Raw genomic sequence first — 140,868 nt, 5'->3', positions numbered from 1 at the left:
GAGTAGGCCCTGACTGAGTTCTAGAGCAAGGGAGGAATATGGACAGTGAGGGCCTGGGGATGGGGTGGGGACAAGAAAAAGAGATGTAAGCTCAGAGGCCTTGGCTAACACATAGCTCTCCAGAAGCCCAACAAGAGCTTCAGCAGTGCAGCCCTGCAGAAAACAAAGATGCTTCATCCTCCCTGGGCTTCTAATCATGGTAAGACTATAATCATCCATGGGTGGAAAGCAGTAAGGAAAACCCTTTCAGCTGCTCATCCCCTAAGATGAGGAAGCTTCTTCCTCCTTGTGCTCCTGAGTGGACCCTCACCTGGACCCCGGTGTCGCTTTTCCATCCAGATATAACAGTTGCTCTGTGCTACTCCGGTCTGTGAGTCCAAGAAAGGCAGGCGCACGCTGCGCTCAGCACAGAGGCGGGCGTTGTAATTGTGGCACTGCTCCATTGCATCTTTGTAATACTGCTCCCCAAGGCTGCAGGAAAGACAAAGATCAGGTGTGTGTGTGTGTGTGTGTGTATGTGTTGGGCTGGTGCTGAGCTATCCCTTTCACTTGCCATCTGCTTCTCTAGAAGGCTCAAGGGACTCGGAGAGTGTCACTCTGCTTTTATTTGCTACCATTTCTGCCTCATGGGACACCAAGCCCCTTCACTAAGCCATTATGAGGAAAGGTACTTTACAAATAAATTACCGTCAGGAACACAGGATTTCATCATGTGTCTAATTGGACCTTAGTCTAACCCACAAAGAGGGGAAGAAAATAATGTTCATTCTGTGCCTCTCAAGAGTATAACCTTGTGCTAGCCAAGATGCTATTTCTCTTAACCCTCAGGATTCTGAGAAGCAGAGGTTAGCTCCTTTTTACAAATGAGAAAAGAGTTCAAAAAGGTCTGGGGGACTTATGAAACTATATTTAGCAAACTCTATACAAACTCTATCTATACAAACTATCTATACAATGAAATTCTACTTAGCCATGAAAAAAAAAAAAAAAAAAAAGAAGGAAGCTCTTCATGTACTAACATTAAACAATCTCCAAGATAACTAGAAAAAAAAAAAAGCTACAGGGCTGAGGAGTGTTATAGGATGCCACCATTTATGTAGCCAATTGGTGGAAAAGAAACTGTAGGCCTCCAAGGAGAAAAACCAGGTGACTAGGGGACTTTCTCCTATGTGCCATTTTATATCTTCTGAATTTTAAACTAGGTGTTTAGCCAACTAACTAATTCTATATACTAATTTTACAATCAATGGAAAATATCAGAAAATACTTGAACACTCTCGAAGACTACTTTCTACTGAGTACCATTACACTGATACAAAACCTGTTTCCTCAAAGGCCTATCCTAGGCCCTTCTCCATTCTCACACCATCAAATTTTTTAGGAAAGAAACTTCTTGGACTCAAAAGATTCAATTTGAAATCTGATTTTTTAAAGTGCTTTAAAAAGCTGCAAAACTGCACAGTGCCAGGAGTTATCTGGTTCTAAGAAGCATGTATGGGCTTCCCTGGTGGTGCAGTGGTTGAGAATCCACCTGCCAATGCAGGGGACACGGGTTTGATCCCTGGTCCGGGAAGATCCCACATGCCGCAGAGCAACTAAGCCTGTGCGCCACAACTACTGAGCCTGCGCTCTAGAGCCCGCGAGCCACAACTATTGAAGCCCGTGCACCTAGAGCCCGTGCTCTGCAACAAGAGAAGCCACCGCAATAAGAAGCCCGCACACTGCAACAAAGAGTAGCCCCGGCTCACCACAACTAGAGAAAGCCTGCGCACAGCAATGAAGATCCAACGCAGCCAAAAATAAAAGTAAATAAATTAAGAAGCATGTATATAGAACCAATCTTGTTCTCATGCTTCAGGGTTTAACAAGTACTTTAGTATGGGAACTTTAACTGTATTCACATTTATATATCCAATCAATCTCAAAATAAACAAAATGAGGGCAGAGATGATTTCTTTCCCACAATATCCTCAGTACCCATGATGGTGTCTGAAACATCTTGACTAAGGAGTAAAAAGACCTGGCTTGGCTGCAAGTCACCACATAAACGTGGACATTTAATCAACCTACGTGGACCTCAGGTTCCTATGCTATTGACTGGGGAGGCTGAACTAGATAAGCTCTGACATATTCTACAAGAGGGAGACTCCTAGCAAGAGAAGCTGAACCGAGGTCCTCTGTTGTTTATGTCCATAACTCAAGCTACAGCAACAAACCCTTCTCTGGAATCTGAGGGGGGCTTTCACTGGGCAGCCACAATAGACCACTTAGGCACAGCTTAGCACATTCCCAGCAACTGAAAAAGACACACACTGCACACACATCTTGTGACACCACAAGACAGCCTGGCTTGATTCAATGAGCCGTAATGACTGTAATTTGAGGTAGGCATGAATCCTGTATTGGAGAGTAGAGCAAAGGGAACAGGCTCATATTTGCTCGCATTTAGGAGGCAGCCATGTCCTCACTAAACAGAGGAAAACTGGATAAACAAGGCTGAGTGCAGCAGCTCCTTTGTTTCCACTGATGGGAATTGACACTGACACTGTAAGTCAAATGGAAGGAAGGGCTAGACAGGCTGAGAGCTGCAAAGTCAGAACAAGGAAGCTGGAAACAGCTGTGGGGGATGGAGGAGAGATGTTCTATCAAAGCTCTTTTGAGTTAAGTGGGATTTCGGAAGGTGGGGCAAACTGTCTTGTGAGTAAGAGAGCTGAGAATGAAACACCAGTTGGAGGAAGAGAGGATCTGATGAGGATAGAGCAAGAGAGAATGAGAGAGATCTCTTAAGAATCTAAGGCTCCTATTTCAAGAAATTTCAAGGTTACATCATTCTCCAGATCTCGTTACCTAACTCAGAGGATTTCAAAACCAGTCAGCAACCATAGCTATTTTATACTATTATTTTGCCCTAGTAAGACCCCTTAAAGATTGTTTCAATTCTGACACCACATTTGGGAGGGAAAGAGAATTTATAAACAGGGAAATTCTTCTCCCAGAAGAAGATGCAAGTCAGAAAAAATGAGCTAGCAGTCCTGACCTCGATGTATAACCTCAGCTGTCAGAAGACTAGGCACACCATGATCAAGAGAAGCGCCAGAAAAGCACCTCTTTCCAGGATGAGAATGGTACAGGAAGACTGCAAGTCCCTTCTTAAAGGGCAAGCTCTGTAGGGAAATGTATTAACTGTGGTCCACAGCTCTCTACAGCTAGAACTGAGGAGGAGAAAGTTGGTTTCTCATTACTGGTATTCAGGAACCAGTGGCTGGTGACCCTCACGATCTCTACAGTTCTTTAAAGAGAAATAAGAAGTCATGCTCTATTTAAATGGCCAAACCCTCATTTCTAACATCACACAAAAGGGTTGCTAACCCTATTTTCCCGATGAAAGTCTTCCAACACAAAGAATCTCATTACATATAACTCTTAAACCTAGGCTAGTCTGACATTCCCCCAGTACAGTAAGGTTTCCAAGGTAGAAGCTTTGATTCTTTTTCGAGAAGCATGAAACCTGTGTAAAACCTCCCCTTACAATGGGACAGGGGGAGTCAACAAAGAGAAAGGTAGGGAAACAAAGAAAGAACATCTGAGTCAGGAAGGATAACTATATAAATGGCAGATCAACAGCATCATTTCTAAATTGAGGGAAATGTCAGCTTGAAGAGAGAGCTGGGGAAACTGGAGTGGGCAGATCAGAGAGAAAGATAATAGTGTTGGGAGGAGGGGTGGCTGAAAGAGGCAGCAGGATGGAGCTGAAAGCAAGTTAAAAAAAAAAAAAAAAAAACCCACAAGAGGAGAAGGAGAAGGCACTTAGCTTAATGGAAGTGGGAAAGCATTCTCAAAGAAAAGGCTCCAGGCAGGGGGAGGGAGAGAAGCAAATGTACCCTTAAAAAGGGCTCTTGGGAAGAGTGGGGCTCAGCCCACCACAAAGACAGATGAGAAGCTGTGAGTCCTTTAGAAGAGTTCCCAAACCTTTACCTCGTCATTCAGTCAAAATCCAAAACTAGACACCTAGACAGCTCTCAATTTTCCTACCTCTGCAGCCAGCCAAACTTACCCATTAAAGGAGCTTGCTGTATTCGCCCACGGGGGGCATGAACCCATTGCAAAATTCATTCAGATTCTTCTGCAGGGAGGAGGCTGGGTTACATCAAGTCCCAAGGCATCTTTAACTCACAGCTAACAGGCCATTCTCCATTTACCCAACAACCATTAACTTTAACCTTGCTCGAAATCTACCCAGCCCAAGAGTATTGCAGAGCGAAGACGGCCGGCCTAGATGCCCATCTGGGCGGCAGGGCGGCCTGGACCGCGTCCGTCCAATGCCCGCTTTTGGATGGCTGGGATTGGGCGGCGCAAAGGCCCTATTCCCTGAAGTTCTTTCCCTCTGTATCGGCTCCTCAACAAATTCTTCCCAAGAATATTTTTGGTCTCGGGTACCTGATACTCAAGGACCACCCGCTCCCCCTCCCCCCCCCCGGAACATCACGGGGTTGTTTAGAATAAAACAGCCCAGAGTGCTTAACAGCGCCAGGGCTGCCGAGCCTGCTCTTCCAGGGCCGGTTGCGTGCAGCCGATGAGAAGGGGTCGGCGGCCAGGCCACTCCCGGGTCCGAGCTCTGCCCGGCTCCCCCGGACTGAGGCGTCTCGGGAGCGAACCCGGGACCGTCTCTCGTACACAACAAGGGCGCCATACTCTGGAAACCCTCAGCATGAAGGCAGCGCCCAGACCGCATAGCCCCACAGGGAGGCTGCCCGTTAGGGGCTCCCGTGGGCCACCCTCAGGGCCTCCACAAGTTTCCAAAGAAGCGCAACGTCTTCTCCGGAGTCTCCTGTTGCCCTCTCCACTAGCAGTCGCAACAAAGCCTTCCCGGGCACGTCCCTCTCTCCGCCTCGTCCCTTCCCATACCGCCCCCTGCTCCCAGGCCCCTTACAAGACCTCCCAGCCTAGGAGAGATCGAAACGGCCACTCACAGCTTCACTACATTTTCCACCACAGCCGCCATCTTCCCGGCTCCTCTCCCTCAGGCCCGGAGGCCCGGAGCCTGCAGCGCGCAGGCGCTGGGGGCGCACGGGGAACCAGTTTCCTCGTCCTTCTGCGCAGGCGCCGCCCGAGAGCGAGCGACGAAGAACGGGCTACTTGCCGGTTCTCCCGGGCCAGGGAGACGAGGGACGAATGCGCAGGCGCGACGGAGACGGGCGCGCGTCCCGAGACTCCGGCTCCAGCTCTCCCTCTTCCACCTGGTGGAGTGGAAGGAGAGAGGGAGGGTCTGGGCCCGTCCAAAAATGAGAAGGTGAGAGGTTGGTGAGAACTGGCAGGCCCAGAGGTGGCCTAGATAGAGTTCATGCGTCCTGCTACCTCGCAGACCTTTCTTTAACCTCGTGGTTAACCCTTTACCCTCACTTACAGGCCAGGGGTTGGTGGGTACTCGAAGGTAAGAGGAGTGCACAGTCCACTTGGGCTGCCAAACATGTGCCCATTTTAGGGAGGGGGAAATTAACTCCCAGAACCTGGCAGATCTTTGGCCTGAATATTGGGGGTCTGACAGAAGTTCCCCCACCTTCCTGCCACCATATCGAGCCACCAACTTAATTGATGCCCGCCTCTTCTCCCTTGCTTCCTACTCCCAAGCTCGTTCCCTCCATGAAGAACTTCCCTCCTGCAACTATCTTCTGTACCATTCATTTCTCCTTCACTATTGAATCACGCAAATTCGTCTACAAATATGGCTTAGTATCCTCTTTTAAAAAAATCAGAGCCCTTCCTTAAGCCCATTCTGCTTTTGATTGTCACCCCATTTCTTTTCACCCTACAAAAACACATATTCTGTTTATACTCCATATCTCTGTTGACTTATTTCCAAGTCTCTTTCTGCCCAGTTTAATGGGGATTTTGTTCCCCCAGTTCATTGAAACATCTTCTAACAAAGACACCACGACCTCCATTTCAACAGATTTAGAGATTTCCTCTCTGTCCTTATCAGCCTATCAAGCCCCATGACACCATTGACCATTCCCTTCTTTTTCAAACTCTTCTCCAGGTCTCTGAGACACGCACTCTTCTGGCTGTCCGCCTATCACACTGGCACACCTTCACAAAGAGGCTATCCTATCCTATCACAGAGGCTCACCTTCAGCCTCTTTTGCTGGCTCTCCACCCTCTCTTCCACCTGTAACTGTCAGAGCCCCCAGGGCTTGGTCTTTGGTCCTGGTAATATATCTTATTTCAGCAATTCTAAGATGCACCTATTCCCCGCCCCTCCCCCATTTTAATATTTCAGAATCAGGACACATCTTACCATCACTGTGCCTTAAAATCATGTTTGGCAGATGAGAGTTGAGAGGTATTTTTATTGCTTACCCTGCACCAAACTTGCAGAATGGGTATCAGCGGCTTGGAAGGACACCCAGCAACAATCCTGCTGCACTCTTGTACCCCCAAATGATTGTGGGTATCACAGGTGACTCCAAAGCAGGAGTCAAAAGTGTGCATTACAGCCTGAATGTTTGTGCCCCCCCAAATGCATATATTAAAGCCCTACCCCCAGTGTGATAGTATTTGGAGGTGGGGTCTTTGGGAGGTAATTAGGTTTAGATGAGGTCTGAGGGTGGGGCCCTCATGATGGGATTAGTGCCCTAATTAGAAAAGGAATCCAGAAATATCTCTCTCCATGAGGAAAGGCCATGTAAGGACACAGCAAGAAGGCAGATGTCTACAAACCAGGAAGTGGACTTCCACCAGGAATCAAATCTGCTGGCACCTGGATCTTGGACTTTCCAGCCTCCAGAACTGTGAGAAATAAATGTCTGTGGTCTGTGGTACTTTGTTACAGCAGCCTGAACTGTCTAAGACAGTGTGCGAGCCCTGAAGCTGAGCACACACATACCCTATGACCGAGCAATTCTGTCCGTGGATACATATATGGGAAAGCCTGTATGAGAATGCTCACAACAGCATTAATTGTAATAGCCTCAAACTGGAGCATCCCAAATGCCCACAAGCACTAGAGTGGATTAAACAACATTGAAAAGAACAAACTATTGCTACACAACAACACGAATGAATCTCAAAAAACTTAATATTTCAATAAAAGAAACCAATTTTGAAAGAGGACATATCGTATGATTCCATTTATATCAAGTTATGTAAACAGACACACTAACCTATGGGGATAGAAGTCAGGAAAGTGGTTCCCTGTGGAATATAATAACAAGGGGGGAGGGGGGCGCTAGGTGGCTAGTAATGTTCCTTTTCTTCATCTGGGTTACACAGGTTTATTCACTTTGTAAAAATTCATTGACCTACACAAGATTTGTGCACTTCTCTGTAGGTATGTCTCAATAAAAATTTCTAAATAAAAAATACTAGAAATGATAAGTAGGCTAGTTCTCTATTATTGGAAAGGCAGTTTATGAGCCCAGCACCAATGGCTTTCGATTCTTTTAGGATTCTTTTAAGAAATGCTCCATCACTGAACAATAGCTACTCCCTATGCTCTGAACCAGTGACCGATATATATATATATATAGTGTTACTCTTACAGACAGGAATCAAGGAGTGGAAGTTGGGGTGCAGCCTCTTGCAATCTCAACTAATGACTCTTCTGCAAAATGTTTGTTTTCTGTTCCTGCCGCTCTGGGCTCTGGCTGATCTAGAGCCTTTAGGACCCAATGAAGGAATGCTTCCACCAGGCGGCACAAAAATGTTTTCTCTAAATTAGTATCTGAGACTGCCAGTGGGCTATTTTGAGTTCCACCTGCCACTGGGCAAAGTAAAAGTGGGTACCATTGTTGGCTGGGGTGACTGATTTTAATTATCTAGGGTAAATAGGATTGCTGTTACCCAGTGGGGGCAGGGAGAAATATAAACAAAACCCAGGGGATCTGCTTAATATTACATTCAGGGATGGGAATACCCTGGACTCGGCGCTTTCACTGTGAGGGCCCGGGTTCGATCCCTGGTTGGGGAACTAGGATGCCGCAAGCTGCGTGGCCAAAAAAAAAAAAAAAATTACATGCAGGGAGACAGGCTCCTGATTGGGTATTTTTCAAAAAATTATTTTCTTTATTTACTTTTGGCTGTGTTGGGTCTTCGTTGCTGCGCGCGGGCTTTCTCTAGTTGCAGAGAGCGGGGACTACTCTTCGTTGTGGTGCGCGGGCTCTAGGCACGTGGGCTTCAGTAGTTGTGGCTCACGGGCTCAGTAGTTGTGGCTCGGGGGCTGTAGAGCGCAGCCTCAGTAGCTGTGGTTCATGGACTTAGTTGCTCTGTGGCATGTGGGATCTTCCCAGACCAGGGCTCAAACCTGTGTCCCCGCTTTGGCAGGTGGATTCTTAACCACTGCGCCACCAGGGAAGCCCACCTGATTTGGTATTTAATTCCAACCCTCCCACTGAATACAAACTGAAAAAACAGAGGAAGTGAAAAAAAAACTTAAAAGCATTGACAAGCTAGTAATATAGTGAAGAATTCCTGAGCTAACATTTAAGAGGTTGAAGCCCAGAGCTGTAAGCCCAGAATTCAAGGCAATTTTTGTCCTGGGGACATTTACTGATCTGGAAGATATAACTGTGAAGCTAAGCTGTTGTTTGGTGGTCTTTGGTGGGGAAGGTCAAAATCAAAACCCAGAGCCTGCCCAAGGTAGAAGTCAGATACCCTACTACCAATACATACACGCTTTAAGATGGGGTCCTAACTTCTGTGGACTAGTAGTCCAGAATCATATTATCTAGGTGGTCCAGGGAAGCTCAAGCCTTGAACTTGGATTAAGTGGACCCATCCTTATAATGCCCTTAGTCACCTAGCAGAAAGAAGCATATTTGGGACCAAGCAATATCCTTTCTGAAAGAATGTACTGTCATCCAAGTCCTCCAATTATTTCTAAAAATACTTTTTCAGATACAATATCCAGCTCTCAGTCAAAGATAATCAGGCACACAAAGAAACAAGAAACCTTGCACAAGAACTGACTGCAGGGCTTCCCTGATGGTGCTGTGGTTAAGAATCTGCCTGCCAACGCAGGGGACACGGGTTTGAACCCCGGTCCAGGAAGATCCCACATGTGGCGGAGCAACTAAGCCCATGTGCCACAGCTACTGAGCCTTCGCTCTAGAGCCCCCCGAGCCACAACTACTGAAGCCCGCGCGCCTAGAGCCTGTGCTCCGCAACGAGAGAAGCCACCACAATGAGAAGCCCATGCACCACAATGAAGAATAGCCCCTGCTCGCAGCAGCTAGAGAAAGCCCGCGTGCAGCAATGAAGACCCAACACAGCTAAAAATAAATAAAATTAAGAAAGAAAAAAAAAAACTGACTGCAAACAATAGAAAGCAAATTGACCCACACAGATTTAAGATGCTGGAATTATCTGATACCGACCATAACATAACACTGCTTATTGTGTTTAAAGAAGATAAAGACAAGTGTAAAAATATCTGCAGGCAACAAATTTCTATTAAGAAGTGTCACAACAGAATTTTTAAAGAACCACATAGAACTCCTCCAACTGAAAAATACTAACACCAAAATTAAGAACACAATAAATTGGTGAAAAAGCGAATTAGGCACTGCTGAAGAGAGAACGAGTGAACTACAGGATACACAGGAAGACATTGTCGTGTCCTTAATACAGCATGGAAGACAAAAGAAGAGAAAATACAGAATTAGACTAGAAACATAGAGGATATATAGAGAGATCTAAGATACATTTAATTGGAGTCCCAGAGGGTAAGGAGAAAGAAAGGGGGTAGAGGCAATATTTAAAGAGAAAGTGATCAATAATTTTCCAAAAATGATAAAATACACGAATTCACACGTTGCAGAAGCCAAATAAAGCCCAAGCAAGCTAAAGAAAGACAATGGAAATAAATACTGAAGTGTCATGATGTCTGCAACTTACTTTCAGAAGGTCAGGAAAAAAGTTTTTATATTAAAGAGATAGAGCAGACGATGCAAAATGGTAATAACTGGCAGATCTAGATGAAGGTGTATGGGTGTACACTGTACTATCCTTCTAATATTTCTGTGGGTTTGAAATGCTTCAAAATAAAAAGTTTCGGGGAAGTGTCTATACAGGGAGATCCACCAAGAGCTCAAATTCTTTAAAAAAGATTTTAGGACATGTCACCTGGTAAAGAACGCTGAACAGGCAAGATGCAGATTGAAGGCAAAGGTATCAAGAACTGGGTAGTGAAGAAGGGAGGTTATTCATACCAGACAAAGCTTTGTTGTAGAAAAGTCTACATGTATTTCTTTTCTTGCTGTGTCAAGTGTATTTTTTATATATTTTAATTCTCACATTCTTCTCTCTTTCTCTCCACTCTTGTGTACAGGGTATATTGGTGGTAATTAACTTTACAGTGTAGTTTATAGTTTGCAAAATATTGAGATGGGCTGGTAAAGGAATTGCAGGGGGAATGGACATCATCTCGAAATCCTGGACTTGGAAGTGGATGTGATCATTGACAAGATTGTGAGTTGTCTCCCTTTGGGAAATGAGTGAATGTATTTTGGACAGAAAGAGGCATAGATGTATTATACCAGGGATGATATATATATATATATATATATATATATATATATATATATATATATATATATAATACCTATGATATTTTTAAGAGTAAATACTAGAATAAGGACATGCATGGATGTTGGACATCTAAAACAGTGGACTGTAGGGATATTTGTCTTTTTTTTTTTTTTTTTTGGCTGTGCCGTGAGGCTTGCGGGATCTTAGTTCTCTGACCAGGGATTGAACCTGGGCCCACAGCAGTGAAAGCGCAGAGTCCTAACCACTGGACCACCAGGGAACTCCCGTGGCATACTTGTCATTTTTTTGGCTGTCCAACGACAACTTCTCCTCCTATTTGTGGGGGGTGGTATCTGTAGGATATGTATAGCACTATCCAAGTTGAAGAGGGAAAGTCCTTCACTCCGCCTCTGGCTACCTTGGTGAAGCAGGTATCCCGAGTTTAGTTAGTCTGATGCTTCAGTTTCGCCATCTAGTCCCCTTTCTCCACCCAGACATGGCAACCCTGAGTGGTTTCCCAGGGTCATTGGTCTCATGCCTGATGCAAGGTAGGTGGGGAGCACTTCCAGGGGACCCAGGACAAGAATGTCCCTCTTTCATGGCCACTCTGTCCTCACCTCAGGTCCAAGCTAAGGTGCCTTCTTCCAGCTGGGTGAAGCTGTAAGGAAGGTGTCCTTTTTCTTGTCTTCCCCTTCTGGGCAGATGGGGACAAGCCACCCAAGCACTGAGGGGGAACCTGCAGGTAAGACGGTGCTGGCCTTCAGCTCCCCACCCTTTGCCTTCACACTTTACCAGGGTCTGAAACTGAACCCCTGTTGGGGGAGAGGGTTGCAGTTGAGTACAGGCTATGGGGTCTCACAGTGGGTTCAAATCCCACTACAGATAGTACATCTCCTATTCTCTAAATGATGGCAAAAATTTCAGATTAAAAACAAGTTTGGTGGGAACGTAAGATGGTGTAGCTCCTATGGAAAATGGCAGTTCCTTAAGAAATTAAATATAGAATGACCATATGATCCAGCAATCCCACTTCGGTGTACACACCCAAAAGAAATGAAAGCAGGGACTCAAACAGATATGGGTACACCCACGTTCACAGCAGCATTGTTCACAATTGCCAAAGACAGAAGCAACCCAGGTGTCCATTGATGGATGGATGGATAAACAAAATGTGGAATATACAGACAATGGAATATTATTCAGCTTTTTAAAAAATTTTTATTTATTTATTTTTGGCTGCGTTGGGTCTTTGTTGCTGCGCGCGGGCTCTCGAGTTGCAGTGAGCGGGGGCTACTCTTCGGTGCGGTGGCTTCCCTTGCTGCAGAGCACGGGCTCTAAGCACGTGGGCTTCAGTAGCTGTGGCACGCGGGCTCTAGAGCGCAGGCTCAGTAGTTGTGGCGCACGGGCTTAGTTGCTCCGCAGCATGTGGGATCTTCGACCAGGGATCGAACCCCTGTCCCCTGCATTGGCAGGTGGATTCTTAACCACTGTGCCACCAGGGAAGTCCTCAGCTTTTAAAAAGAATGAAATTTCAACACATGCTACGGCATGGATAAACCTTGAAGACGTCATGCTAAGTGAAATAAGGCAGTCACAAAAAGACAAATAGGGAATTCCCCGGTGGTCCAGTGGTCAGGACTCGGTGCTTTCACTGCCCTGGTTCAATTCCTGGTCTGGGAACTAAGATCCCATAAGCCATGAGGCTCGACCAAAAGAATAAAACAAACCCCCAAACTAAATACCGTATGATTCCACTTGTATCAGGTCCCTAGAGTAGTCAAATTCATAGACACATAAAGTAAAAGGGTGGTTGCCAGGGGCCGGGGCAGGGGGTGTGGGGAAATGTGGAGTTAGTGTTTAATGGGTACAGAGTTTTACTTCGGGAAGATGAAAAAAGTTCTGGAAATGGATGGCGGTGATGGTTGCAGAATAATGTGAATGTACTTAATGCCACTGAACCATACGCTTAAAAATGGTTGAAATGGGGGCTTGCCTGGTGGTGCACTGGTTAAGAACCCGCCTGCCAATGCAGGGGGACATGGGTTCGAGCCCTGATCCGGGAAGATCCCACCTGCTGCGGAGCAACTAAGCCCGTGCGCCACAGCTACTGAGCCTGCGCTCTAGAGCCCGTGCTCCGCAACAAGAGAAGCCACGGCAATGAGAAGCCCGCGCACCGCAATGAAGAGTAGCCCCCGCTCTCCGCAACTAGAGAAAGCCTGCACGCAGCAACAAAGACCCAACACAGCCAAAAATAAATAAATAAATAAATTTTAAAAAAGGTTAAAATCGTAAATGTGTAATATATGTTTTACCAGAATTAATAAAAACGCATCACCTTTAAAAAAAAAAATCATTGTAGTCAAGAAAAATGCCTCCTGGTCTAATTCTGCCTCTGGTATGAAATCTCTGCCTAAAGGCAGAAAAGGCTGAGGGTGAGGTGGGAGTCTGAGATTTGTAGGGTCAAAAGGCTGGAAAAGAACCAGCAGAGAATGGAAGACGGGATCACTGAGGCCGGCATTGGCCTCCAGCTGCCCACACGGTCTGTACCAGTCAGACACCAAGCCCCACCCCAGCACCTTCCCCTCCTCTCGGTCCCCACTGTCCCCACGCGGAGCCAGCCCTCTTCCTGCAACGGCTTCTTCCTCTTTGATCTTTGGTCCGTCTCCCACTCGGCCTGACTGGTGACCCTTCTAAAACCTGGGTCTGACCCCACGTCTCTCCTGCTTAAACTCTTTCAGCAGCTCCCATGGCCTCAGCTTCAGCCTTGCAAGCAGAACTGTTCTAAGCCGACTCCGACCCAGTTTTCCAGCTTCACAGTCCTGCCTTTCCCGAGCCCCGGGTTCCTTTATGTCTCACACCGTAACCATGTTTGAATACCTTCCATGTGCAAGCTAATAAACGTTATCCCTGATTTGCTTAACAACCCTGTAAGGTTGTTAGGTAGGTATCACTGACTGCATTTTAGAGATGGGGAAACTGAGCCTCACAAGGCTAGGCTGGACTCAGAGACCTTTGCTCTTTTTGCCACGTGTCGGACCCTCTCTGTCATTCACTCGGGTGCCTCAGTGCCTTTGCTTATGCATGAGCATAAGTCCGTCAGCCCTCAGGTTTGGCTCAGAATCACGACACCACCTCACCCTTGCCCCAGACATTACCGATCTTGGTGTTTTCTTCATAGTGTTCAACACTGTTGGAAATTTACTTGCTTACAGATTTGATATCCTTCCCCCCACTAGACTGTGAGCTCAGGGAGAGCAGAGGTTGCATCCGTCTGGGGCCCCAGCACTTGGAGCATGTCTGATGCACTGCAGATGCTCAATAAACAGCGCTGATGAGATGGGTCTGCTGATGAGCAAGGCCGATCCCTCCCAGCCCCAGGCCCAGCCCGCCCTCCTGTGTGCTCCCTCAGTCCTCTGACGCCCGAGAAGCTGTTGGTCCCACTGCACCAGGCCTGTGGTTATTCCTTGGCTCTTGGGCCTCCGTGACAAACCCCAGCCCCCAGGGCCAGCTCCTGGCCTACTCCGGTGCTTGGCCGCCTCTTGTCAAACACCCGAATTCATGTCGGAATATCCCCAATTGGCACTTGGTTCATTCCTGCTTCATTCTCACTATGGGCTAGGAATGAGGTACAATCTTCCAGAAGGCAGGCCCCGCCCTGTTCAAGGCCCTCTGGGGCTGGGGTCTCCCCCAGGGTCAGCCCACAGCTCCCAGAGCCTGGCCTGACTTCAAGAGGAGCCTAGGGGCAGGGTACGGCGAGCGCAAGTACCAGCAGCAGCAAGTTTTATTGCAACCAGGATCCCCCGGTCATGTGGGAGGGGTGGGGCGGAGGGACATCGGTCACTGATGCCATATTCCCAGTTAAGGACACGGAGCCAAAGATCCAGCTGGCTGTGCCCCACGTCTTCCCTCACCCTCCGCCCCCCAGCAGGGCGTTGATGGGGCTGAGGCAGAGGGAGGTGAAAAGCAGAGTCCATTTCAGCAGAGCCTTAGGCCAGGGATCTGAGGAGCAGTTGGCAGTGGGGGTCTGGGTGGCCCAAGATGCACAGGGCACTTTGGGCTGACATCTACACATACCCTCATGGGGCTTAGGGGAAAGCAAAGAGGCCACTCTGTCCACGGGAAGAGGGTGGGAGGGAAGGAGACAAAGGCTCAAAGTGAGAAATCACTGGCCAGCAACCACGCAGGTGGAACCTTGGGACCCCGACTTCTAGATCAGGACCGTGTCCACCAACTGCCTCTGGCATTCACCCCAGCCTGGCCATTCTTGGGTCCTATGTGGGGATCTGCAGGTGGCCCAGGTCCTGGTCCATGATCTGGAGAACGTCGTCCAGGATGGAAGGCCCCAGGTCTACGTGCAGGGAGAGCAGGGAGCTGGCGTGGGACAGGAAGGGCTCCTCAGCCCCAGACTCGGGGGTCAGCCCACTGTGGGCCGAGGCAGCCTCTGGAATCCGCCAGATGTCCACACTCCCTGCTTCCTGCGGGGAGGGCTGTGGGGAAGGCTGAGGGGTCTCCAGGTGCAGGCGAGGGGGTTTGGGTGGGGCCTGGGCGGCGGGCAAGGTGAGTGCCTGGGGCCCACCGATGACAGGGAGGGAGATGGCGTTCTTGAGCAGAGGGGACGGCCCGTCGGGGAGCTCCCGCCCACACAAGGTGGCTGTGCGCATGAACTGGAAGGGCAGCTCAAAGCCACCATCCTCCTCGGCCTCCTCGACCGCCGTCCCCGGCAGGAGGTGGAACTTGCCTTGCAGGAAGGAGATGTCACCAAACATGTCACTGCCGCCACCACTGCCGATGTGAATGGTGTGGCGGAAGTCCCCCAGTGGTGGGCTGATCATGTCTGAGGACAGCAGGTCCCGCAGCTTCTCCTTCTTGCCTTTGCGGCTGCCGCGCTTCAGATAGATGGGCACCTTGGTGGACATCGCGACCTCACCACCCAGGCCGGGACAGTCTGCTTGCAGGACCACGGCCTCCGCTGCCTCCTCTCACCACCCTCAAGAAACACCCAGAGGGAGGTTTCCAGACACCAAACACTTGCCGAGTGCGTGTGGTGTGACCAAAGTTGGCCCAAGGAATTTGGAAAAGAAAGATAAACGATCAGTGAAGTCAGAGGATCGAGATAACAAAAATCACTTTCTCCCAAGAGGGTTGAAAACTCGTCTGAAAACTGGAAGCAGGAAGGCGCAGAGCTCGGAGGCAGTGATGCTCTCTGGGCTCGTCCTCGCCAGCTTCTCTCTGGTCCAGGCCGGAGGAGCTGAAACGTCAAGGGTACAAGTCAGGGACAGAAGGACAAAGGCAGAGGCATCTGTCTCGTTTCTGGGTCTCTTTCATCAGCCCTGGGAGTCCACGTGGGGCTGCACTCCTGTGGGGAGCCCTCCTGGCCGAAGCCTGTGTTCACTCATGGACTTGTTGCACCTCAAGGCCTGGATCAGCAGTGCCAAGCCCCTGCCTCCATGAGTGGGGAACCTAAGCGACAGGACTGAAGCCACATACAAAGCCCTGGCTCTGGTCTCTTGCCCCGAGTCCCCAGCTCTGCTCATCACTGTGGTCTGCACTCAACTGTGCCCAAGACATGACCAGTGCCGGATTGTCTGGGGGTCTCACAGATTTGTCTCAGCTCCCGACTTGACGGAGGATGGAGATCTTGTAACCTCTGTCTCGCCCTCCCAGGCCTGGCACAGCAGGAGTTCAGCCAACAGTGCATAACGACCGACACCTCCCATTTGGCCCAATCACATCCTACCTGGAAGTGAGGTCACCTGCTCAGAGCTTCCCTTTTCTCCTCCTCTCCGTTAGGAGTTCCTTATGGGCAGGGCCTAAGCCTAATGTAGTTTCTGCCCCAGCGCCTAAGGGGAAAATGGAGTGGGGGATACAAATATTTGGGGGGTGGCAGCTCGGCTCTGTGCCTGGAATTTCGTTGAGTTCTTTGCAAACACATCTCATTTAATCATCACAACCACCCTCCTATCATTCCCGTTTTAAAATTAGAGCTATCAGGGAATTCCCTGGCAGTTCAGTGGTTAGGACTCGGCGCTTTCACTGCCGTGGCCGGGGTTCAGTCTCTGGTCGGGGAACTAAGATCCCACAAGCCATGCGGAGCGACCAAATAAATAAATAAATAAAATTAGAGCTATCGGACATTTTGGAGGGATTCCCATAACGCATTGCAGAGAGAGAGAAGCAAAATGAAAAAACGTAGTCTAGAAGATTCCATTTTTTGAAAACATTGACCAGCTCTCCTCCCCACTCCCTGAACATGCATGTATGTGTACCTACATATACAGGTCTGCACAGGATTATATTCGATATAGGAACAGAGAAGAATATAGAAGGCTGGCACTAGGTTGTCATATGGGCTACCTAGACTGGGGTAGGGGGCAGGGATGGGGTGTGGGGTTTGTGACATGGGAGGAAAGTTGTCCTCAGAAAAAATTAATATCTGGGGCCCATTACTAAGAAACGATATATGTAAGCCAAATATGAAAGGATGGTCACCAAAATGTTGATGGTGGTTCTCTCAAGGTGGTAGAATTTCAGGTGACTTCCCTCTCTTGTTCATACTTTTATAAGCTCAAATTCTTAATAAAAAGCATGTATTATTTATGAGCACGTACTATTCATGTAGTCAGAAAAAATAAAGATATTTTTAATGTGGAAAAAATAAATACACTCTGGAGGGGTGTCACGCAGGTTTGACGGAAGAAGGAAGCGGAGCAAGCACTTCCTCTAGTTCCCACGGCGGGGGATTGGCCTGATGTGTAGAATCAGAGCACGGAGGGCAAAGAAACTTGTTCAAGGTCACCCAGCGGGTAACTAGATGAGCCCACTCTCCCCAGGCCAACAGGGGCTGAGCAGGTGGGAAATCACTGGGGAAGCGCCGAGCAGCAGCAGGGAGGCCTCTGCCAGTTCCTCTGCCCCATTCTTCATCCCGGGCCAGGCGGGGCAGGGGGAAGAGTGAGGGGGCTGGCAGGAGGGAGCAGGAAGGAGGAAAGAGGATGCAGGAGAGGCTGAGTCCCAGCTACACACCCCCCAGCCCAGGCCCTTACTCAGGAAACCCCACCCCAGGACCGGACACCCTGGGTCAGTCGAGCTGAGCCACAGAGACCGGACATCTTGCCCCTCCCAGAGCACCTGCAGCTTAATAGGAAACAAAGGAATGACTCTCCGGTGGCAGAATTCCAGCTAAGCTTGGAAGGAGCTGGAGGGAAGGAGAGGGAGGCAGTGAGTGCTCTGAAGTCTTGGACTCCCATCACTCCTTTATCTAACAAACATTTATCTGTGGCCACCATGCCAGGCCTGGGGGCATGCTGACACGCATCCTATCTGTCCCCTTGGCAGGAGAAGTCCTGGGGTAGCTTTTCCTTCTTTTTCACTCACGGAGAGGGGGGCTAACTGATGGGATTTGCCCAGAACTTGGGCCAGTTCCCTCCCATCATTCAGGGGCGCCAAGACAGCCTGAATGTTTCCACAACAAATCCGGCGTCCCTGACAGCTCTCTTGCTCTGAGCCAGATGTACCCACCCAATTCCAGATGTGGGGAGAACTGAGGCTGGGGGGAAGGGTTGGGCCAGCCTCAATCACCAGGGGAGAGCTGGGAATTGCAACCGTCAAGCCCCAAGTATTCAGATTTGGCAACTACAAGACCCCAGGCTCCAGCTACCCTTGCATGGCTTCCATTTTAACGTCCCAGGCACAGCACGGTGGGTGTCATTACTGGCCTTTACAGAGGCAGAAGCTGAAACTGAGAGACGTTAAGCAACTTTGCTGAGGTCACCCAGCTAGTAAGAGGAAGAGTGGGCACTACTACGTAGCTGGGTCCCAGTGGCTCCGATGCAGTGGGCCGTGTCAACCTCTGTGAACTGCTTGGGGAGCAGGAGAGAAACAGGCTCCCACCTGGGCTGGGGCCACCGGGTCCCCAGGCCTCCTCCATTTAAGTCCTACCTCTTGGCTGGCCCCCTCTCTCAATTTGCAAGTGTCCAGACATATGAGAATGAGCTCTCCATCAGGACAAGGCTCTGGGGGCCTGGGACAGGGGGCTTCCTGCAGCTTTGGGAGGAGCAGATGGGAGACATCCCAGCTCTGTGGGCTTGCTCTGGCAGGAGCCCAGGGCCTCCTTTAGAGAAAATGACTTCCTGGACACAGAACCCCTCCTGTCACAAGGAATACTAGGCCACTCTCCACCAGGAGTGTTCAAAAAGCAGGCCTCTGACCTTGAACCCATCTCTACCTGGAACTCACTCAAACCTTGGGAAGACACCTTTCCTATCTGGGCCTCACCTTCCTCATCTATGAAATGGGATGACAATAAAGCCATTACCAGGGGGCTACTGGAGACCCTACTGCCATACTGCAAGTGAGAGAGAGCGCCGATGTACAAAGACAGGGTTAGCGGGTCACTGTCAGCCCCGATATTTATTCAGCAAATAGCTGTAGGGCCTTCCTCAAGCATTTTGGTTCTCCGGGGACAGTGCTCCAAACAAGACCAAAAATGAACAGCCCCCGAGCGGAGGGCTCCGCCTCCGCCTGCCGGCCAGGACTTAGCCTGCCTGCGTAGAGTCCCCCTCGCTGGCAGCGGGGTCTCCCAGCGTCGCTGTGCGGAGCGGCGCTCGGCTCCGCGGCCACTAGGTGGCGCGCGCTCTCCCTCTACTGCCCCTCGTCCCGGAGGGTTCCCGGCGCGCACCCGGGTCTCCAGCGCGTCTCCTGCTCCAGGCGGGCGTCCCCCAGGGAGCCGGACGTTGACGTACCAGGTGAGGATTGTCTACGGGATCTTCTTCTCTTGGGGGGTTCTGGTCTCACAACCCGACAAAGGGGGGAAAAGGGAGAGATCCGGGACCCTGCCCGGGTATCCAAACTCAGGGAGGAGCCTCCCCCGTGCTTTCCGGCCTGGGCGATGTCCGAGTGTCCGCTCGGCGCAGGGCCAGAGCTTTGGCGTGCAGCCCCCGCCCCTGGCTCCCGTGGGTCCGGCTCCTCAGCCCCAGCTCGGGTTCCGGCGCCGACCCCTCCCAGCCCTCTGCCCGAGTGCAGCCCAGCGCAGTCCGAATCCGTTTCAGGACACTCGCGGCCACGGCTAAAGATAGGAGGACACCTCACCATCGACTAAAAATACGACCCTGAGCCCGGGCGGGGATGGCGGCGGGAGGGCACTCCCGGGTCCCGGGGGTGGGGCGAGGGCTCTGGCGCAGTGTGCAGGGCTGGACCGGGAGTTCAGGTTCAGGATGCGCGGCGCCCCGCAGGCCGAGGGGGACGCGGGCGTGGCCGCCGGGACCAAGGCGCGGGCGGGAAGCATGGTGCAGCCCGAGGCACCCGGGAAAGGATTTACGTGGAGGTGAGTCGGGGGCCGGGGCGCGAGCTGGGATGGGGCGCCTCAAGGGTGGGCCTCCCTAGGAGCCGCGGTCGGGCCGTAGAGTCCCGGCCTGAACTCACCTTGAGCGCGTTCAAGCGACTGACCGGCGGGCGGCGAAAGCTCAGGAGCTGCTGGACCGCGCGGCGATGGGACAGACCTGGGCTGTGAACTTACAGTGCTGACAGTGGCCCCTAAAGCCCCGCCCCCTGCCCGCGGAGCCAATGCCGGGGCCGCCCCAACTAGGCCCCGCCCACAGCCTCGCCCTACTCCCTGGCCCGCCTGGGCTCACCCTTTGGAGGCGCAGCTCGGGGGTCCCGCAGCCGCGCGGGCCCGGAGGTCCAGTCCAAGCTCGGGCGGCTGCGGGCCAGGCGGCGTCGGGTGCCCGGGCTGGACTCCGCGGACTCCGGCTGTGCCCGTCGGAACCAAAACTCTCGGTTCTAGGAAGGCCGGGTCCGGGGAGGCGCCCGCACAAGTGTATTCAGTGACTACTAAGGAAATGAATGAGGCCTTAGAGGCGCCTATGTTAAAATATTACAGACTTCCGAGAGCTTTCAGGAGTTTGCCACCCCTTAGAAAAGAGGGCATTGAGGGTGTGTGCGGGCGGAGTGGCCGGGCCATGCCCGTATTTGCTGTCAGGCTAAGTGGCTTCCGGGGCTGGGGTGGGACCCGTACTTAGACTCATTCCAACATCCGTTGATTGGCTGGTTGGTTGGTTCATTCATTCTTTCATTCATTCAGTACGAGAAACATTTACTGAAGGGCAGGCCCTGCACAGGAGCTGGAGATAGACTGAAGGGAACTCTGCCCTTGCTCCTTTCAGTGATTCAGCAGCTAATTGTGCAGGTATAGGTGCCAGGCGCTGTTCTTGTCGCTGGGGATGCAGCCCCCTCCGGACTGGGACCTACTGTCCAATGAAGGGAAATGGAGGAAACCCAAGTCCCCAAGTAGACTGTGATACCTTTCTGAGGGAGCAAGTGCTAAGAAGAGTGGGGCAAAGGAAGGGTGGATGGTAATGAGGTGAGGGGACCTCGCTTTCTGGAGGGTGACAGCTGTGACGGTACAATGTGACCAGGATGATGAAAGCTTCCATACTGTAAATGTGGGAGGGACTCTTAGGGAGAGGGGGTCAGGAAGGCATCCTGAAGGAGGGAAGGTTGCTGGGGGTGGAGGCGGGGATCAGCCAAGTCAGAAGGGAGGGAAGGATGGGGAGAAAGGGAGTGGAGTAGGCAAATGGCCCCTTCCTAAAGATGTCCATGTCCTAGTCTCTGGAACCTGTGAATATATTTTGTTACATAGCAAAGAATAATTAAGGTTGCCAATGGAATTACAGTTACTAATCAACTGACTTTAAAATAGAGAGATTATCCTGAATTATCTGGGTGGGCCCAATGTAATCACGATGGTCCTTAAAAGTGGAAGAGGGAGACAGGAGAGTCAGAGAAAGAGATGTGATAACACAGAAATGCTGTGTTGCTGCTTTTGAAGATGGAGGAAGGGGCCACAAACAAAGGCATGTGGGCGGCCTCTAGAAGCTGGAAAAGTCAAGGAAACAGATTCTCCCCCAGAACCTCCAGAAGGAACACGGCCCAGCTGACCGCTTGATTTTAGACCCATGTTGGACTTCAAACCAACAGAACAGTAAGTTAATAAATTTGTGTTGTTTTAAGCCCCCAAGTTTGTGATGATTTGTTACAGCAGCAATAGAAAACTAATACAGGGAAGTTTCAGGTTTTAAACTTGAACCTTCCTGGCCCCTCCTTTAACTCCCCAGGGAGCATCAGTCAGGTGGATTCTGCCAGGACTGGCCTGGTGGCTCAGAGGAAAACTGAGGCCTGGACAGTGGAGGAATGGGGCCCTGGGCCAAATTGTCGTGTGTGTGGATAAGTATTGTACCTCTCTCCTTTCCTGCCACCCAGGCTCTGCCAAGCGTCCACCCACCCAGGCTTGCCTGTGCCCCTTACCAAGTGCCTCTTGCCCCTGAGCTCCTCAAATCCTCTGAGAGCCCAGCAAGGTGGGCAGAACTAGCATCACTATCCCCCTTTACAGAAATGGAAACTGAAGCTCGGGCCCTGACAGTGATCTACTTAGCCTGAAAGTGGCAAGACATGCTGGCTCTGGGCCCTCGTCCCCACTCAGTCTTCTCACCCAGCCATTGTCACCCCCCACCCCACCTTCCTTCCCACACACAGCCAGGCAGGGGGACAGCCAGATGTGCCAGGCCCTGAGCACTGCTTCTGAGCCACAGACCCAGGTTCTGAGCTGGCTGTGCTGCTGACTTGCTCTGTGGCCACAGACGAAGAAAGGACAGTCCCTTTCTGAGCCTTCTTGCCTGTAAAATGGGAGTTACATGAGTCCCAAGCAAGATAAGGGACTTGCGCGTGTATTGTTGATGGGAACACACAGTCCCCGTAGGCAGGAGTTTCATGGAAACATTATAACAGGAGCTTTGGGGGGTGGCGACTGGCCTTGCCACCTGACCTGGAATGAGTCTAATGATGCATAGATGACTCTAATAATGACTCCTCTGAGCCTGCAAGAGTGAGGCTGAGGCGCAGCCCCGCCCATCAGCTGAGTGTCCTCCATTGGAGGAAGGGGCTCGGGGAAGGTCAGGAGCTCCATTCAGGGCTGGTGGCAGAACAAAGTTACAGGGATGAAAGCTTGCAGAGGCAAAGACCCTCATGCAAGGTCACTCAAAGCCAGGAACCAACTCCAGAGCACTTTGGAGAGGTTCTGGTGTGTGTGTGTGTGTGTGTGTGTGTGTGTGTGTGTGTGTGTGTGCAGTTGGGGAGCATTGGGGGATGGATAGAGAGCAGCAGATTTGGCCCCCAAGCCTGACCCAACCCCCGGACCCCTCCCTCAGCGACTAGCCATCCTCCCAACCAGGCCCCAAAGCCACAGGAACTGCGCTCTGGGGACCGTTTTAAGCCCACCTGGATGTGACGTGCTTCCACCCAGCGCCGGCTCCCCGAGCTGCTCAGACTCTCCTGCCACCAGCCAGAGATCTGGCCCCCACAGAGCCCACATCCAAGGCCCGCTTTGTGCCTGGCACTGGGTTCTGTGCTTTACAAGCACTCAGGTAGGCTGTTCATTCTCCCCATTCACAGATGCGGTCATGTCACTTGGCTGGGGCCTGAGGAATCCCTGGAGAGCCGGCTGCTGGCGGCTCTCAGCTCTACTGAATGGACGGGATCTTTGCAGATACTCCCAGTGTTACCATGGCAGCCCTGCAATTACTGAACATTTATAAAACAGGATTTCATTGACTAAAATTGCTTTTTTATGCAACTTCTCAGGCAGTGTGTAAAGGCCCAAGTATGGGCGGTGAGGCTGGGATCCCGAGCCATGGGAGGGCCAGGGTGTCCTGCATTTCTGACCCAGTAGACACTCAGGCCAAGTGCCCCCTGCCCAGCCTGACCCCATGTCCAGGGTCTGCTGCCTCAGCCAGGGCCTGGACTATTCTTGCTGGAAGGACTCCTGGACACCCTGGTGTCTGAGGGGGTAGGACCCTGAGGGACCTTCAGGACAGGTTAGAGGCAAGGAAGCCTGGGTGGAGCAATGCCCCAAGGGGCTTCCCTGGCGGTCCAGTGGCTAAGACTCTGTGCCTGCAATGCAGGGAGCATGGGTTCGATCCTGGTGGGGGAACTAAGATCGCACATGCTGTGCGGCGCAGCCAAAAAATTAAAAAAAAAAAAAAAAAAGCCCCGAATGCGGTATTCAAATTCCTTCTTCTCAGCCTGGAGCCTCGCCTTGATCCTGAGATAGGCCCAGTCACCACGCCCCTGACCCCCAGTCCCACAGCTGTCCCCCCCCCCCACACACACAGGACCTATAATCACCACACAGGGACTGACTCAGCCCTTCCTTCCCCGCCCAGCCTCTTCTTCCTGAAAATCGCCCACGTCAGCAGCCCCAGCCCCCAAAGGCCCTGGGGGATAGAGTCCGAGGCCCCCTTCTCCGAGGTTAGCTGGGAAGAACGGAGGAACTGAGCCGGAGGGGTAGGACTCCCAGGCCGGAGCCAGCTCTCCTCGGCCCCGCCCACCCGGGGACCTAGGGAGGCAGGTGGGATGAGGGGGACCAGGAGTCTGGGGACAGGTCTGAGAGCAGGGAGTCACAAGGGAAGGATGGTGATACTCTTGGGGGCAGTGCGAGGAGACAAGGTCTCTGGAAGGGCCTCAGCCCCCGCCACCCCGATCCCCTGCCACAGGGAGACAGGGAGCAGGGCAGGAGCTCCGTCCACCCCTAGGAAGCCTCCTCCACCGCAGCCTGAGCTCAGCCTGCAGGGCTCCGTGGCCTGAGCCAACCCCAGGCCTGGGTTGGATTTTTCCTTGATTGTTTCTTGTTTCCTTCCTCCCCTGGGCTCCTGCCAACTCCAGCCCTGCCCTCCTCGCTTTTCACCCGCCTTCATAAAACTCTGACCCGGCAGAGGCTGGGATTCGAGATGAGAGTCCCTTCGAAGCTACCCCCAGCTTCTGCCTCTGCCTTGGACCCCTCCTTGGGAGTTGGGTGGCAGGGCCTTACTGGGGGACTTTCCTTTGGGTCTGGATTTTTGGCCCCAGGCCCAGGGCCATGGGGGTTTCCAGGGTGGTGACAGCCCTGTCCTAGCAGGGACTGAGGCACTTCCTCCCAGAGGCCTCTGGGAGCATCCAAGCCACATGGCTGTCTTTTGGCCTGGGGAGCACAGAGTTAGCAGGGATTGTTTTCAACACTTCCCACCCCTTCAAGGCACCTTGTCATTATTCATTTTGAAAACTCATTTGCATCTACCTTGTGCCTAGAGCTGTGCTGACTGGAGAAGACACAGATGGTCAAGGCTGGGCCCAGCCCTCAGGGAACAGATACCCTGAGTAAAACAAATAACCAATTCTAAAACAGCACATTCTGTGCCATAATGGAGGTCCTTGAAAGCAGAGGCCAGTTCTGATTTACCTCTTTCTATCCCAGGCAGCATAGATGAGGCTCAGTGAGCGACTATGGATTGAGTGAAGAACCAAAAAGAACAGCGGTAGGAAGGATTTGTTCTGTTAGAGGTGGGGAAACAGATGGAAGAGTTAGGAAGCCTTCAAGAGGAGGTGATATTTGAGCAGGGTATTAATGGATGAGTAGGAATTTGCCAGGCAGAGAAAGGAAAGGATATTTCAGGGGGAGCAGGCAGAGGCAAAGGCAAAGGCCAGAAGGAGTGCAAGTCGATGCATGGTGTGAGCGGGAAACAAGATATGTCCAGCAGACCATGGCATAGGAGAGGGGGAAAGACCAAGAGGGTAGTGGGTGAGCACCATTTTCCTTGCCCAGCTCCCATTCCTCTTATTCTGCTGACCACCCCTCAATTTTCCAGAGTCTGCAGTATGATTGACCTTGCCTCCAAGCTCTAAAAGTGGGTCTGAGGCCCCGGCCTACCCAATCTGAGTCATAGGGATGGTTTAGGGATGGGCATATGTCAGCAGTGGGCTTCAGCCTGGGAACTTGCGGTGACTATTAGGGTGACAGATGCCAAGATGTCAACTCAGGGCTGTCAACTCACGGAAGAGCTTGTCCGAGAATAAGCCAGCACAGAGAAAAGCAGAGCCAAGAGAATGATTCTCAATAACATTGCTTGTGCTTCTGGATCCAGCCATGCCTGAAGCAGACATCCATTATACGAACCAACAACTTACGATTTTTGTTTAGTCCTGTTGGAATTGGGTTTCTGTCACTTGCCCATTAAAGAATAATTAAAAGCAGACAGTAGCTCACAATAGCTGCCGAATGCTGTGGGAGGGAATCAAGGATCTGTGCAGAAGTGCGACATGACCAGAATTGCATTTTTTTCATTTAAATTATCTTTTTGACATGGTAATGCTTTCGTGTGGTTCACAATTTGGAAATCACAGCAGGCCCAAGATCCCGCGTGCTGCAACTAAAGACCCGAAGCAGCCAAGTAAATAAATAAATAAATAAATAAAAATATAAAAGAAGAAACCACAAGAAGCAAAATGTCTCCCTCTTACCCCTGTTCCCCAGGCACCAGTTCTCCTCTCCACAACCAGCGTTATCAGTTTCTTGTAAACACTTCTAGAGATACTCTTTGCAATGCAAGCAAAGCCCCGCCCATCTTTTTTACACAAATGGCAATATTTAGACAAGTAGAGCCCCAAAGTACAGCAGATCTTGGTGAGAGCGGGGGCGGGGGGGAGTACAGGCCCCATTGCTGGGGGCGATGGGGGTGACTCTGCAGGAGCCATGGGAAGATTCACATTGTCCGGCATCTTCCTTTCTTCAGTTGACATTATATTTATGACCATGTCATGTCAGTTCATAGAGTATATCGTCAGTTTCATTTTCTCACAGCTGCATAGTATTTCACACGGGGTGTACCATAATTTATGCAAATTATGACCTCTCCAGCCTCAAGCCACCTCTCCACTCCCTCTGTTCCGGACAAGGGCCTTTCAGCCCATCAGCCACACCCCTGGCCTCAGTTGACAGACGTTTAGGTTGTCCCCAGCCCTTTCCTGTGACAAGCAGTGCTGCCATGTGTCATCTTGCACAGATGCTGTTTCACACTCGTGTGAGTACAGCTGAAGAATAAGTTCATAGGGACTTGGGGGTCACAGGACACTCACTGTTGTCATTTGGTCAGCTCTGTCCACTTGCCTTTCTGAGGGGGTGTGCCAGGTCCAGGCCCCCATAGGGACCACAGGGCCCATTTCTCCTCAGCCTCACTGGCAACTGGTTCTCAGCCTTTTTGATTTTTGTCACTCTGGTAGGTAAACACTAACTAAAGACAAAGGAGCCTCAGTGTGGTTTTAATCTGTGTTTCTCTTATAAGTGACTTTGGCCATTTTTCATAGGCTTCAGGGCCATTTCTATTTCCTTTTCCGTGAACCGGAAAAGGAATTAGAGAATTATGCTTAAGAGGGTCGATTCAGAGAAGGGAACGTGGAGGGAGGCCTGATTGGAGGCAGGTGCCACTTTGGGGGCGGATGGCTCAGGAGAGAGACGGAACTTGGCTCTGAGCTGTGGTGTGAAAGACAGCGCTGGAGATAATGAGGTTGAAAGACTGGAATTTGGTGACAGATGGGCCACAGGGGCCAGGGAGGAAGGACCGGGGTCAGGCCGGTCCAGCGTGGTGACTTGGGTGATGAGAGGGGGCGGGGAGGAAAGGGAGGACAGTGGGGCCACCAAGGGAGATGGAGGATCCCAGCAGGGGCCCTGCCCACTCTCCACCCCACATCGTGACTGATGCAAAACACCAACCTGATGGCCACACGCCCCTGCTCACACGCTTCAGTGGCCACAAACCCTGGGCAGGGACCCTGCTGGCTTCCAGCCTCAAGCCACCTCTCGGCTCCCTCTTCTCTGGCCTTGAGCACACCCAGCCTCCAGGGCGGGCTCCTTACACGGCTCCTCCCTTCCCCAGCCGCCTCCTGCGATTCCTGCAGGTCTCAGCCATGGTATCTCCCCTCGGGGAAGCATTCCGGACCCCAATCGATGTCGAGTTCCCTCGGAGAAACTCCAGACCACGGTCCTCTCTGAGCCATCATCATCTGACTCATGTCCATCCCCAATGGGCTGTAACCACTGTTGCCTCCCCAGAGTGGATGCCAATGAATGTGAATGAATGAACAAGTGAATGAATGAAGGGCAGGGTACCGTGGGTAGCAAACAGAGGGCAAATAGGAGATGAGGGTTTAGGAAGTAAAAGAGCCTGGAGTTGAGACTTCCCTGGTGGTGCAGTGATTAAGAATCTGCCTGCCAGTGCAGGGGACAAGGGTTCCAGCCCTGGTCTGGGAAGATCCCACATGCCGCGGAGCAACTAAGCCCGGACGCCACAACTACTGAGCCCACGTGCTGCAACTACTGAAGCCCGTGCGCCTAGAGCCCGTGCTCCGCAACAAGAGAAACCCCCGCTTGCCGCAACTAGAGAAAACCCGCACGCAGCAACAAAGACCCAATGCAGCCAAAAAAAAAAAAAAAAGACCCTGGAGTGGGCTACCTCTGTTTGAGGCACAGTGGCTCTCGGTGCTTCCCTGGCGCCCCCTCTAGGTGGAGCAGGGATTCTGTCCATTTGGTGGTACACGTCTGCATCCCGATGCTGAGAAGAGATCCCCACACAGAGCCGGCACCACTGCAAGTGTCTGCGAACAGGAGCAGGCGTGGGAACAGGCGTGGGAACTGATGGGCTGGGGTCCAGGTGGACGTTTCATGACAAGGTATCCCTTCGGCAGGTATCTTTTTGGGCCTACTGTGCGCCAGGCACTCTACAGGGACGGGACAGGGTCCCTGCCCTCAGGGAGCAGGCATTGCGGAGCAGAGGGGCAAGAGAGTTGTGTGTATACACACACACACACACACATAATTTTTTCTTTCTTTTAAAATAATCCATGCACATGGCAAAAGATGTCAAACAGGATGTGAGAATGGACACGACAAATAATTCTCTGAGCCCTCCTGCTCCTGACCCCTGGTTCTCCAACACCCATCCCCAGAGGTAAACCACTGTGATTGGAAATATTCTAAGGTCAGAACATTTGGGGTTTCTTTGTTCATTTATTTTGTTTTTAATTTATTTTACTGAAGTATAGTTAATTTACAATGTTGTGTTAGTTTCTGGTGTACAGCAAAGCAATTCAATTATACATATATATATATAATGGTTTGCATCTGCTAATCTCAAACTCCCAATCCATCCCTCCCCCACCCCCCTTCCCCTTGGCAACCACAAGTCTATTCTCTATGTCTGTGAGTCTGTTTCTGTTTCGTAGATAAGTTCATTTGCGTCATGTTTTAGATTCCACATATAAGTGATATCATATGGTATTTATCTTTCTCTGTCTGACTTACTTCGGTTAGTGTGATAATCTCTAGGTCCATCCATGTTGCTGCAAATGGCATTATTTCATTCTTTTTTATGGCTGAGTAGTATTCCATCATATATATATATATATATATATATATATATATATATATATATATATGTACCACATCTTCTTCATCCATTCATCTGTCGATGGACATTTAGGTTGTTTCCATATCTTGGCTATTGTAAATAGTGCTGCTATGAACATAGGGGTGCATGTATCTTTTTGAATTATAGTTTTGTCCAGATATATGCCCAGGAGTGGGATTGCTGGGTCATATGGTAGTTCTATTTTTAGTAACCTCCATACTGTTCTCCATAGTGGCTGCACCAACTTACATTCCCACCAACAGTGTACAAGGGTTTCCTTTTTTCCACACCCTCTCCAGCATTTGTTATTTGTAGACTTTTTAATGATGGCCATTCTGACCGGTGTGAGGTGATACCTTATTGTAGTTTTGATTTGCATTACTCTAATAATTAGCGATGTGGAGCAGCTTTTCATGTACCTGTTGGCCACCTGTATGTCTTCTTTGGAGAAATGTCTATTTAGGTCTTCTGCCCATTTCTTGATTGGGTTGTTTGTTTCTTTGTTATCGAGTTGTTTGAGCTATTTGTATATTTTGGAAGTTAAGCTAAGAAGAAGAACATTTGAAGAGGACTCCAGATCTCAAGGGAAAGTGGGCCTTGGGAGCAGCCCCCCAGGAGTCAGGCATGGCTGAGCCTTCCAGACACTGGCCTAGGGCTCCTCCAGCTCCTGGAGCAGAGAAGCCAGAAGGGGCTGCTACGGGACTGCCTCTGCCCGCCCTGCTCTTCGCCTTCCCTCTCCTTCCCTCTCCTGGGGGTAGGGCCTGCTGACTCGGCCCTGCAGGCCTTCAGTTCTCTTTCTCAGTGAGAAATGCTCAGACCCTGGGAAGATCTGGGAGTCACGGGAGCCAGCAGGAGAGATGGGGTTCTGCGGGGCCCCGCCAGGCTCGGGGCAGATGCCCAGGCTCTCAGGGAGCAGGGTCACGGACCAGCAGCTGTCCCCGAGACCCCCGAGGGGCCCTGGGCCCTGGCAGCTGCACGGCTCTCAGCTGTTAGGCGGGCTCCGTGCTGACAGGAGAAGGAGAGTGGGTCTGGGTGGGGAGTCTGGAGCTGGCCGTGGGCCCAGTGGGTCCCAGAGCAGACCAGCCCTGAGGCCCATGGGGCCCTGGCATTTCCAGGGCAGACCCAGAGGGAGCAGAGATAGATAGGCCTGGCCGCTCAGGGAAAGAAGATCTAGAATGATGAGGCCAGAGCGACAGAGGGGCCCAAATGCCTGAGCGCGGGTGATTAAGCCCCACCCCAGCGACCTCCGGACTTTGAGGCCAGGCACGTAAGCTCCCCCTCTGGTCTCTCCTCTCCTCGGCCAGACTTACAGTGCTCCCGGTTCTCTTGAGCGTAATGAGTTCTACGCAGGCGACTCCTGGATCAACCCCTCCAATCCTCACACCTCACCAGAGCCCGGATCTGTCATCCCTGATGTCCTGGGAGGCTGGGCCCACCTGGGTGCCCCCTTCATCCCAACCTGCCCCAACAGACCCAGGCACCCCCTCGTCCCACATGCCCCCAGGCACCTGGGTTGCTCCCTGGGACTCCTCTGAAGTCTGTCCTTGCTGGGTGGCCAAGTTGGTCAGTATGGCACAGAGGAGAGACAAGGGATTGGAGTTCAAATCCCAGCCCCATTGCTTACTTCAGCCGGTGATCTTGAACCTCTTGGAGCCTGCCAGAGGGTTAGATGTGATCTCTATGTCAAAGTACGCACAGTTGGTCCTCAGAAATGGTAATTCCCTTTCCTTCCTACCCAAGCTGTGTTTTCTCCTCCTCAACTTAAACTTAAGAAAAAAAAGGGGTGGGGGGGGAATTCCCTTGTGGTCCAGTGGTTAGGGCTTAGGACTTGGCGCTTTCACCGCTGTGGCCCAGGTTAAATCCCTGGTCAGGGAACTAAGATCCTGAAAGCTGCGCAGCATGGCCAAAACAAACAAACAAAAAAACCCCCAAAACAAACAAACAAAAAAAACCAGATGGTGGTGGTGGTGGTGGTATTTGTTGTTTCTCTTTTTATTTTATTTTCTAAATTGAAGTATAGTTGATTTACAATATTAGTTTCAAGTGTACAACATAGTCATTCAGTACTTTTATAGATTATACTCCATTTAAAGTTATTACAAAACAATGGCTATATTTCCCTTTGCTGCACACTATATCCTTGTTGCTTATCTATTTTATATATAGTAGTTTTTATCTCTTAATCCCATACCCCTATCTTGCTTCTCCCCCTTCCTCCTCCCACTGGTAAGCACTAGTTTGTTCTCAGTATCTGAGTCTGTTTCTGTTTTGTTATATACGTTTTATTGTTTAGATTCCACATATAGGTGCTAACATAGAGTATTTGTTTTTCTCTGACTTATTTCACTAAGCATAATATTCTCTAGGTTCACGCACATTGTTGCGAAGGGGGGTTGGTATTTGTGCTTTAGGTTTGGGGGCAGGAGGCTCACTTCGCCAGAGCTCGGACATCGTAGCCTGGTGCTGACCTCTCTCCCCAGCTTCTGGCTCTCTGTCCTCTGGTTTGATCCATACTCAGGAGGCATTTCCCCTCATGGTGGCAAGATGGCTGCAGCAGCTCCACCCTTATGGTGTGTCTTTTCTCCCACCTCCAGCAGAAGCCTTAGAATCATTGTGTTTGGCATGTCTTAGGTTGTGCCTATCCCTGGCCAATCACTGAAGCCAGAGAAATGCAACGTGCGGTTTGGTTTAGGCAAGGGAGGTGGGGGGAGGACAGGCAGTTCCTCCACAGGGAAACTGGGGTACTGTTTCCATAGGAACAGAGAGAGACTGCTGGGGGGACTCTGTCCTCTGATGGCTCTGAAAGTGTCTCCCGTCTCCCGCCTCTCCCAGCTTCACTTTGCCCTTTGCGGCACTGCCAGCCCTTTCCTAAGACACAGATTGGATGCAGTCCTTCCACTACTCAGAAGCCTTCAAAGATTCCCCAAGGCACAAGAATCGATCCAAACTTCTTAGCAAGGCAGTCTAGACTCCTTGAGTCATCTGGCTCCTAAGCACAGTTCCAGGCCCATCACTTCTTTCTTTCCTTTTCTTTTTTCTCTTCTCCCTCCCTTCCCTTGCATTCCCTTCTTCCATAAATCTAAAGCCCCTCCCCCTACCATACCTGGGTATATAATATACCCAAGAGCATTGAGAACATGTTCACACGAAAACTTGTACAGTGTTTATAGCAGCACTACTCACAATAGCCCCAAAGTGGAAACAACACTAATGTCCATCAACTGATGAATGGATAAACAAAATATGGTCTATCTGTACAGTGGAAGAGTATTCAGTCATAAAAAGGAACGAAGCACTGATAATGCTACAACATGGGTGAACCCTGAAAACATTATGCTAAGTGAAAGAAGCCAGACACAAAAGACTATATACTGTATGATTCCATTTATACGATATGCCCAGAATAGGTAAATCTATAGAGCCAGAAAGTAGTCTAGCGTTTGCCAGGGGATGGGAGTGGGGTGGAGATGGTGAGTGAGTGCTAGTGGGTATGGGGCTTCTTTCTGGGGTGATGCAAATATTCTAGAAATAGTGATGATGTTTGCACAACATCGTGAATGTACTAAAAGCCACTGAACTATACACATTAAAATGGTGAAATTCGGGAATTCCCTGGCGGTCCAGTGTTTAGGACTCCGCACTTCCACTGCTGGGGGCCCGGGTTCAATCCCTGGTCTGGGAACTAAGATCCCACAGACCTCGCCGGCAAGAAAAAAAAAAAAAGGTGAAATTCGTGTTATTATTATATCTCAGTAACATTTTTTTTTTAATGTAAAAAAAAAAAACCTACCTCACCCCCACCCCAGTCAGTCAAGACCTTTCACACCTACTTGGAGGGAGAGGTCACGTGTGTCCAACCAGAATTGGCTCTCAGGTGGCTCAGCCAGGAGCCCCAGGGTCGGGGGAAAGGAAGTGTGTATCAAACAGAGTAGTGAAAAATCAGCCCAAATGGCTACTCCCAGCACTAGGGGAAGCCGCAAGGCTGGGCTGAGCCGGGCTAGGTGACCCTGAGTGAAGGGAAAGGAAACACCGAGGCCAGGGCTGGGCAGGGCTGGGGCATCGAGGCCTGGGAGGCAAACGTGGTAAGAGTGCAGGACTTTGCTTCTTCAGAACCATCTGCTTCATCCTTGGGCTTGTGTCTTAAAGGCCCAGGGCACGACCAGGACGAGGGAAGATGCCACCAAAGGGGATTCTGAAGCAGGTGGGTCCCAGGAGTCCAGGCCCAGCCAGGTTCCTCCACTTCATCCACCCCCGTCACCAGTGCCGCCTCCCAGAGCCTTATTTCAGAGTCCTGAGCCCCAGTGAGGGGAGGGGGGAAGAGACCCGCCCACGAGCAAGTGGGACGAGGCTTCAGGAAACTGGCGACCCAGGTGAAGAGGGGCCGAGGAGCAGTCAGCTGGTAGTCGCTGGGCACCGACTTCCCGCCAAGAGCAAAAGGGAAACGTCTGGTGTCAGATGGGCACGGGTCGCCAGACCTGTCTGCAATCTGGGGTTCTCATCCTGCTTTGTTTGTTTTAAATGCCTGCTCGGGTCCTCCCAGAGCATTGCCAACAGTCACACGACTTGTATCCAGGCAACGGGCTCTTGCTCCCATTCACGCGGAGCACCAGCTTTCTTTCCCGGGAAGCTGCACACCACCGCCTGCCTGCCCTGCACACGCCTCCCTCCCACCAGGACACAGGTCTTTTCTCGCCTCTGTTAACCACCCCATCCCACTGGGGCCTCTGGATCGTCCTTGACAAATGGGCACCAATACATTACCATTCCCCACAAGGCTGCTTCAGCAGCAACATAAAAATAATTGCCAGAGCTGTGACACCCAAGGAGCCACACATGGGCTCACACAGTAAGGGCCGGAGCCTTGTCTATTGTGGCCAAAGGCTTGTAATCTTCCCAGGCAAGGGTTTTCCAAGGCGGGGAGGGGTGGGTTTTTAGCTGATATGTGGCTTGATAGAAATACAAATGACATTCTCGAACTGTGGCAACTCTATCAGGTTGTGGAAGAGGGGCCCGGGCTCCAACAATGCCACATCCCGAGGCTGCTAAGTCACAGTGGCCCTTTGACCGTGGCTGGATGCTTCCCGTGTGGGGGATCCTGGGGAGGAGGGAAAATCAGCTCCCCAAGCTGGGGCTTGTCTCTAATTCCTGCCTTCAGAGGAGGCACTTATAAAACAAATGAAACAAAGCAGCAACTGCTTGTTTTCAGAGGGAGACCAGTTTTACCCCAGCCCGGTCTGATCTGTTGTTGATTCCACTTCACCATCAGAGGAGGAAGGCAAAGGTTGGACACTGTTAGGTTACCTATTTATCTCTGACTCAAGGCATCGGCACGGGCTGCTCCCTCGGCCTGACAGCTGCGGGTTTCCAGCCTTGGCTTTGGCGTGTGAGGCAGGACAGCCGCCAGCTCAGGGCAGAAACCCACTCCACGTTTAGCCAGCAACAGCCTCTCCCCAGATGCCAGGACACACAGGTGAGGGGACGTGTTGGGGACCCTGGAAGGCCTGGCCTTGTCCAAGTGTTCTGGGCTAGAGGTGAGCCCCAGGCTGCTGGGTGACTCGGCTGAGCCAGCGCCAGGGAATCCAGCTCTGGCGCAGCTCTGGATGCCGCCTCCTCCAGATGGAGGGGTCAGGCTGGGACCACAGCGGGCCGGCGAGGACCGCACCGGGCGGGCCCGGCCCGCAGCCAGCTGCTCGCTCCGTGGCCCGAGCCCAGCGCCTCCTCAGCACAGAGGCCGCGGGGGCCTTGGGAGCAGCCTTAGGAGGATCAGGGCTGGGGCTGGGCGGAACCCAGTGTGACAGACGCTCTGCTTTCTCTGCACAGAGGTCCAGGAGGGCAACATTCTTTGTTCACTACCAGGAAAAAGACGGAGCGGAAGAAAGATTAAACTCAGAAGTCACAGAATTTACTTTCATATCTCCAAAAGTTGTTTCTATGTCTGACTCAGTAGGAAATCGCAAAGCCTTGACCTTCCTGAGCATACTGCGTCCACGGCCGGTTCTCGCTGGGCTCCAAGTGTCCATGAAGAAACAACAGCTTTCTTCCAGAGAAACTCGACGCGGAGTAGGGGTCCAGCTGCCCAAGGTCTTCCCGCTGGGCCCCCTGCCCGCAGCCCCGTCCTCTCCAGCTGGCTGCCCCCTCTCCTTCCACGGGTGGGATCTTGGCAGAGGGCTACTCCCGGGCTCTCGGTGTCTGGGAGGCCCGCACGACGGGGGATGACAGAGGACCGAGCCTCAGATCCTGACCACCTGGGCGGCAGTGCACGGGCTCCGCCTGCCCTCGGCGCCCGCGGCCTGCCTCCTGAGGTAGAGTCGGCCGAAGGTGCCCCCCACCTGCCCTTTGGTGAGGCGCCCGGGATTCACACAGACGCAGCCAAGGATGTCCTGGGGGAAGGAAAGAAAGACTGTGGGTTTGGAAAGGCCAAAACCATCGGGACTGATGTGAAAAAGCTGGACTCATCTAACAATTAGACCCTAAAGAGGACTTTATAAAGTGGAAATGAAGGCCAACAAAACGTATCTTAAATCAAATATGTTAATTTATTATTAGAAAACTCAGAACCTTTTGAGTCTCTGAAACAAAATAAAGAAGAAGGTGACTCGGCAGGGTGACAATCAGCTCCCAAACTTGGAGACAAACTTGATCTATTTGTTTCCCAACATGAAAAAAAGTTTACCTCTCGAGGTTGAACTGGCTCTGGTTTGGCAAGAGGGGCTTGATCAGGTGGATTCCCTGTGAGGGACCCGATCCCCGGGCAGGGCCTCAGGCGGCAGAGATGAGAATGACCGAGAGCTGCTTGGAGGTCATCTCAGAATTCAGGAGGGGGCAGGCAAGTCCAGGGCACCTGAGGTGGCCTCAGGTGCGAACCATGGTTTGAGGGCCTTCCTACCTGTCTCCGGCTCCCAGGCTGGGCTGACTGAGTACCATGCCCTGGGGCGGGGAGGGCAGCAAGGGGACGCTGCTTACTTATGCGTTTTACTAACAGATTTGTTTTCTAGTCCTACCCCCTCCCCCAAAGAAATGAGGCCACCGTCCCCATCAGCAGACCCGCGAGGAGTGAGTGCCAGGGGTCCAGAAGGGAAAGTCAGAGACTGGTTCTGGCGTTTCTGGGAAATGGTGGAGTTGAAACCTACCTTCACAAAGTATCTCAGCTCTGAAGGGGCTATGAAGACGTCGGGGGTGACGGGCAGCTGTGCATAGGCATAGAAATTCTCATAGTCAATGGCCATGTCCTCCTGGGGAGGGTAGAGTGGGTAGTAGCTGCAGAGACGGAGAGAGACAGTCAGTAGCAGCTGATTCAGGGACCCCCCTCCCCAGACGGATTTCCTCTATGTCACTGGTTTCCACGGTTTCACAGACCGTCTCTCCCTTTCCTCTGTGTTTAGGGGACAGGACGCAGGCTTGGCATCCCAGGGTGGAGTTCCCTGGCAGTGGCCTGGGGAAGGTCTCGAGGTCAAATCTGTCAGAGCTCCCTGACCCCTAAGCACTCCCTTCACGGTCAGCTACTCCGTCGGGCAGGCTCACCTCCGCTGGGTCAGGATGTGCTTGAGTATTCGGCTGAACCTGTCTGAAGTTCCGGAAGAACTAGGGGAGGAAGAAAAGCAAGAAACGGAAAGTGGAACCTTGTTTATCAGTGCCTGTTTCTCCTCGGGGAGGATTTATTAAACTAGAGAGTAGCGACGTGGCCAAGGCGTGTGACAAGAAGGTACCTCTGGGGAAGTTTAAAGACCTGCCCGCAAATGCTCGGTCTGCTGAGCAGGACACGGGGTTGAGAAGGGAAAGAGCAGGGATCCCTTGCGATCAGGGCCCAGGCAGGCTATCCCCAGCTCCGCATCGTGCCGGAGAACGTGGAGTCTGTCCCGGCGCCAGGCCAGCTGTAGCCGGGGTGACCCCTGCACCTCCAACCGGAGCCAACAAACGCACACCCATTCTCGCCTAAGACACAAATTGCTCTGCACGCCTTCCCATCACAGGCGATGCGAGAAGTGAACTGCTGAACCTCAGCTCAACAGATCTGGCTGTGCCTGATCCTCTGCAGAGCTGCACACTGTTCCGGAAGGGGGAGCACCCTGCGGGGTAAACTCACAGTCACCCTCCACAAGCAGGGACATCTTGTTTAGGTCACAAATGTGGCAAACGGAGAAAAGTAGATGAACTTCTATGACTAGAAATTAAGTGCAAAGGCAGAACGGATGTGGTCCTTCAGGGTCTCAAACACCATAGAAGCAAGCGGTAACAGAAACACATGCATCCTACCGCTCCCCTTGGGCGCAGAGAAACTCAGTGGCCAAAGGCTTTGGCAGAAAGTGCTGCTCTAGGGGCTGCCCTCTCGACCCTGCCAAGCAACCCCTTGGCTGAGGACAGGACCAGGATCCAGAGGAACTGCCTGCGGGACCGAAAACCCTGCTCACCTACTGATCTCCTCAGCCCCCATGTGCAGCAGCAGGTCGGTGGACGTCAAGCCAAAGATCATTCCGTTTATGCAGAGCGTGCAGGGCTCGGACACGAACTGCACTCGCTGAAACGAGAAGGTGGGACAGACGTTCGTGCACCAAAGCTAGAAACTTCCTCCCCATGAAAATGGGGGGTCTGCAAGGGCTGGGGGGGACCAGTGAAAGGGGGACCAGCCCAACGGACAGTAAATCACACGTCTGCCTGTTACAAAGAGAAGCTTAAGACGCAGGCACCACGTGTGCCTCAAAAAGGCGCCCCCGCCCTCTGCTTCCCGGACAAGCTGGGTCGCCTTCGGCACGTTCGACTCTGGCTGCCTGGTCGAGGAGGGGACGCTGGTACCTTTTTGTCCTCCCGAGGCAGGTCGGAGCAGCTGAAGGGCGGCTGTGGGTACACGGGCTCGTGGTGCACGTCTCTCAGTGATGGGACGAAGATGAGGTGTGAGCCGGAGCTACTTTGCCAAAAAAAGCATCAGAACAGGAAGGAAAATGAGTGCAGTTGAGTTAGCATAGCTGGTGACAGACTTAAAGGGTCAGAGCTGGATACAAGAGCCTACTCCCGGGGAAGAAGTTCCGAACGGAGCTCTCCTATGAAGGGGGGTGCCGTTCCCCATGGGACACCAGGAACGAGAGACGATCTGTTCTAATTTACACACAACCACCTCGATGGGGCTCATGGCTGTCTCCCAGGACGTGCTTTCTCCTGGCTCCGTATGTGTTCTACTCGAGAGAGGAAGAGGACTACCGTTTCGTAGAAAAAGGGGAGAAGAAACGGAGATCTAGGAAATCAGGAAAGACGAGGATTTGACTGAAAATCCTCAGAGCCAGATCTGAAGCCAAAGTTCTGACTCTTCACACTGTGTGAACAGACGTGGCTTTTAGGCGTCACGTAGCCTCCCTGGCTGGGGGCCTCTTCCCTCGGGAGGGACCCGCAGGCTGAGCAGATCTGGGGGGGAAGGCACGGCTGGTTCTGGTTCGCCAAGGGCCCGCCCCGCCCTCCCCTCCCACACGGGGCATCAACGCCCTTGGTTTTTCTTTCTCAGCAGCCTGTCTTACAAAGATGAAAGAAATATCTAACAGCAACAGTAAAAGCAGAGATGACAGACGTTTCCTTTGACGGAGGCAGGAGAATCTCTAGGGTTACAAGATGTAAGTGAAGAAAAACCCCGTAACCCTAGGGGCCAACTCTTTAACCTCTCCAGCCATGCAAAAGAAAGGGGGAAAAAAAACCTGTCCTTGGCGGAATGGGGTCTATTGTAAACCAAACGACGGAAAGTGTTACTTTGGGGCGAGTTTAACATCCACCAATAGCTCTCACTTCTAGCACCCTCTCTTGCTTAAGACGCAGTGGCTTCCCAGAGGCAGGTACAGGCACCTGTGCAGGTACAGGGATGTGGCTGCCTCTCACATGGGATAAAGGTGTTGGTGATGGTTGTCACACTTGTCACTTGTGTCATGCCCGCTCAAAGCGTGAACTGAGACTTCTGCAGCGGAAATTCAGAACCTTGAGACCAAAGGCACTTTGCGAATTAGTTAATAGTCCCTTTGACATTGAAAGCTAAGTCCCTGTAAGTAGCCAAGTCTACCGATTTGGGTGCTGAAGTCTGGCAGACAGGCCGGGGGTGACCCGAAGGGGACAGTCTGTGTTTCAGATCCCCGGGGCTCAGTCCATGATGGACACGAAGGGTGGAGGCACAGCTGGCCGCCATTAAGAGATGGACTTGCTCTGCTTCTGTGCAGGCTCTGGCAGAGCAATAGTTAAGGAGGAAAGGGGCCTCTGGCTCAGGGTTATAGGCTGGCTGTAGGGGGAGGGATCCGAGAGAAAATTCCAACTATGCTGAGCATTGCACAACTTCATACATCACGGTGGGGAGGGGCCTTGCAGCCACTCCCTCCCTCAAGCTCCCCAGGCTCTGCTGGGCTCTTGCTGGGCTCTTGCGAGGGGAGGTGCTTCCTCACTGGCTCTGGTTTTCACTGATAAATCAGTTTAATGCTCTGCGTTTCTGACCTCTCAGAATAAAAATAAATTCCCCCCAAAGGAGGGCCATTTTTATACTGTTTTGGGAAGGGTGGGGCAGCCCCTCTCCCCCGAGGCGCACACTGGCCTCAGATGAAAGTGCCTGGTGGTGCTGGGAGCTCACCCCCAGGGTAACAATGCCCGGTTTGTTCTTTGTTTGTAGCACTGCTGTCAATACCATATGGGGTGAGGACCAAAAACAGAACCCCATCTCAAATCGAAAGCACCCAGCCGGCGCTAGGGCACTGCCCCGCAGTCCCTGCCTATCCCGGAGGGGACCTGAGGGCTGATAAAACAGGGACACCAGCCCTGCTCCCGTGTTTCGTGTGTGTTTCGTGTTCCGGGGATTTATCTCCTGAGGAGTGCTAGGAGCCTCCAGGTCTGACAAACTCATTCAGGGTCACAACAAACCTGGGAGGCAGAGGGAAGGCACCTATGTTATCTCACTTGGAGGGAGGGAGGGGCAGATCCAGCTGCAGGCTGTCACCTGCACGATTCAAGCCCCCTGACTCTGGGGTCAGTTGGGGGTGTTTTTCCCCAGTCCGAGAGGCCTACGACACTGGCCCATGCTGCTGGTATAAGAAGGTAGAGTTACAGCTAATCAAGCCTGAGATCAGTTCTCACGGCCAAGGGGCGGAAGATTATACATCTTGTTTTAAAAACCACCTTCCTTACAGACTTATTTTTAAAAGCTTAGCCTCGGGAATGTTTGTTTTTGATGAGCTCAGCTACAGGGAGGCAGATCCCCAGAGGAGGAGATCCACCACCAAGGGCAATTTCTCTCAAACCCTGGCGCTGGAGGGAAGGGACAGGAAGTGGAGGTGTCAGCTTCCTGAAAAACTTTCTACTTCTAGCTTAGACCCTTCCTGGAATAGAGGCTTTTCTCTCAATTTAGAACTGCCCATCTCTCGTCACTGCTATGACCTTTCCCAGTCCCGTCCCTAGGGTCTGGGGCAAGCATTCAAGATCCCCACCCACGTGAGTTTCTACCATGGCTCATACAAGCCGGCGGTGGCGCCCGTGAAACGAGGGAAGCACTGACTCGGGGAAGGACTTGGGCTCACCCCAAACTCTCACTCACACAAGGGATTTTGTGGTGTAAGTCATCAAACACTCCTCAGCACCACCCTGGGAAGATTCCCGTGGAATATGAGTTTATACAAAAGGGAGTGAGAGGAGGAAGGAAGTAAAGAAAGAGCAAGGGAAGAGCAAAAAGTCTGTGTAGCCTTTTCAAGTGTGTTTAGCTTTGTGTTTTACAAAGATGCCTCTTCACTCAGCATCTGTGCACTTGAAGTTCAAGGGTTCTATCTGATCTTTATAGTTCAAAAGGATAAAAGGATGGGAACTACCACGACTTTTGAACAGTTTCAGTTTCTTAATGAGAAGCCCTGGAGAAACTTAGGAAGCGTAAGGTTCTGCCCAGTATTTTGAACTCTGACCTTCGTGTCCCTTCAATAATCGTTCGTAGACATTGCTTGAAAACGTCTTCAAACGGGCTTGTCAGTAGACAGCTCTGCAAGAAAAGAGGAGACAGGTTTACAGGGGAGACGTTTGGCATTTATTCACTTGTTGAGCGCTTGTTAGATGACCCTGGGGGCCAGCCCCTGAGCAAGGAGCTGAAGGAGTCACAAAGATACACAAGACGTGGTCTCTGCCCTCCAGGAGCTGAGTCTAGCTGGGGGCAGGAAAGGCGGTGGGGGAAGAATCAGTCCTCCTGCAAGTGAGCCGAGGGGAAGACTAGGAAGAAGAGCGTTTTGAAATCTTTTCTGTGGCAGGTAAAACCTCCTGAGACAAAGGGAAGAAATGTCCTCAGAAGGGTCATTTGTGTTTTAAGTTCAAAGGATGGCAAGATGATGTGGGTCATGGAGCTGAGGATAGCAGTCAGGAAGGTACTTTCACCGGCTCACCTCCAGGACCCGCTGGCACCTGCCTCAGCACCAAGGGTCGGTCGCACACAAGGAGGACCGGGACTCGGATATCTGGATCCCCCTCCCCCAGCTTCCAAACAGCTCTGTATTCTGGTGAAATGAAGCCCTCAAATTCAGTACCTTTATTAAAAATGCCCTGTGATAATGTTTTCCTGATCAGCCGCAGGGATTCATTTAGGTTGTTACAGATGCAGGATAAACTCCAAGAGACGAAAGTAACAGTGGGCGCTTGACTGAATGTGAGTATCCGGTATCTCCCCCTCCCAACCCCAGTCACTTACCTCTACCTGTTCATGCTTAGCATCCAGGAAAGGTCCAAACTGCAAATAAGCCCGAGGGGGAGAAACAAAGGTACCAAAAGAACAAATCAGAACCACACGTGTCTGTGAGTGCCCTCACATATCCTCTTCTAGCAGTTCTCTGTCCAGGGTCCACTGTCCCTCCAAGGCCACCTGTACAGCCTGGGACAGGCAGCAGATGGGGCAAGGGCGCCCAGCTAATATCACAGGCAGAAGGACCTGACTCCTGGATGCTAGCTGTTTTGCCTCCTACAATACTGGGCTTTTTTCTTTCTCAACCCAGCAAGGGAAATCTACCTCCACGCAGCTGTATTTTGAGTTTTCAGAAGAGGTGAGTTCACAAACTAGAGTAATGAGACAGAGGCGAGAATACTGTAAAGTCAATGCAGGGTGGCAAAACACCTTGGGCTTCTGGATTAATTCCACGCACACCTCACCTCGCCCAAGATGTAGGCTGAGCACTAAAAAATATTTTTAAAAAGGAGGAGAGTCCCACACTCTTCCTAAAAACTTAGGACCTCAACAGACCTTTTCCTAAGACTGACCCCCCAGTTTTCCCATTGGTGCCTCCCAGGGTGAAGCTGTCCCAGGAGGGCCTCCTACCAGGATGCAGACGTCGGGCCGGTCGCGGTTGATGATGGTGATCAGGTCGAGCAGGGGGTCAAACGTGATGCTGTCAGATGTGGTGTATGGGCCACAGGCCACCAGGACCATGATTTGCTCAGAATCTAAGAAAGAAAAGATTGTTAAGATGCTGATGAGAGGATGCTGGGATGGTGGGACAAAGGACAATTAGGGAAAGATGCCACGGGACTCAATTCACTGAGAGTCTCCTTACGTGTGCAACTCCAGGAATCCAGGAGGCGCAAGACCTCATCCTGCCCTCAAAGAACCCTCCATTGCTGGCAGAGACAGGTAAGTATGCAAACAACTAGAACTCGATAGACATTTACCAGCAGTGCACGAGTCATGGTAGGGAAGTGGGAGTCTGGACGGACTTGATCAAAGTGGCATTTGCTTACATGGTTTTCCTCCCAACATTTACTTTGTGGGGGGTGGGTTGTAAAATACATATAACACAAAACTTACCACCTTAACCTTTTTTTTTTGGCCGCGCTGAGAGGCTTGCGGGATCTTAGTTCCCCAGCCAGGGATCGAACCCATGCCCTTGACAGTGAAAGAGCAGAGTCCTAACCACTGGACTTCCAGGGAATTCCCTCTGATCTTAAGTAAACATTTCAGTGGTATTAAGTAAATTCATAATGGTGTGTAATTATCACCACCATCCCTCTCCACAACTCTTTCCATCTCGTAAAACCGAAACTCTGTCCCCGTTAAACACTAACTCCTGTTCCCCCTCCCCTGGCCCCCACCCTCCCACTGTCTGTCTCTATGATTCTGACGACTCTAGGAACCTCATCTGAGGGGAATCCTATGGTATTTGCCTTTTTGTGACTTTGCTTACACTTGTAAGTAGAGTGTGCCGGGAGCCAGGGCAAGGCAGGGTCCCGGATGGCCCTGAGATTTGAGTGCTCGGTGTGAGGGACCATCTGGTGGTGAGTGCAGCTAGAGAATATGGTACCTCGAGGAGTCCAGAAAGACAGGCTGGGGTGCGAGGCTTGGGACAGGAGACTCTTGTGTGATGGGGTGCAGGGCCATTGTTTTGGGGCACCCTTTTCCTCACAGCGTCTGCTTTCCTTTTGGAGAATCAGCCTCGTCCTCCATAAGCGCCCCCTTCCACCGGGGGGGGCTGTAAATTAGGTGCACTGTCCTCCCCTAGCCAAGAAGCAGGTACGGGACCCAGCTTAAGCCATTCACACTCTCCTCTGGATTCTGGAATCTCAAGGTGGACTATCCAAGGACAGAAAAAGATTGGCGCTGACCCATCCCAGCAGAGGTGCCTGGATGAGACAGCGGGGGACTCCCTGCAACCTGGACACCTAGAGTTACTAAGCCCTAATCCGGGTTGTAAGCCTGTTCCAGCCACCTGTCCAATCCGTGAGCTACCTGGATTTCCCCTAACAAATTCTCTTTTTCTTAAGTTAGTCTGAACTTGGTTCTGTAGCTTACAACAACAAAACCCAAAGATCCCTGACCTCTTTTTTTTTTTTTTTAATTTATTTATTTTATTTTTGGCTGCTTTGGGTCTTTGTTGCCACGCGTGCGGGCTTTCTCTAGTTGCAGTGAGCGGGGGCTACTCTCGTTGTGGTGGCTTCTCTTGTTGCAGAGCACAGGCTCTAGGCGCACGGCCTTCAGAGTGCAGGCTCAGTAGTTGTGGCGCATGGGCTTAGTTGCTCCATGGCATGCGGGATCTTCCCGGACCAGGGCTCGAACCCGTGTCCCCTTCATCGGCAGGTGGATTCTTAAACACTGAGCCACCAGGGAAGCCCCCCTGACCTCTTAACAGGCAGTTTTATTAGTTTCCTATGGCTGCTGTAACAAATTACCACAAGCTTCGTGGCTTAAAACAATACACATTTATCATCTTACAGTCCTAGAGGTCAGAAGTCCTAAAATCAAGGGGTGGGCAGGGCTGCATTCCTTCTGGAGGCTCGGAGGAGAATCTGTTTCCTTGCCCTTCCCAGCTTCCAGAGGCTGCCTGCAGTCCTTGGCTCACGGCCCCTCCCCCACCTTGGAAGCCAGCGGCCTAACATTGCTAATCTTTGTGACTCTCACCCTCCTGCCCTCCCTCATCAGGACCCCTGTGATTACACTGAGCTCACCTAGACAATCCCCGCCTTAACTCAGTCACACCTGCAAAGTCCCTTTTGCCATATAAAGTAATATGTTCGGGAATATATTCCAGGAATGAGGGCCATTGTTCGCCTACCAGAGTGGCAATAACTCAACTGAGACAGAGAATTCAAGGGGAAGCGTAACACTCGCCCCGTGTCGTGCTGGGGCGGGGGACAAAGCTAATGGTTCTGAGGAGCCTACAGGAGACATCAATCCCAGGTAAACGGTGAGTGCCAGGAGGGCCGGGCTCACGTCCTATTCTGTGTCTCCACACCCAGGGTGCTGTGAGCCCAGACTCTGCTCACAAACTGTCTGTTAACAACCTACTCAACTGCTTCCAAAGGCTTCCCTGGCACAGCTCAGGCTCCGGGCATTTCAGCCCTGTCTGTTTTCTTCATTACCTGAAGTCGATCCAGTACCAGCACTCTTGCTTCCATAAACACTTATTTTCTGAGAGAATGTGCAATGTCATAAACTCCTGGATTTCGTTCCTGATTCCAGGCCGCCTCTAAGGATGACCGCACACGATGTTAACGTGGAGGGGGTGCTGACAATGCGCTAGTGCCAGCCATCTCCCTGCTAATCCTCAGCAGTCTTCTGCTTTGCTCACAAAAATGCTTGGAATTGTTCTGCAGCAAAGTTTATTAAAATGTTTGTCTTTTCCCATCTAGGTTAGTGACCAAGTAACTCTAGGCTTTCTGAGACATCTGTCTAATTTTTAAATACATTTTTTATTTTGGAATAACTTTAGAACTGTAGAAAAGTTCCAAACATAGTCCAGAGTTCCCATATGTACACCTTTCACCCAGCATCCGCTAATGTTAATGCTAACGTCTTATATAACTATGGTACATTTGTTGAAACTAAGGAATTAATGCTGGTATATTACTGTTAACTCCTGACTTTATTTAAATGTCACTAGTTTTCCCACTAATGTCCCCTTTCTCTTCCAGGATCTAGTCCAGGATATCACATGGCATTTACAGAAATTCTTTTAAAAATTGCTGCTCTTTAAAAAATTTTTTTAAATTTAAATAAATAAATAAATAGCTGCTCTTTTCCCTTTTCAAAGCAACCTTCGAATACCTGTTAAACATTAGTCTTTAAAGGACAGGCCTTGTGGAGTCAGAGCACAGGCGATAACGTTGACAAAGCCATGTAGGCTCAGACCCCTGGCCTTCCACAAAGGGCCAGTGAACCCACCCATTCCCAGTTGCCCTTGGAGCTCCGGCACGGTGCTCTCAAACAGCTTGTGTAGCTTCCCTGGGGCCTGAGGAACTGCGCTCCTGGACCCTTGTCCACCACCCTCCACCCGCATTGTTAGCAAAATAATGTTTGAAGCAAAGTTTACCTCCATCCTCTTCAGTGGGCTGATGGAACGGAAGTGGCACGCCCTTCAAAGAGGAGAGAAGCTACGGTGAGGTCTTGCCCCCGGCACCGTCTTTGGTCAGGAATGGGGTGAGCACTGAATGGTGGTGTGTTTGCAGGTGTCTTGCCCCTTGGAGCTAAAAGCCCACAGAGTTGATGGTCCTGCCATTTTTCTTTACTGAGTGGCAAAGAAACCTGGGTAGCACAAGGTCACGGCTAAACTCATAAAACACCCAGCAAAAAGCAGGAGCAAAACAGGTGCCTGTAGGATCAGGGTCCTGCTAGGCGAGGGTGGGAGAGTAGGGTCCTGCTACTTCTCCTTGCATCCTCTGGAAATCTGTGGAGGATTATTGCTAGAGCAGGGACTGCTAAGCTATGGGCTATGGGCCAAATCTGGCTACCGCCTGTTTTTGTAAGTAAACTTTTACTAGCACACAGCACACTCGTTGGTTTACGGGTTGCCTATGGCTGCTTTTGTGCTACAATGGCAGAGCTGACATTGTGACAGAGACCATACGGCCTGCAAGAGCCTGAAATATTTACCGTCTGGCCCTTTAGGGGAACAGTTTGCGAGGCCCTGACCTAGAGGTAAGTCCCACTCTACAGACAGAGAATTGAGAAGCAAATAAATGGGCCCTTACAAAGGACGGGCTCTAGGACAGACAGAACCACACACACTGTGCCTGCAGCAAACTGGGGGGGAGTGGGGGAGAAGGTGGGGTGACACCGGTACCTCGTAGAGTCTGGTGGCAACAAGTTTTCTACCAGTGGTGTTGATTCCTTCCATAACCACAACCTGAAAGACAGGCAGCAGACAGGCTTGCATCACAGGGGAGATGAACGGGAGGTCTGGAATAAGTTACTCTGATAGAGTTAAAAGTATTGTCCAGGACTTCCCTAGTGGCACAGTGGTTAAGAATCCGCCTGCCAATGCAGGGGACACGGGTTCAAGCCCTGGTCCGGGAGGATCCCACATGCCGTGGAGCAACTAAGCCCGTGCGCCACAACTACTGAGCCTGTGCTCTAGAGCCCGCGAGCCACAACTACTGAGCCCACGCACCGCAACTACTGAGCCCGCACGCCACAACTACTGAAGCCCGTGCACCTAGAGCCTGTGCTCCGCAGCAAGAGAAGCCACCGCAATGAGAAGCCCGCGCACCACAAGGAAGAGTAGCCCCTGCTCGCCGCAACTAGAGAAAGCCCGCACGCAGCAACGAAGACCCAACGTAGCCAGAAAAAAAAAGTATTGTCCAGCTACTCTCATTCTGTAATTGTAAACTTGGGGGTATTTTTCTAGAAAACAGATCAAGGGGGTTATGTTGGCGTAATAATAATTGTACTTTACACGGGTGACCTCATTTTCCCTCTCTCCTGTGAGGTAGGAATTATCATCCCCATTTCACAGGCGAGGACACTCTGGCTTTGAGAGGTTAGGAACATCTCTGTAATCACCCGCCTTGCGGGGTGGAGCTGGGGTTTGAACCCGGCAGCAGATCCCAGAGCCAAGGTCCGAGCTTGTGGGGGAAGGCTGAAATCCCTACACTGGTGTCCCCTCTTGGGCCTGAGCTCCAGCTACACCTCACGGCATCAGACGTCAAAAGCGAGGGGCAGCTGGCCAGTGACGAAACGCTCACTCTTGGAGCCACAGCCCTCTAGGCACACTACGGAGCAAACAAGCACGCCCGCGCCCGGTGGGAGACGCCCCCGATCTCACCTGTCCAGGAAACAGAGAATACTCTTTGAGCTCAGATAGATCCACTGGAATCTGAGCGCCTGAGGAATGTTCCCGATCTCCCTCAAGAATCACCGACTTGTGGTTCAGCTTCCCGTTGCTGTCACAGCCAATCTGGCCCAGCAGGGTGACGGGCTCCTGCCGAAGGTACACATAAGAATGACAGTCTTTGGGACAGGAGCTCAAAATCTGGTCAATGTGATGAAGAGCAAAACAGACCTTTTCAAACAACAACACACATTTTTTTTGTCGGGGCATCATTTTGAGCCTGAGGCGACCACAAACATCATCACTGGCTCCTGGGGGTGGAAGGACCCTTAAAGGGCATCTAGTCTGCCCACCACCTAATGCCTGAGCCCCTCTAAGTGGCTGCCTAAGCCAGAGCATCTCTAGTTAAGGGGAACTTGCCCCCTCGCCCCGCCAGCAGCCCACGCACCGCATCCCTGGATAACGGTTAACAATAGCTCTCATTTACTGAGCTCGCTAAACACCAGGCACTGTTCTAAAGGCTTACGTGTATTAACTCATTTAATCCTCACAACAACCGTGAGGTGGATGCTATTACTGCATCCACATTACAGATGAGAAAAACCAGTAACAGAAAGGTTAGATAATTTAGTCAAGGTCAAACGGTGGGAGAAGCCTGGGTTTGAAGCCCAGAAGTTTGGCTCCAGGGCCATATCCTGAACCACACACCAGAGTGCCTCTTAACAGGAAGTTCTTCGTTAAACTGAGCTGAAATTTCTCTCTCTGTGGCTTCCTCTATCCTGTTCCCACTCCCGGGGGCAAACTGAGGAAGTCTAATCTCTCCCCACGAGATCGTACATCCCGGCCTCCCCTCCACTGCTTCCTCCCAAATTCCCCCAAAACTTCCTTATATGACATGGTTTTGCCTATCTTCACCAACTGGCCATTCTTCTCTGAATGCAAACACATGACAGAGGTACCATAAAGAATCTTTGAGAACACGTCTCCCCTTAAAGTACGTTCTAGAGAGAAAGCACTGGTGCATGTGCCAGATTAAACTATGACATAAAGACACGATTGGCAACACTTGGTCCCTAATGACAGAGACCAGAGAAGGGGAGAGACTGTGAGTCACCGTTTCTGGAGATCCTCACCTTGCTGTTGTCCTCATATCCTGATACTTGAATGCTTGAGGCCCTCAATCTTTGTTTACATGCAAGACTCTAATCCAAGTGCAAAGGAAATGACTTTCTCTGGTCACAAAACCAGAGAGCACTTATAACCCATTTTACCAAATTCATCCCAGATAGATGTTCTAACTAGAAGGTAGACGATTAGTGAAAAGGAAGCAGGAGGCTGCTTTTTCATCATTGATTTAAAAAAACAATATCATTCAGGAAAGATTGTTAGAACAACTCTTACTTGTGCTGTGACTAGAACAGGAGTAAAAGCCTCAATCTTGTAATGCTCCTTGAGTTCACTGCCAAGTTCTTCTATCTTACAGGTCAGAACTGAAATCCCAGAGGGCAGAAAGTGTGTTTAAGACATTTTACTTGCCGAGAAGAGAAAACATAGCACCTTGTAAAACATTAAAGTCAGTCATTTTACAGAAGCAGGAAGGGTGCCTAGGACACCGGCCAGTTTGTAACTTTCTGAAGGCTGAGCCAATTTCCCGATATTGGGCTGCTGAACCCGGCCTTCCATTTGGCCACAGGGGGTCACGCAGCACAATCCCAGAGTCAGTCCGGCTCCCACCCTAGCCTTCCTCTCACTCAGGTCGTCAGGGAGGTTTAGGCGAAGCCAAGCCCAACCTGGAGAGCCTTCCATTCTTCACAAGGAAGAAGCCATAAATGTCTTTGCTTCCTTTAACACTTTAATTGGCTTTCTTTACACAGTTCAAGTGGTTGTTACTGGGAAATGGTTATGTGCTTTTTCTTTAGCAAAGTGATGTGATTTGGGAGAATTATTGAGAGTTATCATCTCATATCCTTTTACTAATAGGGGCACCCGGAGGACACCTATCAAGGGCAACCTTGAAACTTGTTATACCAGCCTAGCTGACGCTTTGTTACTGACTCGAGACCCTTCCGGGTGGTTTTATATCCTCCAGAATTTCAAAGAGAAAAACAATTACCTTCTCGAATGTCTGGGAGCTTCTGAAACATGGATTTGTAGCTCCCGGTTAGTGGCTCTGGATACCCCAAGACCTTCAGGCTGATGTTACTGGCTCCTTCTCTCCCGGACCAAGACATCACCTGTGCTGAGCCAAAGGAGGCAACCACTTCTCCTCGGTTACTTCTCGAGCTGTATTTCTGAGAGGGAGTAGCACTAATTGGAAGCAGAAGACATTAATGTTAGTGTGTTCGTATCTAAAAGGAGAGAGGAATAGGATGAGGTTACCTTTTGAAAATGGAGATTTGGAGGAACGTCAGGCTGGCCTCACATTTTATAAATCTAATCAGCTTAATGGGGTTGGACATTCTGGACCTTTAAGGAATTTCAGGAATGAGGGGGTTGAGGAATACCAAACGTGTTCAGAGAAGTTTAGATGCAAGGACACATTTTAAAAGGTCTTCTCCTGGCTTAAAACTAAACAAAGTAAAACAAAACCCAAACTCCGAATTGATTAAAAAGCAAGTTCTGGCTTCCCTGGTGGCGCAGTGGTTGAGAATCTGCCTGCCGATGCAGGGGACACGGGTTCGAGCCCTGGTCTGGGAAGATCCCACATGCCGCGGAGCAACTAGGCCCGTGAGCCACAACTACTGAGCCTGCGCGTCTGGAGCCTGTGCTCCGCAACAAGAGAGGCCACGATAGTGAGAGGCCCGCGCACCGCGATGAGGAGTGGCCCCTGCTTGCCGCAACTAGAGAAAAGCCCTCGCACAGAAACGAAGACCCAACACAGCCATAAATAAATAAATAAATAAAATTTAAAAAAAAAAAAAAAAAAAGCAAGTTCCGAGTACTATTTTCTTATGAGTTTTTAGCATTTGTTAGAACATCATGAGAGCCTGGAACTGTGGATAAGCCAAAAGGCGCTGTGCATACACATAAGACCTCACGATATAGTTCAAGGTAGAAACAGCAATGAAATGAAGTTAAATGAAATGAATTAGCTTTCCCCAGTGTCTCTGGAGGTGGACGCATAATGAGTTCCGTCAGCTGGTGAACAAACACTCCCATTCTCCGAGTCTCAGTGGACAAGTTCTCATATTTCCACTCACTGACTGATACATTCCACCTCCAAGGACACACGGGTATGGCTGATCTGCTTAGAGGACAGCGAGGTCTTCTAACCCTTCGGTCATGAACACAGCGTACAGAGAGGTCCAATTAAAACAGGCTTCATTTAATGTCCCGAAACTCTGCAGGAACAAGTTCTATGGGGGCACCGTTGCAACGGGTGCCACCAGTTCCTCCTTTCCAGGGAGGCTACAGAAAGAGAGCTTGATTAATTACCTCTATCTCCAGTGCTGCCTCTACCTGAATAATTTAGAAGTTACTTTCATAAATTACAAAGCCAGTTTCCGATGTCAGCTTCATTGGCGTGCATTAAAAAATGACTAGGCAGCACATTGCCGACTGCTCCGAGCTCCTCCCTGTGAAGCTCCGTGGGGTGGGCGTTACAGCCGGCCCTTTAATGCAGGGAGTCGCTCACAGCGGGTCAGCTGTAGACAGATCTACGAGTTGCAAAGGCTTGCTTGTTGAGAGGACAGAAGTGCTGTCATGGTGCGAGCACCTATGAGAACCATCTCTGTACACCAACCATCTCTGTGCATCCAAAGATGCCCTTCTAAGTCTGGAAAGCTCACTTCGGAAGCCAGTTTGAGAACTCCCGAAAGCAGGAGTGGACCACACTAAAGTCAAATCGTCCCTCAGAATCCAACCACCGCTCAGCTTGAATGACGGCTATCACCTCCTTTCTTTTTTTAATATTTTTTGGCCATGACGCGCGGCTTGCGGGATCTTAGTTCCCCGACCAGGGATGGAACCCAGGACCACGGCAGTGAAAGCACAGAGTCCTAACCACTGGACCGCCAGGGAATTCCCTATCGTCTCCTTTCTAATGTGACAGGGCTACAAAGTCTTAAGCTCTGCTCAGTCTAGAAGAAGTGACTCCTAGCAGCCAAGTGTTTCCCTAACTGGTTAACATTACTGTTCCTTTGCCTCATCCTGATGTGGCAGTGCCTAGAAACCTTTCTTCTCCTCAGTAGAGCTCTCACCTATGGAATTCTCTCACATAAGACATGTCATTTATGGATTTCCAAAAGTCACATGTGATCTTTGTGGATTTATGTGCAGAGGTGGCAGCAGGGATAAAATACCAATTAAGTCGGTGTAGATTCGCAGTGACAAGAAAACTCTCAGAAACTAGTTGTAACCCGAGTGAGGGACAAAAAACAGGTTACGCAACATTATGAACAAAGATACGTGCTTTTCTTTTTTAAAAATAAATACTTCAGATTAAAAAAAAAAGAAACCCAACAACACACGAACTAACAGAAGCAGGTGGAAACCTATTTGCCTCTACGGGCAAGACTCGAAGGCCTCCCAACTTCTGAATAGACAGGTTGTTTTCAGCAGAAGATATCAGTTCCTGATCTAGGAAATGAGCCCCAGAAAAGTGGGTGGAAAGTGAGTTTCCTTAATTACCGTAAGAAACAGTAATTTTCCACACAGGACAGGAGAGCGGGGAGGGCAGAGAGCATAGGCTTTCCAGCCAGCTCACTGCAGAGGTAACCGTCCACTCATACTCATCAAGTCACGCTGTAGAGTCGGCCGCCACCAGATAACCAGAGAAAGGGAAGGGAAGGGCAGGCCTCCTGTTGGGCAGCTGACTTAATTATGAGCCATACCTTGGAGAGAAACTTGATGGTGACAGGAGCTGATGGGGGCTTCGAGTAGATACACTCCTTTTTGTGAGGGGGGTTTCCGGAGTGGTGATAGCTCGCTTCTGAGAACCCTAGAAACAAAACAGGAAAAGGGCCCAGTCACTCTAGATCCAGGCTGCTAATTAAGTGTACAGTTCCTTAGGAAGAAAGGGAGAACGGTGCCCGAATGAAGGGCACAGATAGGATAGGGTTGGTTTCCTTCTTAAGGCCCCATTTTCCAAGTATAACCTCAGAGAGAAATCCTCAGCAACTGTAACCCAGTATTCATCAGTATAATGTCTCCATTTTGGAGGCAATTATGAAAAAAATGCCAACATTCCCCAAAAAGGATTGCCAAGCAGGCAATCTGTCCTCTCAAATCACTCACGTGTTCACTTTCCTTCCCCACCTCTCTTTGCTTTACAACAGCTGTGAGTTTTGCTATGCATACGGTTCTGACCTGCGTGGACACATTTTCCTGACAAGGGATGGGACCATGTTACTATTTATTTTGGCAAAGTCTACCACGCATTTTCAAAATTAAAAAGGGAGTGACTCCAGGCAGATAACAGGAGTGAGCTCATATTTGGAGAGGATTTAGCAAATGCCTCACTGATGGTCACTTCTGTTTTCTGGGTTTTGCTCATCAAGAATCCAGAGATGCCCAGAGTAGAGGGTGAAACCCGCAAGTCCCGAGATCCATTGCTCCCCAGAGTCTGGGACGACCAACTGTGGCTGAGGAATGACAAAATCCTTGCCTGGATGTCAACCAGGCGGCCAGCTAGTCTGCAGACGTTCCCCTACCCTTGGGCTCCTCCTGGCTGCAGGTTTAAGTTATGCCACCAAAGCTGCCTACAGGGGTGACGACGGACAGATGGGAGAGAAAGGATTCAAAACCACCATTAAGGAGCTGGAATGGAAGCTAGATTTTAAAAAGACCCTTATGCTACCACCCTTATACAATAGCCATTTAAAAATATTCCTTCCTAGTATTTCAATATTTTTCCAATTAAAAAAATCCTAATAGTTGTAATCTTATTTTGAATATGAACCTTCATTTAAGTAATACATACACTGAATTTTTTGCTCTATATTAATTATGAGCATTTTCCCACATTGTCACAATCTTCATCCTTTTTAGTAGCTGTGTTGATTGAACTGAAATACAATAATTTACTTAACTACTTCTCTATTGCTGGGTGCATTTGTAATTTCTGGTGACTATAAATAATGCTGAGATGCCCATTTTCACACACATAGCTTTTCCTAGAATTTGGATTATTTTTTTAGGAGAGACTGTTAGTAGGGATGATTATTGGGCCATAGGATGGTAAAGATTTTATGGTTTTGATATATTTTCTCAAACTATTTCCCCCAAAGACCCTTCTAATATACAGTGGGCTACAGAACTCTAGGTCTCCCAGGACATGGACAGAGGATGGGACTCTGGGAGAGAGCAGAGCCTCGCGGCTCTCGTCCTCAGACCTTGCGGTGAAACCTGACTGTGTCAGCAAACCAGCTCCAGCTACGCTCCTGGGGGTGTGCTCACTCTAACCAAGCTCAGGAGACTCACCGCTAATACTACGTGCCAGTTCATTCACCTGTAACGAGAAATACCGAGGGACCACAGTCTCATATCCTGGGGTGAGCATATCCTCACACCATACAGGAACCCAAATTATAGCCAAGGATGCCAGCTTATTCACTGATTAGAAACATAATGCCGACATCATGGGAACTTCAAATCCTCAGGCGAACGCATCTCTCCCTGTCAGGAAGGACACGTGGAGAGCCAAATTATAACCAGAAGATTTATGGTGAGCATGGGAGCAAAAGTGTAGCTGTCAATTGCACAAGCCAAGTATTTAATGGTGACAAGCTAAGACCACTGACATATTCACCTCTGTAACAGGGGCACTCCTGCCCCTAAGATCTGACACTGGCACTGTTTGGGTGGGAAAGGCCAAGGTTTGGCTCTGACTCTGTCATCATGCTGCCACTGATGCCTGACAGTTTCCGTGTGATGGGCACCGTTCTAAGCATTTTTCCTGTTTCTAGCCCAGCCCCATTCTGCCTCTCCTCTGAGCTTCAGACACATATTTCAAATTGTTTGCTCATTTCAACCCAACTCTCTCAGCTCTGACTCCATGGTCACAAATTTTAATCCGTGATTGAGCCTCCTAGGTACTTTTGTAGCAGGAATGGGGTGTCCTCGATATGGTATTTCAGCCATCAGAAGGGTGTATACTTCAACAGTAAATTAAGTAAATTTGCATCTGACTTATGCATCAGTCTACTGAGAGCTGAATTACCATGAGTCAGTCCTCCAGAACACTGTGAACATTTTAGCTTTCTTGCTCTGCATAGGCACACCTAAACTATTCACCTTCTTTCTTACAATGTAATTTACTTTGAAAGGTTAAGGCTTACTCCCTGGCTAAGGATTTCCACAAATGTATTTTCTATAAAGAGTAACTGTTATCGGTATTACTGAATACATTGCTTTGGGCTTGGCGCTTTACACATTCATTTAATTTTCAAGCCCTCTGAGATAGGAGATATTATCGGCGCTGGCTGTCAGCTTCTTGAGGGCAGAGCACACCCAAACCTGTTTCATTCACCAGTTCACCCAGTGCCTGGCACATAGTAGCTGCTCAATAAATGAATGAATGGATCCTGATTTTAAAGGAAAGGAAAAGGCAGCTCAGAGAGATAAAAGCAACTCACTCAAGGTCACTGAGGTCTCTGACTCAGGCGTGGAGGGCAACGCTTTTCCACTGCCCTACTCCACCTCTCTCACTGGGGTCCGACACCCAAGTCGGATCATTCAGTTACACGCCACTTGATACAAAACTAGGCAACCATTAAAGAAGAGTAATTATGGAGAAATTGCATTTATAAAAATTTTATGATATGCTAACTAAAGAAAGCAGGACAACCATGTGTCCACAAGGACTGCCATCGTGCAAAAACATCTATGCATGTGATCGGAAAGGAAGATGCATAAGTGGAAATAGAGCAGGAAACTGTATGAGTGGTGAATTTTCTCCCTTAGAACTTCAAATGCTGTGCTGATATTTTTAGACTAAAGAAAAAAATGCTATGTGTAGAATGCAATTTCCAAACACGGTACACGCACCTTAGAGGGTGTGGTGTAAGAGTTCAAGAGGGTCTCCTCTTCCTCCTCCACTTCAATTCTAAGAACACTGGTTAAGAGAAACAATAAACTTCCACGCAAAATCTAAGGCAAGGGTTGATCAAATAAGAAATCTGAGTATTAGTTACATTTGTTGCTTGTTTCTAAAATTATACACGCAACAGATAACAATAATGCAACGATAACAGTAGATAACAATAATGATAGATAAATGATGAAATACAATATGTGGTTTGATGCAAAGGCCTTGAGCAGAAAAGGATACAGCTCTTGTATGGAAACAATGTCTCTGGCTCCCGCATGCCCACTGCCCTTGGAGGCACCAAGCCTGGCTTTGGACAATCTTTTGCTCAGAAACTGAGGAAGAAAAGATAATGAATACATTATTCCATAGTCAAGTAATAGAGGAGGCATTCCCCACAGCCATGAGGTAATAATGGGCATCTGAAACATAATCAAAGATATAAAACTCCTCAAAGGAAGAATGCAGAAGATGCACGATAGACCAAAAATTAAAGACTTCACCTGTGACTGTTTCCCTACAACACGTAACAGTTCTAATATTAACACCAATTATTTGTTGAAGACACAGTTTTAGGTGATTTACGTCCATTCTCATTTCATTCAATAACCATAAAAAGTACAGATCAAGAGAACCACTGAGAGGAGAGGAAACTGAGGCTCGGAGCCATCAGGTTAGTCGGTCCAAGCTCACACTGGGACTGAAATCCAGGCCCGACTCCAAAGCCCACACTCTTCCCGATACAGCGCCCTGCCTCCCGACTGAGCAGACACGGAGAGTTACGTTATCGGTTTGCCTGCAGTTTGTTCTTTTTTCTTCTCTTTTCTTTTTTTTTTTTACAGTTTGTTCTTACCTCGTGCTCAAAAGAGTTCAGGGTCTCTGCGGTGAGGCAGTCGTTATGTGTGCTGGTGCAGAAGGCTATGAGCTCGCCGGCCATTCCCTCCTCATTCTGCCCATACAGAGCGCACAGCTCTATCACTGCAGGGGGAAATTGGACACGTAAGAACTTAGTTCGTTGCTTGCAGCTTTCATCTTGAAAAGTGAAAACAATCCTCTACTTAAATTCAATCAAAATTTATTCAGCACCTACTAGGGACAGGCACTGTTCGAGGCCCAAGGACACAGCAGTGAATAAAAAGAGACGCACCCTTGTCCTTACGCAGCTCACTATGGAGGGGAGACAGAAAACAAATAAGTAGGGCTTCCCTGGTGGCTCAGTTGTTGGGAATCTGCCTGCCAATGCAGGGGACATGGGTTCGAGCCCTGGTCCGGGAAGATCCCACATGCCACAGAGCAACTAAGCCCGTGCAGCACAACTACTGAGCCCGCGTGCCACAACTAGTGAAGCCCGTGTGCCTAGAGCCCCTGCTCAACAAGAGAAGCCACCGCAATGAGAGGCCCGCTCGCTGCAACTAGAGAAAGCCCGCGTTCAGCAACAAAGACCCAATGCAGCCAAAAATAAATAAATAAATAAGTTTTTAAAAAAGAAAAAGAAAAAACAAATAAGTAAAAGACGTACGTTAGATGATTAAATGTGCTTTGTAGGAAAATAAAGCCTGGACAGGGATGGGAGTGGGGGAAGGGGCTGGCAATTAAAAAAACTTTTTTTTCCCTGCGCCACCAGGGAAGCCCTGGGCTGGCAATTTTAAACCCAGTGATTAGGGAAGGCTTCACTGAGGAGGTGACATCTGCGTAAGAACTTGAAGGAAGTAAAGGAGCGAGTCAGGCAGTGTTGAGGGGAAGAGCTTTCAGGCAAAGATCTTGAGGAAGAAGCAGGTTCAGTAAGGCCTCTGGGGCTGGGATGCACTGAGGAAGGAGGCGACAGAAGATGAGTTGAAAGGGTGAAGGGGGTGCAGACCGTTGGCCACTGTAATTATTCTGAGCAAGCCAAGAGATCACCAGAGGGTTTGAACAGAGCAGTAACACGATCTGACTTCCACTGAACAGGGTCACCCTGGCTGCTGCGTTAAGCAGATTGAAGGGGACAAGGGCAGAATCAGGGGGACCAATTAAGAGAACCATGGCAAAGTCCAGGTGAGAGATGATGGTGGCTTGGATCAAGGTGGTGGCAGTGGACGAGGGGGAGAAGTGGTTGGACTCTAGGTGGGAAACACTTTGAAGGTAAAGCCAGTGGGATTTGCTGACTGGATGTGGGGTGTGAAGAGAGAAAGGCGTCAAGGATGATGCTGTGGGTTTAGCCTGAGCACCTGGAAGGGGGCAGTTAACTGAGGTGGGGAGGCAGCAGGAGGAACTATGAGGAGAGGGAGGAGGAGCTTAGCTTTAGACACAGAGTTTGAGATGCCAATCAGACATCCAGCTGGAGACATCTAGGAGGCAGACCAGCCCGTAGATCAGGCAAAAGGTCTGGGCTGAGGTATAATTTGGGAATCATCAGCAAACACATGAATGTAAACCCAGGAGACCAGGTGAGATCACCAAGGAGCCGAGTGTATCTCGGGGCTCAGGATGCGGGTGAATCTGCAAAGGCTGAGAGGAGGTGACACGCATGGTAGAGAACACCTGGCAGGAGCATCCAAGCAGCTATGAGAAAAAACGTGTTTTAAAGGAGAGGACACGATAAACGGCACCAAATGCTGCAATTCATCCAAACGAAGACTGAAAATGCATCCCTGGCTTTAGCCAGGTGAAGGTCGTTGGTGACCTTGAGAGGAGCAATTTCAGTGAAGTGGTGGGGATGAAAAAGCTGACTGAAATGGGCTTAAAGAGGAAAAATTTGAAGAATAGGTAATCCTGAGGAGGAGGTCTGTTGGAATTGGGAGAAGATAACTGGAGTGGGAAGGCGGGACAGTGGAGTATTTAAACGGAGGGGGTAAGAGTCACATTCCTAGGCTATTAAGAAAAAAAAACCTTATAGAGAGAAAAACGGAAAATAAGTAAGGGGAGAATTATTGGAGTGATGTCCTTAAGGAGGAGAGAAGGAATGGGATTTAGGACTCAAGTGGAGCATGTGGCTTTCGCTAGGAATATGGAGAATTTATCTACTGTAATGGGAGGAGGCAAGGAATATGGCACGGACACAGGTCAGTGGGAAGAAGTAATGGGGGTAGCTTAAAGAAGTTTTCTAATTTCTTCTATTCTTCTCAGCAAAACAGGAAGTTCATCGGCTGAGAAGTGAGAGTGGGACAGAAGGTTGTTAAAGGCGCAGCAGGTGACGAATAATCATAGGAGACTAAGGGTGAACAGACCAGGGAAATATGGTATGACTGTCAGGCAATATTAAAGTCCCAGTGAGGTTAGCAATTATGAATTCCAAGTCTAGAATTCCAACAGCACTGCCAATGTAGTCCTACATGAGATGGAAGCCTTTATAAATTCTCTTGTTTTGATTTCAGGCTCACCAAATAAATTTCTGACTATGATTGGCCTTCTCATTCAAGTCTCCTGTTAGGAAGAGAATGCCCTGGAGATAAAAACTTGGAGTATTCTGGTCTCTCATAAATTACCACGTTTGCGTCCTGGTTTTATATATTAAAAAAGAAGTTCAATGTGCTGATGAATGATTAAGGCAGGTGCACAATCACCCTGATTCTAAAACTGAGACTGTCCACACCTCCAAAGACTATGCTTCCAACAACTCCTTACACTGCCCCAGACCCTGACCAATACGATGGACCAATACAATGGAGCACCGGACTCGGGCACAGGAGATCTGGTTCACAGACCAGCTCAGGCAATTAACTCTCCTTATTTGTTTCTCCATCTGTAAACAGCTGACAAGCTCCTTAAAGTTCCTTCCAAAGCCAAAATTCAATTTTAGGAACCCACCTCAAGGGACTCATATTTGCACAGACCACCAACAGTTTTGATGAGAAGTGATGGTTCAGCAGAAGTTCAGGTGTAGATTGGAAAGGGAGGAGCCAGGAATAAAAAGCTACTTTTCAAAACCCCAACATCTCTTGCTTTGTTATTGAGCTTTAAGCAGTTTCCAAACTCGGTGAAACTGCGCCGATTTAAAATCACTCTTCATATTCTTATTTTTGATTTGGGAATCCAAGCAGTACCCTGTGAGCATTTCACAGTCCTCACATCCCAAATCTCAATACTCAGTTTAACTCATCTCACAAACACCGAGAAGCCCCATCTAGGGGAGGTGAACCTCGGAACCGAGCGGGAGCGTGAACCTGGGCTGGGGTCCGGGGAGGGGGGCAAGGGACTCACACTTCTCAACCAGAGCCTCCTCGCATTCTAGGCCGAAGATCTCCAACTCCTCCACCAAGAGCTGGGCGGACACGGCCATGATGACCCAGGAGGGGGGCCGGGGCCGGGGCCGGGGCCGGGGCCGGGCCCACCCAGCTCCGACCTGACGCCAAGAAACCCACAGGCGTGGAGATCGATGAGCAGGACGAGGTCCCTCTGATCCTTTCACCCTCCGAGGGACCGAGACGGAGAGTGACCAAATGGCCCAAAACCTCAGGCCGTCAGAAGGCTCCAGCCGTCAGTCACGGAGAAACACGTTTTCTTTTTTTTTTGAAGCCCCCAAACGCCTGAAGGAAGAGAGCAGAAATCTTGAGAAGTCCTTCTCCTGGGGAGAACGGCCAGCTTCCTAAAAGCCACCACTGAACATCTCAAGGACGGGATCAGAGAAGAGCAGCCCGGAAAAACCCGCCAAATGCTTTGTATGGCGCCCGCATGCGCGAGACCCGGGTTCAACCCCACCCCTTCCCCTCTGCTTCCTGTTCCCAGTTCCCGGACTACACGCGCGCACGCGCGTCCGAGGGAGCGTGCGCACAAACACCTGCGCGCCAGCTCGCGCGCCCGCGCCTGGCGGTCGGCCCGCCCTACGGCGGCTGCGCAGTTATCCCCAGCCGGGCGCGAAAGGAAGGCCTGGGCGCACAAAAACCCGGACTCCCAAAACCGAAACCGCGGTTCTGCACCAGCCGCGGATGCCTTGTTTTCCGGGCTTCGCGAAGCTCCGTGACGTATGTTCGTCACTCCTTCGTCCCGTGCCTTGGTGCGCAGGCGCTGTCGTGTATATGCCCTTAAATGTCCCATTCTGTGCCCAACGCGGGAGAGGACGGGCTTGTCGTCCCTCTGTGTCTCCTGCTTCATGTCTGCACTCCGTGTGCTTTCGTTAGGGAATCTGGTTGCCATGGTTATCGTCATGGTTACCACCGTGGTCCCAGCCACAGCGATAGGTCAGTTTTCTGGATCTGGAGCATTTCAGTGGAAAAGAGGTGGAAAGGTGACAGAAGTGATTTAGTTTTGGATACATCAAGTTTGGGTGCCTTTGGAATTTCCAGGTAGAGGTTTCCATTAGGCGGCTGGAAACGGGAGTGAAGATGGGTCCCTAAGGGGGAGAGAGTTCAGAGGTAAAATGAGAAGAGGGGATTCCCCCGAAATATCTCCTAATTCTTTGACCCAAAATCTCCACTGGCTCAGCTTAGATAAAATAACCTTAGGCATCATACTTGACTAATGGGATGGTGGATTAGTAGAGTCTCTAGAAAACTTTGGCGGTGTATATCAGGAGCCTTAAAAATGTTCATCCGCCTTGACTCAGCATTTCTTATCCTAAGAAAACCAGCCAAAATTCAAAGTTTTATGAACAAAGATGCTCTTCGTTTTTTAATTTACGATTAAAAAATACAATTAAAAAATGGAAACTGAGCATCTAAAGGTAGGAAAGTATAGGGTATCACAAGAGCAGTGATTCTCACGACTGCACTAAAGAGACCAAAGACTTTTAGGGGGCACCTCAGGACATGAGATGAGGAAGGAAGAGCCAGGCAGAGCCCTGTCTTGGCCTCAATCCAGCCGTGTGAAACGGTGTAGTCTGCATACTAACCACAGTTGGGGGAGGGCTGGAGAGGGAAAACCACCCTACATTCCCCTAAGGCTTCTTACTGGTGGGTACCAAGGGCAGAGGGTGGGAACAGTCCACCTGGGTATGGGCAGTAGAGCGTATATTTATTTTCTATTGCTATGTAATAATTTATCACAAATTAGTGGCAGAAAACAACATTCATTTATTAGCCCACAGATCTGTAGGTCAGAAGTCTGGGCACAGCATGTCTGGGTTCTCAGTAAGGCTGAAATCAAAGTGTCGGCTAAGTTGCATTCCTTTCTAGAGGTTTCTTCCACCAGCCAGAGACACTGCTTTTAATGGGCTCATGTTATTAGGTTAGGACCACATTGATAATGTCGCTTTCTTAAGGTCAGCTGATTTGGGGACATAACTACATCTGCAGAATCCCTTTATAGCATGTGAAGAGGGCACTGTTCCAACAGGAAAAGACATTGGCCCAATAGAGCGCAACAAAGAAAAAAAGCAAAAGAGGAAGTTACTGGAACAATGGCATGATCTATTTTGAAATGTGTAATGTCTTCAATATTGGGTATAGCTTCATTTCATGATAATTACCAAAATAGTCTCGTAAAGTGGAGAGAGAGTTAAAAAATCATCTGTCTGGGTGTCAAATAGGCTAAGTATGACACTGACCCCCTTCTCTTTCCTTTTCTGAATCATTAGGTGTCTGTTATTATCTGGAGGTGGGTGATGGGGGTTGATAGTCAAAGGACTGGTTCTGGCCTCTTCTAGAAAGCTTTCAAGAGCATGTCAAGACCCTCCCTTTAGAATGTGGGATTATTTGTCATATATTTACTCTGATAACAGGAAAAAAATCTCTCCACATCCTGTTACAAATGCTTACTGACCATTTGGATTTCCTTTTCTGCAGGTTTACATCCTTTGTCCTTTGCCTTTCTTACCAAGTAGCAGGAGTTTTTGTATATCAAAGATCAGGGGTCGTAAACTATGGCCGTTAGGCCAAATTTGACCAGCTACCTGTTTTTATGAGGCCTGTAAGTTAAGAATAGTTTTTACATATTTATTTAGTTATTTATTTATTTGGCCACGCCGGGTGTCTGGCGGGATCTTAGTTCCCTGACCAGACATTGAACCCGGGCCCGTGGCAGTAAAAGCGTGGAGTCCTAACCACTGGACTGCCAGGGAATTTCCAGCTTTTACATTTTTAAATGGTTGGAGAAACAAGAATAATAATATTCCATGATGTTATGATGTATGATGGAAATTATATGAAATGCAAACTTCATTATCCATAAAGTTTTCTTGGAACACAGCCATGCTTATTTGTATATGAATGGTCTATGGTTGCATTTGTGCTACAGAGACAGACTTGAACAGTGGTGACAGAGACCTTGTGGCCCTCAAATATTTACTGTCTGTCTCTTTACAGAAAATGTTTGCAGACCCCTGCCATAGACAATAACCACTGTCCATCAAATGTGTTGCACACATTTTTTTCCCAACCTGTCTTTTTTTTCTTTTTTTAGCAGAGGTATTTTTATTTTATTTTCTTCCAGTTTTATTGAGATATAATTGACATACAGCATTGTATAAGTTTAAAGTGTACAGCATAATGATTTGACTTACATACATCATGAAATGATGACCACAAGAAGTTTAGTGAACATCCATCTCTCGAGAGATACATTAAAGAAATAGAAAAAAAAACCCCAAACTTGTGTATGTGATGAGAACTCAGGATTTTCTATCATAACAACTTTCATGTATAATGTACAATGGCATTAATTACATTTATCATGTTGTTCATCACATCCCTAGTACTTATTTATCTTAACTGGAAGTTTGTACCTTTTGACCACCTTCATCCAATTCCGTATCACCCCACCCCTGCCTCTGGTAACCACAAATCTGATCTCTTTTTCTATGATTTTGTTTGTTTTTGAAGTATAGTTGACCTACAACACTATGCGAGTTCCTGTTACACAACAGAGTGATTCGATATTTCTGTACATTTCAAAATGATCCTGTGATAAGTCTAGTTACCATCTGTCACCATACAAAGATATTACAAAATTATTGACTATATTCCCCACACTGTACATTTCATTCCTGTGACTCATTTATTTTGTATTGGAGGTCTGTACCTCTTTATCTCCCTTACCTATTTCTTTCCTCCTTCCACCCCTCTCCCCTCTGGCAAACACCTATTTGTTCTCTGTATCTATGACTATGTTTCTGTTTTGTTATGTTTGTTCATTTGTTTTGGGTTTTTATTTTATTTATTTATTTATTTATTTGGCTGCATGCGGGCTTTCTCTAGCTGCAGGGAGCGGGAGCTTCTCTTGTTGCAGAGCACGGGCTCTATGCTCATGGGCCTCAGTAGTTGTGGCTCGTGGGCTCTAGAGTGCAGGCTCAGTAGTTGTGGCCCATGGGCTTAGATCCTCCCAGACCAGGGCTTGAACCCATGTCCCCTGCATTGGCAGGTGGATTGTTAACCACTGCCCCACCAGGGACGTCCTGTTTTGGTTTTATAGATTCCACATATAAACAAAATCATACAGTATTTGTCTTTCTTTGTCTGACTTATTTCACTTAGCGTAATATCCTCTAGGTCCATCTATGCTGTCACAAGAGTTCATTCTTTTTTGTGGCTGAGTAATATTTCCTTGTATGTGTGAGTGTGTGTGTGTATATATATATGTATATGTATCTATATCTATCTATATATATATCACATCTTCTTTATCCATTCATCTATTGATGGACACTTAGGATGCTTCCATATCTTGGCTATTGTAAATGATGCTGTTATGAACATAAAGGTGCAGAGAGCTTTTTGAATTAGTGTTTTCCTTTTCTTTGGAAAAATACCCAGGAGTGGAATTGCTGGATGTTATGGTAGTTCTACTTTTAATTTTTTGAGTAACCTTCATACTGTTCTCCATAGTGGCAGCACCAATTTACATTCCCACCAACAGTGCAGAAGGGTTCCCTTTTTCTACATCCTCGCGAACGCTTATTTGTTGTCTTTTTAAAAAAAATTTATTTATTTTATTTATTTATTTTTGGCTGCATTGTGTCTTTGTTGCTGCACACGGGCATTCTCTAGTTGCGGTGAGCAGGGCTACTCTTCGTTGCGGTGCGCGGGCTTCGCATTGCAGTGGCTTCTCGTTGTGGAGCACGGGCTCTAGGTGCACGGGCTTCAGTAGTTGTGGCACGTGGGCTCAGTAGTTGGGGCCTGCGGACTCTAGAGCACAGGTTCAGTAGTTGTGGTACACAGGCTTAGTTGTTCCGCGGCATGTGGGATCTTCCCAGACCAGGGATCAAACCCGTGTCCCATGCATTGGCAGGTGGATTCTTAACCACTGCACCACCAGGGAAGTCCCTGTTGTCTTTTTGATAATAGCCATTCTGACAGGTGTGAGGTGATATTGTGGTTTTGATTTGCATTTCTCTGATGATTAGTGATGTTGAACATTTTTTCATGTGTCTGTTGACCATCTGTCTGTCTTTGGAAAAATGTCTATTCGGGTTTTCTTCCTACTTTTAAAATTGGGTTGTTTTTTGATGTCGAGTTATATGAGCTCCTTGTATAGTTTGTATATTAGCATCTCATCAGATATATCGTTTGCAAATTTCTTCTCCCATTCAGTAGGCAGCCTTTTTGTTTTGTTGATAGTTTCCTTCACCATTCAAAAACTTTTTAGTTTGATGTAGTTCCATTTGTTTATTTTTTCTTTTGTTTCCCTTGCCTGAGGAGACATATCCAAAAAAATATTGCTAAGACCTATGTCAAAGAGCATCTTGCCTGTGTTTTCTTCCCCAATCTGTCTTTTAACCGTGTTTCTTCATCAAAAGTTTTACAACTTTTATGTCTATCTTTTCCCTTATGACTTTTAGGTTTCCTACTTTGCTAAATAAGATCTTCCCAACTTAAGCTTATGCAACTATTCTTCTAATATTTCTTTCGTTAATTTAATTGCTTTACCTTTTACCTTTTACACTAATCCAAACCTTGAAAACATTATTGAATCACAGTGGACATCCTTGTCTTCTTCCTGTATCTGATGGCAGTGTTTTCAGGATGACCTCATTTGGCTTGATGGTTGCTACTGGTTTGTGTTAAGAATGCACAATCAGAGTTTAGTTATTTTCTTCTAGTTCTATTTTACTTAGAGTTTATTAGGAATGGCTGCTGAATTGTACTCAATACCACAAGAGAATGATTTCCTCTTTTAACTAATGGATATAATAGCATGTCACTTTTAAAATGATAAAATATTCACTTTAAAAATTTGTGCATCAAAGGACACTATCAAGAAAGTGAAAAAATAATCCACAGAATAGGGGGAAATATTTGCAAATCATATATCTGATAAGGGTCTATTTTCCAGAATACATAAAGAACTCATAACTAAATAACAAAAAGACAAACAGCCCAATTTGAAATGGGCAAAGGACTTGAATAGATTTTTTCCTAAAGAAGATATATAAATAGCCAATAAAACATGAAAATATGCCTAACCTCATTAGTCATTAGAGAAATGCAAATCATAGTACTTCACAATAGAATGGCTATAACAAAAAAAGATGAACAACAGCTAATGTTGTTGAATTTGTGAAGAAATTGGAACCCTCAAACATGCTGGTGGGAATACAAAATGGTGAAGCAAACAGTCTGGTGGTTCCTCAAGTAGTTAAATATAGAATTACCCTATGATCCAGCAATTCATCTCCTAGGTATGTACCCAAGAGAATCGAAGGCATATGTATACACAAAATGCTTCTACAAAAATATTCATAGCAGCACTATTTATAATAGCCCAAGAGTGGAAACAACTCCAATGTCCATCGACATGAATGGACAAATAAAATATGGTATATCCATACAATGGGATATTATTCAGTAAATAAAAGGGAATAAATTTACTGATATATGCCATAACATGGCTGAAACTTGAAAGCATTATGTTACGTGAGAGAAGACAGAAACAAAAGGCCACATATTTTCTATTTCCATTCATGTGAAATGTTCAGAATAGACACATCGGTGGAGACAGAGAGTAGATTTGTGGTTGCAGGGGCTGGGGAGGGGAGAATGGGGAGTGATTGCTAATCGGTACAGGGTTTCTTTTTGGGGTGATGAAAATATACTAGCAGTTGATAGTGGTGATGGTTGCACAATAGTGTGAATATACATCATTGTGAATATACTAAAAAACATCAAATGGTACCCTTTGAAAGGGTGAATTATCTCAATAAAGCTTTTTATTTTAAAAATGTTCATGTAGCTGTGTTTTGTAAGCAATATAGTCCAATATAAGTGCTCGTTATATAGTATCTCACATTAAAGAAAATAATATAATTCCTGTTAAGCCATAAAAAACCCTTCATATCCTGAAGGGCTAAGGTGGGTAGGGTTTATCGTTATTTTTTCGAGTGGCTTGTCATCTCAAAGGAACAGTTTGGTCAGGGAATAAAATACAATGTTTCATGCAGTGACATGCTGTTCTCCCAATATAAAGTCTGTCTGTGGGCATAAAACCCAGGCTATCTATGGTGGAGAGAGGCGCAGCTTCTGGCCCACGTGGCCGTGTGGCCAGTCAGGGAACAGCCACTCTCTGGGGGGCCTTCCAGACCAGGCTGTGCTCTAAGAGAGCCCTTGGCTACCAGGTACTGCACACCTGCTCTGGAACAGCTCTTTGACCTTCACTGTGTCGTGTAATGATGATGCAATCTCTGAGTTATTGGTATTGTTACCTCTATTTCCCACATGCAAATAAGGAAACTCAGAGAGGGAAGTGACACGTCTGGAGAGAGTTCTAGCTTAAAGGTGGAGGCAGATCTAGCCCAGCCCAGGTCTCCAACTCAAGTTCATGTTTTAACTGCAGCCCCAAACAAACAAAACCCCCCAAAACCAAAAAAAGCAAAGAGAATCCCATCTTAACATAGGAATACAATACTTGCATAGTGCTTTACAGCTTATAATGCTTTTACTATACCTTATCACTTGATTTTTAGCACATTTTTAGCGCATGCAAGAAAGACGTTGTTAGTCCCATTTTACTGATAGGGATTCTACAAACTTGGAGAGTTTAGATAATTTGCTGGAGGTTACACTGCTGGTAAGAAACAGACTAAACTGTGGACCAGTTCTTTTATATTGCAGCTGTGAGTAGGTGTAGCAAAACTATTATGGGGAACTCCCAGGGAAAAATGAGGTGAGATTTCAAACCAGCTCCTGTCACGGATCCTGGACTTTGATTGCAAATGGGGACCTCATGGACCTCACATTTGCTAGAAATGATTGAAAGGCTTAAGGTCAGGGCCAATTGTACACTGCTGTTGGCACACACAGGGTGTATAGGTCACATGTATTCTGTACCCCAACAAGAGCTGACGCAAAGTGGAAATCATATGGAACACGATGCTGAGAATCTGTGTTTGGAAAATGCAAACTTAATAAAGGGTGGCTTTTGAGCCAAGAGCAGCAGTATATATAAATATAGCATATAATATTTTATATACTATACAGCATAATTAATAATACATGTATAATAGTGTATAATTATATACACCCCCCCAAAGGTTGCCAAATAGAAATTTTAAAGGGCTTGAGGGAAGTGTAGAGATAGGACAGAAATACTTTGAACTGTCGTGTAATAATGTAATTTATAATAATGAGAAGTAAATTTTGAGACTACAACATAATCCCAAGATTGAACAATGTTATATCCTAAGTCAAGTGAGAAAGGACTTATTTTACACTTTTAATTTATTTTATTTAAAAAAAATTTATTCCATTCTATATATAATAATTTTATTTATTTTATACTTTTATTATTTTATTTTTTTTATTGTGGTAAAAACATAAACGAAAATTTACCGGGGAGGGGTGAGATGTGACAGGGTGAGAGAGTGTCATGGACATATATACACTACCAAATGTAAAATAGATAGCTAGTGGGAAGCAGCCGCATAGCACAGGGAGATCAGCTCGGTGCTTTGTGACCACCTAGAGGGGTGGGATAGGGAGGGTGGGAGGGAGGGAGATGCAAGAGGGAAGAGATATGGCAACATATGTACATGTGTAACTGATTCACTTTGTTGTAAAGCAGAAGCTAGCACACCATTGTAAAGCAATTATACTTCAATAAAGATGTTTAAAAAAAAAAAAAAAAAAAGTCTTACAGAGAACAGACTGTGGGTTGCCAAGGGGGAGGGGGCTGGGGGAGGGAAGGACTGGGAGTTTGGGATTAGCAGATGCAAGCTGTTATACATAGGATGGATAAACAACAAGGTCTTACTGTATAGCACAGGGAACTGTATTCAATATCCTGTGATAAACCATAATGGAAAAGAATACGAAAAAGAATGTATGTATATGTATAACTGAGTCACTTTGCTGTATAGCAGAAATGAACACAACACTGTAAATCAACTACACTTCAATAAAATAAATTTTTAAAAAAGAAAAAAAAAAAAAAAAGAAAATTTACCATCTTAACCATTTTTATTTGTACACTTCATTAATGTTATCTTTTATTTATTTATTTTTGGCTGTGTTGGGTCTTCGTTTCTGTGCGAGGGCCTCCTCCAGTTGTGGCAAGCGGGGGCCACTCCTCATCGCGGTGCGCGGGCCTCTCACCATCGCGGCCTCTCCTGTTGCGGACCACAGGCTCAGCAATTGTGGCTCACGGGTCTAGTCGCTTCGCGGCATGTGGGATCCTCCCAGACCAGAGCTCGAACCCGTGTGCCTTGCATTGGCAGTCAGACTCCCAACCACTGCGCCACCAGGGAAGCCCGCTTTTATTTATTTTTGACACTAATATTGCCTGGAGGGCACTGCTCTGCAGTGTGGACATGTTACCACCAGGCGGCGGTAGTGTGGTACAGTCCCAGGGACTGCGCTTCTGCAGGATTGTTATTCAAACCCTTCCCAGATTCCCCATGCTGTTGCTATGGGAAACTAAGGCTTTCTGGAACGTGGGAGGCAAGATTTTAAAAAACAAAGCTATGAACCTTGAACCAATTAACTACAGTTTATTGACTTACTACCACGTCTGAGGCGCTGCGTTGGCCCCGTGGTGCGGAGATGGTGGGAGGGGGAGGGGCGTTACAAAGACTGTACATCCGGGGAGGGCTGAGGGCCGGGGCCATACCAGCAGCTGATGTCTACTGTGCACTCACCCTACTGGGTGCCTCTCCTGTGTAGTCCTTACTCCTAAGGCAACCCGGTGTGCATTACTGCGACTAGCCTCTACTGCCCAGATCGTTTCCTTACTATGGCCACTGCGATATGTTTGAAATTCAAGTATGGTCATGTCAGCCCCAGCTCCCACGTAGAACCCTTTCAGTGGGTCCCTCTTACCTTTGGACCCCCAAGGTCCAGCCTTTGTTCTCCTGTCTCAGGCCACGCTGGTCCATCTGCCACAGAGCTTTAGTCCCTGCTGTGGTCCAACTCCTCTTTCTCAGGCCCTCTTCCTTGACCTCCAGAGTCTCTCCTTCATGACCCTTATCACAGCTTTAATTTCACATTTGTCCTTCTTGGATTCATATCTCTCCAGCTCATTTTACTGTAAGCTCCCTGGGGCAGATCACATGTCTGTTCTTTTTTTTTAATGTTTTTTAAAAAATTAATTAATTAATTATTGGCTGCATTGGGTCTTCGTTGCTGTGTTCAGGCTTTCTCTAGTTGCAGTGAGCAGGGGCTACTCTTCATTGTGGTGAGCGGGCTTTTCATTGCGGTGTCTTCTCTTGTTGTGGAGCACGGGCTATAGTCACGCGGGCTTCAGTAGTTGTGGCACACGGGCTTCAGTAGTTGTGGCACACGGGCTTCAGTAGTTGTGGCTTGTGAGCTCTAGAGTGCAGGCTCAGTAGTTGTGGTGCACGGGCTCGGTAGTTGTGGCTTGCAAGCTCTAGAGCACAGGCTCATTAGTTGTGGTGCACGGGCTTAGTTGCTCCGCGGCATGTGGGATCTTCCTGGACCAGGGCGCGAACCCGTGTCCCCTGCACTGGCAGGCGGATTCTTAACCATTGTGCCACCAGGGAAGTCCCACATGTCTGTTCTTATATCCTGGTGCCTGACGTGTGGCAGGTAGATGCTCTCAGGAGGTGCTTATTGACCAAACAAAGGAAAGAAGTGGAGGTTGGAATGCCTTGCTTAGGGTCCAGCAGCCGGTAGAGATGCCAGCCTAGACTGGGTGCAGATTTCCACTCTGTCCACTCAAGTTGGCTTTGAGCCCTTTGTGACCTTGGACAGATGAACTTCAGTTCATCTGCACTTCAGTTTCCCAGTTTGTCAAATGGGTATAAAACCAGGTGGACTCCAGGATGGCTGTGAAAATGAAATGAGTTGACACATGTGAAGGAAGCATCTGGGCATTGGAGTGTTGGCTAGAGACCAAAGAAAGAATGTAAAATATCTCATTAATAATGCTTTATATTGATTACATATTTAACCCAAAATATTGGGTTAAAAATGTTATATTTTACTATAATGTATATTATAAATTAATTTCTTTTAAAAAAAATAATGTGTCTATTCATTTTTCTGACAAGTCACAATAGATTTTTTAAAAATATTTATTTATTTGGCTGCATTGGGTCTTAGTTGCGGCACGTGGGCTTCTGTCTAGTTATGGCGCGCAGGCTCCAGAGCACGCGGGCTCAGTAGTTGTGGCACGCGAGCTCTCTAGTTGTGCTGTGTGGGTTCTAGAGTGCATGGGCTTAGTTGCCTGCGGCATGTGGGATCTTAGTTCCCCGACCAGGGATCCAACCCGTGTCCCCTGCATTGGAAGGCGGATTCTTAAGCACTGTACCACCAGGGAAGTCCCTATAAATTAATTTCCTTTTACTTTTTTTAATGTGGCCACTAGAAAACTTTAAATTACACATGTAACTTGTGTTATATTTCTACTGGTGCTGTTCTAGATCGTGGTTCAGATGTGGAATTAGCTGGGTGGTCCAAATGCAGACTTTGCCTTGCACTATTGGGTGGACTGGAAAAATTTGCCGATATTCCTGAATCTCAGTAAGTGTAAGGCTTGTGAAAATTGTGTGATAATGTAAGTGAAACCCTTGCACAATGCTTGGTGCCTGGAATGCCCTTGATAAATGTAAACTATCCTACTTATGCGTGTGGCAGGGATTAGACAGAACTCTGATGGTGGGAACAGCTAGTTGCCCCATATCCATATTTTTCTTCTTATGCCGAGACACTCCTGCTTTTTAGTTGGGCCCATTGCTGCCCAGAATCAAGACTGCATCTCCCAGCCTCCCTTGCAGCCAGGTGTGGCCATGTGACCAGGCTCTGTCCGATAGCATGTGAGCGGGCATCCTCTGGGCTGTGCCCTTAAGAGGAAGAAAGGGCATGCCCGCACTTCCCCTTCTTTCCCTTCCCTGTGGCTGGAATGGGGACATGGTGGTAGCCATCTGGAATGGGGACTCTGAGAACAAAGGAAATGCTCAAGGGACGACAGAGCTACAAAGAGAATAATCTTGGGTGTCTGATGCTGTAGAGACATATTCTTCCCAGCCCTGAGGCTTATGCCTGGCTTATTACAGAAGAAATTAATTTTTTAGGGAATTCCCTGGTGGTCCAGTGGTTAGGACTCAGTGCTTTTGCTGCCAAGGGCCTGGGTTCAATCCCTGGTTGGGGAACTAGGAGCCCACAAGCTTCCCGGCGTAGCCAAAATAGTGATCATAATAATAATACAATTTTAAGGCCACTATTATTGTGGCTTTCTGTGTACTGTAATTCATGCAGCTCTGGTGGCCCAGAAGTTGCCCAAGCTGGCACCTTGGATACCAGGATTCCCATGCTTGCCTTGGTCCAGATCGGTTCAGAACCAGGCAAGGCTGAGCTTGTGTCTTGAGGTCCTTGGTGTGGCTGGAGGAAGCTGGGCATGGACATCGTTGCTTCTCCAAGGGCATCCATCTCTACTCCTTTGTCCTGTTTCCTGAAGGAAGAGCCCAGCAGGCTGGGTGTTTGGATGCACTTAATCCCTGGTGGCTGACCAGGTCCTCTTGGAGATGCCCAGAGTGGCTCCGTATGGCCCTAGGTGGACCTGCATTCATAAGGCCTAAAAGATTCCTGGGAGGCCACAAGCACAGAGGTGTTCTGGTTTATGAATTATTCTACGTATTTATAAACTAGTCTCTTAAAATGAGTTTAGTGGGGACCACTTCTCCAGATCCTGGTTATCTCTCAGGATGTGATGATACATGTTGTATGTTGTTTCCATCACAACAAACATGTGATGCATGTTTGTTGTTTCATGCAAAGCTGAGGACCAGAATCTGGAGGATGAAGGAGCCATGAAGAACCAGTGTAGACAGTCAGGGCTTCATCAGCGTCAGTTCCCAGCTCGCAGCTCACCTTTTGTGTCCTCAGAAGGACAAAATGAAAGCCCTGGGCTTAATTACAGGTGGTTACTGAAGAGCCAGGGAAATCAGTGGATGTGGGTACAACAGCCACTCCCTCTGAATGTGGAAGGCCATGGAGAAACCCAGAGGAAGGAGTTGCTTCCTGTCAAAGAATTTGACTGTGTAATTTCAGTTTAGAGGTTTAAAATATGTCCACAAATTCGTTGATACTTCTCCCTTTAAAATGTGAAGCCTCATCCCCCTCTCCTCATGTGTGGCCTGGACTTAGTGACTTGTTTTTAGTGGACTGAATGTGGTGGAAGAGCCCGTGTGTGACATCTGGAACGAGGACATAAAAGCCAGCCTCTCTCTGTTCACTTGCTCTGGGGGAACCAGCTGCCATGTCATGAGGACACCCAAGCAGTCCTAGGGACAGATGTACACAGCAAAGACTGAGGCCTCCTGCCCACAGCCATGAATGAGCACCTTGGAAGCAGATCCTCCAGATTTCAGATGATGCCACCCCAGCCAACATTCTGTCTGCAACCTCATGAGGGACCCTGAGGCAGAAGCACCCAGCTCAGCTTCCCCCAGCTCCTGACCCATAGAAACTGTGAGATAGTATGTTTGTTGCTTTAAGCTGCTGAATTTTAGATGAATTTGTTTCATGGCAATAGATAACTAACATACTCAGGTTTTCTGAGATTACTCTGCGTGGGAGCTTCCCTTGAACTCATATCCTTCTTGGCTGGATGAATTCTTATATTGTATAAAATCTTTAGGAATAAAAAGTTTAAAATATTTATTCGGTGATTTGATTACAGAACAAGCATACACAAGAAGGTGTATCATTTTTTTAAGTTTACAAATGATCCAAGTGGTGTTGAGGCAGTCTCACCCCAGGCGCCACCTCTACACGGATGACTCATGGATTTTTCTTTTTTCTTTGGCCGTGCCGCACAGCTTCTGGGATCTCAGTTCCCCAACCAGGGATTGAACCTGGGCCACGGCAGTGGAAGCCTGGAATCCTAACCACTAGGCCACCAGGGAACTCCCAACATGGATTTTTATCTCTAGCCCAGACCTTTCCTCTGAGGCCAGAGGTACAGGCACAACTGCTTTTTTGGTGCCTCTTTTAGAGAGGAAGCATCTTAAACTCAGTATTCCCAAAACTAGATTAGGGTTTCGCGTACAACCTGGTCCTCTTCTAGCATTGTCTGTCCCAGCAAATGACACTAGTGTCCACCTAGGCCCGCACATCAGAAGTCTAGGAGTCCCCACGACAAAGCTCTCATCCCCTCCCGCCACATTGCCTATTCTGTTTATAGGCATACCTCATTTTACTGCACTTAAGTTGAAGGTTTGTGGCAACCCTTCGACAAGCAAGTCTATTGGCACTATTTTTTTCACGGCATTTGGTCACTTTGCGTCTCCGTGTCACATTTTAATTCTCGCAATATTTCAAACTTTTTCATTATTGTCATTTTTTAAAAAAATTATTTATTTATTTTTGGCTGCGTTGGTTCTTTGTTGCTGTGCGCGAGCTTTTTTTAGTTGCAGTGAGCGGGGGCTACTCTTCGTTGTGGTGCGCAGGCTTCTCACTGCGGTGGCTTCTCTTGTTGTGGAGCACGGGCTCTAGGCGTGCGGGCTTCAGTAGTTGTGGCACATGGGCTTAGCTGCTCCGCGGCATGTGGGATCTTCCGGACCAGGGATCAAACCCGTGTCCCCTGCATTGGCAGGTGGCTTGCTAACCGCTGCACCACCAGGGAAGCCCCAGTCATATATATATATATTTTTTTAATGTAAGCTTCACATTTTTTTTTAATTATTAGCACCTTTAATTATTATTTATTTATTTATTTGGCTGTGTTGGGTCTTCGTTTCTGCGCGAGGGCTTCCTCTAGTTGCGGCAAGCGGGGGCCACTCTTCATCGCGGCGCGCGGTCCTCTCACTATCGCGGCCTCTCTTGTTGCGGAGCACAGGCTCCAGACGCGCAGGCTCAGTAGTTGTGGCTCACGGGCCTAGTTGCTCCGCGGCATGTGGGATCTTCCCAGACCAGGGCTCGAACCCGTGTCCCCTGCATTAGCAGGCAGACTCTCAACCACTGTGCCACCAGGGAAGCCCCCCAGTCATATTTTTTATGGGGATCTGTGATCAGTGATCTTTGATGTTACTACTATGACTTGCTGAAGGCTCCGATGATAGCATTTTTTTAGCAATAAAATATTTTAGAATTAAGGTATGTACTTTTTAAAGACATATGCTATTGCACATTTAATAGACTACAGTATAAACAAAATTTTTATATGCACTGGAAAACCAAAAAATTCATGTGACTCGCTTTATTGTAATATTCACTTTATTGGGGTGGTCTGAACCTGAACCTGCAGTATTTCCAAGATATGCTCATTTCACTCTTCTCTTCCCAATGAAACCGCCTTCCTCTTTCCATCACCACCATGCTAGTCCAGGCTACCGTCCTATCTCACCGGGATGGCTGGAGTGACCTACCAATTGGTCCCCACACCACTCTGGCTCCCTTCCAATCTATTTTCTACTCCGCAGCCAGAGCAATCTTTTCAAAAAGCAATGTAATCCTGTCACACCGGCCACCTCTCACCTCTTGCCCCAACTAACGTAAGACCAATCTTTCATTTCCCATTGCTTATAGGATGAAGAACCACATCCTCATTGAGGCCTCAGGCCTCTGCCCAGTCTGGCCCCAGCTACCTCCCTCCAGCTATCAGCCTCTGATATTTCTCTTCCCCTTGATTCCTGTGCTCCAGCCCCAGTGGTCTAGCTTCCATGAAGGAGGCAAGCTTCCTCCTGCCACAGGACCCTTGCACATGCCCTTCCCTCTACTTGGGTCTCTCATTGCCTGGTAGCTCTCACTCTTTCTCCAGATCACAGACCAACAAGAAACTCTCCTCGACCCACCTGACCAGGCCAATTACCCTTCATCACACTCTCTCATAACTCATCTTAATGGAAACTTTATACTATTTTTGACCCCATTCTAGATGGTGGGGGCCCTATCTATATATTCACAGTTGTGTTTCAGTGCCTGGCATGTAACAAGTGCTAGTAAGTATCAGTTGAATGAATGAATGAATGAATAAATGAATGTTACCTCCTTTAATCTTCAGAATAGCCCTATGAGGTGCACGTTATTATCTCCATTTTCCAGATGGCGAAACTGAGGCTAAATGACTTATCAAGGTCATGTAGCCATAATCTGAACTCACCTCCAGCTGACTCTAGAGACCAAGTCATCTATCCCTCTGTTGCACCTTTGCCCAAATATCTTTCTGAGTTTTGTCTCATTTTGTTCACTTTCTTTTACATAACCAGAAAATTTCCTGAGACTCTCTTAACAGCCTCCTCTTTAAAAAAAAAGAAAGTAGCTATTTCTGTGAGGCTTTAAGAATTATCAGTAAACTGTACACGATAGGAATTGGGCCAGGCAAATTGCTTTCCTCCTATTGTAGAACAGCTTAATGTTTAGTGATTAAGGAGAACCTCTGAGTGCAGTCGTGCAGGCTGTTCACTGAGCAAGGAGGCCTGGCCAGATGGGTGAGGACAGGCTGCTGAAATTGAGCCTATGCTTTACTGGCCAAGCTGTGCATCCTGCTGTGAAGCTGTATCTCCCTGGGGTGGGGTGGGCACCATTCACCCACCAAGCTGGGTGCCCAGGATGCTGCATCTTCCTGGAGGGGGTACCTTTTTCAAGTTCACTCATGTGTGGTGTATGGACTAGGTGGCCCTGCATTTATGGTCAGTTGTGGTCAGTCCACTCGCATGTTTTATCTTTTTATTATTTTTTAATTAATTAATTAATTAATTTGGCTGCACCAGGTCTTTAGTGTGGCATGCAGGATCTTCGTTGCCGCGTGCAGGATCTTTAGTTGCAGCATGCAGGATCTTTAGTTGCAGCATGCGGGATCTAGTTCCCTGACCAGGGATTGAACCCGGGCCCCCTGCATTGGGAGCACGGAATCTTAACCACTGCACCACCAGGGAAGTCCCCTCACATGTTTTAATTGAATCAAGCGCTCTGTACTGTAAGAATTTAGGAAGAAAAGGCAACTTGTTTATTTGGGGAGTGTTGTGTATAAAAGGGAAAATACGGAAATGCCATCAATCTTTCTTCCCCTCACCGTCCCAGCCCTGCTCTTGAGGTGCACGATCCTCAGTATCTAGACATTCTAGGATGTGATGTGAACTAGAACCAGGGTTGGCCTGAGCTGGGCCCCGGGTTTGGCTGTTTATCTTGTCCTTACAGGTGACATTGTGGGAGATAAGTTGTGTCTCCAAGGATCATGTGAGCGTACAAGACGAACTGTGCTTCTCCCTTTAGGAAGCACTCACTGAAGGGAAACCCGAGGCGACTCCTTTTCCAACTGTGGTCCTCTGGCCTCCCCCCCACCCCCATTTATCAAAGAAGAACTGTTCCTCGCCGGCCCCTCTCCCTCAAGGCTGGCAAGTGGGTGGGGACAGCAGCCGAGGAGGAGTGCTGTTCCCCTTCTAAGGTGTTTCACCCCGAGGTCCAGACAGAGGAGAGCTGTTGTCCCAAGCACTTCAGCTTCTTGGGCTGGAGGGGTGGGCAAGTTTAATGAGTCCAGAAGTTCTTCTGGCTGGTTGTGGGCACAGTATAAGCTTTCAGGAAGACAAGCTGGGAAGATGGAGCTATCAAGAAGGCAAGCTTTTTTCTGTTTTGTTTTGTTTTTTAGAATTAGCTGATTTTTTATTAATGAACAAAGCAAAACAAATATCGAAATACCTGCGTGCATGTAGCTAGCAAGTGACCACAAGCTGTAGTGCATTTTTAGCTCCATTTATATGGAATTAAAGCTACAGTTGTCATACATCCTCCTACTTTAGTAAACATCAGATTTTCAACTTGTGTTAGTAGTTACAATGAACTTCCTCATCAAAATTAGCAGGCTGACTCTGACATTCTGTTCTTTCCCATTTCTTTCTTTTCTTGCTTTTTTTTCTTTTGTGGGCATAAAAGAAAAGTTTTATTTATTTATTTTTTTTAAAGAAAACTGGCACAATATTAATCTACATTCAAATTCTGATAACTTGTTTATTTTGTAATATTTCTCATGCATTCTGAAATGTATTTCACTATTTGTGAGAATTAAAAGAAAACAAAGCCACCTATCAAAATAGAATTCATTTTTCCTTGCAACCTTCTCATACCATATTCATCTTATGAGTATCATGAAGACTGACTAGAGTCACTTTTTTGCCTTAAATTCCAAAAATTCCAAAAATTCCAAAAAACATGATTTCAAAATTTATAAACCAACAAACCTGATTCTGATCACAAAGAAAAAGTCACAAGTGGCTTATTTACTGCTAGGCTTGTGAGTGTACAGAAAAGACACCAGTACCCACTAGATACCCATGGAGATCCGTTCTGAACAAATCATATCTTATTAACAGTCTGATTTTCAAGTTGTTTTCCCAAACTTGCAAATGATATGAATTTCATCAACATAGTCTAGCAGAAAAATCAGCTAAAAATTTTGACAGAGTCATTCTTGCTCTAGCTGTGGGTAAGATGATGTGTGAATTACCAGTTTTTAAAAATTCTTTAGAAGAATGTCTCTAAGGTCATTCCTTAATGGTTTTTCTTTATAAAGATTTTATCAGTTACTTGGGCGAACTTTATGTTTTTCAGATGACTCAGCACTAGGGAGGACAAATGAGTACAGAATCAAAACCTTTTCAGACTAATATGAAACATTAATAGAGATTTTAAAAATCACAAACTTGAAATCTTAGAGTTTTCTATTGTGACCAGAGTCATTTTGCTGCCATCATGCAGGCACATTCAATGAATGAAACAATTCCTTCTAGATATTGCACATAATTTGAAATAACTGGACTGAAGTTTTAAACCCATCAAAAATAGACTGTTCAACTCTGGGCAAATTAACTAATTGTTTATCTTGGAAAAAAGATTAAATTTTTACTGATACTGTTTATATAAAGGTAAAGTAAGATACTCTCTGCTCTTCTTCATTTCCTCTCCCTCATTCCTATCATGAAGTATGTATTCATGAAAAGCCAGCTAGATGCTATAGGAATTTTTAAAAAATAAGTTTTAAAAGTGCCCTACCATCAAAAGGTTTATAATTACATAATTGTGGTCATGTGGTTTAGTATACAGAGTAAAGACTTCAGGATAAAAAAAAAAATTCAGGCTCAAATTTCTATTTTTCCATTCCTAACTGAGGCCTTTTAGGCAAGTTACTGAAACTTTTTGAGCCCCCTTTCCATCATCTGTGAAATGGAGACAGTAATGTGTATTCCATAATGTTGTTATGAGAATTAAATACAATAATATATGGAATCATTAGTAGTAAGTATTTAATAAAGGGTAACTATTTACACAAGAGATTTGGATAAAAATATTCATAATAAAAAGGAGTGAACAATGAGAAAGTTGAGCTTGAAGTATTGTTGGTGCTAAGAGTGATTATTTTTAGTTGATTAATCTCTGCTCTTATCTTTTATTTACAACTTTATATCATGGAAACTTTCAAACATATACATAAATAGACAAGCAGCACAATAAACCCTTATGTACCCCTTATATGCCTTCAAGAATTATCAACATGTTTTGCTCATAAGTAATTATTCTTGCTTTTCTTACTTTGCTTATATTATCATTATTTTCTCCTCTAAATACTGTTGTGCCCTTAATTCCTTCTTTAATCCCAAAACTACTTTGGAGAGACAGAATAGCAAAGTGGTTACACACACACACACATTGTAATTAGGCTGCTAGGTTTAAATCCTTCATATATGTTACTAGCTGAGTAACTGGGCTCATGTTACATAATCTCTCTCTTGTTATAAGCTTATTCACTTGTGAAATGGTAACAATAGCAGTATCTATAAAGATTTTGCGCAGATTAAATGAGCTGGTTAAGGCAAATCTCAGCACTCTGAAAGTATGTAGTAAGCATTCAGTAAATGTGAGCTATTATTATTCTAATTTCCAAGTTATTTGAATTGATTTGTTTATGCTGGTGTTATTAATTTGTAGCTTTATGACATTGATTATGGAGAATGTTGACTGTAATATTACTTGGTTCTTGATTTGTTGCCTGAAATTATGGTTCTGGAATAATACAAGGCAATGTTTTTCAAATATTCAGTGGATCCTTAAAAGAGGGTCTATTCTGAGTTTGTAGCTAGAGAAATTCAATATATAACTATAAATCGAAAAAAAAAAAAAGTTTTATCTTTTTTTTTTAATTGAAGTATAGTTGATTTATTTTCTGTTTCTTTATCTTGTTTTCTTTTAACTAATGTATTTACATAGTTTATTAGTTATTTCTTCTTTCCTAATCGGGCCAAAAGAAAAAAAAATCTAGAACATTTTGAGTCTTTTTCAGATACAAGAGGACATTTAGCTATTTCTTCTTCCGTGTGTAATATTTAAGTATTCCTTTATGTTCTAAAGTCACTTTGTTGCTTTTTAAACCATCAAAAATGTATTGCATGTAGTATGGCTTGCTGATAAATAGCAGTGTCTTGTTTGGCATATTGAATGAAAAATTATCTTTACAAGTTTGTTGGTTGAATTTCCTTTCAAACACTTCTTAGCTTTTACCTGTTAACATGAAATCAGGCAAAAGTTTGGGAAGAGAATAAACTGTCAACATCACGGTAAAACAAAGTTACAACACGGAAACCTTTGTTATGTGTCATTACAATTTCTCTGAAGAGGAATTCCCTGGTGGTCCAGTGGTTAGGACTCTGCGCTTCCACTGCAGCGGGCGCGGGTTCGATCCCTGGTCGGGGAACTAAGATCCCACAAGCTGCACATGTGGCCAAAAAAAAAAGAAGAAGAAAAGAAAAAAAATTTCTCTGAATAGTTATGTTTCTGCAACAAGCAAGCATTTACCCCTTAAATGCCGGGACCCCAGGGGCCCCTGAGGTGGCCCTGCAGCTCGCTGACCCCTGCTTGGCTCTCCATGGCTGCTGCCCAGCTCTTCACTCCCCCCATCTCCCTGCCTGGCCTGTCTCTTGCTCGAAGATTAACGCCTTCCATGGAAAAGGTCAGGACCAGCTACATAATTTGCAAGGCTCAGTGCAAAGTGAAAATTCAGGGCTCCTCGTTCAGAAATGATTGAGAATTTCAAGATGGCGGCAACAGAGCATTAACCCAAACGTGGGACCCTTCTGGGCGTGGGGTCCCGAGCAACTGCAAGGTTGCACACCCATGAAGTCAGCTGTGTTCACAGCCATTCTCGCTAATGCCAGAGCCTTCCTTTGCTTGAAGCCAGCACTGGGCCAGGACCACGTGGGCTGGCTGCCCTTCTCCTGACTTGGGCTTCTCAGCTGCTTCATCTCTGCTTGATGGGTCTATTTTATAATCCTCACTAAGTCCTTCTGAGATGGGAGGCTGGTCTGTGAGAGGGGAGGGGTGTTCTGGGAGCAGCCCTGGCTGGGGAATCAGGAGACCTGGCTGGGTTCTTTCTCCAGGTAAGGCTGGGTTGTGGCTAGGATTATATGACGACTGACCTTGGGTGAGTGCTTGATAAAGAGAGAAGTGGTCCTGGTGCCGGGAGCTGATGAAAGGTTGCCCCGAAGAGATAACAATGGTAGCATTATTTAAGGTTTGTTTTTGGTTTTTTTGTATTTTGCATAGTCATCCACTCTGGAAACTTTTGTCTAGTAGTTGGAAATCACCCAGGAAAATCATATTCTTTATCCATTACCTTATCTTTAAAAGTAATCAGGGGACTTCCCTGGTGGCGCAGTGTCTGCCTGCCAATTCAGGGGACACGGGTTCGATCCCTGGTCTGGGACAATCCCACATGCCTTGGAGCAACTAAGCCCGTGCGCCACAACTACTGAGCCTGCGCTCTAGAGCCCACGAGCCACAACTACTGAAGCCCACACGCCTAGAGCCCGTGCTCCGCAACAAGAGAAGCCACTGCAGTGAGAAGCCCACGCACCACAATGAAGAGTAGCCCCCGCTCGCCGAAACTAGAGAAAGCTCGCGCGCAGCAACAAAGACCCAACACAGCCAAAAATTAAAATAAAATAAAATAAATAAATTTTAAAAAAAGTAATCAGGACTCATTAAAAGAGCTGCCTCCTTGCAAATGAAGGAGAATCTATGCCCAGTGCCCCTTCAACTTCCCAACAGTGATGACCCTGTGGTCTGAGACAGCTGGAGAGGAGGTATCTAGAGCAGGGTCATGGTGGAAATTTCTAGCTCTGTGCCGCTTGAAACAGTAGCCACTAGCCACATGTAGCTACTGTGCACTTGGAATGTGGCTAGTGAAACCAATGAACTACGTTTTAAATTTTATTTAATTTTAATTAATTTCAATCTCAGTAGCCACAGGGACCCAATAGCAACCACACTGGACAATGCAGACTAAATCTGGAGTCTAGATTCAGAACATCGTAACCCCAAACAACTTTAAAATATTTGTAAAGACCCAAATAATGTCCCAAAGTGGTTATATTAAATGTTTTAAGTAGGCAAAGCACAGTGCTGGGAACCAGAGGGAAGGCTGCAAAGCAACCCACAGTTCTTGCTTCTAGAAGCTTGTATTGACAAGGAGACAGGATATGGAACATTAACTAAGATGTAAAAGTTATAGAATCTAGGGGCTTCCCTGGTGGCGCAGTGGTTGAGAATCTGCCTGCCAATGCAGGGGACACAGGTTCGAGCCCTGGTCTGGGAAAATCCCACATGCTGCGGAGCAAATGGGCCCGTGAGCCACAATTACTGAGCCTGCGCGTCTGGAGCGTGTGCTCTGCAACAAGAGAGGCCGCGATAGTGAGAGGCCCGCGCACCGCGATGAGGAGTGGCCCCTGCTTGCCGCAACTAGAGAAAGCCCTCGCACAGAAACGAAGACCCAACACAGCCATAAATAAATAAAATTAAAAAAAAATAATACCTAGCATATATATTAAAAAAAAAAAGTTATAGAATCTATGAGCTGATGGGATCTAAAATTTACTCAGTCCCTTTCCCACTGTGCTGTTAGACTCTCTGTTGTATAACAGAAACAACCTTGCATCATGATGATGAGGGTAATGTCATCAACGTCATCCACCAAGAGTCAGCAAGGACAGTGGGCCTTATGGCGGAGTAAGGATCTGCAAAATCTTCTCCTGCATAAAACCATGTGAACACTGGCAAAAGATGTTAAAGTCAACTTTTCCAGAACTCTGAAAATTAATCAAAATTAATCAAAGGCTTGCAACAGATGCTCAACAGATTAGTCATTAAGGACATGCAAATCAAAGCTGCAATGAGATACCACTTTACACCCACTAGGATGACCATAATTTAAAAAATGGAAAATAACAAGTATTGGCAAGGATGTGAAGAAACTGGAACTCTCATACATTGCTTTGCTGGTGGGAATGGAAAATGGTGCAGCCACTGTGCAGTTCCTCAGAGTTACCTGATGACCCAGGAATTCCTCTCCTGGGTATATAACCAAAAGAATTGAAAACAGGTATTCGAACAAATACTTGTACACGAATGTTCAGAGCCACACTATTCACAATATCCTCAAAGTGGAAACAACTCAAATGACAGTTAATTGATGAATGGCTAAACAAAGTGTGTTTTATCCATGCAAAGGAATATTATTTGGGCATAAAAAGGAATGACACACTGATACATGCTACAACGGGGATAACCCTTGAAAGCATTATACAAAGTGAAAGAAACCAGACACAATAGACCAGATTTTATATGATTCCATTTATATGAAATAGTCAAAATAGGCAAATCTATAGAGACAGAAAGTAGATAATTGATTGCCAGGTATTAGGAGAAGGGAGAAATGGGGAATGACTCCTAACGGGTACTGAGTCTCTTTTTGGAGGTGATGAAAATATCATAAAATTAGACAGTGATGATGGTTGCACGACTCTGTGAATACGCTAAAAACCACAGAATTATGAACCTTAAAAGGTAAACTTTATGATAGGTGAATTATACCTCAATAAAGCTGTTATTAAAAACCACCACATAAAGCTACCAATTAAAAAAACCAGTTTGTCTTCAGCTTTTTTGTTTTGTTTTGTTGTTTGTTTGTTGTTTGCAGAACTGAACCAGAGTCTGAGCCCTTCCCGCCTCCTCCCGTGCTGCTCCCCGGCCCACTCCAGCCTCGCCTCTCACCAGGTGACCGGAGGAGCCTCGGGACCAGCCTTCTTGCTCCTGTCCTTGAGCCGCATGGCAGCCGGAGGGATCCTGGCAAATGCCAAGTGAGACCAGGTCAGGCCTCTCCTCAGCTCGGAACCCTCCAGAGGCTCCCATCTCACTCAGGGTCAAGGTCAATGTCCTTAATGACCACCAGGCCTAAGGGTCTGCCCCCATCGCCCTGAGCTGTCACCCACCCAGCTCTGCTCCAGCCATAAGGACCTCCTTGCTCTTGAGTCCACTAGACACATTCCCCCCTCAGGGCCTCTGTCTGGAATATTGGCCCACCCGCCTCCCTCCCCACGCCCCGTGGCCACAGGTCCCCCTCCCTCACCTTCCTCAAGCTTAGCCCAGAGTGACCCCTTCCCAACAAGGTGGGTCGCTGAGCCAACAAAACTGCTGATTCTCCCCTCCCCCCATCGCTCTCATTCCCTTGCTGAGCTTTAGTTTTCCTCTGTCGCCCTTATCACCTTCTAACACACTACACAACTCGCTTATTTGTGTTGTTTATCTGTCTTCCTGCAGGAGAACACGGACTCCACGGAGCATGCTCTGCTCGTTCATTGCTGCACCTCCCACACCTAGTTGCGTGTGTGTGAGTGTGTGTAGTGGTTAGGAGTGTGTGTGTGTGTATGGGTGTGTGTGTTGTGGTTAGGAGTGTGTGTGTGTGTGTAGGGGGTGTGTATATGTGTGTGTGTGTAAGGGTGTGTTTATATGGGGGTGTGTGTTATAGTTAGGGGTGTGTGTGTGTGTAGGGGTGTGTGTATATGGGTGTGTGTGTTGTGGTTAGGAGTGTATATGTGTGTGTAGGGGGTGTGTGTGTTGTGGTTAGGAGTGTGTGTGTGTAGGGTGTGTGTGTGTGTAGGGGTGTGTGTATATGGGTGTGTGTGTGTAGTGGTTAGGAGTGTGTGTGTGTAGGGTGTGTGTGTGTGTAGGGGTGTGTGTATATGGGTGTGTGTGTAGTGGTTAGGAGTTGTGTGTGTAGCGGGTGTGTATATGTGTGTGTGTGTGTATGTGTAGGGGTGTGTGTATATGGGTGTGTGTGTGTAGTGGTTAGGAGTGTGTGTGGGGTGTGTATATGTGTGTGTGTGTGTAGGGGTGTGTGTGCTGTGGTTAGGAGTGTGTGTGTTGTGGTTAGGAGTGTATATGTGTGTGTAGGGGGTGTGTGTGTTGTGGTTAGGAGTGTGTGTGTGTGTGTAAGGGTGTGTGTATGGGTGTATGTGCTGTGGTTAGGAGTGTGTGTGTGTATGGGTGTGTATGTTGTGATTAGGAGTGTGTGTGTGTGTGTGTGGGGTGTGTGTGTTGTGGTTAAGAGTGTGTGTGTGTGTGTAGGGGGTGTGTATATGTGTGTGTGTGTGTAAGGGTGTGTTTATATGGGGGTGTGTGTTGTAGTTAGGAGTGTGTGTGTGTGTAGGGGTGTGTGTATATGGGTGTGTGTGTTGTGGTTAGGAGTGTGTGTATATGGGAGTGTGTGTGTAGTGGTTAGGAGTGTGTGTGTGTAGGGGGTGTGTATATGTGTGTGTGTGTAGGGGTGTGTGTATATGGGTGTGTGTGTGTAGTGGTTAGGAGTGTGTGTGTGTAGGGGTGTGTGTATATGGGTGTGTGTGTGTAGTGGTTAGGAGTGTGTGTGTGTAGGGGGTGTGTGTGTGTAGGGGTGTGTGTATATGGGTGTGTGTGTGTAGTGGTTAGGAGTTGTGTGTGTAGGGGGTGTGTATATGTGTGTGTGTGTGCATAGGGGTGTGTGTATATGGGTGTGTGTGTGCAGTGGTTAGGAGTGTGTGTGTAGGAGGTGTGTATATGTGTGTGTGTGTGTGTAGGGGTGTGTGTATATGGGTGTGTGTGCTGTGGTTAGGAGTGTGTGTGTGTAGGGGGTGTGTATATGTGTGTGTGTGTGTAGGGGTGTGTGTATATGGGTGTGTGTGTGTAGTGGTTAGGAGTTGTGTGTGTGTAGGGTGTGTGTGTGTTGTGGTTAGGAGTGTGTGTGTGTAGGGGGTGTGTAGGGGTGTGTGTGTGTAGGGGTGTGTGTATGTGGGGGTGTGTGTTGTGGTTAGGAGTGTGTGTATATGGGAGTGTGTGTGTAGTGGTTAGGAGTGTGTGTGTGTAGGGGGTGTGTATATGTGTGTGTGTGTGTAGGGGTGTGTGTATATGGGTGTGTGTGTGTAGTGGTTAGGAGTGTGTGTGTGTAGGGTGTGTGTGTGTGTAGGGGTGTGTGTATATGGGTGTGTGTGTGTAGTGGTTAGGAGTTGTGTGTGTAGCGGGTGTGTATATGTGTGTGTGTGTGTGTGTAGGGGTGTGTGTATATGGGTGTGTGTGTGTAGTGGTTAGGAGTGTGTGGGGGGTGTGTATATGTGTGTGTGTGTGTAGGGGTGTGTGTATATGGGTGCGTGTGTGTAGTGGTTAGGAGTGTGTGTGTGTAGCGGGTGTGTATATGTGTGTGTGTGTGTAGGGGTGTGTGTGCTGTGGTTAGGAGTGTGTGTGTGTATGGGTGTGTGTGTTGTGGTTAGGAGTGTATATGTGTGTGTAGGGGGTGTGTGTGTTGTGGTTAGGAGTGTGTGTGTGTGTGTAAGGGTGTGTGTATGGGTGTATGTGCTGTGGTTAGGAGTGTGTGTGTGTATGGGTGTGTATGTTGTGATTAGGAGTGTGTGTGTGTGTGGGGGGTGTGTGTGTTGTGGTTAAGAGTGTGTGTGTGTGTGTAGGGGGTGTGTATATGTGTGTGTGTGTAAGGGTGTGTTTATATGGGGGTGTGTGTTGTAGTTAGGAGTGTGTGTGTGTGTAGGGGTGTGTGTATATGGGTGTGTGTGTTGTGGTTAGGAGTGTATATGTGTGTGTAGGGGGTGTGTGTGTTGTGGTTAGGAGTGTGTGTGTGTGTGTGTAAGAGTGTGTGTATGGGTGTATGTGCTGTGGTTAGGAGTGTGTGTGTGTGTGTGTGTATGGGTGTGTGTGTTGTGGTTAGGAGTGTGTGTTTATGGGAGTGTGTGTGTAGTGGTTAGGAGTGTGTGTGTGTAGGGGGTGTGTATATGTGTGTGTGTGTCAGGGTGTGTGTATATGGGTGTGTGTGTGTAGTGGTTAGGAGTGTGTGTGTGTAGGGTGTGTGTGTGTGTAGGGGTGTGTGTATATGGGTGTGTGTGTGTAGTGGTTAGGAGTTGTGTGTGTAGGGGGTGTGTATATGTGTGTGTGTGTGCATAGGGGTGTGTGTATATGGGTGTGTGTGTGCAGTGGTTAGGAGTGTGTGTGTAGGAGGTGTGTATATGTGTGTGTGTGTGTGTGTGTAGGGGTGTGTGTATATGGGTGTGTGTGTGTAGTGGTTAGGAGTGTGTGTGTGTAGTGGGTGTGTATATGTGTGTGTGTGTAGGGGTGTGTGTATATGGGTGTGTGTGCTGTGGTTAGGAGTGTGTGTGTGTGTATGGGTGTGTGTGTTGTGATTAGGAGTGTGTGTGTGTGGGGGTGTGTGTGTGTTGTGGTTAGGAGTGTGTGTGTGTGTGTAGGGGTGTGTGTATATGGGTGTGTGTGTTGTGGTTAGAAGTGTGTGTAGGGTGTGTGTATATGTGTGTGTGTGTAGGGTGTGTGTATATGTGTGTGTGTGTATAGGGGTGTGTGTATATGGGGGTGTGCATTGTGGTTAGGAGTGTGTGTGTGTGGGTGGGGGTGTGTATATGGGTGGGTGTGTGGGTGTGTGTGTGTAGGTGTGTGTGTTATAGAGGTGATTCTAGCAGGAGATGGGCCTTGGACCACCGTTCCTGCCTTCAGATTCCATGAGCCGTGGCTGGACGTCCACCCGGAAGAATGAGGCGGGTGGGCTGGGATTTGCTGAGATCCCCTCGTGAGCTCAGTGCCCTTTGCTGTCCTGACATGGGGCAGGGGGTGTCCAGTGTGCTGGCCTGGTGCGTCCTGGTTCTCTGGCCCCAAGGTTCCCTGCTACCCCGGGATGCAAGACCCATCCCGTCTTTGTCAGCAGAGTGAGAGCGCTCAGGTCCTCCCTGAGGCCTGGTGGCGTCCTCAGGAGCAAACCAAGTACTTAGAGGGACACGGAGGCGGTGGCTGGCCTGTGTCCAGGGTGAGCTTCCTCTGTCCATGGCGCTCTCTGCCAGAGCCACCTGGGAGCTGCCTGGAACCAGCCTGCAGTGAGCACTGACTCTGTTGCTTTGGGGGTGGGGACATTCCCACCTGGCACCCAGGAGGCCAGGCCTCCACATGGCACCAAAGGGAAACCCCGCCCCTTTTGGAGCCACATCCTCTCAGGGCTCCTGCCGCCTCGGGGACCCCTGTGTCTCACCTCGCTTCCGTGGCCCACACTGAGCCCACACCAAGCCTGGCACACAGGAGGTCCTTAGTAAGTGGTTATTGCTGACTAACTCACACAGGAAGTGAACCCAGCCCTCTCAGCTTGCAGATGGGCAAATGGCAACCCAGGGTCCACTGCTGGCAGGGCCACCGCTGAGAGCCCAGGTGTCCCGAGAACCCTGGTGGGAGGTTGTGAGTTGAGGTCACCAGATGAGAATCCCAATGCAAAGACATCCAATGACGGGGCTGCCACCCCCTCCCCCCGCCAGCCCCCTCCCCTCCAGGCCCCTCCTTGGCTGGACTCATCCAGAGAGAGGGAGTTTAAGATGATGCCAGAGCAGTGGTTAAGAATCCGTCTGCCAATGCAGGGGACACGGGTTCGAGCCCTGGTCCGGGAAAATCCCACATGCCACGGAGCAACTAAGCCTGTGCGCCACAACTACTGAGCCTGCGCTCTAGATCCCGCAAGCCACAACTACTGAGCCCACGTGCCACAACTACTGAAGCCCGCGCGCCTAGAGCCCGTGCTCCGCAACAAGAGAAGCTACTGCAAGGAGAAGCCCGCGCACCGCAGCGAAGAGTAGCCCCTGCTCGCCTCAACTAGAGAAAGCCTGCGCGCAGCAACAAAGACCCAACGCGGCCAAAAAAAAAAAAAAAAAAAAAAGATGATGCCAGAGAAGGTCATGCCCATCAGGAACCGGAAGAAGCAGTAGGCACCGAAGGAGCAGAAGTACGCTGTGGCTGCCCCCGAAACTGCCAGCTGCAGGTACGACCAGACCAGGGGGGCCTTGTGGCCCAGCCTGAGCCTGGCCATGGGCACAGGGTTAGGGTTCCTAGGAGGCAGCAGCATCCCCCGTGCGGGTTGTGGAGGGACGGTAAGAAGAAGCTACCCCCTCACCACATCTGAAAGCAACTTGTCTGTAATAGATGCGCACCCACTGGGACCCAGGCACTGGCAGGACCAGGGAGGGAGAAGCCTGGTGTGGAAGGAAAGTGGGGATGAAGAGACGTATTCCCTCCTTCGTTCTTTCACTCAAGGAATATTTCTGGCTCCCTACCAAGCCCCTACTCTCCCAGGGTCTGGGAAAGACAGAGATTCTGCAAAGGCTCAGAGGCAGGTGCAGTGGGTTATGAGAGGGTCCCCTGAACAACTCTCTGGCGGGAGGGAGCCCTCAAACCAGAACTCACGGGGGGCAAACCCTTGGCAGGGCCCAGGCTGGTGGGAGCAGGACCCCAGAGTCCAGTCTTTTGGTTCAGACTGAATGAGAACCTTCAGTTTTCACTTTTTTGTGAGCAGCGCACAAAACCCCAAGTTAACCCTCCTCTATCTCATTCTTGAATTTCTCTCCAAAAGAAAACTGCAGTTAAGAAGAACCTTCATTCACGTCTACATGGCACGTGCGTACCATGCCCGGGGGCGCCCCACTCACTCTGAGGGTGAGAACTTTAAAGATCTCTCCTAAATGGTGAAGACCACTTGGACTCAAGTCTAAAATTGCTGAGGAAGAGAGGATGACCCCCTTGACACCCTCGTGAATGTCTCTGGAGGGGGATGCAGGCTTGCTCCTAGCCTGACCAGCGCCGCTCTCCGAATCAGCAGCCCCACAGGGAACCTTGCAGGAGCTGCTTCCCTCCATCCGTCAGCCAGGGGACCACGGCTCATCCTCCCGGGTCTGGAGTCACCTGGAGACAGGGAGGGGAGATGCAGCAACAACTAGGTACACGGGCACACTCTCACTGGCTAGCTCATGGCAGATTTGTGCTTGCTTACAAAGACCAGTGTTTCTAATAAACAGTATTATAAACTGGACTTTTTTTTTTTTAATTAATTTTATTTATTTATTTTTGGCTGCCTTGGGTCTTCGTTGCTGTGCGCGGGCTTTCTCTAGTTGTGGCAAGCAGGGGCTACTCTTCGTTGTGGTGCGCAGGCTTCTCATTGCGGTGGCTTCTCTTGTTGTGGAGCACTGGCTCTAGGTACATGGGCTTCAGTAGTTGTAGCATGTGGGCTCAGTAGTTGTGGCTCATGGGCTCTAGAGCGCAGGCTCAGAAGTTGTGGTGCACGGGCTTAGCTGCTCCGCGGCATGTGGGATCTTCCCGGACCAGGGCTCGAACCTGTGTCCCCTGCATTGGCAGGCGGATTCTTAACCACTGCACCACCAGGGAAGCCCATAAACTTGACTTTTGTAAAACAAACTGGACTAGTCATTTTGGGGAGGCCAGGGTGGGGCAGGCCTTGTTACACCACAGAGGGGTCCAAGGCCAGGGTAGCGGGGCCTTGGCACTGCCCCATTTATAAGTGAGGGTCCAGGGCTGGAGCCCCAGCTTGGCCAGGTGAGCAGCATTTCTCCTTCACACACCCCATGATAGACTCATTCCCTCCCTTCCTCCCTTCCTTCCTTCCTTCTGTTACACAGATGTTCATTGATCACCTCTACGTGGCAGGCCTGAGCTGGGGGCTGGTGACGAACAAGACACTATGAATAAGATACAGGCTCATACACAGAAAGACCGGACATGTCTTGACACGGGGCGAGCAGGGCTATGACAGGACCACCCGTGAGGGGCCTGAAGCACCTTGCACACTCCAGGGTGTGGGGTCTGCAGTCCAGGAGGGCCCCCAGAACCTGAACAGTGAGAGGAGGGGCTGCAGGGAGGGGAGAGGAGGGGGGAGAGAGGGGAGGAGGAGCAGGGAAGGAATGGGAAAGAGGATGGGGGAGGCAAGGAGCCGACTCCATCAGAACCATGGTGTGTGCTGCATTTCCGGGCGTCTCTCTATCCTCAGGGGCCCTTTTGGTCAGTTGTGGCCCATCCGCACAGTGGGATGCAGCCTGGATGCAGGGAGGACAGGAGAGCTTTTTCTGAAGGAATACGCAGAGGCCACGAATGAGGTAAAAGCCATATACAAAACCATGCATGGGTGTGTCAGCATTTGTATAGAAAAGGGGGATGGAGCACATGTACATGTTCACCTGGATTGTATAAAGTCATAAAAAATCTCTGTAAGGTACACGGAAACCAGGCTGCCCTGTAGAAATCACTGGAGTGTGGGACAGAGGGGAGAACGCTTCCTTGCATACCCGCTTGTACCTTCTGGAATTTTGAACCTTGTGAATGTATTGTATGTATTATCTATTTTAAAATACACAAATAAACTTTAATAAAGAAAAGTTAATGAAGAGGCGCGGGAGGCTGGGACCCTCGTCCCCAAAGGCTCACCTGTCTGCAAGGCTGCCAAACACCACGGCGCCCACCAGCACCCCGGCCACGTAGACGGACTGAGCCAGGTCTCGGAGGGCGCGGGCCTCACACACCAGATCCCACTACGGGGAAGGGAGGGACGCTCCAGCCTTGGCCTCAGGCAGCAGCCCCCCCGGCCCCCCACCCTGGCCCCACCCCAACCTCCATCACGATGGTGGACGGGAAAACACTGCGGTCATAGACCGAGTCATCCTTGCGGCCCTTGGTGGCCGCCCCGTGGACGGAGGTGTTGGGGCCCAGGAGGGCCCACTGAGGCTGCGTGAAGTGCCGGCATGGCTCGGGGGGCCCCAAGCAGGTCCAGGGGTACGGTGGCCCTCAGCCAGGCCCACGAGCCATTGACAGTGGCCACAGTGTGGTTGGCGGGCCTTTGGCAGTAGTGGCGGGGCACGGCGGCCGTGAAGTTCAGTTGTGGCAGGCCAGCAGGCTGCAGGGCAGCAGCAGCAGGGCCGTGTAGACCAGCTGGAAGCCACCCATGCCACCCAGGGCGTCCAGCAGGCCTGTGAAGGCCATGGCCACGGGCCTGACCTGAGGCCCAGCCTCGAAGCCTTATGTAAAGGGGCTGGGATGGGGCCCTGGGAGGTGGAGGAACAGGCCAGGGTTAGGACCTCAGATGCCCCGTGTCCCGCAACTCAGAGGGTTTGGGTTACACCTCACAGGAGGCCTCCAGTGTCCCCAGGTCTGCAGGGGTCCCCCTCCTGCCAGGTCCTTTCTCCTCATTTCTCCCAGCCTCTCACCTCCGAGTTAGAAAAGCGAGGGGTCCTAGAGGGCCGCCTCACATCCCACTGCCCAGATCTGCAGGCTCAGCCCCCTGCCCATGGCCCTCGCAGGGGGGACCCCAGCAGTAAATGTGACACCATCATCACCCTCCCCTTTTCTCTGGAGGCCACTGTGAGGCATCTTCAAGAGCCCAATTCCTGGGGACTTCCCTGGCAGTCTAGAGGTTGAGACTGCGCTTCCAATGCGGGGGACGTGGGTTCGATCCTTGGTCGGGGAACTAGGATCCCACAAGCTGAGTGATGCGGCCAAAAAAAAAAAAACAAAAAACGTGCAATTCCAGCCTCAGCACACGGGACCCAGTCCTGTCCCTGGGCTCCCTTGACGCCGGAGCCTTAAATGCTTGGAGGTCACATAAGGGGGTGCCAGTGATTACAGCTGCTTGCCCCTCCCCCACTTCCCTGGAAGTCAGAGGCTGCATAGGAGACACTTGGAAAAAAGTCCTTGAAAAATGCCCAAATAGGGCAACCAAGAGGAAGCCCTGCTCTCCCTGCCCCCACCCCAGGTACTCTCAGGCTAGGGGTGTGGGAGGGGGCAGGGTCTCCACTCATCCAGACCCACAGTGTTCCAACCTCTCATCAAAGGAAACCCAATACAGAGAACTAAGTGGGTGGGGCCTGGTGCACCTGGCCCCCGCCCCTCCACCTGGCCCCTCTCACAAACCAGCCCAGGAGTCCAGGAAGTGATGGACCACTCCCCTTACTGATGAGGATGCTGAGGGCTAGCAGGACTTGGCCCAGGGACTCCCAAAGGCAAAATGCAGATTCCAGGCCCTGTGCCCGACAGTCTGCCACTCGGGGCTCCACCTGGGGCTCCTGGTGGCCGAGGGCAGCCCCCACCCCCCAGCTGGGCTCCTTCAGTCTTTGCTCTGCAGACGCTGCCCTGGTTTGCGGCTCACCCCTCCCCACGCTGTCCCAGCCCCTCCTCTACCCACACCTCAACCTACTCTTTGTCTTATCTCTGGTAAGAAGAGCTGGGATCCCAGAGAGGCTGGAGCAGCTTATATAAGCTGCAGGTGTCTGGGTCACAGGGGCAACTCCCCTCCCCCACCCTCGAGAAGACTTAAAGGAGGCTCTGCGTTCTGGGGAGCTTCCTGGGGGTCAGGTTTGTGCTAAGTAGGGGTTTGGGTTTCAGCCAGAGCCTCACAGGCAGAGTGTGTGGGGAAAGAAGGGGTCAGGGCTTAGAGGAGGGGGGCATGTAGGACCAGCAGGGCCACGTGGGACCTCAGCAGTATGGTCCTGTCCCTGCAGCGGGGGGGCCCCATCCTCCCCTCCCAGATGCCCAGGACTCCAGCAGAGGTGCGAGCCTCCAGGGCGATTGGGAAGGGGATGGAGGGCAGGGCAGGGGCGGGTGTGAGGCCCTGAGCAGTCCCTGCAGGACAAGGCTTGCTGTGCCCTCCTGGGCAGCAGGTTTAGGCAGAAACACACTCCAGGGTCAAAGGTGGGGCCGTTTCCTTTATTATCTGGGGTTTCTCTGCATGGAAACATGAGACTGCCCCACCCCATGCCCAGGTGCCTCTGGCACCCCCATCGGTGGTACATCAGTCCCCACAGAGGCCCCTTTAAAATCACCAATATAAAAAAGGAGGGAGGGAGGGAGGGAAGGCCTGACCACCCCGCAGGCCGGGCCGCTCCTGGTCGGCAAGTGGGGACGGGGCTGGGGGGAATGTGGGGCAGAGGGGGGCACTGGCTTCGGCACAGGAAGGAACAGGCATTCATTCCCAGCCCTGCGGAGGAGGCCCCAGCTGGGAGGGCGCTCCGCACAGCTAGATGGCAGGCTGTGCAGAGCTAGTGGTTATAGTTTAAAGTCTGCAGGTGGGGCGTGGTGGGCTTGGGGGCGGAATGGGTGGCCTGTGGAGGGAGGGGAGTGGACACATCAGGATGTCCAGAGGCCTGGGGCCGTCAGCTCCCCCTGGGGCCCCATCCTGAGGCAGGAACTAGCAAAAGCTGCCTTCCCGGTTTGGCAACCGGAGGGGCTGGGGGAGTCCATCTGAGCCCGTGGCCAGTGGAGGCAGGGAGGGTCACACAGCTCTGCCCAGAACAAATGAACCGGGGCGGCCGGGAGGTGAGGACGAGGACGAGGCCGCCTCCTGCTCCAAGGAAGGCACTTGCAGCTGGTGTGGCCTGGCGTGGCGTGGCAGGAAGGCACGGCCCGGCAGACGAGGAGGGCAGAGAAGCACAGCAAGGGGCTTATGCAAGAGCCCCTCATGCGAACATGGTCAGCTGTAACCACTGCCGGGCAGAGGGCGGAGAGAGGGGTCAGCCAGGGCAGAAATCCCAAGTCCAGCCTCCCAGCTCCATGGCTCAGGAGTCGCCATCTCCTCACCCCCTTGAGTGCAGGTGGGAGAGGGACCCTCCCGGGGAAGGGGGCGGGACACTCTCTTACCTCCTCGACCCCTGGGAGCCCAGGCTGCTGGCTCCTGTACAGGCCTCCAGGGGTCTGGCCCATCCTTCCCAGGACCCAGACACCCAAGCGTGTCCTTGCAGGACCCAGGTGGCCGGCCTTAGGGCTGGCGCTGAGGCCGCAGCCTCCAGCCCAGGAGGGTAAGAAAACACTGCCCCTGAGCACCTTCCCCAACCCGACCGGAGGACAGGCCCACCTTAAACAAGTCAAAGGTCACGACTCCATCCAGATCCGTGTCCAGAGTCTTGAAAAACCCTGTGTGTTCAGGAAATGATGACATGGGGCGGAGAACTCAGTGGGACCTTCAGGCAGGGCCAGGACCAGGCCCACCTCCTGCCTCACCCCCACCTCCCCACAGCGCCGCAAGCTCTCTCACCCTCACAGCCAGGAAGCAGCCCTTCCTGCTGCTCGAGAGCCCCCTCCAGAGTTCCCACCCAACTCCCTGCCGCCTGGCACTCAGCCTGCCTGGACCCCACCTCCTCGAGACCCTCGTTGGGGACGAGTTGGGGACTGAGCTGGAGGGGGGAGCCGACGGGGACACTCACGGAACATGGTCTCCAGCCGCACTAAGCAGCACACGAAGTTATCAAAGTCCACAGCCAGGTCGGGTTCCGAGTAGCGGGTGATGATGAGCTCATACAGCTTCTTGCTGAGCTTGAAGCCTGGCGCAGGAGAGCAGGTGAGGGTCAGGGAGGTGCAGCCGGGCCAGAGGGGGCGGAGAGGGGGACTGAGGCTGGGCAGGGTGAGCCCCAGGGCTGGGGGGCATGAAGACCTCCTGGGCAGGGCCGGGAGCTGGGCAAGTGCTGGTCCAGAGGGAGCTTGAGGACCCAGACTGCCCCAGGGAAGCAGGTGCTGGCCATCAGGGCCCAGGGTCCAGTTTCATTTGTTCTGAATGCCCTGGCCTCATCCTGACGTGAGACTGCGAGGATGAGCCCTGCACTGCTCCCTTTGGAAGCTCTGGAGGCCAGCTCCACTCCTCCCTGGCTGTGTGGTCTCAGGCCAGTCACTACCCCTCTCTGAGCTGCACTTTTCTCTGCTCAATGGGATAATAAAAGACCCTATCCTCATCAGGCTGCAGTCAGAACAAAAGGAAATGCTGATAAAGCTCTTGGCTCAGTCACCAGGAGAAAAAGGCAGTAGACAGCTGTTACTACTTCACCACCATTGCCATCACCCCCCCCCAGGGACAAGGGCTAGTGGGTGGGCCACCGCCCTGGGTAGCTGTCAGAGAAGCGACCCAGGGCCATCTCCCTGGGGCTCCACGAGTGCCACCAGCCCTCAGGCCTCACCTGCAGACTCGATGGCCATCCGCATCTCGTAGGCACTCATGCTGCCCGACTTGTCCAGGTCAAACTTCCGGAAAATGGACTGGGGGGGGTGGGGGTGGGGGGCAGAGGGTGAGGGCTTGGCGAGCATCCAGCCCTTCCCGTCTGCCCAGGGTGGAGGGCTGACGAGGGTGGAGGGGAGAGGCCCGAAGGGGGTCAGCCACTGGGATACGTGGGCTCAGAGAGGCAGACCCAGGGCCAGGGCCTAGTCCACACAGCTGGTCTGGGAGCCGGAGCCCGGCCGCCCGCTGTGACTGAGGCTGCAGAGGAGGGGAGGGTGCTGCCAGCAGGGACCACCTACCAGGTAATTCCGGATGCGGTTCCACAGGATGTTGAACTCTACCAGGCCCAGCTTCCCGTTGCCGTCACGCTGGGCGGCCATTAAGAAGAAAACTCCACAGCTTAAACCAGGCACTGGGTGAGTGAGCACGGGGGAGAGCAAGACGAGGATGGGGAGGGGAGAAGGGGCAGGAGCCCGCAGACGGCTGCCTGGGGCCAGGCCTGAATCTGGGTGGCTGGGAGGGGCGCAAACAGAGCACCAGCCTTAGGGTCACCTGCAGACGAGGCCCTGCCCGCCTCTCACTCAACACAGGCCTGTGCCTTGGTCCCCGCCCCACCCCGATCAATGGGAAGGTGCCAGGAAGGAACTGGTCTGTCCACACTTGTCCCTTTCTCTGCACTGCTCCTGGGATGGGTCACCCAGGGCTCTCCCCATGCCTACATCCCAACCCAAAGCCCGGCTCAGGAGGCAAAAGCAAAGGGAGGATACGTCCATGAGGTTCACCATGCTGCGGCAGGACTCCAGGCTGAAGCCCTTGGTCCGCAGGTCTTTGTCTGCAAGAAAAATCAGTCCCAACACCTCAACCCAGCCAGCTTCCTGGGCCTGCCCCGTGCTGGGCACACTGGTGGGACAAGGGTCCGGGAGGCACCATTCCTGTCCCGTGGTGTGTAAAATCTAGGCTAGCAGGTGTGTAGGATTGTTTCCATCATCAGAAAAAAGAGTTCAAGGTATTTTAGCAGTCAAGCCAGTGTCCCAACAGGCATGTCAACACTGCCATTAGACCCGAGTGAAAAGGAACAGTGCTAAATAGAAGTGAAAGAAACACAGTAGAAACGTGCAGCATAGGTGGTCACGGCAGGGGTGGGGTTTGCTGCAGGCCCCGAAGGAGGGGGGTTCTGGGCTGAGGGAACAGCATGGACAGAGGTCGAAGGTAAGAGGTCAGAGGCGGGGGCAAAGGGAAGGTTGAAGGGCGGTTGCCTTCAGTTTTGCACGTTGGAGAGTGAAGCCGGCCACCTGCCTTCAGGGAGGAAGTGGGGCCCACACACTGGCCCTAAGGTGCTGTCAGCCGGCTAAGCTTCTAATTACACCAGGCACAGCGCTCAGGCACGGAGAACAGCAAGACGGCATGAGGAGTTTGGGAGGAAAAAGGGGGTGAGCAGGGCTCAGAAAGGTGGTGGAGGGTGCCCCACCCACAAAGACCAAGGGGTTGGGTTCAGCCCAGGGTGGGAGCAGAAGGTTAGATTCTGGAGTTTGGAGGAACGGAGGTGGGGGCGTAGGGGGGTTGGGAAGCAGGACATGGGGTGGAGAGCAGCCACTCAGGGATGCTCACGTTTGCTGATGATCCTGTTGAGGATGGTCTGCAGCTCCTTGACGCTGATCTCCATGTCCTGGGGGAAGAGGGAGGATGGCACCCACTCTGGGGAAAGGCTGCCCCTCGGTGCCCCCGAGCACCCGTCCACCATGCCCAGCCTACCTCCCCTGCCAGTTGTCTGAAGAGGGATTTGAAGTTCTCATCAATCTCCTCTTCTGAGAGCACTTGCTGGATGGAGAAGCGGGGGAGAGCAGGTCAGGGGCGCCCCAGCCTGGCCCCTGCATGGGCAGCTGCTGGAGGCAGGGCTGGGACCACTCATCAGCTATGTGGCACTTCACCTCTGAGCCTCACTCTTCTCATCTGTAAAATGGGAACCTGGCCCCTACTCTATCCCTGTCCAGGCCTCTGTGGCCTAAATGTGGCGGGTGAAGGTCAGCTCAATGATGAACAGTGAGGCTTTGATTCCCTGCTGCACGACCTTGGGCAAGTTCCTTAACCTCTCTGAACTTGAGTTTCCCATTGAAAGGGGAGATAGTGACAGCACCCCGACACAGCTGTTACGGAGGAAATGGGGTGACCCAGGTAAAGAGCTCAGCACAGACCCAGAAGAGAGCAAGAACCCAGGGACCCTGTGCCATTATTATCACAAAGTCCTTTGCAAACTGTAAAGTGCTGGGCAAATGAGGGATTAGTATTACTCTTACGGCTCCTGCCAGGAGGGGCTCTGCACTGCCAGCCGGAGCCCAGGGCACAAGACACCCAGGGTGAGGGAGAGGAGGAGGGTGGCTGGTGGGGGCAGGGCACATACCTCGTCAGGGAGATTGGCCTGTATCTGGTCGTCCAGCTCTCTGCAGAGGGTGGGGAGACAGGGGGCCAGTCAGCAGTGGGGGTGGGGCAGGAGGGGCGTTGGTGGGGGCACGGAGAGCGGGGAGGGAGTCTTCTACTCACTGGGTCCCAGCGCTCTTCTCTGAGAAGAAACGCAGCACAAAGTCGCCCTCCTTGTTGGGCTCGAAGGTGGACGGCACCACCACATACTCCCCGGGCGGCAGGCGGAAGCGGGTGCTGACCTCCCGCAGGTTGATGAACTGCTCGGAGCGGGCCCGAGACGCGTTGGCCAGGAAGAAGTCCCGCTTCAGGTGCACGGCCGGCTGGCCCACCAGCTGGCGGGAGGAAAGGAGGGAGCGGGGGCTGCAGCTGCCCGCTCAGCCCACCCTTAGGAGCTGCCCCCAGACCCAGATCCAGGCCCCAGGCTCCAGGTTCTGGCCAAGCGGCTGGAGAGCTGTGTCACGGCTCAGTCACCCACAGGCTACCCGACCCTGACAAGTCATAGTGCTCGTTGCCTCATCTGTAAAATAGGGGTAATAGCCCCGCCTACTGCACCGGGTGGAGGGGAGGAGACACCATGAGGTGAACGTAGATACTGTGACACCATGAAATACCTTTCTCATTATCCTTACCCGGAGCTTCCCCTGTGTCAGACACTGCAGGGCCTTTTACACATGTCACCTCACTTAACGCTCATGAAAACTCATTTTACAGACACTGACGCCAAGGCTTAGAGCCTAAGCAACTTGCTCAAGGGTACAGGACGCTCAGCCCACTCACCAACCTGCTCCTAACCAGCACCCCAGATGGCCTCAGTGTAAACAGTAAGACAGGAAGAGCCTCATGGGTGCGTGTCAGGTGGGGCTCTGAGGGCCAGGGTTCAAATCCAGCTCCCTTACTTATTACCTGCTCTGACCCCCAGGAGGACAGTGTTTGCTCTGCCCACTGAACAGTGGGCAGGGGGCGGGGGCACCGTGTTAGCCCCAGAATGAGGAGACTTCCTAGCTCTCTACGTGTGGGCTTGCCGCCGTCCTGCTCCCTCTGGGCACCATCGGGCCATGTTTGTTCAACGGTGTGCAAATCCAGGCGAGTCAGATGCCACACCTACCTCCGGAGGGACCTGCCAGAGAGACGAGGGAAGTTAGAGATGCTTGCTTGGCCCAGGGGCGGACGCTGTGGTGTGTGCTAGGCAGCAGCCCTGAGTTCTTAAGATTAAAAAGATGGGATGAGGAGACCAGGAGACAGGGTCCTGGACAGGGGCCAGTGTTGACCCAGACCTGTATTCATGCCAGAGAGGGACCCCAGGACCCCAGGAGGGAGGCCCAGGCAGGGCCCTCTTTGTCCCTGGAACGCCCTGCACCTCAGCTCTGAACCAAAGCCTCCAGGACTGCCCCCCGGGGCGGCCAACTGCAGAGTCCTCCAGCCCAGGGACATTGGAGGTCCACCCCAATCTGCTACAAGGGGCTGTGGGCCTGGGCTGAGGCTGCGACTGTCCTTTACCCCCACCAGGGAGATCCAGACGTTTCTGTCTTGAATACAGTGCATGAAGCAGGGCCCTCCATGGCCAGCATCTGCATACATACTTCCAAGACAGGGAGCTCACTACTCCTTCAGGGAAGACCACTTGCCCACTTCTTTCTGAAACTGAGTCAAAGTCTTTCTCCCAGGTGTCAGCTAAGGCAGCTCCCTCTGCCCAAAAGCAGCCATGCAGCTTCTAAGGACAGGGGAGAATCCCAGAACCTTCCCCTCTCCTAGCTAAGCATCTTCCTCATCCTCCATCTGCCTCACGGGATGAATTTTAGGCCCCTGGCTGCCCCAGTCCTGGCGGAGGGCCTCAGCAGGTGCCTCCCGAAGGCTCAGTCTAGGGCTGCGTGCCTCAGGGGTGTGACTGGCCCCCGTCGGCTCAGGACGGGCGGGCGCCGCCTTGTCCTCTGGCGCCCCTGGCGCCCCCTGGCGGAGCTCGCCGGGAGGCCGCTTTCTCTGCCGGGTGCTGGGCGATCGGCCCGCTCACTTGCCTCGTAGACAGCGAAGCCTATGGTCTCCATGTCGCGGCCAAATCGGCGCTCCCGACGGCGGTGCTTCTGCATGAGGGCGAGCAGGAAGCTGCAGCCTGACTCCCGACCGCTGCAGTCGTCGTCGTCTGGGTCATCCGTCTCCTCCAGCTGGATCTTGAACTGGGGGTTCACCCAGAAGGTGGCTGCAGGAGGTAGGGAGGCAGGATCAGAGGAGAAGCAGAGCAGTCACCCCAAGCCTTCCCTCCCCCATGTTTTCATTCATTCATTCATTCAACAAATATTACTGTGGCCACCGTGTGCCAAGTGACAGATGTGCCACAGGGACACACAGGGTCCCTGCCCTCATGAGCTCCCATTCCAGAACGAACCGGAGGCAAAGCATGACCAAGTCAGGTTAGTTAATGGAACAAAGAAAGCAAGCTGAAGTCGGGCAGGGAAGGAATCTTCGAGGTGACATTTGAGCTGAGACCTGAAGGGGAAGCCCTGGGAAGCCTAGGCAGAGGGAGAAGAAAAGACCCACACCTGGGGCTCCACTGAGCACAGGGGACCCAGGGAGGTTGGCAGAGGTTGGCGGAAGCAGGGTCGGTGATAAGAAGTGTGGATTGAATCAAAGAGCAAAAGGACTCCCTGACAGGTCTGCACTGGGAGGAGCATGATCGGATCAGGATTTTAGAAGGTGGCTGCAGGAACTTCCCTGGTGGCGCAGTGGATAAGTCTCCGTGCTCCCAGTACAGGGGGCCCGGGTGCGAGTCCTGGTCAGGGAACTAGATCCCACATGCACGCCGCAACTAACAGTTTGTGTGCCACAACTAAGGAGCCCTCCTGCTGTAACTAAGGAACCCGCCTGCTGCAACTAAGGAGCCGGCAAGCTGCAATTAAGGAGTCCTGGAGCCGCAACTAAGGAGCCTGCCTGTTGCAACTAAGACATGGCGCAACCAAATAAATAAATATTAAAAAAAAAAAAAAGGTGGCTGCTGTGTGGACGGTGACTTAGAAGAAGGCGAGAGAAAGCAGGGTCTGAGAGGAGGCCACTGAGCTGCAAGGGCTGAGGGGGACGTGCATTTCTGGCAATTTAGTGATTCAGCTGCCTGAACAATCCTCCTGACTAAAACAACCAAGTGCCGGATAGAATATGCAAAACTTCTTTTTAAAGGCACCAATAAGTCCAGCATTTCCCTCTCCCCACATACAAAATTAACATTAATCAAAAAGACAGATAATAAGCAAGGATGTGGGGACTTACCTGGTGGCACAGTGGTTAAGAACCTGCCTGCCAATGCAGGGGACACCCGTTCGAGCCCTGGTCTGGGAAGATCCCACATGCCGCGGAGCAACTAAGCCCGTGCACCACAACTACTGAGCCTGTGCTCTAGAGCCCATGAGCCACAACTACTGAGCCTGTGTGCCACAACTACTGAAGCCCACACGCCTAGAGCCTGTGCTCCGCAACAAGAGAAGCCACTGCAATGAGAAGCCCGTGCACCGCAACCAAGAGTAGCCCCCGCTCTCCACAGCTAGAGAAAGCCCATGCACAGCAATGAAGACCCAACGCAGCCAAAAATAAATAAATTTATAAAAAAAAAAAAAATTAAAAAAAATAAGCGAGGATGTGGAGAAATCAGAACCTCACGCACAGCTGGTGGGAACGTAAAATGGTGCAACTACTTTGCATAATAGTCTGGCAGTTCCTCAAATGGTAAAACACAGAATTACCACATGACCCTGCGATTCCACTCCTCGAGGGGGGGGTGTGTGTGTGTGTGTATATCCAAGATTAATGACAACATACACCCACACAAAAAACATGTGACTGTTCCAAGTAGCATTATTTATAATTGCCAAATGGTAGAAACAACCCAATTTAAACAAAATGTGATATAACCAAACAATGGAATATTATTCAGCAATTAAAAGGAATGGAGTACTGACACATGCTACATAACATGGATGAACCTTGAAGACATTATGCTAAGTGAAAGAAGCCAGTCACAAAGGACAACGTGTTGTATGATTCCATTTATATTAAATTATTGTCGGGAACAAGCAAATTCATAGAGACAGAAAGTAGATTAGTGGTAGCCTGGAAATGAGGGGGAGGAGGGGCTTGGGAGTAAGAGCCAGGGGGTATAGGTTTTCTTTTGGGGGTAATGAAAATGTTCTAAAATTGATGTGATAATGGGTGCACAACTCTGTGAATATAGTAAAGGCCACACTGGATTTTACACTGTAAATGGGTGAATTATGTGGCATGTGAATTATATCTCAATAAAGCTGTTTTAAAAAATGGAAACTGGGAGCCATGAAAGGTAAATAATGGTAAATAAAGGATTTCTGCAGACTCCTAGAGATCTTGAGTCCTGCCTGGGCTCAGGGGCAGGAGATAAGGTCCAGTAGGAGATCACAGCCATAAAACTGGAAGCCCCGTGAGGAATGCCAGCAGCGTTAAGTGTGAAAGAAAAATAAAACCACTGGGAGGAAGTGAAACATTCTCTGAGGATTTATAACCACAAGCCAGCCTTCTCATGAGCTTGCAGATTTAATTCATGCTGCCCATGAGGTCAAAAAAAAAACCTTAAGGAGAACATTTATTTTTAAGAGTCCTGGGTTGGGAGTATCCCAGGTGACTGGCAGAAACACTAGAGGAACTTAACTTCATCCAATAACTCAAACAACTCCTGAAGATAAACTTCTAGGTCAAATAAGCCAAAAACCTCAGAAGGTTGAGAACCAGCAGCCACAATGGATGAACCTCATGATGGCTGAGAATGAGCAGCCACAACGACGAACAGCAACTCACCAAGACTTCAGATACTGAAATTATCAGACACAGAATATGAAAGACTAGGCTTACTATACTTAAAGAAATAAATGAGATGCTTGAATATATGAGCAAGAATGAACAGATTAGAAAAAGAGCCATTAACACTTCCAGAAATAAACTTTTCAAGTGAAATTAAGTACTTGTTGGAAGGATTAACCAACAGCAAAAAAGAAAATTAGTGCATTGAGAATGGATCTAAAGAAACTACCCAGAATGCAATCCAGGGAGATTCACAGATGGAACATTTAAGAGATGTTAAGAGATCTGGAGGGTTGACTGAGGAGGTCCAGCTTACATTTGATTGGCATTCCAAAAGGAGAAAATAAAGAGAGTACGAAGGTGATATTCTAAAAGATCATGGCTAACAATTTTCTAGAATTGTTGAAAGACATCAATCTTCATACACAGGGAGCTCGACAAATCCAAAGCATAATAAAAAGAAATCCCCACCTCAACACATCATGGTCAAATTGTAGAATATCAAAGAAAAAGAATCTTAAAAGAGAGAAAAGACAAACCATTTCAGAAGGCATGGTAGACAGACTCCCGACTCACATAGTGACAGTGGAAGCAGAGTGAAGAGTAATAGCATATTCAGGGAAGTGAAAGTAATGTCAATTCAGAGTTCTATATCCAGAGAATTGTCAAGAATGAGCACACTATAAAGGCATTTTATACAAGTACTGAGAAAGTTTATCACCAAAAGACCCTCAGTAAAAGAAATTCAAAAGGATATATTGCAGCCAGACAGAAAATGATCTCAGATGAAAGGTCTCACCGTTCATGAGAATAGTGAGCAAAAATACTGATATTATGTGGGTAATCAAACAAATACGGGCTATAACAAATAATGGGGATGATGATGGTGCTTAATTTAGGACAGGCAGAAAACTGTTAAGAATTAAAATACTAGCTAAAGATAGCAGATTGAACAAAGGGAGGGTGTGATCCAACTTAAATATTCTCAAGTCTTTACATTATTCAGGTGGAAGGTAAAGATACTGATCAACTAGCTTTGGAACTTATTAAGCAAGCTCTTCTGTCTTCCAAACTCACAGAGGGAAAAACTAGCAGAGAGAAAAGAAAAAATTCAATCCAAAAGAAGGCATAGCAGGAGGGACAAATCGAAAATGCATAGTAAGTCTGCTGAAATAAATACAAATATATCAGTAATCACTATGAATGTAAATGGATTAAACTTTCCAATCAAAGGACAATGTTTTCCAAATTCAACTATTAAAAAAATCAGTTATATGCTATTTATGAGAGATAACTAAAACACTGAGCTATAGAAAGATCGGACATCAAACGGTATAACAAGACATACCACAAAAGTACTAGTAGTAACTAACAGAAAACTGCAACAGCATAGTAACACAGACTGAAACAGACTTGAAAGTAAAAAGAATTATTAAAGATGAAGGTGGTCACTAGATAGTAAAAAAAAAAAGTTTAACTCACTAGGAACTTATAACAATTTTAAACTTGATGCACCTAGCTGAACATATGCAAAGAAAAATAACTGACAGAAATAAAGGGAGAAATTGGCAAAGCCAGCAAGATGGTGTGAGATTTTATTATTCCTCTTCCAATAATGGATAGATTAAGCAGACAAAGTGATCAACAAGATTGATATAATGAACAATTATAGAAGATTCCCCCTAACATTCAGAGGACAGTATACTGGTCAAGAGAACAGACTCCAGGTTCACACTGACAGGGTTCAAACCCCAGCTCTGCCACTTATTAGTGACTTTGGCAAATTGCTTAATCACTCTGTGTCTCACTTTCCTTATCTGTAAAATAGTGATAATGTAGTACATCCCTCATAGGGTCAGTGTGAAAGTTAAGCAGGTTGTTATTTTTAAAATATTTACAGGAGTGCTAACACAATGTATGTGTTAGCCAGTCTTTTCAAGAACACGTGAATATTCATGAAAACTCACCACATGCTGGGCCATAGCACCAGCTTCTGTTTATTTCAAAGCTATGATCTCATATAGATCATATTTTCTGACTGCAAGGAAATTAAGTTAAAAATCAACAATAAAATAATAACTGGGAGGTTTGATTATTGATTCAATCTCTTAAGTGCTACAGGTCTATCCAGATTTTTTATTTTTCTTGAGTCAATTTTCATAGTTTGTTTCTTTCTAGGGATTTGTTAGTTTCATCTAGGTTATCTAATTTGTTGTCATACAATGGTTCACAGTATTTTCTTATAGATCATTTATTTCTGTTGGGTTGATAGTGATGTTCTCTCTTTAATTCCTGATTTTAGTAATTTGAGTCTTCTGTCTTTTTTCTTGTTCAGTTTGGCTAATGGTTTGCACTTTTTGCTGAGCTTTTCAAAGAACCAACTGTTGGTTTCATTGATTTTTCTCTATTGTTTCTCTGTTTCATTTATTTGGCTTTCTTCTGCTTGCTCTGGGTTTAGTTTGCCCATTTACTAGTTTCTTAAGGTGGAAAATTAGGCAATTGTTTTCAGTTCTTTCTTTTTTAATATAGGTACACAGTGCTTTAATTACTATTCTATGTGATTTCTTATTTACATTACTATTTCTTTAGATAAACTAACTCATTCTACGGGGCCAGCATTACCTTGGTACCAAAGCCAGATAAAAACATCACAAGAAAAGAAAATTACAGACCAGTAACATTTATGAATATCAATACAAAAATCCTCAACAAAATACTAACAAACCAAATCCAACAGTATATTAAAAAGATTACATACTATGAAATAGGATTTATCTCAGGAATGCAAGAATGGTTCAACAAAAGAAAATCAACCAATGTAATACATCATGTTAATAGGACAAAGGGGAAAAAAAACACATGACCATCTCAACTGACATGGAAAAGGCATTTTACAAACTCCAAAACAAATTCATGATAAAAATATTCAGGACTTCCCTGGTGGCGCAGTGGTTACGAATCCGCCTGCCAATGCAGGGGACACGGGTTCGAGCCCTGATCCGGGAAGATCCCACATGCCACGGAGCAACTAAGCCCGTGCACCACAAATACTGAGCCTGCGCTCTAGAGTTCATGAGCCACAACTACTGAGCCTGTGTGCCACAACTACTGAAGCCCACGTGCCTAGAGCCCGTGCTCTGCAACAAGAGAAACCACCGCAATGAGAAGGCCACACACCACAACAAAGAGTAGCCCCTGCTTGCCACCAACTAGAGAAAGCCCGCACACAGCAATGAAGACCCAGTGCAGCCAAAAATAAATAAATTAAATAAATAAAATTTTTTAAAAATTCAGAAATTTAGGAATAAAAGGGAACTTCCTCAACATGATAAAGGGCATTTATGGAAAACCCACAGCTAATATCATACTCAGTGGTGAAAAAAAAAGAAAAATGAAAGCTTTCTCCCCAAGATCAAGAACAAGATGCCCACTTACACCACCACTATTCAACATTGTATTGGAAGTTCTAGCTAGAGCAATTAGTCAAGAAAAAGAAAAAGTATCCAAATTGAAAAAGGAAGAAGAAAACTATCTCTACTTGCAAATGACATTATCTTGTATATAGAAAAACCTGAAGAATCCACAAGAAAGTTTAGAGTTAATAACAAATTCAGCGAAGTTGCAGATTACATCAGAACACAAAAATCAGTTGTGTTTCTATACACCAACAATGAAAAAATCCAAAAAGGAAATTAAGGAAACAATTTCTTTATAACAGCATCCAAAACTATAAAATACCTAGGAATAAATTTAACCAAGGAGCTGAAAGACTTGTACACTGAAAATTACAAAACATTGCTGAAACAAATTAAAGAAGACATAGAAAAGTCAAAAGACATCTCATCTTCATGGATTGGAAGACTCAATATTATTAAGATGTCAATACTACCCAAAGTGATCTGCAGATTCAATGCAATCCTTATCAAAATTCCAACAACCTTTTCCCACAGAAGTGAAAAGCAGATCCTCAAATTCATATGGAATTGTAAGGGGCCCAGAAGCCAAAACAATCTTGAAAAAGAACAAAGTTGGGAGACTCACACTTCCTGACTACAAAACTTACTACAAATCTATAATAATCAAAACAGTGTGGTACTGGAATAAAAATAGACATACAGACTAAAAGAACAGAACTGAGAGCCAAAAGTAAACCCATATATACATGGCCAATTGATTTTTGACATGGGTGCCAAGACCATTCAATGGGGAAAAAATAGTATTTCAACAAATGATGTTAGGACACCTGGGTTTCCACAAGCACAAGAAATAAGTTGGGTACCTATTTTACACCATAAACAAAAATTAACTCAGAATGGATCAACAACCTAAATATAAGAGAGCTAAAATCATAATGCTCTCAGAAGAAGACACAAAGATAAATGACCATGGATTTGGCAATGGATTCTTAGATTATGACACCAAAAGCATGAGCAACAAAAGAAAAAATAAAAATTGGGCTTCATCAAAATTAAAACCTTCTGTGCTTCAAAGGACACTATCAAGGAAATGAAAAGACAACCCACAGAATGGGAGAAAATACATACAAACCATCTACCTCATAAGGTTCACATCCAGAATATATAAAGATAGATATATATATATATATATATATATATATAAAAAGAATATATGAAAAGACAACCCGATCTAAAAATGGGCAAACTATTTGAACAGACCGTCCAAAAAAGATATACAAATGGCCAATAAATAGATGGAAATATACTCAACATTATTGGTCATTAGGGAAATGCAAATCAAAACTTCAATGTGATACCACTTTACACCCGCTAGGATGGCTATAATAAAAAAGTTGGACAATAAGTGTTAATGAGGATGTGGGGAAATTGGAACCCTCATACACTGCTAGGAGGAATGTAAAATGGAAAGTAAAATGGCTGCCACTTTGGAAAACAGTTTACAGTTCCTCAAAAAGTTAAACATGGAGTTACCATACAACCTAAAAATTTCACTCCTACTTTAGACCCAAGAGAACATACGCTCATACAAACACATGTACATAAATGTTCAGAGCAGCATTACTCATAATAGCCCCAAACTGGAAACAATTCATCAACTTTGGAATGAATAAGCAAAATGTGGTGTATTCATATCATGGAATATTATTCAGCCCTACAAATGAAATGAAGTACTGATCACACCACAACATGGATGAACTTTGAAAACGCGATGCTAAGGGAAAAAAGCCAGGCACAAAAGGCCACATATTGCATGATTCCATTTATATGAAATGCCCAGAATAGACAAATCTATAAAGACGAAATTAGATTAGTGGTTACAGGGCTGGTGGGTGAGAGGGTTAGGGAGTGACTTCTAATGGATACAGGGTTTCTTTTGAGCACAGTGAAAATGTTCTGGAGTTAGGTGATGATGATCACACAGCATTGTGAACATATTAAAATGACTGAATTGTACACATTAAAAGTGTGAATTTTATGGTATGTGAATTATATTACAATTCTTAAAAACATTACATATCAAAATTGTGTAACTCAAAGGTACACTTGGAGGGAAATTTATCATTTTAGGTGCATACACAGAAAAAAAATTAATGAAATAAGTGTCTAATTTAAGAAGTCATAAAATTACAATTGCATCAAAAAGAATAAGATACCTAGGAATAAATCTAACTAAGGAGGTAAAAGACCTGTACTTGAAAAGCTATAAGACACTGATAAAATAAATTGAAGAGGACACAAATGGAAAGATATACTGTGCTCATGGATTGGAAGAATTAATATTGTTTAAATGACCATACTACCCAAGGCAATCTACAGATTCAATGCAATCCCTATCAAAATACCAATGACATTTTTCACAGGACTAGAACAAATAATTCTAAGGTTTGTATGGAAACACAAAAGGTCTTGAATAGCCAAAACAATCTTAAGAAAGAAGAACAAAACTGTAGATATCACACTCCCTGACTTCAAACTATACTACAAAGCTACAGTAATCAAAACAGTATGGTACTGGTACAAAAACAGACACATAGATCAATGGAACAGAACAGAGAGCCCAGAAATGAACCCACACTTATATGGGCAATTTATGACAAAGGAGTCAAGAATACAAAATGGGGGAAAAGACAGCCTCTTCAATAAATGATGTTAGGAAATCTGGACAGCTACATGCAAAAAAATGAAACTCGACTACTTTCTCACACCATATACAAAAATAAACTCAAAATGGATTAAAGATTTAAAGGTAAGACCTGAAACCATAAAACTTCTAGAAGAAGCCATAGGCAGTACGCTCTTTGACATGGGTCTTAGTAAAATTATTTTGGATATGTCTCCTCAGGCAAGGGAAACAAAAGCAAAAATAAACAAACGGGACTACATCAAACTAAAAAGCTTTTGCACAGCAAAGGAAACTATCAACAGAATGAAAAGACTGCCTACTGAACAGGATAAGAAATTTGCAAACGATATATCCGATGAGGGGTTAATAGCCAAAACATACAGAGAACTCATACAACTCGGCATCAAAAAAACAAACAACCAAATTAAAAAATGGACAGAGGAACTGAATAGACATTTTTCTAAAGAAGACATACAGATGGCCAACGAACACATGAAAAAATCCTCAACATAACTAATCAACATTGCAATGAGATTTCACCTCACACCTGTCAGAATGGCTATTATTAAAAACACAACAAATAAGTGTTGGCAGGGATGTAGAGAAAAGGGAACCCTTGTGCACTGTTGGTGGGAATGTAAATTGGTGCAGCCACTAGGGGGAACATGGAGATTCCTCAAAATGGAATTCCTCACTATGGAGATTCCTCAAAAAATTAAAAATAGAACTATCATGACATCCAGCAATTCCACTCCTGAGTATTTTTCCAAAGAAAATGAAAACACTAATTCAAAAAGACAAATACTGGATGATTTTGTTTATATATGTGGAATCTAAAAAAACAAAACAAATGAACAAACACAGCTAAACAGTAACAGAGTCAGAGATACAGAGAACAAACAGGTGGTTGCCAGAGGGGAGGGGGAGAGAGAGAGAAGACAAGTAGGTAAGAGAGATTAAGAGGTACAAACTTTCAATTACAAAATAAATGAGTCACAGATATGAAATGTACAGTGTGGGGAATATAGTCAGTAGTTTTGTAATATCTTTGTATGGTGACAGATGACAACTAGATTTATTGTAGTGATCGTTTTGAAATGTACAGAAATATCGAATCACTATGTTGTGGACCAGGAACTCACATAGTGTTGTAGTTCAATTATACTTCAAAAACAAACAAACAAACAAACTCATAGGAAAAGAGATCACATTTGTGGTGATCAGAGGCAAGGGGTGGGGGCAGAGGGAATTGGATGAAGGTGGTCAAAAGGTATACATTTCCAGTTTTAAAGTGAATAAGTGCTAGGGCTGCAATGTACAACATGATAAATAGAATTCACACTGCTATACGTTATATATGAAAGCTGTGCAGAGAGTAAACCCTAAGAGCTTAAGAGTGCTCATCACAAGGAAAAAATACATTTTTTCTATTTCTTTAATGCTGTAGCTATATGAGATGATAGATGTTCACTAAACTTACTGTGGTCATCATTTTATGATGTATATAAGTCAAATCATTATGCTGTGCATCTTATACAGTGCTGAATGTCAATTACATCACAATAAAACTGGAAAGAAAGAAAAGACGTCATAAAATAAAGTCTAAAAATAAATCCAAAGAAAGCAGAGGAATGAGATAACAAGCAAGAAAGCAAAGATTAATAATATAGAAAAAAATACTAAAAAGGATCAATAAAGTAAAAAAATCATTTCTATTTAAAGACTAACATTGACAAACCCCTCACAGGATTAATAAAAACAAAAGAGGGCTTCCCTGGTAGCGCAGTGGTTGAGAATCTGCCTGCCAATGCAGGGGACGGGTTCGAGCCCTGGTCCGGGAAGATCCCACATGCCGCGGAGCAACTAGGCCCGTGAGCCACAACTACTGAGCCTGCGCGTCTGGAGCCTGTGCTCCGCAACAAGAGAGGCCGCGATAGTGAGGGGCCCGCGCACCGCGATGAAGAGTGGCCCCCGCTTGCCGCAACTAGAGAAAGCCCTCACACAGAAACGAAGACCCAACACAGCCAAAAATAAATAAATAAATAAAATAAATTTTAAAAAATAAAAAATAAAAAAATAAAAATAAAAACAAAAGAGACAATGCCAACAAGCAACATTATCAATAAAAGAGATGATATCATTACAGATGAGGTATGGTATATTAAGCATGACTTCACGCTAATAATTGTGAAAACAAGATGCGAAGATTAAACTTCTAGAAAATAAAACTCATCAAAATAGTCTCAAGAGGAAATAGAAGACCTGAATAATTCAATCACCATTAAAGATACTCAATAACAAAAGTTAATCTTCACACAAATAAAAGAGCAGGCCTGACAGCTTTATAGACCAGTTCCACCCAAAAAATCATACCCACCTTATGCAAACTCTTCTAGAAAACAGAAAAAGAGAAAACATTTCCCAGTTCACTTTACCAGCCAAATACAACACCAATACCAAAACTAGACAAGGTAAGTATGAGAAAGGAAAACTATAGGCAAATCTCAGTCATGAACATGGATGTGAAATTATTGTATAAAAAAAGTTATGTCATGATTCTGTTGTTTTTATCTCAGGAATGTAAGGTTAATTTAATATTAGAAAAGTGATCAGTGTAACTTACCTTTTTAACAGATAGAAGAAAAAAGCTAATTCTAATAATGAAGTATTTAATAACATTAAGCTTCATTAATCTGATAAAAGGTGCATACAAAAATGAAAACAAGGGGCTTCCCTGGTGGTGCAGTGGTTAAGAATCTGCCTGCCAACGCAGGGGACACGGGTTCGAGCCCTGGTCCGGGAAGATCCCACATGCCGTGGAGCAGCTAAGCCCGTGCGCCACAACTACTGAAGCCTGCGCACCTGGAGCCAGGGCTCCACAACAAGAGAAGCCACCGCAATGAGCAGCCCGGGAACCACAACGAAGAGTAGACCCCGCTCACTGCAACTAGAGAAAGCCTGCACACAGCAACAAAGACCCAACACAGCGAAAAATAAATAAATAAATAAATTTATAAATAAAAACCTAGAGTAGAAAAGTTTTTAGTGATGAAATCTACAGTCAACATTTACTAGTAAAAACTTCTCCTTTGAGAGAGGGGTAATACCAGGACATAGCCGTGCTAGTCAGCATGCTGCAGGCCTGGCCAGCACATTAAACAAGAAAATGCAACAAAAATAATAAGAATTGGAAAAGAAACAAATTCATCACTATTCTCAGATGCTATACTGTCAGTTAGAAAAGCAAAAAGAATCTACAGAAAAATGAGTAAAGTTAACTACAGTTTAACAAGTTTGCTGGATACAGAATAAACTTAAAAGGTCAGCTGCATGCTACAGTATCAGCAACTACCTGGTAGAGGTAATTTTAAAAGAGATACCATTTACAACAGCAACAAGATGATAAAGTATCTAGGAATAAATCTCAACAGATGTATAAGCCCTTTATGATGAAAGACATTAAAGAAGGCCTAAATAAATAAAGAGATATACCACATTCTTGGATAAGAAGACTCAGAATTGTAAAGATGTCAATTCTCCCCAAATTGGTCTGCAGAGTCAATCCAATTCCAAAGTAAAATCTCAAAAGGGCTTTTTGTAGGACTTGGTAAACTGATCCTAAAATTCACATAGAAAAAACAAAAAAAGCACAGAGCACAAAGAGCTAAGAGACTCTTGAAGAAGGAATTCATCCTGTCCAATTTCAGGACTTACAAATCTGTAGCTACTAAACCAATGCACTCTTGGCAGTGGGATAGGTCAAGGGACAGAAAAGCAACTCAGAAACAGACCCGCACATACGTGGGAACAGTATGATGGGGCTGGCGCTGCAGGGACAGGATAGACTTCTCAGTAAGTGGTACAGGGAACAGTGGTCATCTGTTTGGGGAAAAACTGAAATTAGATCCCTGCGAGGGAGAAGAATGCTTGAAAACAGAGGGCTGTGAGCCAGCCTGAGAACTGCTAAAGGGGGCAGGTCATGAGAGCAGAGCTGTAGTGGTGGACGCGGCACAGCCGAAGCTGGCCAGTGAGACGCTGCAGCACCGGGGTGGGGTGGAAGCTGGACTGGAGGGGGTTAAACACTGAACTGGAAGCCAGCAAGGAAACGCTGAGGGCGGCACTCCTGAGAAATTTCACTTTGAAGGGGAGCAGAGAAATGGGCGGGGGAGTGGGTTGAGAGACAGGCGACTGTTTTGAGGCAGCCAGTTCTCTCATCATGACACGGAGTGAGAGGTGACAGACGAAGGAGCAGGAGGCTTTCAGAGTGAGGGAGAAGGGAGTCTGGAGCAGAGGCGGGGGGTCCCCACGAGCAGGGACAGTTCTGCCACTGTCCCGGGCGGCAAGGCAGCAAAGGTGGGCACAGGTCCAGACAGGCTGGGGGATTTGGGGGTGGGAATGGGACGGGTGTCCCATGAAATCAGATGAGAGTGACAGTGGAGGCAGGTCTGAGGAGAGAGTGGGAACGTACTCATAGGAGCTGCTGGGGTCATGCAAAGTGCACAACTGAGGTTTGCGTCTGTGAATTCACAGGGAAAATACTGCCCCAGGTGTGTAACTTCTCTCCAGGCACAGTCAGCGGTTCTGGAGCCGGTGGAGAAGGTTCAACTAAGGTTATGGTTGCACCAGGTAAGAGGAGCAGAGGAACACAGGGGCCGGGAAACTCGAGCATTTGCAGGGGGGAGATTAAAATGGTGACTCCAACCTGGTAAGGATGAGGACTCTAGCCTGGTAAGAAGAGAAGGCAAGATGGGAGAGGAAGGATACCCCATGGATCTAGACGCCCAGGGAAAGGTGACAGAGAATCAAGGAGGGAGACAGTGGGCCAGGAGGAAGGTCTCGGAATGCGGAGCGACAGGATGGTGGCTGGACAGCAACGAAGCCTTCTCCCCTTGTCAGCACTCTGGCTCAGACCCCAGCAAGGGAATCAAATGTGGCTCTTTGGAATTTACAAGGACATTCAATATTTCATCCTCAAAGCGAATTTGCGAGGTCAGCACAACTACACCTACCTTACAAGCGAGGAAACTGAGGCTCAGAGAGAAGACATGTCCAGGGCAGCAGGGCCCAGACCCTGCCCCACTGCGCCCTCAAGGCCAGGTCACCTGGGTAGTTGCGGCAGCCCCCCGCGGTGCTCCCCCGCCGCCAGGTGCCCTCGTACAAGGTGGTGTTCCAGTTGCAGAACCTCTGGCTCTTGAGCGCATCGGGCGTCAGGTTGCAGATCTCCAGGCGGGTGAACTCACGCATGAAGTCTCGGAAGGACATCCTGGGGGGGGGGGTCGAGGTGAGCCAGGGCCCCCAGCCAGGGCACCGAGCAATGTGGCATGGCTGGGTTTGGGGGAATTGGGAGTTGGGGTGCCTGTCCCCAAGAACGGCCAGACTGAAGAGGGGCTGCTCACCAGAACTCCCCGTCCTCCATCTTTATCCGGAGCTGCTCCCGAACATAAGGGTCTACGTTGTTCCACTCCGAGGAGCTGTGGGGAAAAGGCACTGCCAGGGGCTGCCGGCCACTGACCTGCCCAGCCTCTGTCCCTGAGGCCTGTCCTCCCCTGGCCCGGGTCAGGAGGCCTCCTCCAGGCCAAGTCCAGAGATCCCAGTCCCAGGGGTTGTCTTATAGGGGCCGGGTCAGATGCCCCGAGGATGCTCACAGGCTGGGCACAGCGGCCCACACAGGCTGAGCTCTGTCAGGGCAGTCCTCAGACCCAGTCTCATGCAGATGGGCCCCTCTGTCCAATCCCGAGCCCACCCTGGGCTGGCAGAGCCCCCAGCAGAAATGCCAGTGGCACTGAACAGCCTCCCCCAGCCTCCCTGGCCGGTGTCCGCGGCCCCTCACCCGTCACTCCAGGCTCCTGTCCACTCCACCTCGCCCCAGGGGTTCCGCATCCGGATCAGGTTCACCATCTGGCCCTGGTAGTTCACCTGTTCCCCAGGCCTCCCATCAGTGCCTGCTTCTGGCACACACTTTTAGCACCCCTTCCCTCCACCTCACCCTCGCCGAGCCCAGCTCAGCACCCAGCACCCACCATGGGAAGCACAGCTGAGAAGCCTGATGGGGAATAACCTGCTGAGGAAGGCAGCTATGTGCACAAACTAGACTAAGTCAGGGTGGCACAAGATAAACATCTCTGGATGAGAGTCCCCAGGAGATAGAAAAGGTGCTGCAGGAGGTCAAGGGAAGAGTCGGCCTCTCCCACAGCCCTGGCCACGGGCCAGAGAGACAAGGAAGCAGGAACCACCCTGCAGGGAAGACCTCCACGTGGGGCAGTACCTGCTTGGCCCCAGTCACAGAGTAGGCGTGGCCCTTCACTAGCTTCTTGAAGGTGACAGCCTCCATATCCAGAATGCTGGAGATCTGCAGAAAGACACACACACTATGGCCAGTGTTCCCATCCCCGGTCAGCAGATGAGCCCCGAGTCTTGGCATTCCCTTGCACACACAACAGCTATGGGAAGTGATAGGCAGGAACCCTGACCCCGTCTCAGCCCCTGCTAGGGGTGCTGCCTGCTACTCCACCAATGTTACCACTGGTGGCGGGGCCTGGGCACCCCACTGACACTGCTTTTGGCCAGAGCTGGCCAGACCCCGTGCAAACATGCATGAACACATACATACAGCCATGCATAGCCCCTCCCCTCACCACAGAGCCATGAGGTCCTCAGAGGACCTCGTGTGGAGGGACACAGTGAGGCGGAGAAGCGGGCCGAGAACAGACTAGAGTCGGGTAGGACTGGGGAAGAGCATGGGGGCGGGGTTAGAGTGGAGGATGCAGTGATGGTGGGGGTGGAGGGTGAGATCAAGGATGAAGGAGGTCTGAGGATGAGTCGTGGGAACAGAAAAGCAACTGAGGGAGTGAATGGAGTACGGGAAGAAGCGGGGGCCCACGGGAGCTGGGACTAGGAAGGAGCTGAGGTCTGAGGCTGCGAACTGGAGAGCAGACAGGCAAGGCCTTAGATGACAGGAACGTGGAGCTGAAGTCAGGAAAACAAGCTGAGGTCTGAGGTTTTGGGGACCAGGATGACGCCAGGCATGGAGGTGGAAGATGGGACTGAAGTGATGGGCGAGGCTGGGTGAGGATCCGGGGATGGTGTGAGGTGAAGGATGGGGTCTGGAACCAAGCCTGCAGCGAGTCTGAGGCTGGGCTGGGAAGGGAGAGGGAACCACTAGGAGACTCAGGTCACAGGATGGAGCGCACTCACATCAATGGAGCAGCCCAGCAGGGAGCCTCGCTCCAGCGCCTTGAGGATGATGCTGTAGAGGTCGCTGGGCGCTTTCCGCAGCTCGTACCATTCGGTGACCCCACCTGTGAAGTCCTCAAAGCCCTCGGAGGTGCTGCCTCCTGAAAGGGCCTCGTAGCTGCCATTCACCCTGTGGGAGGCCCAGGTCAGCACTCTGCACCAAGCGGGACCCCACACTCTGGGGGTGGCCTGGAGCTCTCGCTGGGCCCCTACTCACTTGGCATAGGCCTTCTCCAGCAGAGCACTCCAGAACTCGTTGCCTTGGGCAGAGTGCACGAACACCAGCTTCCCGTCCTTGGTGGGCAGCAGGTCATCCACCACCACGTCCACCCACTCCCCAAACTGCCACAGCTGGGGGAAGAGGGGCATAGTGAGTACCTGCTTTGAGATCCCCTGGGCCTGAGCTCAAGCCTCAGCAGCTCTCCCACTTACTAGATACCTGATTCTAGGTCATATATCCTAGACACGGCATCTGAGCAAGTTATCCTCTCTGAGCCTCACTTTCCCTCTCCACAAAAGGGAACAGCAATGCCTTCCTCATGGGAAAACTAAAGAAGATTAGGAAGGTAGTTTTTAGGGCAGCATTGCTGATATTTTTTGAAACAGACCAAGGTGACTCTTCAGGTATGGAGAGGTTGCAAAGCCCTTGGGCCTTGGCTTTCCCGGAACCTTTTAAGGCCATGACCCCTGCCTTTCCCCCTCCCCATTCTAGGCCAGGGTGTGTGTGTGTGTGTGTGTGTGTGTGTGTGTGTGTGTGTGTGTGTGTGTGTGTGTGTGTGTGTGTGTAGGTGGGGTGCGGATACCTATGTAAATTAGGTGTGGAATGAAAATGTGTCATCCAGCTCCTTCATCCACAAGGTGGACAGCAAACCGCAGGGTTTGCTTCATAGATGCCTTGAGGGGCAAGTTTCCCAGAGGGGTAGGAGTAGGCCAAAAGTGACTCAGTGCTACGGCATTCGGCATTCGGGGCTCTGTCTGTGCGCGGAACAAGGGGGCGAGGGGAGGAGGTGGGCCCACCGCACTGTCTGTGAGGGAGTGAACGGGCCAATCAGAGGCCGGGGAGGAGCGGATTGGAGGAGTGAGGGGAGAGGGTGGGGAAAGAGCGGTGAGGCCACGCCCCGGTGGGCCAGCGCTGGCAGGTGCCGCACTTGGCCAAAGTAGTTGCCACCGCACGGTGGGTCCTGCAAGTCAAGCCGGTGGGTCCTGCAAATCAAGCCGTAGGCGCCGAGGCGGGTGAGGATGAGGTAGGGCAAGGGGCTCCCTGGCTAGGCGGACGGAGAGGACACCGGGGCCAGAGATTCTCATCCAGGCTTCCTGGGGGTGTGTCTCTCCCAAAACCAGCCTACTGAGAATTCATTAGTGTGATTTGAAAAATGGGCCCTGTGCGCAAACAACATCAGGAAAAGCTGGTTCAAATAGGCTTAATCCCGAGTCTTTCTTTTCTGCAAGGCTCTCTAAGAGGCTGGCGATTGCCAAAGTGCAGGCGGAGTTGGGAGTGGGTGGGTGGGTGGGTGGACTGATGCCAAGGGTGTAGGTGGCCACACGTGCTGGTCGGTTTTCCCTGGCAGAACACTCTCTGTTTCTCAGATAGGGAAACTGAGACCCTGAGGAGGAAAAGGATTTGTCCCACAGTATGTAACACAGAGATCTTTCTACTCTTCTAAGCACTTTTTTCCCCCGATGTGCACAAGCATCCAGGAAAACTGCCAGCCGAAATACCTGCCCAACCGTTTCACACATGACAGATTCTCACACATGACAGATCGGAGATGGAATCAAGAGGTCAAATACAATACTTTCGAGAGGGAGGACTGGCCCTGCAAGGTGTGGCCCTGAGCCACCCTAACTTCAGTGTCCCCACCACCTCCAGTGCCTGCTACCCCTCTCTCCCTCACCCCCCTTGCCCAAGGTGCATGTGGGGCTCCTCACCTGGAAATGGAACATGCCGACATAGCCATCCTGGAAGCTTTGGCCATGTGGAACTACTCGGTGCAGGAGGGTGTCATTGAGGGTAAGGGAGGCGATGGCCGCCAGGAGCCAACAGTCCCCTGGGATGGGAAAGAGCCACGTCAGGCCTGCTCTACCAGTCTGTGCCCAATGGTGCACACGAGTGCCATGCTGGGGAGAAGCTGGGGTTCCCTGGGCAGGGTGCCCCTCAACTTACAGAAAAGACCCAGGAATCTGGGCAAACCAGCCCCAGCACTGATAGCCAGAGCCTGCTTGGGCTTGCAGAAGGGAGGGGCTGAGGCAGAGCAGGAAGGAACGGGTATAGGGAACTACTTTGGAAAAACACTCAAAACGCCCCACGACCTACCCAGTGCTCCCTGGCAGATGTCTGTGCGGGTGGCTCCATCCACGATGAACTGGGGGTTTGAGAACAGCTCCTGCAAGAGACCCAGAGTCCTGTCTCTGGGCCAGCCCCTCCTAGAAACTGGAACCCAGCCATCCCAGACCCCACTCTAGGGACCTGGAGTCCTATTCCCACTCCTCACCCAGGAAGGGGGTAAACTGGATCCCACCCAGGGTGGCCCCTCTCACCGTGGGACGCTTCCACTTGATGCCATAGGTTTTGGAGGAGTTAGGGCCCAGGTCCTTGAAGCCCAGGCTCTGGGGCACTGGGGGGAAAGCCTCATCACGGAAGAGGGCCCCACTCTGCAGGCAGTGAGCCCGCAGCTGAGCATAATCCTGGCCCAGGTACTTGATGGCGTTTTCATGGCGGCCCAGGCCCAGCTCCTTGGCCCGCTGCTTTTGCACTTGTGCAGACACCCCGGTGCAGTACACCGGAGTGATGACCTCCTCAGCCATCCTGTGGGAGAGATGGGCCTGCTCAGAACCCAGGCCTTCCCAGGACTAGAGCTGGGGCTCCTGTCTGCTAACACTGCTCTCCAGCCCGCTGCCATCCTTCCTCCCCAGACCTGGGGTTTCCCCCCACTCACTGCTCCTCTCACTGAATCAGGGCTGCCACCTCCCTTTGCTCCCAGAACCCTGGAGAGGGGGCTTCCCACCCCCCCCCCCAGGTATGCTGGCCACCATCTCCCTACCCCCACCCAGTGCTACCACCTCTCTTTTCGCAGATGCCCATTGTCCTGGGTCTGCAGTCCTGTGGTCAGCCAGTCAGGTTGGGGAAGGGCGGAGCCCGCAATAATAACACAAGGAACCAGGAAGGTGGGAGACCCCAGGGAAGGCCTCTTTGACTGTTTGCCTGCCTGTAACCCCCCTCCTCAAACTAGCCGAGCTCCTGTACACTGGCCCCTTTCCCTGGCTTGGGGGCTGAGTACTCCAGGCCGTCGGGGTCCCCCTCCCCAGGCTCCTGAGACAGGTTGAATGATCAGGGCTGCTGCGCCTCAGTCCTTTCCCCTCCGGCCCTCCCCCAGCCCAGCGCAGCCCGGCCGCTGGAGGCAGTGAGGAACGCAGGCTGGGGCGGGCGCCGGAGCTGTGCGGCTTCCCCAGCCCCCGCCCCAGTCCCAGGCACTCAGAGAGCCTGGGGTAGAGGTAGCCCCTCAGCCCGGGAGCAGTGGCCAGGCTCCGGGAACACCGGCCCGGCCACCCACCTCCTTACCTGGGGGAGGAGTGTTCGGGGGGTCGCTGCGGTCCCTGCGGCTGGCTTCCCCGGTGGCAGCTGAGGACAGGGCCCAACCAGGAAGAGCGCTCCTCCCCGCCCTCCTCCCGCGGCCCCTCCGCCCTCCTCCCTCCCTCCCTCGTTCTGCTGCTTCTCTTCCTCCTCCTCGGGCTCCAACCCCGCTTCCTCTCTGCCCTCCCTTATCTCTCGGGCACCTTCTCAGACTCTCTCTCTCACTCACGGTGTCTCCCCGCCCCTCCCTCCGCAGACGCCGGGCCAACTGCGCGAGAGGACAAATTAGTAAAAGGCAGAGTTGTCCCCGGCGAGGGGCCAGCGCCAGTCGGGGTGGGGAGGGCTGGGGCCCGGACGGAAGGGCACCGCGGGGGATGGGGAGGGAGAGGACAGGACAGGGGGTATTTTTAACCAGGGGCAGCAGCTCGAGTTGCAGGGCCGGGCGGCCCCACCCCACGCGGCGCCCCCAGGGGGCATTCCCGGGAGTCCGGCCCGGCGATGCCGCCGCCCACAGCCCCGGGTCCGTCCCCCCGGCGCCTCTCCTCCGCGGGGCCGCAGCTGTCCCTCCGCCCCCGGCCCCGCGCGCCCTAAGCGCGGGGCCGAGATTACCTCGGGCTGAGGCAGCTGCTCAGAGGAGGGGCCGGGCTGGCGGCGAGTCGACCCCTGCCGGACGCTCTGCAAACGGCAGCCCCACCCTGCCGGGTCCTCGCCGCAGCCCAGCTGCTGGGCAGGGCCGGCTCCCCCCACCCCCACCCCACCCCACCCCCACGCCACCCCCGCGCCCTGGGGCGCAGGCTCCGGGCGCCGGGCGGGGCTCGGGGAACCGGTCCCCCACGCCCGGGCTGGCTGCGTGTCCTTGGGTGAGTCCCTGCCCTTCTCGGCCTTAGTTTCCCCATTCGCGCAGCGACTGTGATGAAATGAGGAACTGTGGAAGCCCATCTTTCTCTTGCGCTCTGAGGTTTCTTGAACCTGGAAATTGCGAGGCCGGCATCCCTGCCCTCTCCTCCAAGCCCTCCCTCGCCCATCCACCTGGGAACGACCGTGTGCCGCTTTACCCAGGAGGCGGTGGGAGAGACTGCGAGCAGGACAGTAGGCCCACCCGGGACCCGGAGAGACCCCACCTCCCGAGATGCAGAAGGTGGAGAGCCGAGAAGTAGGAGGTAGCGAGACTGCAGCGGTCCGGCCGCCCAGCTCAGGGCTTTTGATTGACCTTGGGGGCCGCGACCCAGCAGGTCGCAGCCCTTATATGATGTACACACAAGCATTTTGTTGGGGAAACAGTGCATAGCCTTCCTAGGATTTGAGGGCCCATGACCCCAAGAAGGTTAAGAGCCACTGATCTAATCTGACTCCATTCTCACTCCTAGTTTACAGATGAGGAAAACTGAGGCCTAAGAGAGTGCGGCTTGCTCAGCTCCTTCAACTGGTGAGTCAGGGCTAGAACCAGCTTCTGAGCTCTTTGCTCTTCACCACTGGGCATTAATGTGTCCAGTCTTGACTAAACCCCTGACAGGTCTTTGCCTAACAGAGACCCATGACTAAGGCAGACCAGCCCGTGCTAGAGGAGGCTGCTCTCCTGGTTCAGCTTTGGGGATTAAGGAAGGTGAATCCTATTGGAAAAGTCGGAATTAACTAGGCAGTGAGGTGCTGGAAAGGGTGTTCTTAGCTGAAAGAACTGTGTGTGCAAAGGTCCAGAGGCTGGGGGAACACAGGCCAATAAGGGGAATTGCAAGTGTTCCTTGTGACTGGATCACAGGGAGCAGGGGCCTGGGAGAGGAAAGATGCTCTGGAGAGGTAGCAGAGGCCACCCCTCCCCTCAAAGCCCTCTGGCTCAACCTATGTGTCCCGCAGTCCTCAGAATTACTTCCACCAAACTGTCACTCCTGCTGACTGCGTTTGACTGTTCATGGGCACTGACCACCTCCTGTATGTGCAAGGCACTGTGCTCACCTGGGCATAAGATGGTGAAGACCTATGCCCTTGGCTCCCTCTGAAGGAAGCAGACATCGCCTCAGCTTTTAGACCCACGATAAATTGGGAAGAAGAATGGTGTGAAGGAAGCCCATAACTGAAGCCTTAGCTAATCTAGGTGTTAGAAGAGGCATAAATCAGACAAAGGGAGTTATGGCAGGGGTGGGCGAGACGCCAGTGAGGGGAATTAATTGCCTTGGCATATGGAGGAACTGAAATGTTCTTAGTGTTGCTTGAGCACAGAGAGAGAAAGGGAGAGAAGAGTTGTGGCAGGTCTGGGTCGGCCATGGAAGATGGATTTTGTTCTACATAGAAGGCTGCTCAGATTTGTACAAATGAAGGAGAAGGATGCCTGGGAGTGGGTGGATCAAACTAGGGAGCTGGTAGACACAAGTGGGAAATAGATGGATTTGATAACTACTTAGGATACACCATATCAAAATGTAACTGCAACTGGATTATACACCTAAATATAAACTCTAGGACTATAAAACCTCTAGAAGAAAGCATAGGAAAAATGTTAGCAATCTTGGGCTTGGCAAAGATGTCTTAAATATGACACAAAAAGCTGAAACAATAAAAGAAAAACATTAAATTGAACTTTATCAAAATAAAACACTTTGTTTTCAAAAGGCACTATTATGAAAATGAAGAGACAAGCCACAGACTAGGAAATAATTGCAAATATATATATATGTATCTGATGAAGGACTTGTATTTAGAATATATGAAGAACTTTTACAACTTAAAAAAATAATCCAATAAAAATGGTTGAAAGATATGAATAGACATTTCCCAAGAAGATATTGGATGGCAAATAAGCACATGAAAAAATGCTTATTCACTGGGAAAGTGCAAATTAAATCAACTAGAAGGACCACCATTACAAATCTGGAATGGCTAAAATTAAAAAGACCAACCATGCCAAGTGTTGGCAAGGATGTGGAGGAGTTGGAACTCTCATATGCTGCTGGTGGGAATTCAGAATACCACCACTTTGTTAAACAGTTTGGTACTTTCTTTAAAAGTTAAACAGCAAAAGTTTAAAAGTTATTCGGCAATAAATAGAAATAACCTATCAAGCTACAGAAAGATGCCAGAAGCTTAAATGCATATTGCTAAGTAAAAGAAGCCAGTATAGGGGCTTCCCTGGTCGCACAGTGGTTAAGAAACTGCCTGCCAATGCAGGGGACACGGGTTCAAGCCCTGGTCCAGGAAGATCCCACATGCCGCGGAGCAATTAAGCCCGTGTGCCACAACTACTGAGCCCACGTGCCACAACTACTGAAGCCCGTGCGCCTAGAGCCCTTGCTCTGCAACAAGAGAAGCCACCGCAATGAGAATCCTGCACACCACAATGAAGAATAGCCCGCGCTCGCCACAACCAGAGAAAAGCCAGCACGCAGCAACAAAGACCCAAGGCAGCCAAAAAAATTAATTAATTAAATAAATTTATTAAAAAAAAAAAAGAAGCCAGTATAAGAAAACTATATACTGTATGATTCCAACTATATGACATTCTGGAAAAGGTAAAACTAGAGACAGTAAAGAGATCAGTGATGGCCAAGGTTTCAGGGAAGGTGGGGGAAGGGAGCACAGGGCATTTTTAGGGCAGTGAAACTCTTCTGTGTGATACTGTAGTGGTGGATACATAACATTATGCAAAACCCATAGAATGTACAACACTAAGAGTGAACCCTAAAGTAAACTATGGACTTTAATAACAATGTATCAATATTGGTTCATCAATTGTAACAAATATACCACACTAATGCAAAATGTTAATAGGAGAAACTGTGTGCAGGTGGGAAAAGGGATATGGGAATTCTCTACACTTTCTGAGCAGTTTTTCTGTAAACTTAAAACTGCTCTAAAAAAATAGTCTATCTTAAAAAGAGAAAAATAAAGTTAAATACACACCTACGACATGACCCAGCCATTCCACTCCTAGGCATTTACCCAAGGGAAATAAAAGCATGTGTCCACACAAAGACTTGTGTGTGAATATTCATAGCAGTTTTAATTGTAACAGCCAAAACTGGACAAAACCAAATGTTCATTAACAAATTGTGAATGGATAAGCAAATTGTGGTGTGTATATATACAATAGAATACTACCCCGTAATAAAAAGGAACAACAATGGATAAATCTCAGAATAATTATATTGAGTGTAAGAAACCAGACAAAAGTACATTCTTCTATATAATTCCATTTCTATGAAAATTCGAGGAAAAGGATGGCAATTTAGTGACAGAAAGCAGATCAGTGGTTGCCTGGAGGGGCTGGCAGGTGGGAAAGGGTGGGAGGGAGAGATTACAAAGGGGCTTGAGGAAACTTTTTGGGGTGATGGATATGTTCATTACCTTGATTGTGATAATGGTTTCATGGGGGTATACATGTCAAAACAAAAATGTACCTTTTAAGTATAGTTTATTGTATGTCAACTATACCTCAATAAAGCTGTTAAAAACACCTATAGAACTTAGCCACTGATTGGATATGGCTCTTGGGAGATAGGGAGGAATCTGAGTGGATTAATGGTGTGGGGGACACTAATCTGGAGGGGATACTGGAGGATCAGGTTTGGGAGGTACCTTTGGGACCCACCCCCATCCAAGGGGAGATGCCTGGGGGTGGGACTAGCCCTCAGAATAGAGGTACAGATTTGGGAGTCACTGGCCATCGGTGCCACCTGAAAGAAGTACGTAGAGGCAGGGGACAGACACTTCATTCTGGACACAAAGATGCTTCATAAAGATGTCTGTTCTTAAAGTAATCTACAGATTTATCAAAATTAACAATTCTAGGGACTTCCCTGGCCGTCCAGTGGTTAAGACTCTGCGCTCCCAGTGCAGGGAGCGCAGGTTCCATCCCTGGTCGGGGAACTAAGATCCCGCATGCCGCGTGGCGTGGCCAAAAAAATAAAAAATTCTAACAGATTTTAAAAAATTCTAACAGATTGTTTGAGGGGAAGAGGGACTAGAAAAGCTGATTTAAACTTCATATGGAAAATTGAACAAGCAAGAATAGCCAAGAGGGACTTCCCTGGTGGCACAGTGGTTAAGAATCCGCCTGTCCATACGGGGACACGGGTTCGACCCCACTGATCAGGGAAGATCCCACGTGCCGCAGAGCAACTGAGCCCGTGTGCCACAACTACTGAGCCTGCGCTCTAGAGCCCGCAAGCCACAACTACTAAAGGCCGTGAGCCTAGAGCCCGTGCTCCGCAACAAGAGAAGCCACCACAATGAGAAGCCCGCACACCGCAACTAGAGAAAGCCTGTGCACAGCAACAAAGACCCAATGCAACCAAAAATAAATAAATTAAAAAAAAAAAAAGAGAATAGCCAAGAGACTCCTGAAGACAGGAGACTAACCCTACCAGATATTAAATCCAATCTATAATAATTAAATGTAATGAAGAGAGGTACTGATACACAAAGATCATTGAAAGATAGAAAAACCTAGAAATAGATCCAAATGCATATAGAAATTTAGTATAAGAGCAGCAATTCAAATCTGTTGAGAAAAGATGAGTTTTTCACTAAATGGCATTAGGAAAATGGGCAGGAATTTTGTATATGATAAATTCCAGATGAACTCATGATTTAAATGTAAAAAATGAAAACAAAAATACAGCCAGCAGCTAAGGGAGACATTCTTTTAATCATCTCAGTGTGGAAAAGGTCTTTTCAACTATGACACAAAACCCAGCAGCCACAAAAATTTATTTTACTACACTAAAAAATCTGCATAGCAAAGTTAAAATGATAAACCAAGGAAAATACTTCCAATTTACATCCTGAAAGGCTATTTTTCCTTATATGTGAGTCAGGTACCAAAAACAGTGGCGAAATGGGCAAAGACAAGGACAGTTCACAAAAAAGTAGACAAAGAGCTCTTAAACATATGAAACAATGCTTGAGCTCACTCAAAAGAAAAATACAGCCTTTCTCACCTTCTGAGATGGCCCACACTCTGTCTGTGGAGTGTGGTTTTCTCTAAAGAAATACACTTCTCACCTAAAAAAAAAAAGAAAAATACAAATTAAACCTTCACCAAGACACCATTTTCTACTTAGCAGTTTGGCAAACATAAAACAATCTGGTACCTCACTGATTGGTGAGTGTTCTGGAAAACAGCCTTCACATGCTCTGCTAGAGGTTGGGGGGGAAGGGCGGTACAGGCATAGCCCCAACAGAAGGACATATGGCAAAGTCCTTCAATTTTGACTTGACCTTTGGCTGAACAATTCTTCTAGGAATTCACTCTACAGATACCTTTTCACATTTGAATAATGCTGTTCTTACAAAGTCTTAGTGACTCTCTGTAGCACTATTTGGAATAGCAAAAGTGTGGAAACAAATGCCAATCAATAGGAAAAAAGATACATTATAGTACATCCACACAGAGGAATACTACACAGCTGTCAAAAGGAATGTGCAGACAAGGAACCATCTTTAAAATACATTGATAAGTACACAGTAGGATGTATGGAATTCTCCCACTGGAGTGTTTTAAAAATGGGGGTGGGACACATATGCATATTTGGTGTGGTATCTTTTTTCTGACACCACGTCTCACACCAAATATGTTTCTTCCCAGATACCAAATACATGCGATGGGTCCACACCAACTCTCCAACACCATCTAGGTGCCTACAATTCAATTTGGACACTAATTGCCAGAGTTAGTGCAGACCCCATGGGTTAAAGGCTCAGTTCCACAAGATGCCAGCCACAAATGGAATGCCCAGGTGACCCATACTCCTGTCTGGCTGACTACAAATTTGGGGATGCCCACAACACCCCTCCTCAGACCTGATAATTCAGTAGAACACTCTCAGAACTCAGGAAGGTGCTTTACCCACTGTTACCAGTTTATTATAAAGGATACTCTGGAGCAGCCAAATAGAAGAGATTCATAGAGCAAGATAGGGGGGGGAGGAGGCGGAGCCACCCTCCCCTCAAACTCCAAATCTCCAGTGCCCTGCCCCTCCTGGAGGAAGTAGGGAAGCTGAAAGTTCCCACCCTCTAGATCAGTTTTTTTAGTGATCAGTTTTCCCCCCATCCTGAGTAACCTCATTAGCATAAACTCAGGTGTGATCCAAAGGAGCGCATTATGAATAACAAAAGACACTCCTGTAACTCTGGAAATTCCAAGGGTTTTAGGAGCTCTGTGCCAGGAACCAAGGACGAAGACCAAATATGTATATTTTTATTATACCACATTTTGTTATATACATTCAGATTCTTTCTCTGGAAGGACATGAATTATTATTTTCATTGCTTCCAGAAAGGGGAACCAGATGGCTGGCAGTCAGGGGTAGAAGGTGACACTTGGTGCAAAATTCAAAACATACATGTGAATATATTACCTATTTGAAAAACTCTTACAAATACTTTACAGTCCTTGTCTTGGCTTCCAATGTTCGCAGTCTCCAGGCCTTACCTCCTTACTTCTTGGGAGCCACTCAGAGAGGCAGGGGAATCTCGTCCAGATTCCTCTGCCACCTGACCCTTTAGACTTTTCTGTCTTGTGTTCCGGCCACTCCCCAAACATACATTCCCCTCTAGCCTTTCTCTGGGCAGCAGTTCCCTCTACTAGTAACACCCACATTTAAGCTCTACTCTTGAAACCTAGTTCTAAACCCTTCTAGGATTAACTCAATCAAATCTCAACCAACACCCTTTTTAGTGTAATACCCATTTTACAGATGAGGAAGTAGAGGAGATTAAATAACAGGCTAAAGTCACACATAAACCTGGACTTTGAACTTAAGCTGTCCGGCACCAGAGACCAAGTCTTAATCACTACTCTGGACTGTCTTTCCAAGAATACTGTTCCTCACCACCAGCACCCCAACACCACCACCCAAGCATGGGCAAACCTGACATTGTTCAAGGCCCCATTCAAATGCCAGCTCCTCTGGGGAGTCTTCCCTGCTCCCCAATTAACAAACTTACCTTGGGGAAGGGAGAGGGGGTCTTGTATTATAATTACATTATATTCGATTGCCGCCCAGAGCAAGGACCAAGGCTCATTCCTAAATAGACCTGACCCTGCAGGCATTTCTAGACTGACAATGGAGCTGTTTTCCTTCTGAGCATTTTTTTGTCCAGTAGGTTCCAGACCCTCTTCTAAGGACTGCATACACCTCATCTCATTTAGTCCCATCTGCACTGTGTCGATCTCACCATCCACAAGGATGTTAAAAAGGGAAACAGGCTCAGGATGACTGGTCACGAATGGGCGGAGAGGAGCTATTACAGGACCTGTGCTCATGGGTCTCCAACCACTGGTACCTAAACCTGGCAGATGCCCCTCTCCCGGTAGCTCCCTCCCTACCCCCACCCTGGGTCAGGGACCCAGACTAGGGCCTAAGCACAGTTGGTGTCCTGTGGACATGAATTTATTTGAGGAGCCAGGTCAGAGTGGGTACAAGTTGCAGGTTGGGAGGAAGGGGCAGGGGGCATGGGCAGCCCTGCCAGCCTGAGGCCAAGAAGACAGGAGGCCGGAGGGGCCACAGCCAGTAGAGCACTGGGTCAGCAGGCAAGCAGACGGGCTGTTCTTCACCCTGCGAGTGTCAGCGCCGAGGGCACGGCAGCAGCTTTGAGAAGACTGGGGGAAGAAGGACAGAGAGAGGCTCAGAGGAAGCTTGCCAAGCCTAGGCGGCTAGGAGGTGGCAGAGCTGGACACATGCCCGGGCGTGCTGGACCCCAGGCCCCATGCCCCTCCTTCCCATTCTGCCGGGCCCCACACCTGCCCCCCAGCTCCTCCCAGCTCCCCCTACTGTACCCTACTCACTGTGGAGGGTGTAGGTGCCTGGCTCCAGCTGCAGCTGGGTGGGCAGGACAATGAGGAAGGCCCCACTCCAGGAGTCTCCAGCCACCGAGAGGCAAGCTTGGGAGGGAGGGCGGTGCCGCTCAGGGTTTTGGGAAGGGCACTTGGATATGACAGGCAAGGGGCAGGGGTGGTGGCAGCGGTGGCTGCGGCAAGGGGGCAAGCCACACAGGGGACAGTGGGGTGGCGAGAGGCCGGGGCCCCGGGGGAGGGGGATCTGGGCCTTTGGGTAGCTCCTCTGAGCCCTGCCGTGGTGGGGATGCCTCTCCCGAGTCCAGGCCCAGTGGGTCGGCTCCTTGGCCATGACCTGGCATGAGAAGAGCGGATGGTAAATGGGAGGTGGGAGGTCCAGCCTCTTTCCCCCACCGCAGGATGCTGGCGGGACCTCACCTCCTCGCAGCTCTGGCGTCTCACAACGGCCCTGAAGCCCATCCGTGCCCACAGCTTGTCCCTCTGACGCAGGAAGTCTGACACTCGACGATGCCAATCTTGGCCCAGGGCCCACAGAAAAATCACGCTTTTGGGGTCCTCCAGGTCTTCCTCCATGTCATTTGCAAGGTACCTGGCCACAGAGGCAGGGGGCAGGGAACAGAGGCTGTAAGCATGTGCCCTGCCCCACCCTGCCACTCCGAGTCAGGGTCCCCATCACGCGCCTGGACCACTCACAGTGCCAGGAACAGATTGCTGTGGGTGTACTCGCTGAGCTGCAGGTTGGCGCGCTGGAAGTAGACCAGCACCATGGCCAGGAGATACTGCAGACACAGAAATGGGGAGAGTTAGAGTGAGGCACTGGGTGGGGAGGGGCTGCGCCAGCCCCACTGGCACCCAAGGAAGTTCTGGTGGGGCTAAAAAATCTGGGGTAAAATGGTGGGGAGGGGCCTGCGAAGACAAGGGTTAGAAGGGAGGCGCTCCCTCCACCAGACCAGAGGACCCAACAAATTAGCAGCATCGGAGTCCCACTAATTCAATCTTCCCCAAGTGAGGCTGGCCTCTGCCCCCCCACTGTGCCCTCTCACCTTATCTGAAATCTGGAAACAGGGATCTTTGGAGAGGAAATCCTGGAGGAAACTGTGCTCTGGGGGTAGAGAGGAGAAACGGTGGACTGGGGTTACCACCCCCACCCCCAGAAGATAAGAGGGGCAGCAGCCATTCCAGAGCCCAAGCCTCCCCTGAACCCACTTTCTGACATGACACCCCCACCTGCCAAACTGGGGTCACCTGAGAAGAGAAGGGACAGAGACTGCAGGTGACTGCACGGGCAAGCTGAGATCCCACCTCCCATACCTGTTCACGCTTGGTCCCCACGGCCCCTGCCATGCCAGCCCCCAAGTGGACTCACCCAGAAGGTTGAGGAAGGCCTGGAGCTCCTGGTGCCGGCGGAAATGGAAAGACTCACCGCCCTCCCCTTGACGGCTCCAGCCCCTCAGCTTCACCTGGGTGCCAACCGCAGGGATTGTGGCAGGATCTTGGGCATCACTCATCTCTTGGGGGGTGGGGGTGGGTGAGGTGGGGTGGGACGGGGTGACCTGTAAAGGAAGCAGCCCCAGGACTTAGCACCTACCCCATTGCCCCCCAGAAGTCAAGGGGATCAGTGTGCTGGCCTGACAGATGACCTCCAGAAAGTGGAGGCATGGGAAATGGAGAAATGGGGGCTCAGAACAGGAGGAAACCGAGATGTGGCGCGGCGGGAGGGGGAAGGGGGCGGAGATGGGGCCAGAAAAGCAGCAGAATTCCTGGAGGCTACAGCACCCTTCCCCCTCCTCCTGGCACCCCAGACCAGGCCAGAGAGTAAGAACAGCAGCAACAAGCACCTCTGAGGGCTTCCTAAGTGCCTGGAGCTGTGTTAAATGCTTTAAGGACATTATCTTATTTCATCCTGGTAAGTAGACCCATTTTGCAAACACGGAAACTGAAGCATGGAGGTCTCACGGCCACTTCAACGTGGAGCCTGTCTGACCCCAAAGCCAGAGTTTAACGGCTCCTCTTGTCTCCCACCTCACAACCCCTCACCCTTCACCAAAGCGGCAGCCCTGAAAGAACCACCAACCCTTCACCGCCCAGAGGGAAAACTGAGGCCCAGAGAGAGGAAGGTTATTGGACAAATACTGGGGTTTAGGGCAAGTTGAGGTGGGTCGACCTCAAACATTTTTAGCTACGAAGAGAGAGACTCCAACTATGGGGCTTGGGGGCGGGACCCCTCCACCACCCCTCGGTCAACCTAGGGGCCTCCATCTTGGTTCCCACAAGAAGCCCAGCCTCCTCCCTCCAGAAGCATTACCTGAGCTCAGGAGTTAACCTACAGCGTAACTCCAAACCCAGCGAGCGCATTTATATAGCCCCGGGGGGGCTGCCCCGCCCCCGCAGCCCTCCACCAATCAGGCCCCTTCCTGGGAAAGGGTGGGGCTTCTCGCCATCACCACCCACCTCTACTTGGAGAAAATCGAGTCAGTTTCCACCACTCGCCTCCCAGCTGCGGCCCCCCAAGGTAAAAGCTCCTCCAAAGTTTCATCACCTACAAGAGGGGTGAAGGAAGGCTAGCTGGACCCCACTGCCTGAAAGGCAGCAGGAGCCCCTCTCGGCTCTTTACAGATGCAGAGCCAAGGCGCGGGGCGGGAATGCGACCGACCTGGGCTGCGGCGAGCGGCTGATGAGTAAGATGTGATTCAGGGATTGGGCCTTGCTGGGGAAGGGTCGCTGGATGTGTCTGTGTTTGTTTCAGATCCAGGAATCCCAAAACCTGGGAGCCAGAGAGGAGATTGTCTTGGCGTGAGAATTCCCAGGGGCCACATCCCCCTCCCAAGGTCCTTTAGGGGTATGGGGAGCCCGGCCAGCGGCTCCAAGGTGGGGGAGGAAGGCTTTGCCCAGGACCACCTAGCTCATCCTCTCCACACCGCCCCCCCCGCCCCCCCCCCCCCACACACAGCAGACCTTAAGCCTTTTCATCTTCACTGGCTCAGTTACGCTTTACAGTTAGTTGTATTGGACAGTCAGCACCTGCATTACTTTCCACATGTGACAGGTGACATTTTTTCCCTATTTTTTTTTACTGTGATAAAATACACATAACATAAATTTAACAATATTTACTGCCTTAACTTTTTAAAAATAAATTTATTTATTTATTTATTTTTGGCTGCGTTGAGTCTTTGTTGCTGTGCAGGGGCTTTCTCTAGTTGCCGAGAGCGGGGGCTACTCTTCCTTGTGGCGGGGGCCTTCTCATTAAGGTGGCTTCTCTTGTTGCAGAGCACGGGCTCCAGGCGCACGGGCTCAGTACTTGTGGAGCTCGGGCTTAGTTGCTCCACGGCATGTGGAATCTTCCCAGACCAGGGCTCAAACCCGTCATCCCCTGCATTGGAAGGCGGATTCTTAACCACTGCGCCACCAGGGAAGTCCCTGCCTTAACATTTTTAAGTTCACACTTTTAAGTACTCACTAAATGCCTCCCCATTTCAAAACCTTCAACTGAAGACTTGGGGGCTACGAAGGAAGGAGAATATATAAAACTCAAAGTCATCGGACAGGATAGCAGTGAGATTCACTTCAAAGTGAAAATGACGACACATCTCAAGAAACTCAAAGAATCATAATGTCAGACAGGGAGTTCCCATGAATTCACTCAAGTTTCTCTTTGAAGGTCAGAGAATTGCTGATAATCACACTCCAAAAGAACTGGGAATGGAGGGAGCAGATGTGATTGAAGTTTATCAGGAACAAACGGGTGCATTCAACGGTTTTGATAGTCTTATTTTTTGTTCTTTTCCCTTAATCCTTTTTTATTTTTAAAAATAGTTCCTTGTAATGTGGTGTTCAAAACAGAATTGAAAACTGGCACCCCATCTCTTTAAAACATCTGGTAATTTGAATTCTAGTGCCCACCAGGGAAGTCCCTCATCCTTTCATTTTCTTAACATTGTTTTTCACAGAGCAAGTCTTTCATCTTGATGATGTGCAATTATCAATTTTTTCTTTTTGGTATGGATTGTGGAAGGGATTTCAAAGGCAGGATTCTCCCATTCCCCAAGACCTCAAGAAGCCCCAGAGAGTAGACAAAACCCAAGAGAAGAGGCAGCCAAAGGCAGGCCACTGTAGAAGAAGGAGCCAGAGGCCTGGGGCTTCCAAGCTGCCCTGGTCAGATGTGTAGGAGGCCACGCTAGGGCAGAGAGGCCTGTGGGTGGGGAGGTGGGCAGGGCATGGGAGTTGTAGATGATGGGGATGAGCCCTGAGTGGGTGTGGCCAGAGGACTGCCATAGATCACGGATCCAGGAGGCAGAGGGCAGCCACCCTTCCAGGCCTGGTTCTGGCGCCCCTTGCCTCTGCACACCCTCCCTGATTTGCTCCCTGAATTGCCTCATCTATTCCACTGGCATTGAATCCCTCCATGGGTTCCAAAGTTTCTCCCAGCCCTAATGCTCCTCCAAGTCCACACCTGTACCTCCAGGTGCCTCTTGGACATCTCCACTTGTTTTCTCCAGGTACCTCATTATCTGTCCCCACGAACCTGTTCCTTCCTCAGTTTCCCCATCTACTTACCAATAGTTGCTCAAAAATTTAAAAAAACCAAACAAACCTGAGAGTCATTGTTTTTAAATAAACTTTTTATTACAGCACAGCAGCCAGACAGTGAAGTGCACAGATCAGAAATAACTAACTGGGGACTTCCCTGGTGGTCCAGTGGTAAAGAATCTGCCTTACAATGCAGGGGACACAAGTTCAATCCCTGGTCAGGGAACTAAGATCCCACATGCTGAGGGGCAACTAAGCCCAAGCGCCACAACTACTGAGCTCGCACGCCTGAACTAGAGAGCCTGTGTACTGCAAACTACAGAGCCCACGTGCTCTGGAACCTGCGCGCCACAACTATAGAGCCCAGGTGCCCTGGAGCCTGCGCAGGCCACAACGAGTGAGAAACCTGCGCGCTGCAACAAAGAGCCCGCACACCGCAACTAAGACCCGATGCAGCCAAAAATAAAATAAAATAAATAAATAAATAAATAATAAATCTTAAAAAAAAACAAACTAACTGGCTTGGGAATTCCCTGGTGGTCCAGTGATTAAGACTCTGTGCTTTCACTGCCGAGGGCCCAGGTTCGATCCCTGGTCGGGGAACAAAGATCCCACAAGCTGCATGGCATGGCCGAGAGAAAGAAAGAACTGGCTTGATGAATTTTCAGAACACTCCCGTGGAGCCAGCACCAGGTGAAGAAACAGCACATCACAGCAGCCCCTCATGCCCCCTCCTAGGCTCCAGTCCTCCCCCCACTGCCAAGGTTAATCACCATTCTGGCCTCTATCATCATAGTTAGTTTTGCCTGTTTTTGTTTTTGTTTTTGTTTTTTGTTTTTGGCTGTGTTGGGTCTTTGTTGCTGCACGTGGGCTTTCTCTAGTTGAGGCGAGCGTGGGCTACTCTTAGTTGCAGTGCGCGGGCTTCTCATTGCGGTGGCTTCTCTTGTTGCGGAGCACGGGCTTTAGGCACACAGGCTTCAGTTTTGCAGAACGTGGGCTCAGTAGTTGTGGCTCACGGGCTCAGTAGTTGTGGCTCACGGGCTCAGTAGTTGTGGCTTGTGGGCTTAGTTGGTCTGCGGCATGTGGGATCTTCCCGGACCAGGGCTTGAATCCGTGTCCCCCATACTGGCAGGCGGATTCTTAACCACTGTGCCACCAGGGAAGTCCCAAGTTTTACCTGTTTTAAAACTTGATGTAAATAGAAGCACACAGTAGGTCTGCTTTGCGGGGAGATTCTGTCAGGCTGCTTCTTCCTTCCCCTCACTGGGCAGTGTTCTCTCAGATGAGTATTCGGAAGTATTTCTACCTTCTTTCTTGCCCCCAACATCAAATTTATCACCGAATCTTATGGATTCTAGCTCAAAAATCTCTCTCTAATCCATGCCTGCCTCTCCTTCCCACTGCCTCCCTTGGCCAAAGTGGCCTCATCTCCTGCCCGGACCACGACAACACTGCCCTAAACAGTCTCCCAACTTCCTGTGCTCCCAGCTCTTTCTAGAGCTGGAATGATCTTTTAAAAATAGTCCTTTTAATAAAGCACAAAGTTTTGACTATAGCACTTATTTGATCACTGTCTGCAATCATCTTGCTTCCTTATTTACAATACTTACTTCTCATGCGTTCTTCCCACCAGGTCAGTGCCTTCAGGACATGGACCTTGGACTACCCTGGTGGTCCGGTGGTTGAGGCTCTGCACTTCCACTTCAGGGGGTGCAGGTTCATCTCTGGTCGGGGAACTAAGATCCCACATGCCACACAGCGTGGCCAAAAAAAAAGAAAAAGAACAGGGACCTTGTCAGCTTTGTCAGTCCCCAAACCCCCAGCCTTGACTCAGAGCCTGCTGTGTAAGCGTGTTGCTCACATTTGTTGGATGAATGAATGGTTTACAAGGCCCTTGCTCATCTCTCCAACTGCACCCCGACCCTGCCCCTCCATCACCATCCTCCAGCTACAGCAGCTTCTTTCAGTTCTTCTGTCAACCCCATCCTCCCCCATCCCCCCCCCACCCCCAGTTGCCCCAGGACCCTCATACATGCTGCCCCCTCCCAATAGGCAAGGTGTCCTTCCTTCTGGGAGGATGCTACTCCCTACTCCATGTATGCTTACTCATGTGGTTTGCTTCAGTCAGTGGAATTTGAGCAGAAATGGTTTAGCTTTAAGAACTCCAAGGTGGTTCTGCACTTCCTCTTTTCCATCTTCCCCAGGTCAGGTGTACCCCGGGTAGTGGCAGCCTCTCTAGCCTGGGGTCTGGAATAAAGACGACATGGAGCAGACCCAAAGCTAAACAGTAAAGGACATGGAATATGAATAAGAAATAAACTTTTTGAAAAAGAATATATGTATAACTGAATCACTTTGCTGTACACCTGAAACATTGTAAATCAACTATAATTCAATTTTTAAAAAATATTATTTTACAATCTTTTTAAAAATTTTTATTTATTTATTTATGTTTGGCTGCGTTGGGTCTTCATTCCTGTGCACCAGCTTTCTCTAGTTGCAGCGAGCGGGGGCTACTCTTCTTTGCGGTGCGCGACGCGGGCTTCTCATTGCGGTGGTTTCCCTTAGTTGCGGAGCACGGGCTCTAGGCGCACAGGCTTCAGTAGTTGTGGCTCGCGGGCTCAGTAGTAGTAGCTCGCGGGCTTAGTTGCTGTGCGGCATGTGGGATCTTCCCGGACCAGGGCTCGAACCCGTGTCCCCTGCATTGGCAGGCGGATTCCTAACCACTGCACCACCAGGGAAGCCCTCAATTTTTTTTTTAAAAAAAGGAGACTTTTGTTAAATAACATTTTCTCTAATTCCTCTAACAAAAAATAAACTTGTTTTTGAAAGCCACTGAGATTTTGGAGTTGGGTATTATTGTACTGGATTTCTATTTGCTGCTGTAACAAATTACCACAAACTCAGTGGCTTAAAATAATACAAAACTATTATCTTATAGTTCTGGAGGCCAGAAGTCCAAAGTGGGTCTCACTCTGCTAAAATCAAGGTGTCAGCAAGGTTTAATTCCTCCTGGTGGCCACCGCATTCCTTGGCTTGTGGCCTCCTTCCTCCATTTTTAAAGACAGTAGAATAGCATATTCTGACCCTGACCCCTTTTCCACTTTTAAGGACCCTTGTGATTACATTGAGCCCACCTGGATAATCCAGGATAATCTCACCATCTCAAGGTCCTTAATCATATCTGTGAAGTCCCTTTTGCCGTGTAAGATAATATGTTCATGGGTTCCAGGTATTGGGATGTGCACATATTTGGGAGGTCATTATTCTGCCTACTACATTTATCACAGCATAATTTCTACTGAGCTAACTAATATACTATTTGTAAAATAATTGCACTACAAGCTAGAGGCATATGTCCATTTACTGCATTTTGCCTTATTGCACTTCACAGATATTGCATTTTTTACAAATCGAAGGTTTGTGACAACTGTCAACAAAAATATTGAATAAACAATCTATAATAGGAATAGAAGAATTGGTTTGTTTTTGTTTTTTTGTTTGTTTTTTTCTTGGCTGCATTGCACGGCTTGCAGGATCTTAGTTGCCCCTGGCAGTGGAAGCGTGGAGTCCTAACCATTGGACCACCAGGGAATACCCTAGAAAAGAGTTTTATTTGAGCCAAACTGAGGGCTAGAGCCTGGAAGCCAGCTTTCCAGATTACTCTGAGCAACTCCTCCAGAGAAGCATGATTTTCAGCATGGTTTTATATCTTGCCAGAACAAAGAACATTAAACAAATCAGGAATGCATTTCTTCACGGTTTCAAAAAAAAAAAAAAAAAACAGACCAGCAAGTACACAGCAAGTCAGTATGGCCTTGGCACCTGGGAACCGGTCTTATCAAAGGAGGACCAGCATTGACATCCCAGGAAGAGAGGCATTTAATCATTATTTTAAACATGGACATTCTTTACTTCTGGTCAATGTGTCTTTTTATTTAATAATTAAAGCAGATGTACAATGTATGTTTGATAGGCCACAAACAGGCTGTTTTTGTTAGCATCAAATTCAAGTTAACTCATGTATAAGCCAGAATGACTTCCCCACACCTCAATATGTGAACGTTTCTTCTATCACAACCATGTGTCGAGCTAGTCTATCGGCATAATTTTTTCAACAGCGCTCGCTCACTTCGTGTCTTTGTGTCACATTTTGGTAATTCTTGCAAAACTCCAAACTGTTTCATTATTATTATATTTGTTATGGTGACCTGTGATCAGTGATTCTTTTTTTTTTTTTTTTTGGCTCCGTTGGGTCTTCCTTGCTGCGTGTGGGTTTTCTCCAGTTGCAGCAAGCAGGGGCTACTCCTCGTTGTGGTGCACGGGCTTCTCATTGCGGTGGCCTCTCTTGTTGCGAAGCACAGGTTCTAGATGCGCAGGCTTCACTAGTTGCAGCACGTGGGCTCAGTAGTTGCAGCACACGGGCCCTAGAGCATGTGGGCTTCAGTAGTTGTGGCATGCGGGCTCAGTAGTCGTGGCACGTGGGCTCTAGAGCGCAGGCTCAGTAGTTGTGGCGCATGGGCTTAGTTGCTGCGCAGCATGTGGGATCTTCCTGGACCAGGGCTCAAACCTGTGTCCCCTGCATTGGCAGGTAGATTCTTAACCACTGCACCACCAGGGAAGTCCCTGTGATCAGTGATTTTTGATGTTGCTATTTCAAAAAGACTATGACTCCCTGAAGGCTCAGATGATGGTTACCATTTTTTAGCAATAAAGTATTTTTAAATTAAGGGTATGTACATTTTTTTAGACATAATGCTATTGCACACTTAATAGACAATAGCAGAGTGTAACATAACTTTTTTTTTATAACCAATTTATTGACATAAAAATACAACAGTAAGAAGACAGGGCATGTTATTACAAAGTACAATTAATTGCAAGTGATCTTCCAATATATTATTTCAAATCAGTGCATCATAAGATGATAAATGTTAATAACTTCTTCTTTTTTTTTTTTAAATCAGCATTTTCCAGAGATACAGGAATCATTTTAGCTGCTAAAAGATAAAAACAATTGAATCTGAATTCCTTTTAACCCTGAGATATGCAATGTCTCAGAAACTGTTACCTCACAGAGTGTAACATAACTTTTATATGCACTGGAAAACCAAAAAATTTGTGACTTGCTTTATTGTAATATTCACTTTACTGCAGTAGTCTGGAACCAAACACACAATATCTCTGACGTATGCCTGTATTTATAAAAGATACATATAAATATAAGGATATAAAAAGTTTGGAAGTAGAAGGATGGAAAAAATATCAGGCAAATGCTTACTAAAAGCTGGAATAGCTATACAGTATTAGTATCAGAAAAAAATAAATTTCAGGTTAAAAGCATTACTAGGGAGAAAGAGCATGCTTACTTAGTGATTTTTAAAATACATAGCAATTTTAAGTTTATTTATTCTTAAAAATAAGATCAACAAGCAATAAAGATATGTTTATATATATATATATATATATATATATAGAATAGAACCACAAGGAAAAGCAGATTAAATCACAGTCTTATTTGTAGATTCTATGGCACATGCAGGCAAAAAAAAAACAAAAAAAAATTAGCAAGGATATAAAAGATATGAAGAATATGGTTAACAAATTTGACCTAGTGGACCATTGCACCTAAATGCAGAACAGCGTATGCAGAACATTTTCCAATAAATTGATCAAATTCTAGATCATCAGGCAACTGAACTAATTTAAAAAAGTTAAAATCATTCAGTCTGTGTTTTTTTCTTTTTACCACAATATAATTAAGTTAAACATCGCCAACAAACAGATTTAAAAAAAAAAAAATCCTACCTATTTTGAAATTAAGAAACATTTTATGAGATGTCTGGGCCAAGAGAAAAAAAACCACAACAGTAATTAGAAAATCGATTATAAATTTGTGTTTTAGATTACAGTCGTAATGAAAATGTCGTATATCCATGTTGGAAGACCCAGCTAAAAATACTTAGAGAGAAATTTATGACCTCAAGTGCATATATTGGAAAATAAGAAAGGGTCCAAACAAATGAGCTAAACTCCGTCTTTAAAAGTTACAAAGGAGGGGGACTTCCCTGGTTGCGCAGTGGTTAAGAGTCCGCCTGCCAATGCAGGGGACACGGGTTCCAGCCCTGGTCTGGGAAGATCCCACATGCTGCGGAGCAGCTAAGCCCGTGCGCCACAACTACTGAGCCTGCGCTCTAGAGCCTGCGAGCCACAACCACTGAGCCCGCGGGCCTAGAGCCTGTGCTCCGCAGCAAGAGAAGCCACCGCAATGAGAAGCCTGGGCAGGGCAACAAAGAGTATCCCCCTCTCACCACAACTGGACAGGGCCCGTGCGCAGCAGCAAAGTCGCAACGGAGCCAAAAATAAAAATAAATTAATTAATCAATTAATAAAAAAAAAACTTACAAAGGAGGGACTTCCCTAGTGGTCCAATGGGTAAGACTCCGGGCTCCCAATGCAGGGGGCCCGGGTTCGATCCCTGGTCAGGGAACTAGATCCCAGCATGCATGTTGCAACTGAGAAGTCCACGTGCCACAACTAAGACACAGCACAGCCTAAATAAATAAATTTTTTAAAAAAAGTTACAAAGGAAGGGGAATTACCTGGCGGTCCAGTTGGTAGGACTCCGCACTTTCACTGCTGAGGGCTCAGGTTCAACCTCTGGTAGGGGAACGAACGCAGCCAAATTTTAAAAAAAAGAAAGTTCCTTTGTAACTTTTTTTTAAGTTTCAAAGGAAAAGCAGCGGGACTTCCGGAGCGGCTGCCTATGGCCCCATCTCTCAGTGCTTCCTTCCCAAGCAAATTGAAACAAGAATGGGAAATAAAACTCTGCCGTAGCCTCAGCATAACTTGAAAGCAGAGAATGTCCAAACTTCAAAATAACTGTAAACAAAAAGAAAGCCCCCCACAGGGCTGTGCGGACCTCTTGCGCTCCAGCCCCACACAGCCCTGCCACCAGGCTCTGTACCAAGATAAACGGGCAAGAGACAGAAGAGGGGAGTTGGCAACGGGGCCCAAGGTCGATCTAGAACCTCCATCAGGAAGACGACGTCCTCTGCAGTCTGTAAATAATAGGAAAATGTCCTGGGAGATCAGCGTGTAGATTATAGGGAAGGGACTAAAAAATATGTGGGATTTGAAGCGTCAGTCTTTAAAATACATAGGTTCTGGGAAAGGAAAAAAAATCACCAAATGGTCGAAGAGTCTTTGGGCAATTGAGTGATGAAGGGGGAAAAAGCAAAAGGGAAAAATTTAGGGTCTTGCAAGACAAAAGAGAAACAAACAAAAAAACTGGAGGACACAAACCCCTTTCCCCAACCAGACAAACAAATTAAAATCCACTGAAGTGTCTGGACTTTGCTATATTGACATAAGAGTGTGCTATAGAGCTAGGAATCTTGTAAAACACCACAATACCACAAAAAAAATGAACAAGAAGAGGAGTAACAGATCCATTTGGAACTATTATTAAAAACCAAAAAATAGAAAATAAAATCCAGTACACATCAACTGAGGAAACTTCCCCCTGAAAAAAATGACCATAAATCCAAAGAAACAAAATATCCACAAAAAATTAATCATATATTAGGTCACAAAGAAATCATCAGTAAGTTGAATAAAATGGAAATATTATAAACAATATTCTCTGAGCAGAATGTAATAAAATGAGAAATCATTAACAAAGACAA

The 140,868-nt window shown here is 48.8% G+C and overlaps 6 protein-coding genes and 1 long non-coding RNA gene across 12 annotated transcripts in view; 1 reads left to right on the top strand and 6 right to left on the bottom strand.

Annotated features, from left to right (window-relative positions):
• DPF2 (double PHD fingers 2) overlaps positions 1-5,059 on the bottom strand; it is a 13,767-nt gene extending 8,708 nt beyond the window's left edge. The window contains exons 1-3 of one of the 2 annotated variants that reach the window (XM_061202014.1): positions 4,971-5,053; positions 4,055-4,123; positions 311-471 (exon numbers count right to left, since the gene is read on the bottom strand). In XM_061202014.1, coding sequence (XP_061057997.1) covers positions 311-471; positions 4,055-4,113 — 220 coding nt within the window. In that variant the 5' untranslated portion in view covers positions 4,114-4,123; positions 4,971-5,053. Of the gene's footprint in view, positions 1-310; positions 472-4,054; positions 4,124-4,970 lie in introns of both variants that reach the window. The other variant, XM_061202015.1, reaches the window with a different exon arrangement.
• Positions 5,060-14,287: 9,228 nt separating this feature from the next.
• CDC42EP2 (CDC42 effector protein 2) lies at positions 14,288-20,015 on the bottom strand. Of its 2 annotated transcripts, XM_061203631.1 has the most exons (3): positions 19,942-20,013; positions 16,262-16,364; positions 14,288-15,772 (listed from the first exon to the last, which is right to left on the bottom strand). In XM_061203631.1, the coding sequence occupies exon 3, from the start codon at positions 15,438-15,440 to the stop codon at positions 14,796-14,798; it is 645 nt and encodes a 214-aa protein (XP_061059614.1). In that variant the 5' UTR covers positions 15,441-15,772; positions 16,262-16,364; positions 19,942-20,013; the 3' UTR covers positions 14,288-14,795. The 2 variants fall into 2 exon arrangements, with proteins under 2 accessions (XP_061059614.1, XP_061059613.1); XM_061203630.1 differs by lacking the exon at positions 16,262-16,364 and having other exon boundaries at positions 19,942-20,015.
• Positions 19,177-23,400, top strand: LOC133099756 (uncharacterized). 3 transcript variants are annotated; one of them, XR_009702368.1, is made up of 5 exons: positions 19,177-19,265; positions 19,752-19,843; positions 21,347-21,499; positions 21,633-21,733; positions 22,966-23,400. It is a non-coding gene; the product is annotated as an uncharacterized LOC133099756 (long non-coding RNA). The 3 variants fall into 3 exon arrangements; XR_009702369.1 differs by lacking the exon at positions 19,752-19,843 and having other exon boundaries at positions 19,184-19,265; XR_009702367.1 differs by lacking the exon at positions 19,177-19,265 and having other exon boundaries at positions 19,690-19,843.
• An 11,267-nt stretch (positions 23,401-34,667) lies between these two features.
• POLA2 (DNA polymerase alpha 2, accessory subunit) lies at positions 34,668-59,963 on the bottom strand. 2 transcript variants are annotated; one of them, XM_061202012.1, is made up of 18 exons: positions 59,508-59,963; positions 56,182-56,306; positions 55,572-55,663; positions 55,289-55,346; positions 52,135-52,241; positions 49,416-49,609; positions 48,704-48,792; positions 47,297-47,452; positions 46,316-46,378; positions 45,566-45,608; positions 42,082-42,206; positions 41,461-41,499; positions 40,691-40,764; positions 37,578-37,689; positions 37,196-37,302; positions 36,309-36,368; positions 35,918-36,044; positions 34,668-35,167 (listed from the first exon to the last, which is right to left on the bottom strand). In XM_061202012.1, the coding sequence occupies exons 1-18, from the start codon at positions 59,584-59,586 to the stop codon at positions 35,018-35,020; spliced, it is 1,800 nt and encodes a 599-aa protein (XP_061057995.1). In that variant the 5' UTR covers positions 59,587-59,963; the 3' UTR covers positions 34,668-35,017. The 2 variants fall into 2 exon arrangements, with proteins under 2 accessions (XP_061057995.1, XP_061057996.1); XM_061202013.1 differs by having other exon boundaries at positions 37,578-37,686.
• A 23,695-nt stretch (positions 59,964-83,658) lies between these two features.
• Positions 83,659-91,732, bottom strand: LOC133099969 (solute carrier family 22 member 20-like). Its single transcript, XM_061203792.1, is given in 6 exon segments — positions 83,659-83,734; positions 88,624-88,764; positions 91,181-91,284; positions 91,364-91,504; positions 91,506-91,627; positions 91,630-91,732. Coding segments are annotated over 6 exon segments (687 nt in total).
• Positions 91,733-93,430: 1,698 nt separating this feature from the next.
• CAPN1 (calpain 1) lies at positions 93,431-120,537 on the bottom strand. Its single transcript, XM_061202011.1, has 23 exons — positions 120,472-120,537; positions 119,851-119,910; positions 118,830-119,097; positions 118,606-118,675; positions 118,221-118,339; positions 116,509-116,642; positions 116,253-116,421; positions 115,324-115,407; positions 114,889-114,974; positions 114,455-114,529; positions 114,161-114,321; positions 100,157-100,338; positions 99,250-99,261; positions 98,265-98,476; positions 98,125-98,164; positions 97,479-97,544; positions 97,335-97,392; positions 96,494-96,558; positions 96,026-96,094; positions 95,689-95,767; positions 94,945-95,061; positions 94,596-94,654; positions 93,431-94,227 (listed from the first exon to the last, which is right to left on the bottom strand). Exons 3-23 carry the CDS (start codon positions 119,094-119,096, stop codon positions 94,201-94,203), a joined length of 2,151 nt encoding a protein of 716 aa, XP_061057994.1. The 5' UTR covers position 119,097; positions 119,851-119,910; positions 120,472-120,537; the 3' UTR covers positions 93,431-94,200.
• Positions 120,538-128,376: 7,839 nt separating this feature from the next.
• SPDYC (speedy/RINGO cell cycle regulator family member C) lies at positions 128,377-130,158 on the bottom strand. Its single transcript, XM_061203629.1, has 6 exons — positions 130,017-130,158; positions 129,694-129,752; positions 129,344-129,429; positions 129,068-129,239; positions 128,642-128,984; positions 128,377-128,455 (listed from the first exon to the last, which is right to left on the bottom strand). The coding sequence occupies exons 1-6, from the start codon at positions 130,156-130,158 to the stop codon at positions 128,421-128,423; spliced, it is 837 nt and encodes a 278-aa protein (XP_061059612.1). The 3' UTR covers positions 128,377-128,420.
• Positions 130,159-140,868: the final 10,710 nt, after the last annotated feature.

This window comes from Eubalaena glacialis, chromosome 10, assembly GCF_028564815.1.
Source record: "Eubalaena glacialis isolate mEubGla1 chromosome 10, mEubGla1.1.hap2.+ XY, whole genome shotgun sequence".
Lineage (NCBI taxonomy): Eukaryota > Metazoa > Chordata > Mammalia > Artiodactyla > Balaenidae > Eubalaena > Eubalaena glacialis.
The sequence above is the reverse complement of the archived record's forward strand: the minus strand, read 5'-3'. Positions and strand labels throughout refer to the sequence as shown.

Coding starts and splice junctions, on each gene's coding strand:
- CDC42EP2 (XM_061203630.1), bottom strand. CDS start 15,440: ATGTCCACCAAGGTGCCCATCTATCTGAAGCGCGGCAGCCGCAAAGGC.
- POLA2 (XM_061202012.1), bottom strand. CDS start 59,586: ATGGCCGTGTCCGCCCAGCTCTTGGTGGAGGAGTTGGAGATCTTCGGC. Junction 55,347..55,571: donor ATTGTTTCCATACAAGAGCT/GTATCCTTTTCT, acceptor CAGTGTTCTTAG/AATTGAAGTGGAGGAGGAAG. Junction 49,610..52,134: donor CCATCAAGTTTCTCTCCAAG/GTATGGCTCATA, acceptor GCTTCCAATTAG/TGCTACTCCCTCTCAGAAAT.
- CAPN1 (XM_061202011.1), bottom strand. CDS start 119,096: ATGGCTGAGGAGGTCATCACTCCGGTGTACTGCACCGGGGTGTCTGCA. Junction 100,339..114,160: donor GGGCTGCCGCAACTACCCAG/GTGACCTGGCCT, acceptor TACCTCCTGCAG/CCACCTTCTGGGTGAACCCC. Junction 95,062..95,688: donor GATGGCCATCGAGTCTGCAG/GTGAGGCCTGAG, acceptor CTCCTGCGCCAG/GCTTCAAGCTCAGCAAGAAG.
- SPDYC (XM_061203629.1), bottom strand. CDS start 130,158: ATGAGTGATGCCCAAGATCCTGCCACAATCCCTGCGGTTGGCACCCAG. Junction 128,985..129,067: donor GACGCCAGAGCTGCGAGGAG/GTGAGGTCCCGC, acceptor TTCTCATGCCAG/GTCATGGCCAAGGAGCCGAC. Junction 128,456..128,641: donor AGGCACCTACACCCTCCACA/GTGAGTAGGGTA, acceptor TTCTTCCCCCAG/TCTTCTCAAAGCTGCTGCCG.